The sequence below is a fragment of the Pteronotus mesoamericanus genome, unplaced genomic scaffold (assembly GCF_021234165.1).
Source record: "Pteronotus mesoamericanus isolate MK-2021 breed Mesoamerican mustached bat unplaced genomic scaffold, CSHL_Meso_final contig_263, whole genome shotgun sequence".
Taxonomy (NCBI): domain Eukaryota; kingdom Metazoa; phylum Chordata; class Mammalia; order Chiroptera; family Mormoopidae; genus Pteronotus; species Pteronotus mesoamericanus.
In genome coordinates this window covers 1,058,230-1,180,125 of record NW_026555112.1, presented here as the reverse complement: position 1 = coordinate 1,180,125, position 121,896 = coordinate 1,058,230, and the positions used below count along the sequence as shown (strand labels likewise).

General features: G+C 52.0%; 1 protein-coding gene across 2 annotated transcripts; it reads right to left on the bottom strand.

The window, feature by feature from the left end:
• Nucleotides 1-4,033: 4,033 nt before the first annotated feature.
• Nucleotides 4,034-93,124, bottom strand: MYH9 (myosin heavy chain 9). Of its 2 annotated transcripts, none has more exons than XM_054574532.1 (41): nucleotides 92,942-93,124; nucleotides 63,300-63,651; nucleotides 58,858-59,014; nucleotides 44,972-44,999; nucleotides 44,136-44,229; nucleotides 39,986-40,078; nucleotides 39,385-39,448; nucleotides 38,723-38,821; nucleotides 38,161-38,304; nucleotides 37,263-37,358; nucleotides 36,311-36,429; nucleotides 34,745-34,897; nucleotides 33,368-33,541; nucleotides 31,519-31,692; nucleotides 29,652-29,766; nucleotides 27,395-27,588; nucleotides 26,953-27,074; nucleotides 25,865-25,934; nucleotides 23,949-24,109; nucleotides 22,991-23,099; nucleotides 21,342-21,473; nucleotides 20,688-20,894; nucleotides 20,026-20,163; nucleotides 18,850-18,973; nucleotides 17,732-17,903; nucleotides 16,705-16,917; nucleotides 16,158-16,302; nucleotides 14,608-14,814; nucleotides 14,270-14,374; nucleotides 13,831-13,983; nucleotides 12,499-12,747; nucleotides 11,196-11,408; nucleotides 10,863-11,075; nucleotides 10,394-10,555; nucleotides 8,891-9,019; nucleotides 7,976-8,064; nucleotides 7,765-7,888; nucleotides 7,327-7,535; nucleotides 6,621-6,729; nucleotides 6,341-6,513; nucleotides 4,034-5,608 (listed from the first exon to the last, which is right to left on the bottom strand). In XM_054574532.1, exons 2-41 carry the CDS (start codon nucleotides 63,630-63,632, stop codon nucleotides 5,491-5,493), a joined length of 5,883 nt encoding a protein of 1,960 aa, XP_054430507.1. In that variant the 5' UTR covers nucleotides 63,633-63,651; nucleotides 92,942-93,124; the 3' UTR covers nucleotides 4,034-5,490. The 2 variants fall into 2 exon arrangements, with proteins under 2 accessions (XP_054430507.1, XP_054430508.1); XM_054574533.1 differs by lacking the exon at nucleotides 92,942-93,124 and adding an exon at nucleotides 29,167-29,229 and having other exon boundaries at nucleotides 63,300-63,644.
• Between the last annotated feature and the right edge of the window lie 28,772 nt (nucleotides 93,125-121,896).

Genomic DNA, 121,896 nt, shown 5'->3' with positions numbered 1-121,896 from the left:
GAAGGAAGGAAGGAAGAAAGGAAGGGTGGGAGGGAGGGAGGGAGGGAAGGAAGGAAGGACGAGGAAGTCTTTGCTCTGCCCCCATAGTGCTCTAACACGTCACAAATAATAACTCGTGTTCTCCCACTACCCTTGAGGTGTGTACCGTTCGCAGGAGTAAACCCAGGGGCCCTGCCTACTCTCTGCTGCCCTCCTGTCCGTGGGCCCCCTCCGTCCACGGGCACAGCCCGGCTCAATCCTCAGCTGAGTCCCATCACCGGGACATACAGCAGCCAGTTTCACTGGCAGGTGAACAATTCTATTTGTTTTTCATCTCGATCTTGATGCAAAGCTCTTTCTGGCAGAGAACAAACAAAACTAGGACTCAGGTGCCACACAGATACCCCACAGAGCTCTAATGTACCCTTGACAGTTCCACCAGATTTCCGGGAGCTTCATTTACTTCCTCCTGTCTCCTCCTGCAGCCATGATATTTTTATATGGGGAGAAAGAGGAAGAGAGGAATGTGAAAAAACATGGGTCCCCTGTGAAAATGTGAGGATGATGGCCAGGCCTTGAGCAGGACACTCCAAAGCGGCCCCTCCCCGCGAGGGCCAGCCCCGGCCTGGGGCTGTGGCCCAGGTCCCTCCAGCCCCTCCCACGGCTGCTCCCTAAGGCTGCCAGGCGCTGTGCTCAGTGCCTTGGACCCCTGTCCCGGCACCCAGAGAGCGGTGCTCCTTTGGACGACTGTGGGCGCCCACTGAACGTGTCCCGCACTAGGAAGAAGACAGCGGTAGAGACAGAGGAGGAGGAGGCAGGGAAGGAGAAAAATCAAAAAGCTTCTACAGAATGAATCAATCAATCAATGAATCAATCAATCATCACTCTCAAAGGAATCTAGATGTAAACCAGAAGGAACAAACTATAGATGGGGCGGAAGAAATGTAAAAACTAATATTGAGTTGCCGAAACATTTCTAATCAAGACACAAACCGCAGAAGCCATGAAGGGAGAGTTTGACTGCTAGGACCTCTTAAAAATTGAAGCTGCAAAGGCTCCTGTACTTCAGTCAGACCCACGAGAGTCCACAAGCCACCACGCACACCACGCACACCACGCACACCACGCATGTAGACGAAAGGTGCCTGTCCCCATCCACAAGAGCCTGAAGGTCAATGTGAAACGACTGACCCCAAAATTTTTAAGGTGGATGACAGTGTCATTCCCTGCGCTGAAAACGGCTGGGAGTTCGATCCCAAGTAGGGCCCATGATTACTTTCTCTTTGACCCCCGGTTGGGGCGTGGACGGGAGGCAGCTGATCTGTGCTTCTCTCTCACATCAATGTTTCCCTCTCTCTCCACCCATACTTCCTGTCTCTCTGAAATTAATGAACATATTGTTGGGTGAGGATAAAAAAGAAAAAAGTAAAAAAATAAAATGGGTGAGAGATAGGAACAAATACTTCTTAGGGAAGTGACCTGCCCAGCATCAGGCAGGTCTTGGAGGGCAGAGTAAAGGCCAGCACCTTCTGATGCTGGTGTTTCAGGAGGGACATGCGGTTTCAATCCTAATTCGAGAGGCTCCAGGTGTCTCTCTGCCTGTAGAAAGACAGAGACCTAAGCTCAGACTCCTCCGGGTGCGGTCACACCTCCAGTTGTTTGTTAAGAGGACAAGCTGGGGTCATGCAACAGGCCCTCCTCATTCCCCACCTCTAAGTTCCCCCCTCCCCCACGGTCATGAACTGAGACCCAGCCAAGAGCAGAGGCAAAGCCAGGCCGCCTTCCTGCTCAGCCTTCTGCCATGGCGCCGGGTCATCACCCCACTAGGGCCTCGTGTCCCCACAGGGCCCAGCGCTGAGCCGACGGGGTGGGAGAAACAACCGCGCAGATTCCTGAGTCTCAGACGAAATCCCGTGCCCCCATCATCCTCAGATGCAGCCCCAGGGGGCAGCCTCCGGCCAGCCAGGCCCCAGGAACAAGGGCCCCGACTCGCCGGCCCTCCTCCACCTCCTCTGCTTCTCCAAGTCGCCCCAACCCCCACCTGCTTTCTGGGGACCCTGGCTCCTGTCTCCTGAGGCCAGCACCGGAGCCGAGCCAGCAGGGGTGGTTGTGAACCCCTCAGAGCCGTTCCCCCTCCTCTCCACTGTTCAAGGCCACAGGAGGAGGAGGTGGAGGAGGAGGAGGAAGCCTTCAGACACACCGGGGGTCAAATCCAGGCTGAGCTTTGGGTCCCCCAAATCTAGAGAGGAGTGACAAAGCCCCTGTCTCAGGGACTTGCTGTGAGGATGAGAAGACGAGTGAGGGGCTCCCTAGTCTCCCACTTACCAAGGAGGACTCCTCTGGCTGAGGGGGAACAAGATCCAGTGGCTCTTAGCCGTGCAGATCTGCTCGCCAGCAGTGTCTGGGCAAAAACCAGACAGCTTTTCAAAGTCCAGAGTGTTCAGGAAACAAAAGTGAAAGTAATGCCCCAACTCTAGGAAGCTCACCACCAAACAAACACTTTAGCCAAATGGCACCATCCCACACGCACCCCCTTCCTTGCTGACGTCCTCAGAGGAGCCACCCCCGACCTTACACCTGGGTCCTTCTCGGCCCAGCCCATCCTGCCCCAGCGTCTGGGAGGAAGACCTGCCGCTGACAGACCGTGGGGTCCTGGGCAAATCACTCTCTCCTCCCCGTGGGCTCCTTCCCAGACCCCGCCCCTGTCATCCTCCCTCCCTCCCCAAAATGCCTGCCTTGCTCCCCTCTTTGTCGGCAGCCGTCCGCACGGTCCCTGAACATTCCAGATGCTCACTGCATGCTTGCTGGATAGCATTGCCGTCCAGCTGCTACTGAAGGCCACGCCGAGGCAGCTCCAGACCTTTGCTTACATGGGTCCTTCTGGCAGGAGCTCCTGCTTCTTCCACTCGGAAAACCGATGCTCGTCTTTCAAACCCTAATCTGGTATCTCCGCCCCCAAGCGGCCTTCCAGCCACAGGGCCCACTGTCCCTGGCTGGCCCTGCTCCCGTGGCCCCTGGAGGCGGGGCCTGAGCCCTGGGCTCGGCCTCTGTGCAGGCGGCTCCCCGACCCCATTTGGTCAGGTCTCTCCGTAGGCTGTCCCCGGTGGCAGGGACAGTGCCTTTGGTTGTCGGTGCCCGTCCCTGGTGCCCATCCACTGCTGTTTGGGTGCACCCACAAGTCTGTGGGTGTGGGCCGAGGGGATGCTGCTGCTTTCCCTCCTGGCTTGGTTCCTCTTGACAACAGATTTTCCTTTTCAAACAGAAGACTTTTACAGAAAGGCCAGTGTCAAGGGGGCACAGAAGAGTCTGAAAAGAGGAAGCAAGCCTTGTTTCCTGCTTGCTGTAGAATGCACGGGGACAGGGAGCACCTAAGCTACGGCCTGTGCACGAACGGAGAAGGAGAGGGTCACCCGCTGAATTCCTGAAGCAGCTCAGGCACAGCCGCGGCCCCTGCTGGGAACCAGAGTCCTCACTGCCCACCCGTGGGCATCCACCCCTTGAGCCAGTGGGTCCCACATCGTTTCTCTAAGGAAAAACGTCCCTCCTGCCCCTCCCCCACCTCTTGCAACTGGGGGACATCAGTCTTCCTTCATTGTCCTTGCACTCCTGGTAAGCCAGGGGCCTGGTTTATTTACAGCTGGATCGATGCGGCCTCTGTTGAAAGAAGGAGTGTGGAACAAAGCTCCAGTCCCCCCAGGCCGACTGACAAAGCACCGCCCCCTTTCTGGCTTCCACAGCACGGGACTTGAGAGGACGCCCGGGGACCAACTTTGCCTACGTGACGATGAAGGAAGCCTGCGGAGGTCAGTGCCAGGGCTTGTGTCAAGCACACAGTAGGTACCCGGGATGTAACGAACCAAGGTTTACATGACACACTCTCAGCGTCCTTGAACCTGGCACAGCCTGCATTTCTCGCCTCCCCAGCACTCAGGCCTGTGCCCCAGCCGCACTGCACGACTGGGGGCCTCCAGGATGCACCATCGCAGGTGCCCCTGAAACGAGGCCCGGTCCCTTCCAGGGCGCCCTCTGTGACAGACAGAGACCACAACATGGCTCGTAGCACATGGTACTCTTTATTGTGACACTCAGTGGAAAACATCTGTAAACCAGCTTCCTGTAGTGGTGATAGCTGCAACACACGCTAAGGCACTTTTATTCTATAAAAAGGGGTGGGGCTGGGAGTGCCATTCACTCCTTTGTGACAGCAACTGGGACCTGAATTCAGAGCTTTGTAGGCACATGCAGCGTGTACACAGCTTCATGATTTGTTGAGTCTGTTTCCTTTAAAAAAAAAAATGCCTTCTTTGCCATAAGTAAGTCTAAATGCAGCATATACAAAACAGTTGGGAATACAGGTAAATTCAGCAACCAGTGTAGACCAGTGTAGGACACGCCACTGTCTTCTAAACATGGTTCCAAAGGCAAGGCAGTGATGAGAACTGGGGGTTTACCATTTATTACAAGAAGATAAGAGAAAGAAAACCTTTTGTTCTCCTTTCAAAAACCTCTGTGCAGGTGGTGGGTTCTTAAACTATACTGAGTCAACGGTGCAGATAAAAACTACCCTCGGGCCCCAGTCCTGGAGTAGGTACAGGATTGTGGGGGATGGGTCGCTGGCCCTGTCTGAGTGCTGGCTGTCAGACGTGGGACATGTCCCTTAACCATTATATATATTTGGTCCCCAGAGTGTTGGGAGAAGCCACCGCTGGCCTTTCCAGCTTGGCCCCTAGGCCCTGTCTGCTCGGCCAGCCACCTCGCGGTGACAGGGCCGGCTGCCCTTGGCCCAGGAGGGAGGGGTCATCATTGCACTTGAGACGGTTCAGCATCAGGGAGGGGACGGGGCGCCACCCAGAGTGAGTGGGCAGGAGGGACCCCCCTGCTCACCCCCGGCATCCTGTGCCCTGCACAGAGGTGGTGCCCCTGGGCCTGCTCTTGCCAGACCACCCAGAGCCCATGGGAGGGCGGGGAGATGGGGCAGAGGGTGTGAGGTCACCGCGAGTGATTGCCAACAGCAAAGGCGGGGGAGGGGGAAGAGCTGGTGGCAGAGGAGGCAGGAAGGTGATCCCTCTTCTGGGTTGTTGGATTATCAAAACTCCTTAGGCTGAATAAAAATAGATTCGTAGAAAACTCTCTTGCCCGTTCCCAGGGGCCTCCCTTGTTGCCTTGCCGCCTGGAGCCTTGGCAAGAGAAGGCCGTAGATCCAGAGGCCACTCCGTTCCGGGGGGGGCGGGGGGGGGGCCAGGACTCTGACTCTTTGGTATCAGATACTGGGGGAAGGGGAGGGGCGCGGTAGGGGCTGCGGCAGAGAAGCCAAAGGCCCTCGACATGGCCGGGGGGCCAGGGAAGGGAGCTCAGGCCCAAGGTCCCCTGGCCTGGTGGGAAGGGGTGGGAGTCAAGGTCACAGCCATCCAGAGAAGGTGGGGGACTAGGGAGGAGAGGTGGAGTCATCCATCAGTTGGTTGGTCTGTGGGTCGGTCGGTCGTCTGTCCTCCTGGGCGGCAGGAGGAGAGGTTATTCAGCAGCTTTGGCCTCAGCCCCATCGGCTTTGCCGTCCACCTCCTCATCCGAGCATTCGCCAGCACCCTTGCGAGCCATTCGGCGCGGCACGACAAACGGCAGGTCCCCACGCCTGGGGACAGAGGCAGAGGTCAGAGGGCCTGCTGGGGGGCCAAGCACAGCTCCCACATCCCACAGCGACCCCTAGAGGGAAACTGGGTGCCTGACAGCCCCTGGGGACACAATGCAGGGCCCCTGGGCCACTGCTCCAGGCAGGACAGGGCAGCCACTGCCTAGGGTGCCTGCTCTTGTTGGTTTCAGGCTTCAAAATGGATTGTGCGAAAGGAGGCAAGAAATGAGAATGGGGGCGCGCGTTAGGCCCCCTGCCTCAGCCATGTCATACTTCTGGAACGTTACCACTCCCTTGAGGACGGCACAGAAGCCCCTCCTTGTCCCGCAGCCACCATAAGGTGACAGCTCCGCTGTCAGGGAACACTCTCCAGGCACCTAGGACGGGCCGGGGCTGCCTCTGCACCATCCAGTTCAAACCGCCCAGGGCGGACCTGTCCTCGTCAGGGTGGGGGCAGCTGCACGAGCAGGCTCTCCGGACAGGGTGGACGAACTGCCAGAGTTTACTGCTTCTTCCAAAGGCTGGGCCATGGTCTGGGAGGGAAAAGGAACCCCCCAGAGGCAGTGGCCCCTGAACCAGCACTTTCTTGCCCTCAACCGCTGTGGCCCCTGACATCTAGCTGAGAAAGTTAACCAAGTCTACAAGAGCTTCGTTGTCTGAATTGTGCTGTGCAGGACGCGCTAACTTCTGGAAGGAAAAACAACTGCGACAGGGCCGTGTGGAGGCAGGGCTCACCTGAGCTTGTTCTTCAGGGAGCTGACCTCGCGGTTCATGGCATCGGCGGTCTCGGTGGCGTCCTCCAGCTCGCGCTGCAGCTTCCTGCGGGAGGCGTTGGCCCGCTGGGCCTCCTCCTCAGCCTCCTCCAGCTGCCGCTTGAGCTGCTTCAGGCGGGCAGACGCCTTGTCAGCCTGTGGAGAGATGTGGCCAGTGGCCCAGGTTAGGGACCCTGGGGAGAGCGTGGCCCGCCCAGCGCCCACCAGCCCAGGGCCCCACTGCTCTGCCCGCACACACATACCTGGTCCTTGAACTGCTCGGCGTTCCTGCGCTCATCATCCACCTGCAGCAACACGTCCTTCAGCTTCTTCTCGGCCCGACGCACCTGCTTGCACGCCGCCTGGCGCTCCCTGCCAGGTACAGACAGAGCGGCTCGGGGGAACGCCCTCCTTCAGAGGGGCTGGCCCACAAAGCAGAAGCTGGACCGGCAGTCGTGGGGCCTCACTGGCATCTCCCCGCCAGGGAGGCCTTGATGCTAAGGCGGCTCTTGCCTGAACACCCACTGCGAGCTTTGTCTCTCCCGGGAGGCACTTTAACCGTCCCCATGGGTCAGATGGAGTAGCCGGGGCTCCGAGAAGTGGGGAACACACCTCAGAGCATGTATGCAGCCAGGAACAAGGGAAGATTGAGAACTGCCTCCCAGTGTGACCTACACACAAGTCTCTGTCGTGCTGAGCCCACGGTATCTGCCCAGGTGGTTGTGAGCCCCCTACCTCTCTCTGATGCCACCCTGAGATGGTCACCAGAACCCCCAACTTTAGAGGTGGGCCATGGGCAGCCACTGCAACTCCACAAGGCCCCAGTACAACCGAGGGTAGCCCCATGAGGATGGGGGGAAACAGCCCCTGGGACTCAGGGACGGGAAGGCAGTTCCTGGCTGGACTTGGGGAAGGGTGTGCAGATGGGCTTGAAGATTGTTTCAGGTGACGAAGGGAGAGGGTACCTACTTGGTCTCGTTGTCCAGCTGCTCTTCCAGCTGTGCGATCTTGGCCTCCAGGGCAGTGATGGAGGCCTTGTACTTGGACTTGACAGTGCCTTCCATCTCCTGCAGCTTGACCTTGAGCTCCTTATTCTGACGCTCCAGCTGCTGCCTGGCATTCTCGTTCTTCTGGGCATGGCTGCGCTCGAGGTTCAGGTCGGTGTTGATCTGGTCAATCTGCGGGAAGAAGGGCTGATGACCTGGAGGAAGGCTGGGGATCCCGCTGGGGCGGAGGTGGGACAACCGGATCCTGCAGAGCCCCTGAGAATACCGGGTCCCCAAAACATAACAGGACAGCCTCCCCTGAGCAATCCAGAAGCTGCTGGCTTGGCCCAGGTGCTGCTCAGACCTGGCAGGCCCGAGCATGGTGTGGAGGGAGTGCCCCAGAGGCCCCAGCCCTGCCCACCTGCAGGTTGGCCTTCTTCAGCCGGTCGTTCACCAGCTCCGTGTTGCCCTGCTCCTCCTCCAGCTCCTCCTCCAGCTGGGCAATTCGAGCCTCCAGGCGCCGCTTCTCCTCCAAGGCCAGGGCTCTGGGGGAGGCCACAGGAGTGAGAAGGAGCCCATCCCAGAGCTGTGCTTCCCCACGGCGGCCCCCCTTGACTCAGTGGCTCGCTCACCCTTTGCCACTGCTGTTGGCAATCTCGTCGGCCAGCTCATCCCGCTCCTGCTGGGCCTGGCGCTTGGCACGCTCGGCAGCTGCCAATTCCTGCCATGAGAACCCAGAGTGTGACCCGCCGGGCAGCCCGCAGCCCTAAAAGGCAACCTCTTCCACGCCAAGTGCCCTGCGCTGCCGTCCTCCCCAGGCTCCCAGCCCTCTCCTCAAACCCTCCTCGGCCTGCCTCCTCCTCGTCGTCCTTTCTCATGAGCCCCTCGGGAGCACAGGACTGGCTCCTCCCTCCGCTGTCAAAGCCAGGGAGCCACATGTTTACCAAGCCCACACATCTGGGTGCTGGGAAGCCGGCCTGGTGCCGGGGACATAGAGATAAGTAACAAAACATCCTGGCCGCATAGGGCAGGCTGCTCATTCTTCTTCATCCCACATAGACCAGAAAGAGATGAGTGTGAGGACAAGAACATGAGGTCCCTGAAACCCTCGTGGAGGAAAGGGGTCCATCCCCAGGGATAGGTGCCATGGACAACGACCCAAATGTGACCACAGAGGGAAGCATCACAACCAGGCCCAGGCAGGAGCTCTAAGCCAATTGGGCAAGAGTGGACAAGGACGTGCCTGGATGCCTGGTCCAGGGAGAAGCGCAATGCTTCCAAATGTGCCTCATGTGTGACAGGTAAGGGGACACTCAGAGCACAACCATCTGGGACAGACCTCTCCTGTCCAGGCCCCGATGCACAGCAGGAGGTGGTGATTACAGAGTCTCCTTTCACCCCGGGGGCTTTGCTACTTCCTGAGGCCCTGCAGGGCCTCCTTTCATAGGGAACCAGCCTGCCTCCCCCCTGGAGCTCCCCCAGGGTGTTTCCTTCCCCACTCAACAGTGGCACAGGGGACACCCCGAGAGCCCCTTGACCCCGTCCACCTCCTGCAGCTGAATCATCTCAGCCTCCATGCTCTTCAGCTTCTTCTCGTTCTCCTTGGCCTGCGCCAGGATCTCCTCACGGGAGGCGCGCGTGTCCTCCAGCTCGCGCATGTAGTCCTTCATCTGGGCCTGGGGGTAGGGAGGAAACACTTTATTTACACCAGTACCCCAGCGGCCACCCCTCCACCCCCCCGCAGTCATCTGCCCTCCCACCCCCTCCAGGGACAACCAACAATAGGACCTTGTGGCTGCTTTTCACCCTGACACCACCTGACACCACTATTAACCAGCTTAACTTGAAGGGCTAAATAATGGTTCGAGCAAACTCTTTGGCATCCTCCCTTTGCACACCTCTTGACCATGAGCCTCTACAAGGCCACTCTGGACCTGTTCCCCACGGTGCGCATGTTAACGCCTACAGCGGGGGTTCCACCCTCTGCAGCTCCCTGGGCTCTGAGATCCCGCGCTGCTGCACCGTCCCCAGCACACGGCGGCTCCCCCGCCAGGTCACCCCGACCACAGGGAGGGACTCCTTTCCTGTGTTAGTCTCCTGCCATGTGTTTTAATTTTAAACATTTTTGTCAAGTAGCTTTTTTTCCCTTCTTTTGCAGAAAATTCCAATTTGAGACTCCCTATGTCCCCTTAGTGGTGTGGTTCAGTGGATTGAGCATCTGACTGTGAACCAAAGGATCGCTGCTTCGATTCCCAGTGTAGGGCACATGCCTGGGTTGCAGGCCAGGTCCCCAGTAGGGGGCGTGCATGAGATGCAACTGTACATTGATGTTTCTCTCCCTCTCTTTCTCCCTCCTGTCCTCTATAAATAAATAAATCTTTTTTTTTTTTTTTTGAAAGATGTTTCTTTCAAAAACAAAAAAAAAGACTCCCTATGTCAACATGAGAAACTCTTGTTAGGTTCAGCCAGATGACCCGGGGAGAATGCCACCAGCCAGCAGGACACCTGTGCCCTGTGACCTCACTAAACACAGACATTTAAATTTATTGTTATTGCTGCTGGTTTGCTGGGTATGATGTGGCAACTCAGAGACCTTCTAATTCGTTACTCCTGAAGTACGGGTCAGGGGACATGTCCCAGGTGTGTGTCCCTGCTGCGGCTGCCCCTCTGAACCTTCAGCCCCAGCCTTCCACCATCGTCCATTAGGCTGCACAGGGTCACCTCGGGGCCATATCAGGCTTACTGTGAGAATGTGCCACCAAGTGACCTCGTCCCCTAACTCCATCGCAGAGATGGTGTAGGTGTTCTGTCCTTTAATGCATGCAAAGGCGTAGGTCTTCCTGCAGGTTTGTTTTCAAACTGTTTTGTCCCCTCAACCTCGGGCCTCAATCTCCATCTGTGAGACGGGCTGAGGGCACCAAGACCTGCCCTGGCTACAGGAGGACAGCACTTCCCAGCGTTCATTGGCCACCCCACTAGTGTCCCAGGCCCACTCTGAGCCCAACACCACCATGTGTGGCCAGATCTGGTTGGGTCTGGCCTGTCCTCACCTGCAGCTTCCGAAGCTGTTTGATGGCTTCGTCGCGGTTCTTGTTGGCCGAGTCGATGTGGGCCTCCAGGTCCTTCAGGTCCATCTCCAGCTTCTTCCGAGCTGCCACTGCCATTGAGCGCTGCTTCCTTTCATCTTCCAGCTCTGCCTCCATCTCCCGCACCTGGGAAGACACCAGCAACTCAGGAGGCCGGACCGACCCACAGACCCTGCCCCAGCTCTGAGCCCAGGGGGCTTGGGCCCCGTTTTGTGGGATCCGTGGGACCTTGTGGCCAATGAGAATCACTGAACAGAAAACCTCTCATAGAGCCCCTGACTCCCCCGCTCTCCCTGAGGACAGAGGATGGAAGAAATGGTCACGGAGCCCTGGACAACCCAGGCAGAGGAAGGAGGGAGAGGAAGACTGCCAGGGATGTGGGGGATGGGGTGGGGGAGTGTCTTTGTCCAGGAGGCACGAGGGACATACATACCTGTCTGACCAGCTGCTTCTTCTTCTCCTCACTCTGCTCGTCCCGGCCCTGCAGGTCCCTCTCGAACTGGGCTTTCATGGCCTGCAGGTTCACCTCCAATCGCAGCTTGGCATCCTCTGTGGCCTGCAGCTCATCCTCCAGCTCCTCGAGCTGGGTCTTCATCTCTTCTACCTGCTGCTCCAGGGCCCGCTTAGACTTCTCCAGCTCGTGGACCTGCCACCCGAGGGAACCGAAGTCGTGAGCAGAGGGACAGGACGTCCCCAAGGTCCCTGCCTCATGTCTGTTCACCTACAAGTCCTCTGTACTGTCCCCCTTGGCCCCTCCCATACTCACACTCTTGCCCACGTCATCCTTAGAGCTCATGAGGTCCTCCATCTCCGTGCGGAACTGCTTGTTGAGCCGCTCCAGCTCTGCCTTCTGCTCCACGGCCTCCTCCAGGGCCCGAGCCAGTGACAGTGCCTTGGTCTCCTTCTCACGGGCCTCCGCCTCAGCCCGGTCGCGCTCCTCCGCATACTTGGCAGAGATGGTCTTCTCCTCAGCCAGGAGCTGGGGGGATATGGGCACCATGAAGCTCTAGTAATAAACTCTTAGCAGGAGCTCAGAAACTGTTGAACATCCAGACCCAGACTCCTGGAGGAATGCAGGGCCCACGGCTGGGTCTGAGGGGTGGGGACCAAGAAAAGAGGGCACCAGGCTGCTCCTTGGGGAACCCAGCTGGTTCCCAGGGTGACAAGCACTGCTCAATATGTCCTTTTGCCTGGACGAGGGTAGAGATCATCTCTGCCACCGTGCTTTACAGTCTTTCCTTTTTATCACTTACTAACAATTCTTTATGTCACACAGCGCCCCTTCCACAAGAACCCACATGAAACACTGCACATTCACAACCTGGAAAGGCTTTGGTTCTCCTGAATGACTGGTTGGTGTTTACCGTGAAGCCTGTGACCCTGGCAGCTTAGAATCCCAAAGCCCGAGGGTGGCCTCCTCTAAGGAGGTTCAATCCCCCTGGACCACTCTCTGTGTGGCCCAGCCCTTGCTGGGCTTTATACTCCAATCTTCCCCTTCCCTTTGTCTGGAACTATTTCTTAAAGGACCAGGGAGTCAATATTTTAGACTTGCAGGCTGTGTCTGCACAGCAACCATGGGACTCAGCCCTGACAACGCGGCAACGGCCCGGGAGGACAGGGGAGGAGGCAGCGTGGCCGAGCCCAGGACACCCTGCTGCACAAGGACGGGGTGCTGGGCGGCGCCAGCCTGGGGCCAAGCCCTGACTTATGCCATTTTTCTATCCCAGTCCAGTGTCTGCACCCGCCGTAGCTGCCTCAGATCTTTTAGAATGAGAAGGTATGAACATGTGATCAAAAACTCAAAGTAATTACAATCAGATCATTACAAAAAATGTGAAAAATATAAGAAGTTGAAAGGGGAAAATTTACTCATAAACATGTCATATGAAGACATCCTGTTCCAAGCACTTCCTTGCCAGGCCCCTCAATGAGCAGGAAACCCAGTGGGACCCCCTGAGCACCCGCTAGTAGAGATGGGATCCCAGGGCCCACTCCACATCCCTGGCCTCGGCTGGAGGCCACAGTGCAGGATGAGAGGAGATGAGGGGCAGCGTGCCCGTGGCGCATACCTGGTCAAACTTCTTCTGCTTCTTTTCCAGGTTGGAGACACTCTGCCGCTGGTGGTCCAGGTCCACGAGCAGGTCGTCCAGCTCCTGCTGCAGCCGTGTCTTGGTCTTCTCCAGCTTGTCGTAGGCGGCTGCCTTCTCCTCGTAGCGCTGGCTCAGCCCCTCCAGGTCTTTCTGCAGCTTCCTCTTGGCTTCCTCAGCAGTCTCCAGGCACCCCACGCCGTCCTCCATCCTCTTCTTCATGTCGCTCACCTGGCCAGGAGCAAGGGAGAAGGAGACACCCACGATGGCACCGGTTCAGGGACCATTCCTGTGCCTGAGGGAGCTGGGAGCTGGCCTGCTCCTCGGGAATGGAGACCAGGAGCCCACCCAGGTGTGGAGGCCTCCCCCTTCTACCCAGTAAGAGAGACAAGCTTTGTGCCAGGGGCGCCTGCGCAGCCCATGGGGCTAAGGCGCAGGTCAGCCCTGGAGGGTCTCTCCACTGGGGTCCCCTCTAGGCTTCTCCTTTACAAAGGCCGAGGCCCAGGTGGCGCATCCTCCAGTCACCTGGCCCCAGGCAGCAGGGCCGGTGCCCTCTGGGGAGTTTGTCTGCCAGGGCAATAAGACCCCAGGCACCTTTCCTGCAGCCTCCTCTTTGCACCGGACAGAAAGTCGCCGCCACCCGCACATGCCGGCTGCTCCTACCCAGACCACGGAGTGGGCTGTGAGCCCATCCTGAGTTTAGGGCATATCTGGTCTGGTGCGTTTAAGGCCCAAAATAGGATCTAGAGCAGGGCTCTTTGTCTACTTTTGGCCCTGGATCCTTTGACAGTCTAGAGCAGACTATAATTCCTAATCATAAGGTTTTGATACACAAAATATATAGGATTATCATTAAAGTCAATAGGAAAAAATGCCATTGTCAGACACCATACAAAACTGGTGCAGTACCCCTTGTGCTTCTTCATTAGCACATCAGATAACAGCCTCCTAAAATGCAAGGAGCACAGTGACATCCTGTGTCTGGGACATAGTGACTGGTGGTTTCTAGTGATCAGGGTGACAAGCACTGCGGCTGTCATGCCTTGCTGTCTACGTTCACTGGGAAGGAAATGCTAGATGTCAGCTGGACACTGGTGAAAGGAAGGATGTTTAGTCTCCTCCCCCAAGTTCACAGATCCCTGAATTCTCCCCTGGGGACCCCGGGCTAGGAGCCCTGGGCCGGAGAGGACAGGCGCTCCCTGAGGAAGGGCGCCCGGCTCAGGCCGGCCTGGATGGACCCAGCCTGCAGAATCTGAATGGTGTCCCTGAGCCACCCGGCAGCCCAGGGGTCTTTCGGAGCAGGTAGCACCGAACCTGGGCGTGGAGGGCAGCCATCTGCTTCTCCAGGTTGTGCTTGGCCTCCTCTTCCTCCTCCAGCTGCTCCTTCAGGGAGTTCTTCTCATCTTCCACCTGCTTCAGCTTGGTGCTCAAGCTCAGCTTCTGCCGGTTCTCCTCCTGCAGCAGCTCCTACTCCGAAAACAAGAGGGATGCAGGGCTGAGGAGGTGCAGCACCAGAGCTTCGGGGAACCTATTCCCATGGCAGGAGGGAGCAGCTGGTCCCTCTGACTCAGGGCACAGCCAGCGAAGACCTGGTGGGGAGCCAGGAGGACCCGGAGACCCCGGGGGTGCAGGAGAGCATGCACAGTCAGAGGACAGAACCTGAGATGGAACACCCAGAGGTCTGGCAGGTGATGCATGTGGGCACCACGTCTGCCCAGAAGAGCCAGCTGCGGGGCCCTGCTGCCGCCCTTACCTGCGTGTCCTGCAGCTGGGACTCCAGAGTAGAGAAGTCCTTGGTGAGCTTGCTGGACTTGCTGTCAGACTGGGTGAGAAGACCCGTCACATTGTCCAGCTCAACCTGCATGGGGATGGGGCAGATGGAGACCCAGCAGCTCAGCCATGACCGCTCTGGCCCCAGCTGGGTGCCTCTAGGGTCAGCTGGACCTGAGTCACAGGCAGCGCCCAGAAGCCTCACTGAGGAGCCAGAGTGAATCCTGACAAAGAGCAGGAGTCCTAGAGAACTGGGCCAAGACTGAGGATCTACCAGGGACCACCTCCCCGGCCTGGCCCGGGTCCCAGCAGAGGCCTCACCTGCAGCTTGGTGACCTTGTCGGCCAGCTCCGTGCGCACTCGCTCTCCTTCATTAAACTTCACTTGCAGCTCCTGGAGCTGGGCCTCCACTTTCTTCCGCTTGTGCTCCGAGTCCCCCTTGCCCTGCAGCAGCACCTTCACCTCGTTGGCCAGCTCCCCTCGCTCATTCTCTAGGGTCTGCTTGGCCTTCTCCAGGTTGGCTTTGACCTGGCAGGGAGGAAGCAAAGGTGTAAAGAGGGGCACCCGTGCCCTGTCATGGAGCTGGTCTCTCTCCAGCGTCCCAGGAAGAACCTCAGGGTTCAGATCCAGATGCTGCCACCTCTGCAGCGAAGGGGTGTGGGGGGAAGTCTGGGAGGCACCTGCTAGCATGGCTCCTGGTCTTAGAAGGCTCCCCCCGGTCTGTCCTCATCCCTCAACTGGTCATGACACTCAGCACGTGTCCTCCTGTGTGAGGGCCTCTGCTTTCCCATCTTTAAAACAACCCCTGCCCAGCCCCACTCATGGGAAGAGGAAACATTCAAGCATAAGGTGTTGTCACTGCTGATATTGGGGTTTTAGTGATGACAGTGTGAAATGAGGGAAATCATCATTGTTCATAGTTAAGACACCCAGTGAAGCCTCTTTGAAATCCGATATTCAAAGTAATAAAGTAATGTTCTTCCAAAAAGTAAAGTGGAGTTTACAGAACAAATATGACAATCCCATTCTAGTCTCCACAAAGCTGGCTACAGGATCATGGGCAAGTTCAAGGGTAAGGCGTGAATGCAAAGCAATGCTGGGTAAAAACGGCTAAAGAACAAGGAAAGGTTTCGACCTGCACAGAACTGGGGGGAAGGTGAAGGGAGGCAAACGAATAGGCTTGTTTCTAACACATGTTATAGGTTGCCACAGGGAAGAGCCTTTGACCTCTTGAGCTGCCACTAAGCGTGACTGGGAGCTGAGAGCCGAACGAGGCAGGACTTGTCCTGTTAAGGCACTGCCAGGCCATCAGCTGCTCGGCAGAGAAACAAGCTGGGATTAACATGTGCACGGTCCTCCCGAGAAGACTCCAGCTGACCACCTCCTGGGGGTGTTCTAGAGAGGACCCAGCTTTCAGAAAAGGGGCCCAAAGGCCCTGTGACCCTGTTTCAGGGGAGTTCCAATTCCTGAGAGCTTTCTGGTCTGACGGGTTGTTTAATAAAATAGTGACGATAACTGTATTGAACACCTTCCTGAGCCCTAACCATCTCAGTGCCATGTCACCAACTGCAACTCTTTTCACACGAATGTGTAAGACAGACCCATCATCAGCCTCCTTTACAGACAGGGAGACTGACGCACAGGGGTAACGATCTGTCAAAGCCCCTCAGCCCCTATGGGCTGGAGCTGGCCTCCGACCCAGGCAGTCCGGCTCTGGAGCCTCTGTTCAACGGCACTGGCCTGGAGGGGCAGCTAGTCTCCAGCAGGGCCCTGCCCCTGCGAGGAGCAAGACCCGCCCCCATCACCCACCACCACCCTGCCCCGCCAAAGCCCTGAGTCATAGAACCAGTGTTGGGGGGAAGCCCACACACCCGTTTTGTCTGCTCCAGCTGCTCGGCCAGCTCCTCCACGGCCTGTGAGTGCTTCTGCCTCATCTCCTGGATCTGGGCCTCATGCGTCTTGGCCTCTTCCTCGAGGGTCTTCTTCAGGATATTCACTTCCTGTTCACGTTTGGACCTGGAGAGAAATGCCCTCAGAACGGAGGCCAGGGACCCTGGAGTGATGCTTCCCCGGGGGCTCTTCCCCAGCTGCAGGGAGGCCAGCAGGGCGTACCGGCCACCTCAGGCCGCTTTTCCGCCCAGGGGCCCCTCCTCAGTGGTCCACCCTCAAAGACACTGCAGAGGCCTCTGCACCCTGTTGGCCTTAAAGCCCACGCTGCTCCACCCAGGCTTCAAGCCAGACTCTTGAATAGGCCCATTTAGTGGGGAGGAGATGCTGAGGAACTTCAGCTTCCACGCTCCCTGGTATATGACAAGAAGGCCACTGAGTGTGTTCAGAGAGGCTGGGGATCCACGCCTCCTGGAGGCCATGGCCTCCTCTTCCCTGCCTGTCATGTGGCCAGCCCGCCCCATGGCGCACCTGAGCTCCTGCTGTGCGGCCGTGGAATCCAGGGTGTCCTCCAACTCTGTTTTCAGAGCCTCCAGCTCCTCCCCGAGGTCCCGCTTCTGCTTCTCAGCTTTATTCCGAGCAGCGCGCTCAGACTCCAGGTCTTCCTGGAGTTCAGAGATCTGACTTTCCAGCTCACGGATCTTCTTTAGGGCCATGTTCTTCTGGGTGGCTTCTTCCTCCACTCTGCCAAAGAAACAAACCTCAGGATTAGGCTGTTTTACCATTAAGGAGTAGGGTTTGCAGAAAAGGTCTTAGGAAGAGGCAGCCGAAGCCACGTCTGGCAGTTGGAGGCATGTCCGTTCAGCACTTCATTCAGCAGAAGGAACGTCTGAGGTGCACCACACAGAGGAGTCAAGGGCAGCACCACCTCAAGAACCGGAAAACCTCATTTTCCAAACCGGTTCATTTTCCAAATTAAAAGTCAGTACTTAAACAAAAAAGGAGTTCAAATGTAAAATTAATCAAAAGGAAATAAAATATTACAGCCCATAAAGACAGCAACAAAATAAAAATACAAACATACTGCAGATTTGGGGTGATATGTTGCATTAATGTAGGCTTATCAACTGTAACAAAGACGCCACTCTGGTGCAGGATGGCAATAGCCGGAGGAGGCTGGGTGGGAGTGGGTGGCGGCAGACGGGATCGACCAAAAGTCTCTATACTGTTGCCTCAGTTTTGCTGTGAATCTAAAACTGCTCTAAGAAATAATCTATTGAAGAGGGAGAAAAAAATGTGCATAGCCAATAAATTTTAAAAAGTTAAAAAGATGAAAGGACTGTGGGTAGTTGGATGCCTTTTTGAGGATTACAAACAAATGAATGATAGGAAACGTGCCTTTAGTAAACAGAAAAGGTTTTACTGTGAAATGGCCTCCATGACCACGACAGCAGAGAGAGTGCTCACAGCCCGCTGAGGCACCAAGAACCACAGCAGGAAGCCGGAAGGAAGCACCGGCTCGGGCCACCTGGCCACCGGCCGATGCTCTGGCTCTCACCTGGCCAGGGCAGCCTGAAGCTCCTCCTCCTTCTTGGCCAGCTGCATCTTGAGCTCAGCGATCTGAGCTTGGAGCTCGGCGATCTGGTCGTTGAGGTCCGTGGAGTCTCCCTCCAGCTTCCGGCGGGTCTTCTCCAGCTCCTGACGCTGCTTCTCCTCTCTTCGGAGGCGTTCTGGGAAGGAAGGATGGGGAGAAGCCGATAGAGCCTCCCATGGCCATAGACTTGGCCATTTTTGTTTTTCATTCTTAATAAACACTATGCACTTACTATAAAACATACATGAGGTTTAAAGGATCAAAATATGCAGACACTCATACCAATTCCTGCATGAAAGGAAAGAACACCACCAGGCACTGCCAGGCCCTGTGTCTCTCCTACCCCACCAGCTGCCCTGGACACACTGGGCTGCCCCGCATGGCCACCGAGGGTACCACAGTTTCTGGCATGAGCTCAGAGCTCTGGGGCTTCCCCTCATCCGCCGTGTCCACTCCTCTTAAGGGGCAGGGGAATGGGTCCACAGACAACCACAGATCTGCACTGCTACCCGCCCTCCTCACCACAGATCCCCAGAGCACAGAGAGACAAAGACATGATCTGTCACCCTGCCCCAAGACAAGCAATGACCTTGCAATATTGGCCTAGCACTTTACAGAGCACGCAGCACGTCCACAAGCATTAGACAGTTCGGTCCTCACAAATGCCCTTTCACTGTGTCCCCTTAGAGGAAAGAGAAACTAAAGCTTATGGAGATGAGTACGAGGCACAAGATGACACAGCTAGTCAGTGGCAGAGCCGGAGGGTCAACCCGGCACCTCGCAGGACATCTCGAAAGCTTGTGAAACGCATGGTGTGTAACAGCAGAGAGGGACGAGCACTTTACTCTGAATGTTCTTCACTTCAGGATACCTCCCTCCTGGCCACACAGTGCCGATGCCTGGTGGCCCAGAGTCCTATAGGGACTGGATGCTGAATAACTGGCTGCTGTGGACCCTGAACTTCGTCCATGAGGAAGAGAGCGTGACGCCCGCCTGGTGGTGGCTCCCGCTCCTGGAGGTGACGACCCCGAGGGGTGTATGCCTTGGGCTCCCAAGTCGGCTCCTGCCCACCCGCCTCTTACCCTCCAGGTCAGTGATCATGGCCTCGTGTTTGTTCTTGAGCTTGGCGAGGCTCTTCGATTTCTCCTCCTCTTCCGTGAGGTTGGTGGTGAACTCAGCTATCCTGTCTTCCAACAGCTTCTTCTCCTGGAGGGTGTGGAGTGTGCGGAGTGCGTGTGAGGCTGGGTCAGGGCTCAGCGATAGTTGAGCACAGACACTTTAGCTCTCTTCAAAGTATGACTCGTCCAGAAACTTACCACTGACTGGAGGGACAAGGACTTAAATAATTGATTCACTGGGACTTCCTGGATCAAAGGGGTCACTTTGGAAGGTCACTGACACCCCTTAAAGAGCAGGATAAGCTTCCTTGATCTACAAATGTGGGTACCGAAGCCCTTCCCAGGCCTATGTTATCCCGTTGGGCCCAGGTAAGAAAGGCTCCCAGGGGCAGCTGGTGCTGGTGAGGGAGTTCAGGCGCCATCTTCTCCATGCCCCACGCTTGTCTCCTGGGAAGGCCATGGCCTCACACCTCCTCAGGCCCAGAGTCCTCACTGTCTGCATTGTGTGGCCCCCACTGGAGTCCTAATCTAGTAGGGTCTCCCCACAACAGCCACGATAGCCACTGTAATAAATGCATGCCATCACTCAGCATGAGCATCTCACTCCCCAAGTCACAGAGCTCCCAGGCGGCCATCCTGCCACTTCAACCCCTCGCCCTACCCTCAGGATCCGGGACAGAGCTCTGACCAAATCCTTCTCCTCGAACACGCTCCCCGGTTTCTATTTGCTCACTTAGCTGACAGGGACCCAACTTGGTTCTCAAAAGAGCGAGCCACTGGAGAAGGCTCTAAGAGAAGCGCCCACACCTCAATACCAAGCCCCCAAGGTGCCCAGACCCCACCAGTGACTGACAGGCAGTGCCACACGATGGTTCTGCTCTGCCAAGTCTTGGGTCTCAAGAGCCTTTGAAGAGCTTTACTAAGAAACACCAAACCTTTCCCTTGGGCCCCACTCAGTTATGGGAAACATCCCTTTGAATACAACCCTGGTGCTCAGGGGCCAGGGGACACCCAGGAAGAAGAGCCTGCTACAGAGCAGATGCCACAGCGCTTCAGGCAGCAGAGGCAAGAGGGCATGGCCGGGAGCCGAGGCGAGGCTCGCTCCCCGCAGCCTACACTCCCGCACACCGAGGGCCTCACCTTGGCCAGCTTGCAGTTCTGATCTTCCAGGATGATCTGGTCCTCCTCGAGCTTCTTCAGCTTGGCCTCGGTGGTCACCTTCTCCAGCTGCAGCTTCTGGCGGGCACTCTCCTCCTCCTCCAGCTGCTCCTCCAGTTCCTATCACGAAGCCGGAGGGACTGTGAGGAGCGCAGGCCACACAAGCCCGGCGATGGGGCTAAAGCGTGGCCCAATCCCCACTTGCAGGATCACATATTTAAAACTGGGGTCTGGGGACAAGAACCCTGGTCCAGTCATGTGGTCACTTGCTCTGAGATGCTTCCCTTAGAGCAAGCTTCCCGCCAGTGACAACGCGGGCAGGGAACAGAGCTGGTCGCCCTCCACTCCTTAGACCGGCCGGAACAGGACCAAGGGAGGGAACACATGAGACTGACTTCAAATGCTCAGTTGGGCAGTGCGCACGGAGAGCTGGGACGTGCGTGTGAGAAGCCACCACCCCTGAAAGAAAACCTCTCAAAGGTCACCCCAGGGGACAACAGGGTGAGAAGCTGGCCTACGCTGGCACTTCCATTTCTGTGTTCTCTCCAGTCCCTGCATCACTGCTCCGCAGGCACCCTGTCCCCTCCTTTCATGCCCGGTGTCCAGACCCGCCCTTTTCTTCAGAGGGCAGGAAGCCAGGTTACCTGGATGTTCTGCTGCATTTTCTTCTTCTCCGCCTGCAGGTGCTGGCAGCGCTCCTCCTCCTCCTCCACCCTGGCCTCCAGGTCATGGCAAATCTCCTCCAGCTCCTGCTTCTTGGCAGTCAGGCGGGCCCGGAGCTCCTCAGCTTCAGCACACAGTTCTGTTTCCGCCTGGAGCTGCTCCTGCAGCTGCAGCTTCTCCGCCATGAGCTGCAAACAACAGGTGCAAAATGCAAGTTCCTCACAGCTCCCTCAGGCCACTCTGGGACAGATGTTCTCAAGCTGTGGCTTCCAGAGGGAGGACGATGCTGACAAGAGAAGCTTCATCTTGGGAGTGCTTATGCTCCCAAGTGTTTTCTACATAGCACATCCTTTATCCTTTACCACTATGTCATGAGCTGCACACCAAGACCCTTAAGAAACAGGCTCAGATAAGTAAAGTGCTGGAGCTGGGCCTCGAACCCAACACCCATGCACTTTCCATCCCACCAGGCCATCTCCCTACATCACATAACCCTGAATGAAGTCTAGAGAAAAATTAACCATTTTCCTAGTGAAATAGCTCCTTCAACTCCAACATGCCTCACCTGCGGATGGCCAGCAGGTGGCAGCACTGGGATCAGCTGTATTACCTGGGCAGAGTCCATAGACGCTCACCTGGGACTGGAGGGTCTCCATTTCGGTGAGCCTGTTCTCCGCAGCCAGCTGCTTCTCTCGGACCTTCACCAGCTCCTCCTCCTTGGCCATCATCTCCTCTTCCTGGCGGCTCACCTGCAGCAGCGGCTTGACCTGGAAAAGGAGATGGGGACAGACATGCTCAGCTAAAGACATCTGTCCCAGACAAACGTAATGAGGCTTTTTCACCTGTGGAAATGTGAGCCCCTGAGGGTGAGGGGTAACTAGACACACTATGAGTTACAAAAGGGTGCAATTTTTCTGGAAATCAATTTAGTGCCATGTGCCACAGGCTCCTGACCTGCTAATTACATTTCAGAGAAGCTGCCCTGCTGTATGCATGGTGATATATATTCATGATGGCATTGTTTATAATGAAAAATTAAAATTACAGCAGGCCCTGGTTGGTGTGGCTCAGTGGGTTGAGCGCCAGCCTGTGAACGGGGTCAAGGGCACATATCTGGGTTGCAAGCCAGGTCTCCATTTGGGGACATGCAAGAGGCAACCAATCGATGTTTCTCTCGCACACTGACATTTCTTCCCCTCTCTGCCCCCCTCCCTTCCACTTATTCTAAAAAATAAATAATAATTTTTAAAACCTTAAAAAAAAAGAAATTAAATAAAGACCCATCATTGGATAGGTAGCCAGATAAATTATGAACATCCCTAGGGAAACTTATTCTGACTTTTTAAAAATGATGCTCTTCCTGGCTGGTGTGCCTCAGTGGACTGAGCATCGGCCTGAGAACCAAAAGGTTGCTGGTTCGATTCCTGGTCAGGGCACATGCCTGGGTTGCAGGCCAGGTCCCTGGTTGGGGACGTGCAAGAAGCAGCCTATCGATGTTTCTCTCTTGCACATTGATGTATTTCTCCCTGTCTCTCTTGTACATCAATGTTTTCTCCCTCTCTTCTCCCTCCTTCCCCCTCTCTAAAAATAAATTTTTTTTTAAATGATGCTCATAAAGGAATTTGAAACTAAATACACAAAATACAAGACTTTATACAAGCCAGAGCTCAGCTATGTAAGAATATAGATGGTTTACATAGCAGAGACTTACAGGGAGTAAAAAAATGACAGCAATAATAAATATTGAAACAACTCCACGCTGACATTGGCTTGGCATTGAAGAGGTTATGGGTAAATTTTCATTTTCTTCTTTATGTATTTTGTTAGCCTAACTTTTCACAATTACTACAGATTAGTTATTATAAGCGAAAACAAATGGAACAACTTATTAAAAGGGACTTTGTAAGGCCAGGGAAAGCCCGTCCAGCTGTGCACAAAGATTCTGACTGACCGTCTATGGGCTCCTGGGAAGGTATTGCCTGAGATGTGTGACCGCAGCAGGTGGGGCCTTGTCATCTTGGAAGCTGCTGTTTGAGCCACGTAGCCCAGCCCGACAGCAGGCTGTGGCCATCCAGACTGGACAAATGGCTCAGTTCACATGCCCCCAGACCCCATGGGCAGGACCACCCTGGAGTCATGCTGCCAGTCCCGGGGGAGGCAAAGGCAAAGTGTCCCTCCCAGGGACATGAGCCCCACACAGAGGCCGGCTTGTCCCCTCTGCCATGACAGACGCTGGCAGAGCACGGGCCGGGCAGCAGTGCGGGAGGGCCCTTCCAGGACCTACTTTGGTGAAGAGCCGCCACCACTGCCAGTTCCGCAGCTTGAGGTAGGCGGCGCAGTTCCTCTGCAGGACCTTCATGGCCGTCAGCTGCTGCTGCCGCTTGGCAAAGGCCCTGTGGGTGAGGGACAGAGTCAGCACCTCAGGGCAGGGGGACGGCAGACCTCCACCCTGTCTGTCCTGACCTCACTCCTGGGGGATTTTCTGGAGGGATGACCCCTGCCTGGATCACCTCAAGACAGAAGTGGAGGGAACGGGACTGGCCTCAAGGGTAAGACCTTGCAGGTGGCGGCAGAACCTAGGTCACAGGACTGCCCGCCTGAACTAAGGGGCACGTGAGTTCACGAGGTGAAAGAGCCTTGTGCGCTAACTACAGATCCAAGCCAAGCATGATCGAGGGCCTTTCAGCGGATCTACTGACCTCAGCTTCCCACCCTCATGACACCCATGAGCAGAGCTTCTGGATAAAGGAAGGCTCTGGCTCCCGGCACCCAGAGCTCGGGCTGCAATGTATGTCCCTGGGCACGGACACAGGGGCTCAAGAAACCAACGTGCAGCTGCCTCACCCACCGTCCTGCAGCGGGCGAGCCCCAGACTCCCAGTGAAGCTGCTTGGCCTAACTAAGGGGCAGCCCTGGGAACTCGGGGCACTCTGGGGACAACTAGGTTCTGCGTGTCATCTCCACATGAGGAACACAGCGAGGAATATCAGTGAACGGGAGCCTTCAGGGCGGACAAATCCAAGCACAGTCACCTCCTGTCAACCTGGTTACCTTAAACGTCAGGCAGAAATCCAGGAAGCAGGGGATCAGGGAGAGCCACGTGGGTCTCCCTCAGGCAGACACCTGACTGGCATTAGGACTCCCGAGGCCAGCGCTTCCTAAAGTGCCCTTCGGCGCCAGGAGAGCTCAGGGGGGCCAGCATGTGGGGCAGGCGAGGTGGAGGCCAGTGACTCTGGAACTCACTTTCTGGCCAGGTAGCCCCTGCAGCAGGCCTGGAACCCGATGATGACGTCGGTGATCTTCAGGTCCCTCTCCTCCTCCAGGTGGGCCAGCACGCCGGCCCGGAAGAAGACCTTGCTCTGGCCGATGCGGTAGAGGTTGCTGTCGAGCTCCAAGGCTTTGATCTAAACGGAGGAGAGCAGGCCATTTACTGCATGCCACCCAGAGCCCTCGAACCACACTGAGAGTCTGCTTCAGTGGGGGGTGCAGGGAGTGGGGGTGGGGACAGGACAGGCCAGTCCTGGCGCTGCTGCTGCTTCCCTGCTGGACAGCCTCTCTCCTCGGGCTCAGGGGGATGCCGGGAGGAGGGGCCGCGTGACAAGCCAGACTTGAGGAGAGACAGGACCTCAGCACTGAAGGGCACTTAAAGGTCCCCTCTTCCTTCTACCTCCTGCCTCTGCACTCCGCAGTCACACTCTGCAAATGCCCAGGCTGCCACCCTCCAACCAGGCGTCATCATCGTGGTCACTAAGAGTAGGACACACCCTGGAACAGGCCAGGGCCAGGTTCAAATAGGTGATCCTGGGCCTTACCCTCTGCGAGCCCACATTTCCTAAGCCACAAAATGGGAATGCCTTCTTTTTAACAAAGTTAATAAACAGAGCAAATGATAACGTCCCCTTCACAGCAGAGCTCTAGGAATTAACCGAGAGAATGCAGAAAGTGCTGAGCACGGCCGTGCATTGAACACTGGATACGTTTTAGCTGTCAGTATTATTAAGCAGTTTCAGTACAGTAACGAGGCTCTCTTGCGAAGGCCCCCGCAAGGGTCTGTCTGCTTGGCAGAGAAGGGATTTAGAACAAGCTCTGAAAAGGCAGAACCTCGAATGGGATCTGGGGACCCTCGGTGACTGCAAATGTCCTGGCAGGCCTGGATGAGGCCCTGGAAGGAGAAGGCAAGACCAACATGGGCATCTCCCTCCTTGCACAACGAGCCTTTGGAGACTTGTCCCATCTTCCCGGCAGAGAGGGGAGGGCAGAGGAACTGCCTGTCCGTAAGAAGGGACACCCCTCACCTGGCCAGCAACCAACCAAGTCTCCTCCAGGAAGCGGGGCCCAGACACCAGCTGGAGGCGCCCCCTGCCTTCGTCCTTCATGCCTTCTTTCCCATCAGCTGGTACACATCAGAGAGCAGAGAGCTGTGTCTTATCCCTCAATGTGGTACTTTGCACATAGTAAGTGTTGAGTTTTTCTTCCCTTCTCTTTTCTCCCACCAACTCCCCACCCCCAGGCTACTCTCCCCGCAACTCTTTGGAAAGAATGCAAAGCAAAACAAAGGCAGTGACTGCTAATCCTGGACACGTCAGAAACAATGGGATGCCCACAAAGCAGGAAAACGGACAGGTGGGACAAAGCCCCAGCTTGGTCACCGTTAGGCCCTCACTCACTCAGCAGAGCTCAGAGTCTCCGCTGCCCATCAAGCTCTGCCCTGGGGATGGGGGAAGAGAGAGGGAAGGCCCAAAGGCGTGGACTTCGGGGGCTTTGGGCCGGCCGCGATGCTCTGGGCCCACTGCCCTGGCTGCAAGCTGCCTTCCTGACCACACGGGGAGTGAACACTGGGGGTGTAAACACTGGAGACGTGAGCAAGGAGGCACGAGCACGTGCCCCAAAGGGAAGGCACTGTCCCGCGCCAGAGCCCTGCCACCGTGCCGCAGCTCTAGCCTCCTCCACACCGCCCTGGCCCACGTGCCCTCCCTGGCTATCACTGGGCCAAGGAGGCTGCTGCTCAGGAACCTGGCAGAGCCAGACCTGGAGCACTGGAAGGCCAGGAGAGCATGAGTTTCGCCTGGCCCATCGGGCACCCATCCAGTGAGACAGGCTCTGGTCATGCGGGTGTGCACCAGCCAAAAGCCCTTCCAACCACAGGGAGCTCAACTCACCATAAGCACACACGCCTGCTTCCCATCCATGAAGCCCTTAGGGATGGAATTTGGTGTCAGGATTTCATATCTAAGGAAGAAAAGAGAAGCCGGGTCAATCCGTCCCTTTGCCTCACTCTCACGTGGCCTGGAACATACATGAGAGAGAACTATCCCAACAGCGTGGCAGACATAGAATGCCTTTCACGACTCTTAAGGAAAAAAAGATATTTGGTAAATCCCACCCTGCTCTTTTCTTAAGCTGAATGGCACAAAGGCGGCTTTGTGTGTCCCGGAAAGTGAATGGAAACTTGCGTTGCACTATTTAACTCAAAAGTGAGCTTGGGTTGGGATTACTAACTGCTAATTGCCCAGTATCGTGTCTGTAACCCCGGAAGGCCACTCATCTCCTCCTGAGATGCCGTCGGGCACTGCTAATAAGCAGGATGGTCCAAACAGAGGGCTGCGTCATGACAGCAACTGGCACTAAACACAGCCATTAGGCAAACAGGAAAGGGTCATTAATGTCCCTCTCTGCACACATGACAAGAAGCTGCAGTGTTCAATGACTTTCATTTCCATAAAGTTCCTTTAATGCCCAAGTCTCCAGCTGATCTTGGTAAATTTAATTAACTCTTCTAACTGTAGCAAACAGCACCAGGCCCCAGACTCACTAGGCATGAAAACCAACGAGATTATTTTCATTTGTTTATAAAAGGAGGCGCCCTGGCTGGTGTGGCTCAATGGGTTGAGCGCCGGCCTGCAAACCAAAGTCTCGCCAGTTCCATTCACAGTCTAGGGCACATGCCCTAGCTGGTAAGCATCGGCTAGTAAGCACAGGGTTGCAGGCCAGGTCCCCAGTAGGGGGCGCAACAGAGGCAACCACATATTGATGTTCCTCTCCCTCTCTTCCCCTCTCTAAAAATAAATATATAAAATTTTTTTTAAAAATTTAAAATAAAAATAGAAGGAGGGAAACCACTTTTCATGTAGAGGATAGGAACCGTGTGAGTGAGGAGACGGCCAGCCCTCAGCTCTAGGCAACCGAGGGAAAGGCTTCCTTACTGGAGGTCCCTACCGGAGGCGGCAGGCTGCAGGCCCCGGCTCACCTCTGCCGGAACTCCTGGAAGACCACCCGGTTGGGGAAGCCCTGGCGGCAGATTCGAATGCCCTCGAGAACCCCGTTGCAGCGCAGCTGGTCCAGCACCAGGTGGGGATCCAGTTTGCCAGCCTAAAAAAAGCACACGCATGTGGTCTTGCTTCTGTGCCTAGGAATTCATGGAGAAAGTTTGGGTGGGCCCCTCTGGATTCGACGAGGCAAAAGCTGCGGGAGCCACAGAGGCCCATAGGCTTTGATGCTAAGGTACATGATGCGAGTCCTGGAGAGGCTACAAGACAGCGTAACCAAGCAGAAACAAGGGCTACGAACGTAGCCTATCCCCTGGGAGAGGCCTGGAGTGAGGCTGCTCAGGGACTTCGCAGAGGGCTCTGTGTGCTGGGGGCATGGAATCACTGCTGCTGGGGAGCCGCACAAGGGTGGGATGGCCGCACCTTCTTCTCGTGGTTGGGGATGATGCAGCGGACGAAGTTGGGGTTGGTGTTCCTCAGTGTGGCCATCAGCTTGGCCAGCTGCTCCTTGTAGAGTTGCCCCACAGTGCGGAACATGCCCTTCCGCGTCTTGAAGGCCCCGGGCAGCGCCGTCTCCGACATGCCGGCCACCTGGTCCAGGCCGATGATGCGGTCCACTGAAAAAACCATGTGAAAGCACGTGAACATCCAGCAGTCCCGGCAGGGCAGGGCAGAGACAGACATCTGGACAGAAAAAGATGCGAGACTACAGAACAGCAGGACCGTTTCTGCTTAGAGTCCACACACGGTCAACTCCAGATGCTGAGCACACGTGACCTCATGAGCAGGTACCAGGACAGGGGGAAAGGCTGCAAAGCCACTAAGGCTGTTCTCCCCTGTGGAGTGGCCCGTAAGCCATGTTCACATTACCTATCTTCAGTGCACTTTAGAAGCTACTATTCCCAAAGAGACACAGTAAAGCTAATGATGTATTTTGGAACCAGCCTGGCTCTGAGGAGAGGTTAAAACTTGTCTTAAAAAAGTCTCTACTCCTGTGGCCACTGCTGCACAAACACACCAGCACCCTGAGTTCCCCCCGCCGCTCCCCCGCAGCGCGGGGCCAGCAGTCAGAAGGTGGGAGCAGTGGGGCTACTCTGCCATCGCGCTCAGGGCCCTGGCGACCCCCTACCCGGGACCCACCCAGGCAGCGCTCCCCAAACCAGGGACTAGAGCAGCACAGGGTGGTGTCAGAGGCGGCGGGGTCCGAAGATCCGCAACCCACAGAGACTCTCCCAGAGGCAGGATTCCTCACACTCAGCCGCCCACTTTGTCTCCCAGCTCACACACCTCTGCCATCTAAACCAGCCCTGCGGAAGTTACCTTTGTCACTGTGATGCACGCCCAGAGCAATAAAATGAACTGCTCCTTCCAAGGCATAAACAAATCAACAAACAAACCCAAAGCAGCCAGCGGTTTGAGGTCAGTTTTAAGCAGGAGCCAGTATTAAATCTGAAGCTTTCCATTGCTAGATGCAAAAGTTAAGAATTCTGTGACAGTCTGTTTCATATTCCTTTGTGGCCAGATCTTGATTACTTATTGGATGACAGCAAAAAGGACAGAAACTCAAGACAGAAGACAGAAGCCAGGACTGAGGATGAACCTGATGAACCAATTAAAACAGGAGGCATCTTTGACCTTCTGCATCCAGGGCCCATTTTACTGGCCACCAGAGGTTTCCTGGAAATGGCTTGGCTTATCAAGGCTGCTCAGCTGGCCCAGAGGAAGATCAAATATGCCCCATAATAACTGGTCGTTTCGGGTGTGCCTGTTCCGCCCCTGGAAGTCTGGCCCCAAGGAGCGGGTGCTTGCTGAGTGCTTGGTGAATGGACACGCAAATGACTTTTTAGCTCTCAGGCGCACATTCACAGGGCAGCGTGCACAACACCCAAACCTCATGCTGAGACGCCTGCAGCCACTCAAGCAGTAAGACGCCGTCTCTACCGAGTGGAGCTCGGAAGAAGATATGGGTTTTTAAACAACTTCTTTTCCTTTTAAGATCACGTCTCCTGATTTGGTTGGTTCTCTACTCGAGGCCTGTGAAGGGTCCGATGGGAGGAGCTTCACAAGCCTGGGGCAGACCAGGGTGGGGCACTCAGGCAGGAAGAGCCCACGGTAAGAAAAACTCAACAGAAGCATTTGTCGCACAGACCTGGATGCACCACACACAAGGGATGCCACTCTGGGTGGCCAGTCACCTGGTTCTAGGTGAAGAATGGGAAAGCGTTGATAGAAATAGGCTCTCTGAGTGCTCTGCATCTCTGCAACAGAGAGGTTAAAGCAAAACCCAGGCAAAAGAGAGGAGAAACCAATAGCAACCGTGAGAACACACAACTCCCAAGCCACCAGCCTACCGAGGAGAGGCGGTGGCGCAGTGAGGCACGGGACAGGAACCTGGGCAGCCAGGCTCTGGGCCACCTGTGCCTTCCCACACGTGGAAAGTGCTGTGGCTTGTCTGTGGACAGCAAAGCCCTGAGAGGAAGTGGCTACAGAGCCACTCAAGGGCAGCCTCAACCCTTTGGATCAAAGGGACACTGTCATGGGAGCTATGGCAAATGAAACACACCCCCCCGCAGCCTATGTCAGGAGATGTGCCCCTTGTTTTGTGGCTCAGCCACTGCAAAGGTGGGAAGAGGCCCAGCTGCAGGCACGGGAAGACAGGGGCGGAGGGCAAAGCACATACCATCCTTCCACAGCTCTGAGACGAACTTGTCAGAGGACTGGTGCAGAAGCGTGGCGATGTTGTCATTCAGGGGGTCCATGTTCTTCATCAGCCACTCATCAGCTTTGTAATCCACCTGCGAGACCCAGAGTTCCAAATCACAGGCTGCCCTGGGGCCATGAGCACTCCCCAGCTGACCCCATGTGTGGAAAGGTTAACACCCCCTGACCCAGTCTTCCTGTCCCTAAGAGGGGAATGATGAGTGACAGTGGCAGCAGAGCAGCAACAAGAGGTTCCTTGCAGTGCGACATAGACAGCAACCAATTTAAAACAGCGCAAGTTCCTAGCAAACCAGACTAAGCAAACTATGTTGCAGCAGCTACACAATAGGATATTCTTGGTTGTCCTTTATTATCTTATTTTTAGGTAATATGACAATAAAGAAATATCATAGAAAGACATGTATCAAAATGTTATAATAATACTTTTTAGTAACAGGAAAAGTAATTTTTGCTTTTTCTTGGTCTTTCAGGATGTCCTGGTTTTCTCCAATGAATATGTATTATTCTTATCTTTTCTGAAATACATTCTTAGAAATACAAGTAACACATTGCATCCCAGAACGATACAAAGAGAGCAGCAGGCCGCCCTGGCCCCTCTCTGACCCACCGCACAGCCCAGAGGCGGCTGCTCTTCTCTGGCCAGCGGCCCCCACGTGCACCATTGTTGATGACACGCGTGATGCTGGCTTCCTTTTCCCTAGGGCCAGAGCTACGTTCTGGGAGACAACAAGCCCAGGAGCACAGCCGCCTGACCGCAGGCAGCCTGCCGACCCTTTCAGCAGCGTGGCCCAGGCGCCCAGGTGTGGGTGCACACAGCCAGCTTCATCATCGTCCAGGCGCCCTCGAAGGGCTTCGGGTGTGCCCCATGTTTTGCATCATAAATAGCACCACAGTAAAAGCCCCCAGTGAGTTCTCTGAGCACGTGCACTTCTAGCAAAGGTGGAAGTGGAGGTGCACATTCAGGAGGCATAAACATAGACATTTTTTTTTTAATAGGTAAAGTCAACCCTTGCTTTAGCAGCCTTAGGAGCCCGAGGAGCACAGTAGGAGAGGCTGGGCGGTGTGGGGCCACGCGCAGAAGCAGCAGGCGGGGACTATGTGTCGCTCAGTAGCGCTGTGAGAGCTCATGCTCTCCACACGGGTCGCCTTGGCAGTAACAACGCGACTGCCAGCGGTGGCTCCCAACCAGGGCGACTATGCCACACCCCAAGCCCCACCGTAATAATTGTATGGCAATGTCTGGAGATATTTCCGGTCTGGGGAGGGTGGGAAGAAGCCAGGGATGCTGCCAAATCGACTACAAAGCACAAGACAGTCCGTGACAGTAACGACTGATCCAGCCCATGATGTTGGTAGTGTAGAGGTTGCGAGGCCTTGCCCTAGAGCACTGGGCTTCACAAGCTCATTTAATAAATGTAACCCTGTAAGGTGGCAGTCACCCCCATTTTCCCGCTGAGGCAATCAAGGCTCAGAGGAGTTGAGTAACTAGCCAAAAGTCACACAGCGGCAGAGCTCTAATTTAAACTCCAGAGCCCGAGCCTTTAGCACAAATCTCATTTCCGCGCTGCGGAAATGCACCTAATAATACAAATAACATTATACTCAAGTACCTTACAGGACTGCAGAAAGCGTCTACTGAAATGCAACATGTGACGGGGCTCTGCAAGGTGGGACAGTTGTGTGAATGCTGATAACTGCCACCAGGCACACCATCGGATGAGTCACTGTCCCGTGCTCTGGGGCTGCCTGGCTCATTGTCTTAAAATCATTTCCATGTCTCCTGAGAGAAGGTCCAGCTGGCACATTCCTGTGTGTGCCCTACTCACCTTGCCAGCATAGTGAATGATGCAGAAATCAGCTTTGTCCTTCAGCTGCTTGGGCTTCTGGAACTTGGGGTGGGTGCCCTGCTCCTGCACCACCTTCTCTACGAAGCTCTTGTCAGTGGCTTTGGGGAACCAGCACTCCTCATCCAGCAGGGCCAGGATGCCGGGGGGGCCTGCCTGCAGGGAGCACAGCGTCCACAGGTGAGTGTGACCTGGAAACCCCTCCCCACCCATGCCCTGCCCTCACAAGAGGCTGAAGCCTGGGGGTTTCTGGGAGTTTTCAGAACCGGAAGAATCTCACCAGAAGGGGGCAGCACTTCCCCTGTAGGAGGAAGAAAGGAGCATGACTGAGAGCACTCGGTGTAAAAATTCTAGTTTAAAAAGAAACTTCTGAGGTGTAGGCTGTGGCCAACACACCTTAACCCAATGACGCATCACAGGGATTCTCCAACAGTAGTGCTCCGAAAATCACCTGGTGGGCTTGACCGGCTGTGGAGACCCCTGATCCCTGGGCTCAGGGGCTCCCCTCCGCTGGCGCCCCTGCCCCTGGAGTCACTCTGTGACATCACCCCACACACTCTGTGCCTGTCTGCACAACTGTGTGGTGAGACACAACACGCAGAACAACCCTTCGAGGTAGAGGAAGCACAGCAGAGCCCCCAGAGCCTTCCATATACTGAGTTTACAAGAAAGCAGATTCAGGCTCTGTGGAGATCGGCTGGCGAGACTCGAAGCCAGATGGGTTCTTGTTCAATGGGAAACCCAACTAATTACAACAACTCATCCCCAAAGTAAACTGTTTCTTGTTAGGACTGTGGAGAGTTTCAACCCCCACTTCACCTTCGAGTAGTACTCTCAGAGTGCACACACTTCCTCCTAGGCCTTCTGATCGATTAACATCTCAGTGTCACCCTGGGGTACACGTTCTCAAGCAGCTCAGGATTCGGGGGAAACGTGAGTTCAGTGCCTTTAACTTTAATCAAGACATAACCCAGAGCCCTGGCTGGTGTGGCTCAGTGGGTTGAGCGCTGTCCCACAAACCAAAAGGTCACTGGTTCAATTCCCAGTCACGGCACATGCCTGGGTTCCTGGCCAGGTTCCAGGCCAGGCCTCTGGTTAGGGGCATGCAAGAGGCAACCAATTGATGTTTCCCTTGCACATCGATGTTTCTCTCCCTTTCTTTCTCTCTCCCTTTCTTCCTCCCTCCATTCCCCTTGCTCTAAAAATAAATAAAATAAAAGACAAGACATAACCCAGAAACAGCTCAGGCTCCAAAGAGCACCCCCCACCCACAAGCCTAACTCAGACTGCACCAGGCAAGAGCTTTCAACATAAACTGATGGCAAAGGGAAAAGGCTTTCAAGCTACTGCATCCGCCAACAGGCTATACTGTGGGACAGAGGCCCAGGTGCTGTGTCAGTCCTAAGACAGGACAGGACAGACTGTGCTTCAGCATATGCGCCGGAAACAGCACTCAGCACCCTGGGTCCACACAAGCCCACACTACAACGACAGCATCTGGGGCTGGGGTCTCGCTACATAAAAGTGTGTCTCTGTTTCTTTAGGACAAAGGAAGGCTTGCTGAGCCCATAAGCCCCTCAGATAGATGCCAGGTGGTCCTCTGGGACTGAACAGAGGAAACCCAGGCATCGGCCAGATCCCCACCTGCCAGCAGCTGCCCAGGGCTCCCAGGCACCAGATCTAAGCCTAAGAGCTAATTCCTCCAGGTGGCACCTGTTGGGGAGGAGCTAGACGCCCACAACCAACATGCAGTGGAATGTAAGAACAGGGTCTCCAGAGGGGACAAGGGAGGCCAGGCCAGGCCTGAGATCCAAGCAGTATTGGCTCTTACTGGCTTTTCGATGAGGTCGATACAGGGCTGCAGGTCAAGGCCAAAGTCAATGAAGTTCCACTCGATGCCCTCACGCTGGTACTCCTCCTGCTCCAGGATGAACATGGTGTGGTTGAAGAGCTGCTGCAGCTTCTCGTTGGTGTAGTTGATACAGAGCTGCTCAAAGGAGTTCAGCTGCAAGGAGGGAGAGCAATGTCAACGAGCTGCCCACCACAGGGAAGGAGTGGGGCAGGGACTCGGAAAGGACTTCCTGGGGCACCTCGGAACCCCCTGTGGAGACTAAATGTTTAGGGGCCTTCCCTGTCATGCCAGGAGCAGGGGGTCCTCGCTTTCTGAGGCCCAGGGACCTCTCTAGCAGCCTGGTAAAGCCCTTCTAGGAATGATGTTTTAAAACACATTATATCACAAAAAAAGAAAACAGAGATGTTATGTTGACACATAATTATCAAAATATTGAGATAGAGTAATACATTATGCTTCTTTATTAACAAGCATGAGCCATGGGCTTAATTTGTAAAATTCTGAAGTTAAATTTTGAAGTAGAGCCCCAGCTAGTGTGGCTCAGTGGCTTGAGCTTTGTCCCACCAACCGAACGGGTGCCAATACAATTCCTGGACAGGGCACATGCCTAGGTTGTGGGCCAGGTCCCCGTTTGGGGGCATGCGAGAGGCAACCCATCAATGTTTCTCCCCCTCTTTCTTCCTCCCTTCCCCTCTCTCTAAAAGTAAATAAATAAAATCTTTAAAAATAAATAAAATTTTGAGGTAGCGATGAACACGATCAATACTGCAACCTCTCTGCCACAACTACAATGGGTGAAAACCTGATTTCTCCCGGCGCCAGAGCACAAACTGCTCATGCAGCTGCAGTTTGTGCAGTTTGCTCAATTCGCAATGGAAAAAAAAAAGTGTGCTTTCAATGAGGGGCTAGTGAAAAATAAAGAGGTATTGCTTACACTACCCAAATTCATGGTTCCTCTGGAATCTCCCAGGGACCCCCAGGTTAAGAACCTCTGATTTACCATAATTAGTAGTTTTTTTCCTACAAGGGCTCAAAGCCTTTATGGGCAGGGGCAATGTTTTGTCCCAACGCTCAATAAATATTTGCTGGAAAAATAAACCCACAGAAAGACCTGCCCAGGAAGCCTGCCAGGAGGCCATCTGAAAGTCCCATTCTCTCCAGCATTTCTGGTTGGCAAAGGGCACGTTTGTTTCAGCTTAAAATATGCCTGATTGCTATCTCCTGTCTCCACACAAGGCAGGCGGGCAACTCAGGTGGCTATGGAACCACTGGGAAGGGGATTCGTAGACAAGGAGAAGGCAGTGAAGAGGCTAAGGTAGGCAGAGAGGAGCCATGTGGGCGGGAGAGAAAGCTCACATCGAAGATCTCGAATCCGGCAATGTCCAGGATCCCGATGAACGAGGCGCCCTGCCGCTTGGTCTTGTCCAGGGCCTTATTGATGCGCAGCACCAGCCAGCGGAACATGCGCTCGTAGGTGGCCTTGGCCAAGGCCTCAATGGCAAAGTCAGCCTGTGGGGAGGAACACCCAGAGAACAGAGTGTCACATACAAGGAGCCTTTAAGCCTGTACCCTTGGCCCAGCAGTTACACCTGCAGGGCCCTCCCCCAGAGAAACAGCCCTATAAATGGGAGAAAAGCTTCCTGCACAAATCTGTTCACGGCAACCTAACTGTCCAACAATTCAGGAATGGTAGATTAGAAACTGACATTTGCAAAGACCTTTTGAAAACAAGTAGGGCCATACTAAAGTAGCAACTGAAGAAATGACAAGGCATCTTAGACTGACTTCAAATAATGCAGTTGGGGACGCGGGGTGGGGTAGAGAAGATTAACGATGAACCAAGATTGGCCACGAGGCAGTCACTGTTAAAGATGCCTGTGTGACAGGCACATGGGCCCATCACACCATCCTCTCCACTTTATCTGCCAATGTTCAAAAAGTTCCATAATAAAAAGCCAGAGTGAGAATTAAATTTATAAAAAAGAAGAAAGGAAAGGCCTTGCAGGAAAAAAAAAGCTGTCCAGTAATTGTCACTCAGTAGGACTGCTGCAATTTTTTTTCTCTAGCCTTTCCTGTACTTCCCAAATCTTAAGTGTTTATTTGTGTAGCATTTTCGTAATGAAAAAAATAAAGGTTCTTACTATTAGGGAAATGAACAGCTGGTAATAATTATGCACTCTGTCTTTTAAAAACAATGTCCTTGGCTCTGGTGGGACGGCTCTGCACAGAATCACCCCCAGGCTGCCAGCCACCAGCGCGAGGAAGAGAGTACGATGCTCTTCGGAAAAAAGACGAATCAACTTGAACTTCAGAATATTTTTGAGAGATGAGAGTAGCACCTTAAAGACGCCCATTGCCATGGCAGAAACTAGAAACCACCAACAGCGGGGAAAAGTGGTCCTGGCTGGGAGGGACCTCAGCTCCCGGGGGAGGTGGGCACATCCGTGAGGCGCGAGCAAGGGAAAGGCTTCTGCTTGCCTCTCACCGCAGGCAGCACGGCAGCCGGGGGTGGAGAGACGGCCACTTGGCACAGGCCTCGAGGATGGTGGGTGCCGCCGCCACCACCATGGCACAGGAAACCTCATGTGCTCGCTTTTGACCAGGACACAGCAGGCCTATATCCCCGCCGATCAATCATCAGTCTAAACATCGACTTGAGGCAAAAAAGCCCAACGCAGCCTAAAGAGGCCCTACCCAAGGATGGCCCTTCCTAGGCCTTGGGCATGTTAGTGAACTTCCCAGGGTCAGCTTCCTTGCATTCTTAATGCAGTAAACACCATCTTGCTCTCAGAGCTGATGTGAAAACTGAACGAGGGAACCCACGCAACCGAGCCTAACAGAGTGGATGGCCCTCAAACTGGCCGCTGCCATGGACCCTCGCTTAGGAGGCAGGCTGACCACTCTGCCAGAGGGTGTGCGTACCTGTTCCTTAGTCTGCGCCTTCTGGACGTAATCCCGTCCCACCTTGATGCGAGGGGTGAGGATTCCTCTGGTGAAATCAGTCACGTTGATACCCAAGAGGTGGGACACTTTTTGGGCAGCTAATATTATTCAAAGAGAAGGGAGGGAGTAAAAAGTTTTAATTAACCCCAAGAGAACAAGTTCCTCTGCTCAGTCTGGTCATGAAGAAAGCTGTGAAGGTAACCGAGCACTCGTTACTGGAAGAACTGATTCTGGAACCTTCCTCAGGGGGGCAGACACCCAGCTCTCCCCTTCAATCAGCGGGCAGGGAGGGAGGAACGCGTCCTAACCGGGGCCCAGCACCAGCTCCTCTGCACACTCTTGGCCACATCTGCCGAGTGTGCAGTGGGTCCTACCCTCAAAAAGGACCAAGCAGAGGCAGCCCCACCAGGTCCTGATACATGGGGACTGAACAGCACATGTCCCACAGAAATATATTTTAATCCATACACCCACATCTTAAATTTTTTTCAAAAGCCCCTGAGAAGGGCACGTTACGGCTAATAACTTAAATGGGGCCACGTGCAACAACCCAAAGGAATAGCGGTGGCCAAGGCAGATAGAGTGACAGCGGTGTCTCGGGGTCCTCATGCGTTCATGCATTAAAGTGTACATCAAGCTGAGGTGGCAGCAGAAATCGTTGTCTTCCTGAGACAGATGGTTTGGTCTCGGGAACGAATGAGGGCAACCCTGGTCCACAGGACCAAGCGCTTTCTAACTCACTCTGATGCTCACTCTATGAAGAAGGGTCGCACTCATGTGTGTTTCAGAAAAAGTACAGTGACAGCCAGGCCAGCAGAAACACACACAAAATGAAAAAGTGGGTGGAGTCTGGGCTTCTACAAGGCTGTCTCCTGAGCTGATCACAGCCCAGGCACCGGCCCCACGTTTCAGTGGGAGGATCATGTGTTACCTGTGTTGTCGGGCATGGACGCCTGGTCAGTGTTACGCTCCTTCTTGAAGGCGATGTTGCCGAGCTGAAGAACCCCCGAGATGACACGCAGCAAGCCTTGGGACACAATCAAAGGCCACTCAGAACTGGGCAGGGGGAGGAATAAGCCCTGAGCGGGCCTTGGTCTAGTCCACGTGGAAGACCCGGCACCCTGGAGGGCTCATGCCTCCCCGCCAGCACCTCTGCCAGACATCAGCCTGTGCTTAGATACAAGCTGTCAATCTTCCCAACACATCTGAATCTGGACCAAGGACGCACCTCTAGCTCAAGGGGCCACTGTTTTTATAAATAAAGTTTTACTGGGATACGGCCAGGCCCATCCAATGACCTATTATCTGCAGCTAAGCAAAGGTGGCTCCAACCTTAATGTCAGGGAATGAGTGCGTTCTCTGCAACTTTCCAAAATAAAGCCTCAAGGCCCTCTTCACCCTCCCTCTAGGGAAATGAGAAGACACAGGCAGGCTTCACACCACGATTCATTCTAGGCTTCTCCAACGCAAAAATCCCAGGCCCAGCCCCTTCCACATTCCACCAAGGCAAGGCAGGGATATTCTACTTTCAGCAAAAGACAAGGACCGCAGCAGTGCACCCAGACCCTGGGCAGTTGGGCATCTGTCCTTTGCCCTCCTCTGCATAAATGCTGGTGGTACCATGGGAAACAAGAGAGACCTGAAACGCAAACCTGAGGTACCATCCTCCACATACTCAAGACCTTCCTCCTGGCCTCTACAGGGCTCCCCAAGAGTCAGAGACAACAGGGAGCTCTTCCCAGGCCCAGCAGCTGCTCTGAGAGCCAAGAGGATGTGATGACCAGCCTCTGGCCTTCCCTTCCTCACCCACAAGCGCACCAGCTGCGTACCTATTTGTTCCTCTTCTGGGATGCCCATGATCCTCATGGCCTCCATGGTCTCCTGGAACATGTCCTTGTCCTGCTGACCGGGAATGGTGACGTGCCCGTTGGACAGGAAGCGGTATTTGTTGTATGGCTCCAACAGGAGATCCGCTGTAAGGGGTAAAGGGCAAGGGTGGTCCATGAGGGGCTAAAGCTGGAGGCCTAGTCAACACTGAGACCTCAGTGGTTTGGGAGACTGGGAAGTACCCCAAAGCCCGCGGTACCCCAGGAACTGTGGAGTAGCCAGGAATGCCTCCTTTGCTCAGTGCGTGAGACTGGCATGCATGGAGCCCATGAGAGCCTCAGAGGCCCGTGATTCAGATGCACACGCAACCTGCCTTGCCTTTTCTCTGGCATGGTCAGAAACAGAGGCCAAGTCCTCAGGACGGCCCAAAACAGAACTCATTTGGCTCCTCCTCCCCAGCCCAAGGTCGGGGTTTTCATTTCCCAGAGCGAGTGCGCGGCCCGACTGCGGCGGGAGCCCCAGGGCCCGGCAGTCTGCGTGTCAGGCAGTGGGCCCACTACTCACTCTTCAGGTGCTCTCCAGCCCCAGACAGGAGATAGTAGAAGATGTGAAAGGTCCGCTCGTCCTTGGCTTGGCGGATAGCACGAGATTTCTCCAAGAGATCTTCGCAAACATTGAGGAGTTGTGCGAGCTGGAAGGCAGGCAACCCTCCATGCTCCTCTATTCCCATCAAAAGCCACTGAACTTCACCAGGTGCCAAGAATGGCACAAAATGGCCAAATAAAATAAAAGCAAGCTCTCTTGGCTCTGTCCTCCCGGGGCGTAGCTTGTCTAAAGAACAGCACTTACACTTGGAAGCCTTGTCTACTTCAAGGGCCCCCCTTCTCACGAGCCAATGGAGATCAGAAGGCTTCCACCAGCAAAGGCTAATAATGCTGGTGTAGGGGAGAAATAAAATAGCATTCACCCCAACTCCACCTGTCTGGGTACCACACTGGATTAGAGTAGTGCTATCCCACTCTAACCTGAACTTTATCCTGCAAGGAACGAAAAACCTAACTCTGGTTGGGTTTTCAATGAGCCTCTCCTGTGTTCTTCCCAAAACCACAGGTAAGGTGTCATAACAGGCCCATAAAAAGGAATCTTCTGGAATCAGGAAGCAGCTTCTTCCCCATCAAAGCCACTTCCCTCCACAGCATTATTATTCCAATTAGTCACAAGGATACAAGTTTCAATATTGGCTCCCACGATGTAGCCATTGACGTCAAAGTTGATACGGATGAATTTGCCCTAAGGAAAGACAACATAGAGATCAGAGTCCCCATCTTCCACTCCCTATCTGCAGGTGGTATAGCCTGGAGGGAGAAAACCAAGAGACTATGCCCACATGTCTGGCAGCCAGGGGCCCTGCACCCCATACAGCATGGGCACCCAGGACTCAGAAGTGCCACTCTGCTTCAAGCCTGGAACCATGATGAGGTCCAGTGGTGCCCAAGTTCCTGGGCGCAGGGGAAGAAGGGTTCTTCACTGCCTGATTGGGCTTTGGCTTCTAAATGGCTACTGGCTACAATGGGACAACCAGGGGACTAGCCGTGACCCCCCACTCCCTAACTGGCTTTTTGCCACCTAGGTTGAAGAAGCCACCTATGCAGGTGGCCACTGACTGACGTGCGACCCGGCCTGCTCCACGCAGCAGGCCCAGGAAGCACTAAGTCCAAATCTTCCTCACTTTTAAAGCAAGAGCACCCAGTCGGAAGGCGACATGTGCTAAAGCTCTGAGCAGGAGCCCCTGCCCCGCGAGCTGGGATGCGGTCGGACACTACTCACAAATCGCGAGGAATTGTCGTTCTTCACGGTCTTGGCGTTCCCGAAGGCCTCCAGGATGGGGTTGGCCTGCAGCAGCTGCCGCTCCAGCTCACCCTGGAAAGGAACCCAGAGGTGCAGTGAAGGCCAGGCAATGGCTTGGCTGCCAAACCTGCTCCACCAGGCGGAGGGGACAGTGGCAGAGCCACGTCTACACGCCCAACATGCCTGGAACAGAGGCTTCTGGCGGCCCTCCGTGCCAGCCTCGGCCTGGTCTCTGTGTCACTCAAGACCAATCTTCCCGCCAGGCCTCCAGAGGCCTTGCCTGGTTTGAATGCAGCTCCCTGGACTGACTGACCAGCAGCCGTTAGAAAGAAAGGGAAAGCGCAGCTCCCCCAGTTCCAGGAATCTGATACAAGGACCCCAGATCAACCCAGCGGATGTGTTGGGAGGCAGCACGTGAACCAAAAAAGAGACACGGAGACACCGTTCCTTTTCCCTCTGCCCTCCTTGCCTCAGTCCCCACCAACACACCACATTTTTCTCCACTTCACAGGACAGATCTACAAAAGGCACAGTATCATCTCATCCGTGTCCTACTACCCACTGCATTTTCCTTTTCCTTGCTGGTCCCCTGTCCTGCCACATCCCAAACCTGCTTTCCAGCACATCAGGTATCTGAGCTTGGGACCAAGAAGGGTTCTGATCTGCTTATCAAGACCAAAAAGCTCTACTTGTGGCCTCCATGATGCTTTGTGATTGACAAAAAGCACCCTTATGCCTTCTTATGTCTGGGGTCTCATAATACCCAGGATAGGCAAAGCAGAGTAACCCCATTTCAAAGAAGAGAAAACTGAGGATGAGGGAAGGAGAATGATGTGACTGAGGTCATGCAGCTATCAACCAGCGATGCAGGTATTGGATTTGAGTCTTCTACCAACAGCTGTCAGTCTCTGCCATTCTCCGGCCCTGCCCTGCCCCCTTTGGGGGCTCTACCTGTCAGATCAGATCAACTTTGGAAGCAGCCACTGTCCTCCCAGCAGGCCAGACAATAACTGACACTGGCTGAGGAAAACATGGATCTCATTCACCTTAATACCTGGGTACCCTCTATGGAGAAAGAAGATCCTGCAAGGGCCAGGCAGGGTTCTGTATTTGTTAGCAAGGCTGGAGTCAAGCCAGGACTTTACGGGAATAAAGACTGCCTGTGAGTGATGAATAGGAAGACTGATAGTAGCAGGAGCTCCCAGGAGAGTTGTGAACTACAGCCTTCCAGGCACACCTCCCGCAGACAAGACCTGTTTGCAGAGCACTGAGGATGCAGGAAGCCCACCAGAGACTGGAAGGGGCCCAACAGACCCACCTCCTCCCGGGCCTGAGGAAGTCTTCTATTCTCAGACCGTAAGCTAAGTGATGGAGGATCAGAGCAGCCAGGTCAAGGGGCAGGAGTCCAACACCCACAGAGCAGGCTCTCCAGATGTGCCTGGCACCAGTGGCCACAGCACAATGGGCTGCTGCTCCTGGGACTCAGGCAGGCCTGGCAAGTCAGCAAGGCAGCCCATGGGGCTAGATCGAGATGAGTGCTGCTTCCCCGCCCACTAAAATGTTCCTCTCAAAACACAGGCCAGGCGGCCAGGCTACCAGGCTCTCTGAGCCACTCCCTCTCCTGCAGACAAATGGTAGCGCGGCCCTGACTAGAAACTGCCGCCGCCTCGGCTTGAAGGCAAACCTGAGGCCTCCGATTCGGAACCACAGGCCGTTGCCATGGAACACAGGACTGCCAGACCAAACTCGGAAGCAAGCTTTTGGGATTCTAAATGCCAGCTCCCTGCTGGCAATGATGATGGCTAACCTAGGGGTTTTTCTTTATTGATACCTACTTGGGCACAAAGGAGATTTACTTTTTCAATGAAATTTGCATAATATGAAATTAGGAGGTACTGTAGGCAGTGTGTTCTCATAAGGTTTGGAATTACCCATCTGGTGTCTGAAGGGCTTCACTGGGTGGTGTTTCTGGCAGTGAGCTACAACTAGCGTATAAAAAACAGGAAGGAAAGGAGGGAGGTGGGGAAACAAAGGTCACTGTTCAGACTACGGAGGTCCACCTGGGAAGTCCCCTCGCTCAAGCTCTACTTTGCCAACCTGCAGCCCTGCCAAAGCCCAGCCATCTCACAGCAAGGTGAGGTCTGGGGCGTCCCGGTGGGTGGCCTTGGGATGAGCAACTGAGTCACTCACTACAAGGGGGAAGAGCTCTGCCACAGCATGCCACAACAGGCCTCGGGATACATGAGCAGTAAACCACGTACAAGAGTGTCTCGCGGCCCGGGTCTGTGTGGAAAACCACCATACAGCTTCAGGCAAAGAAATCAACCAAAGTGGTCAATGACCTCTACAACCAACAGCCTGAGTGGTGATCAGAAACCAGAGGCAACCTATCCAATCACTGTGGTGGGAAGTAGAGTCAGGGACAGGGTACCCAGCACACACCAAAGCCTGAGGAAGAGGATGTGACAAGTTTGCTTCCACTTATCACACCCCCTCCACATGCCATCTTATCTCAGCACTGGGCTATCAGCCCGCCTCCCCCTCTGCAGCTGGAGTCCTGTGAGTAACACAAATGGGTCTACATTCCTGCTCTCTAGCTGTGGTCTTATCTCAGTGGGGACTCCAAGGTCACCCTCCAGAGACCCAGGCACATACTAGGCATTCGACAAATAGTTGGGAAGTGGATCTTAGAGCAAATTCAGAGATGGAAAACCACAGCTAGAGAACTCCTGACCTCACAGCCCTGTTTTTAAAATAAGCGTCCTAAAAAGAATGGAAAATGGGGGGGGGGGGGGGGGCCGTGGTTTGGAGAGAGGGAGCAAAAGAAACTTTATTAGTTTCTAAATATAACTCCTGACACCCCGTGGAAAAAGATTCAGAATGTCTTGAGTAGTTTGGCACATGAAAAGTTACTTTTGGTTCCATTCCAGAAGACTGTACTCATTAGGACATTCTGCAGCACACGCCCAGGTCTGCATGCACAGAGACACACACCACTACTTACTTATATATGCTGCGCACAGCACCCCTGCCCAGGGGAGCCACCCAGAGGGCACCGTTCCCCTGGAGGCTTGAGGGGACACCGCGGACACTTAGATTTCACAGGGAAGTTGAAGAATGTGTGTTTGAGAGAAAGAGAGAGAGCACCACACAGGCATGCTTAAGGATGATCACCCCACCCCGGGAAAGTCCACTGTAGGCTTTCCAGGCGCTGCTTCTGACCAGCACGGTGGGGGCAGGTGAGGGGGGCCAGCCATCTCCTTCTTGTCTGGAACACCGAGCATGTGGGGCTCCGGGAGAGCAGATTCCCACCCCACTGTGCCACGGTCTGGGCCCCACGCAGGGCGTTACAGCTACCATGAGCGTGGGGAATTCTGGGCAGGACTAGAATTTCTGAGAACAGCTAGGCGGTGAGGCCCATACCCATTCTGCAGAAGTTGTCATTTCAGAGTGCGCAAGAGGTCACTGTGTGTCACATCCAGCCCCCCTCCTCACAAGACAGTCAGTGAGTCGAGCCTAGAATAGCTCTAGCCGCAGAAAGTGACAATGGTGTGGAGTGAAAAGCTGCTTAGGAAAAAATACATAATTCAAGGGCACACGATGATCAGAACACGCATTCCTGGTGCAGAACGTGCAGTAAACGTGCAGCTCACCTAGCGAGGACACTGCTGAGTTCGACCATAATCCACCAAGAGGGAGAGGGGAAAAAAAGGGAAGTGAGAAGACTTTCCGATTGCCCTTTCTCTCTTCACTGGGGTCTGTCCACCCAGAGGCATTTCAACAGCAGGGAAAAGCAGCAGGGAGGCAAATGCAGGCCTGCCCACAACCCTGCAAGACTCCATCAGCCTGAGAATCACATTTTGGAATCTCTCTTCCAACCTCAGAGGTGGAGGCCACACAGCAATTAGCTGCCAACCCCCAGTGGGCTCCAGTTTCCATAGCAACTCAGAAAGTTGGGAGGCCAAGGGAGAAACGAGCTGGCTACCAATGGACCCACTCCCAAGACAGCCACACTGCAGCTTCAATGAAAGCAGGCCCAGCTTCTCCTTCGTTCCCCGAATGCTCTCATTTTAAGCCGAGCCATGAAGCATTAAATGATCTTCCTCATGGGGAGGCAGGCCCCACTCACCTGGTCCTTCTTGCTCTTGTGTGAGGAGGCCACGTGAGCCAGATACTGAATGACTTTCTTGGTGTTCTCCGTCTTGCCAGCTCCAGACTCACCCCTGCCGAGAGAGCCAAGAAGTTCTCAGGGGAGAGGTGGCCAGATCCTTGAAGTCTCCCCCTTCCCCACTGCATGCTCTACTGCCTACCATTCTTCTGAGTGTTAATGTGGGACCTAACACCTAGTGGCAGGGAAGGGGACAGACAAATAAATGCAATTTCTGGAATCCTCACTTGGGCCATTTCCCATGGCCCCGCTGCGTGCTCTGGCCACTTGGCAGCCTTTGCATCCAACTGCCGTAGGGATCCATCAGAGGCAGCTGTTGACTCAGGGGTCAAAGGCACTTATACATGTTCCTTGAAACTGCACTTGAAGGAATGTTCTGTACCACTAACTCCCTCTGCAATGGGGTTTATTTATCTCCTTGTTAAGTTCAGAGGGTGAGGGTGAGAGGCTCAGTGACCACTTCAAGCCAGGTAAAGAAAGGCACTGCTCAGAACCAGCAGTGGTGCATTCTGGAGGGGCTGGCAGTTGCTAGCCCTGCTCCGCTGAGAAGACCCTTGCTTCGCCCCTCTGCTCTAAACCCACCTCACTGCCCATCAGCTTTTTTGAGGAAGGCGGTTCAATCTTGGTCCATGAAAAGCTCATCCATACTGTGGGACCTCTCAGCAGCCCGTCCCTTGGGGAGGGGCAGTGCTTGAGTGGGGAATAGAACTCATAGGCCTGGGTTTGGGTAGGGGTCCTCAAGGGTAAGAGCAGATCGGGATGACACACGGCCCCACCGCCCTGACAGAAACACTTACGTGCACAAAATGGACTGGTCCTCTCGGTCTGAAACAAAGAAGACATCGGGTTAACTTCTACCAGATATGAAAGCCTCCCCCTCTGGCTTCTGGCAAGCTGCCCACACACGCCAACCTGATGCCTCCCTCAGAGGAGGGACATTCCTAGGCGGCGGCACCCCTGGACGGCAGCTCGTCCTCCAGGAGCTCGGACTGCCCACGCTTGCTGCCCTCCCCGCCCCACGACACCAGAAATAGTTCTGGCTCTCTCACTTGTGAGAAAGTCCATCTGCGAAAAGCTCCGCAGGAGCTTTCCTACTTTCCTGAGAGCTAAGGCAGGGCGTTCCCTGTGTGTTCACAGCTGGGCGTTCGGGCGGCTGGAAATCAGGCCTGTGGCAGGTGTTTCAAATAGTGTCCACATTTCAACAAGGAGCCTCGGTTAAGAGGCTGGGGGAGGGGTGCGGTAGACAGAGCTGGCTTTGCAGTGGGACAGCCCTGGGGCAAGACGCTGCCTTGGTCACGTGCACAGGCTCCTGGAGCCCAAGCCTCGTCCTGGGACGGGGAGTGATGGTGTATGTGTAAGTAACAGGCATGAAAGCACCAGTGTGGTGCCTGACACGTGGAAAATGCTCCATCATGTAAATTTAGAGACAACTTGGGAAAAAGAACAGCAGCACCTCAGAACCACAGCTTCTGACCAGTTTAGTAACAACTGGGTCTCCAGACCTGGCAGTGAGGAACTGGCAGCAACTCTCCCCAGCGCTGAGAACCTCCCCACACATAAAGATATAAACAGCTCACTTCCCCTGGGCACAAGAGGAACAGCAATACCCACCCTCTGAAGCTAAGTTTGACAGAAATGCTTTAAGACCTTCAGGCTGACCTGTGTTGGTGCTGGGTGTCTAAATTCAAGCAGTAACTGAAAATACAAACTCATTTTTTTTCCCCTTTCATCCCACCCCTTCTAACACCTCCAGCCCATCTGAAGTCCAATCAGCCTGAATCCAGGACCACAGCACTTACTAATATTTGAGCTGTGGAGAGATGTTTAATTCCCCTGTCTCTGTTTCCTTACCCATAAAGTAAATATGGTACCAACTCCCTGGAAGGATTAGTTTGAAGAACAGAAATAACACATGAAACGGACCCACACGGCACCCTGAGACAGGCTGCTGTCTGTGCACTTCCCGGCAGGAAGCCGTGGGGGGCGGGGGCGGGGGCTCGCAGTGGCATTGTCGGCCGGCAGGAGTCCTACGGTTGTTAGCATAGCTCCTGGATAGAAACCGATGTTGGCCATCTGGAAGGGCACTCGCTGGCCCCCACTGCAGGCCAGGCCCTGCAGGACAGAGCCCTGGGAAGGTGACTCATGGCTTCCTGTGTGCATGGCCTCAGGAGACAGAGGTGAGCCTCCAGCATGCCCGATCTCACAGCACACTGGGCTGGGCACCCGCTGCCCATCCTTTTCTGGTCTGAAGATCACTTGGTGGGGAGAGAGGGAGTCGGGACAGAAAGGAGGAAAACTGCACTTAACACCCAACACAAGCAGCAGCTGCCCATCCCCCTTGCAGCCTTCCCCTGCCCCCACTAAGAAATAACAGGGTGGGGGTAAGGAGGGATCTCAGCCACTCACCTTCGCATGACCCCGCCCCCACCCTGCTCCCACTGTGGGGCTGCTCAGAGCAGGCCCCAGAGAGGCGGGCACCCTTGCCTCCCCTGTCTATGCTTTTCCACAAAACAGAGTCCCTCAGGGCTGCGGCCAGAGCTGAGGCAGAGCCTCCGTAAGACAGGCAGAAAGGCGGTGGGGTGGAGGCTGGGGGCTAAAGGTCGGCGAAGCCAAGCAGTTTCCATCGCCGGCCCCCTAAGAGCAGTGCAGTGACTGGAAAGGATCTGGGACAAAAACGGTCAGCTCCCCCCAGCTCCCCCACCGCATCTTCCTGGGCCGGCCCCAGCCGCAGGCATGTTCAGGCACCGCTCACAAGGGGGCAAGACTGTACCTGCACATGCCGGCAAGCAGTGAGACAGCAGCGGCAGGCCGGCCGGCACTACCATAAAAGGAAGTGTTCCCATCCCTTCCCAAAGGAACCGTTTTCCCAGAACTGTCTAGGCCTGGTTGCTGGGATGGCTGGAATTCCTCTAATTGCGTGAGGGGTCAGATGCCAAGCTGCTGAGCAACAGGAAGCATAGCCCCCCACACAAACACGTGTGCACACACACAGGTGCACATTCAGGCACAGACACACATGTACACACGGGGATGCAGACAGGTTGCACAGGCACACACAGGTACACATATAAGAGATGCGCACACAGATTCCTGCACACGTTCCAGTTCCAATTCCAGGCCAGACTCTATGTAACCTCCAGGTACCCCATACCCCAACCCCAGCTCTTCCTCTCCTCTGACCTTTCACCTCCAATTCCTGAAGCCAAGTTAGCACTGTTAACACAGCGTACAAGGAAAGGCTCCCCAACATTCACTTTCCACTCTGAAGAAGCCTTAATTCAGCACTAGCTGGTGAGGCTCAGTGGATTGAGCACCGGCCTGCAAACCAAAGGGTCACCCATTTGATTCCCAGTGTAGGGCACATGCCTGGTTGCAGGCCACATCCCCAGCAGGGGGCGCACAAAATGCAACTACACATTGATGCTTCCCTCTCTTTCTCCCTCTCTTCCCCTCTAAAAATAAATAAAATCTTTTTAAAAAAAAGAAGAAGAAGAAGAAGATAAAGCATTAATTCACCTTGCCAGGACATTCATTTGGGCAAATGCTCTCACAGAGGAAAACCAATGGGAGGCCTTTCTCATTTCCTCAACTCTTGTCCCCACCACCTGGTGCCCCAAGCCCACCTGCCTACAGTGAATAACACCATTGTCCCTTAGGTCAGGAAGATCGTTTGAATTCCGGCAGTCGTTCTGGGTCTGTTCCTGTGGCCTCACAATAACCTGAGGAGGCAGACGAGGCAGGCAGTACCCGCGTTTTGCAGGAGCCTCCCCTCGCCACAGTGCTTCTGTTCCGTTCCTGAGCTCTCCTCGGGGTGCGGAACTGTTAGAATCCTCAGCCCCTGTCGGCTCTCCGCCGGACTCCGTGGACTCCGTGGACTCCGTGGGCTCCACGTTCTGGTGAGGACCCTCCTTAACACTCACTCCATAAGCCCTTCCCCACATGGTCATCGCACAGGACAGGGACACCTGAGAGTCCGGCCCGCTAGGTTATTTTGGCTCAAGTCCTTCTTTGGGCCCATATGGACTAATGGCTTATTTGAAAACGCCCTTCCTTCCTTCACATAAGAGAACATAGACAGACAAATGGACAGGAACCCTGTGACCCAGCCCAGGGGAGTGCACCCCCCAGAAACAGCCCTGTTCTGGGAAACAGGCTCCCGGCCGGGAGGAAGGCCCTCAGCCTGACTTCAGAGCCCAGCCCGCCTCCCGCCTAGCCTTCCCTAGGCTGGGCCCAGGGGGGCGGGGGCGGGGGGGGGCAAGATTATGACTCCCTGCACTGCACATTTTTAATGAAACAGCGGCCTTTCCTTGAATAAAATCTTCCCAAATCCCCACTGTGAGGAACAGGTGAGAAAATCCAGAAGTGCTCAGGAGGTGGAGATAGAGGTTCCTTGCAGCACACGTCAACCACCACTGGTCCCCGAGACTGTAGCAGTGCCGACAAGGAGAAAGCCACCGGCCGGGTGCTCCAGAGCCCTGGTTCCAATCCTCACTCTGCACCCCCTACTCAGGAGGCCTGGCCCTGGTCTTCTCAGGGAATCAGAGGCTGGCCTCGCTGGCAGGGTTGCTCTGAGGACTGAACGCAGTGGGTACCTGATACATGCAGCGCAGCACAGGTGCTTAGGAACATCGTCCTTCCCTGACCGGTATGGCTCAGTTGGTTTTGCGTTGTTCCGCAAAGCAAAAGATCGCCGGTTCAATTCCTGGTCAGGGCACCTACCTAGGGTGTGGGTTCGGTCTCCAGTTAGGATGCATATGAGAGGCAACCAATAGAAATTTCTCTCTCACGTCAGTGTTTCTCTCCCTCTCTTTCTCCCTGCCTTCCCCTCTCTCAAATAAATAAATAAATACAATTTTAAGAAGAAAACAGAAAAGGAAATGCTGTCCTTAACAACTTGAGCCCTCTGCACCTTCCAGCTCTCCACCGCACACCCCTCGGAACAGGAAAGGTTTTAAGTTACACATTCGGTGATGAGGCCATTGCTCTCCGGATTTTATTTTAAACCCCAAATCCCCTGAGGCTTTCTGGATCTGAAGTACACATCCAAATGGACAAGTGCTTCCAGACAGCTTAGAAGACCCTGCTCAGGCGGACGGAGGGGGACACCTGACCACAGGTATTTCACTCCAGGTTCAGACAGACTTATGCTAGGGGCCTTATCTCTCACTTCTTGTGTAAGAGGAGCTGCCAGCTCTTGTCCATAAAAGGCCATGAAGCTCACACGGCGGTGACATCAGCCCCCACAGGAAGTACAGAGAACCAGCCTGGTTCACCAACAGCCGCGGCGGGGCTGACTCATTGGAACACTCACTCAGATAAGGCCTCTGGAGGTTCAGCCAGAGCTGCTCTCTCAGGGGTACACCTGCAAGAATGTCCTGTCCCCAATACCCATCTTCAGGTTGACCAGGTTTCTTGAGGACAAGAAAAAAAGACTCAAGGGCAGTTTCAAGTTAGGCAACATGGCTGCATGGGGCGAGATGATGAGATGACCCATGACAAACAAGCCTGAAACTTTCCACCACCAAGGGGTCTGTCTTTCGCAAAAACTGCAGAGCAGACCCCCAGGTTATTCGCTGTGTGAACCCCTGCTGCATGTCACCTAGGACGGCAAGCCTCAGGCTGCCCAAGACAAACTCCTAGACTCCAGAGTTCCTTCCTCCAGAGCCTCTCGTGGATAGTCAGGGGCTTAATAGGCCGAAGTGCAAGCACACTTGGGCCAAAACCAAGCATAAGACACGGAGACCTGTGGGTTCGAGCTCGGAACCTGGGGGTAGGAAGGCTCTAGAGGCCATCTGGTTGCAGCATCTGCGTCTAGAAGTCAGGGCACCGCGTCCTGAGAAACCCAATGACTTGATCAAAGCCACACAAGCTGGGCCAAGGACCCGGGCCTCTGGATCCCTAGTGCTCCCCCAGAGAGCCCCTACAGGGCAGGGCACAGTGCCACCAGCAGCCCTGTCTCAGTGCTGCAGAGAGGGTCATCCGCACTCACAGAGTGTCACATGGGGCCTTGTGAGCTGTCTGCTACTTTCTCCAAAGCCAGCCCAATTCATGAGCTTGGGTTACAAGCACTTGGGAAACAGAGAGGTGAGAAAAAGCAGGTGCAAAATCACACTCCATGTTAGCAGGTGCTGCAGGTGGATGCCGGCCCCCAGAGGCCTGTGCCGTGGAGCCTCTGGCGGCCGGCCGGCCTGCCTGCCAAGCAGTCAGCCAGCAAGAAGGCAGTCCCACCAGGGGCTCCCAAAGACACAGCGTGGTCACCGGCAGTGTTCTCTCCAAGACACAAAGGTAGGCCCTGACCAGAGCAGCCACCCAGACAGAAGCCTGCTGGACTTGGCCCAGCACGTCCGCCCACACGCTCCCCCACAGAGGGCTGTGGCGTGAACCCTGCTAAAGAGGCCCTAGTCCCCAGTAACAGGAGGCAGAGAAGAGGCGGCCCTCCCCACAAGCACACTTGATAATTAGAAAGAAGTCCAGGGACTGCGCTTAGCTTTCATTATATCAGAGGGCAGGCAAGGCCCCAAGCAAGCCTTGACTTGGCCAAAACGCATCCAGCAGCTCACACAGGTGAGCTCCCAGCGCACAGTCAAACCTGCCAGGCACCACTGTTTGCCCGCCTGTCTCATGGGTGGGGCCAGGAGCAAACGTTCTCCTGTGGGGTTGCTGCTCTGACAGGTTTGTCAGGGTGGAGGGAAATTCAAAAGCCACATTGAGTGCCGACAGCCCCCAGCAAACGCCACCAGGACACTGGGAGGGAAGTGACAGCCCAAAGTCAGTTCTGCCCTGCTCTTTGACAATATCCCCCTAGGAGGAAAAAGGAAAGCCAGGCAGGGGGAACCCTGGCTGAGCCCTGTGCAGAGAGGACTAAGCCAGGACCACAGGTCGGCTGAGGGCTGGGCTCTCAGCCGGCGGGAGAGAGGAGGACAGGAAAGGACAACAGGCCAACAACAGGGAACGAGGCAGACCCCACCAGGCAGAGCTCAGGACAAACTTGGCTCAACACTGGAGCGAAAACAGCCCTGCAAAGAGAACAATGGACTTTGTGTAACAGCCTTTTGATGAGTTGGGTCAACCTTGCTGGAGAATACCAGGAACTCGAATGCTAGGAGATGAACAATAATGGCACATGAAGACACTTCCTAAAGAAGTTGGGGCTGCAGTCACCTTGGAGAAGGGGTAATCAAATGAAACGAAAGGGCAGAATTTGCCCCCAGAGCATGGCTTCCTTCCTCGGCTTTCAGCTTGACCTCTGCCCTATTGTATTTGTGAACCAACTTGTGTTGGAGAAACAAGCTCTTCATCAAGAGTCACGAAGCCCAGTTGGAATGACATCCTGCGCCCCAGTCAGCACTGTTCATTCGCCAAAACAACATCTCAGGTCCTCCGAGTTTATTACAAAGGTGGACACTGGACCAAAGCCTTGGTCAAGACAGGAGGAATTGTTTTAGAAGCCACTTAGAGTATCCTTATTTTTTTTAGCCCTAAAACTTTCAGCTCTTTTCTCTTTAGTTTTAGGGAATTCTTTTTTCATCTGATAGCATAATTACAGAAATCAGGCAGGGATGGAAAGCAACCCTTTTCTACGAGTGCATCATTGTTCAGCCCTGACATAGCGCAGCACGGCCCTACTGGAGTCTCAAAGCCAGCCCCTGAGAGAACAGGAAAAACGGGCTAGTAAGCAGCGTTCACCACGCAGCAAGAGAGGATCACATCCAGGAGGCTGAGAGCCCAGAGCGGCTGAGCCATTAGGGTTCGCAGGTGAGTTTTTGTTGTTTGTTTAGGGGTTGCAATAACAGAGACATTGGGCCAAGTTTTCAACCACCCCCTAAGTTTCAGGTTCCAAGAGGGCACTTCTTTCTTAAGAATCTTCCACTTCAATAGGCACAGAGCAAAGCACAGTGGGCCTGTTGGGTTGGAATAAAAACAAAACAAAAAAGCAAGCCCAAAGCTGCATCCCTGAGGAGGACCCACTACCCACAGATTTCTCTTGTAGAGAGAACATTTTACAGAAATGAGACTGACAGGCATGACCACGTTATAATTAAGCAGCCTCGTGCCAGGCGCTGGGCTTTCCTTCTCGAGGGCATGACAAAGCAGCCTCCTAGGGTCGGCCCTAGGAAAGCACCTCCTGATCCAGGCTCCACGTCTGGGAGTGGGCCCAGGGCCGCCTGTCGCAGGGCCCCTCTAGATCGCCACAGCATGTCACTTCACTGATGCTAAAGGGCCATCTCTAGAGCACACATGACATTCTCTGGAAGCCCCACGGAGGCCATGTTGACCCAAAGGCCCTCTCCAGGTCTGTGGACTAGATCAGACAAGCCGGAGGCCCTGGCTGCTGGCACACGCCTGAGTATTTCGCGCTCGCTGCAGGGAAGGCAGCCTTGACAAGCCACTTCCTGTGCGTGCTGCCACCCAGAGCCAGAACTCTCGGAGAATGCCCTTTGACACCTGCCTGGAAGAAGCATCTGGTTGTCACCTTCATTAAGCAGCAGGAGTGTAGACTGAAGAAGCACGCTACATGCAGACAGGGACAGTTCGGCCCAGAAACTGCATTGCCGGACTCCTCCTGCTACCTTCTAAGGGGCACTTACTGCAGGCCAAGAAGCCTTCTTTAATTCTTATAATAACCTTGCCAAACACATTTTATTAAGCCCATGAGGGAGAAGCGATAACAAGGTCCAGTCAGAGTAAGTGAACTTGCCAGACCCCGGTCACAATCGGGGAAGTGACAGTCAGATTCTGACACAAATCCAGTCCAAACCCCATGCTCTCTTCTCCACACCATACTTCCTGTTCACAAGGCAAGTTTCCCCCTAAAGCTAAGGCCCAGCAGACCCCTTCTGGTGACCTGCCACAGGAGGCTGTGTCATTATCAAAGCCTTGCTACCCCAGCACCCGTAAGGCCAGGTGCGGTGCCCCCTCTGTGCGGGACTCTCACTCTCCTCCTAAAGGTTATTTACCTGCCTCTCCAGAAAGGCCCTTGACCTCCTCCAGGCAGGGCCACAGCTAGCACACAGTAGGTGCTCAGTTAACCTACGGAACCACGCGCAGGCAGAGCGCACCCCTCGGGGCGAACCAATGCTGTCCCCACGGCATGGGCAGGCGCACGGCCCGCCTCAGACCTCCCTGCAGACAGAGGGCCTTTGTGTGCCGACGGCTGGCCGGGAGAGCCTCCTGGTTGGCACATTCCTGCTTAAGTGGAGTCATCACATCTGTGGCTTCCTCTGCCGACCGGCCTGGTGAGTCTGTTCCAAGCCATGCTCTACTGTACCTTCGGAGCATTCCCCACCCTCTCACCAACAGGCATTTTTCCTCAGAAAGACCCTGGAGAGCAGAGCAGACAGCCACCAGGGCAGAAAGGATGTGGGCACAGGGGAGGCAGGGAGGCCCTCCTCCAAACCAGTGGGCCAGAGAGGAGGATTCCTCCAAAAGCCAGCCCCGGAAATGAGGGCAACGGCGTCCCTGGGGAATGGACACGGGACGGAGTCAGGAGACCCTGGATTCAGGAGCTGACCAGCTTCAGGCCTTTGGGCCAGGCAGTTAATGTTTCTGGGCCTGTCCCTTTACCAGGGAAAGAGAAAGGTCGTGCTCAGATGTAAATGCAGCGCTAAAGTTCTACCCTTCATTGCTTCCCCCAAATGTTAGGCAGCCACTGAGAGGAACGTGGGCACTCACCAGCCACTTTGAGCGATGGCTTAGTGACCAACCATGCCCGGTGCAGCTTCAGCTGAGAAGCAGAGCAAAGGTTAAACAGCTCTTAGGTGAGTTTAGGCCAGGAATGAAGCAGTCCCTGCTGCTACTGCCCCAGAAATGCTGGGAGCTCATTAAAATACCATAAAGCCACTGAAAGTGACCAGCATTCTAACTAATTAACATAGAAGAGGGGTGTTTTTTTCCCTACTCTTACTGGAGAGAGAACTGGGCTCAAGTCAAATCCCTTAACCAGCCAGTTCCATAAGGACATACACACTCTTACCCACAGAGGGCAGCCCCCGCAGCCGCCCGCGGACAGGCTCCCACTCCCCGCGAGGGCTCCTGTCCTCCGAGCAGGGGCAGCCGCACAGTTTCTGCCCTCCCGGCCTCCCAGCCTCAGGCAGTTGGGGCTTCACAGAGCCCTGAGGATCAGTTCAATCCCCAAGGCAGGAAGACCCATTAACAGCCATGACAACAAATGAACCAAACGGGAAAGTCAAGGTTGGGAGGGTGAAAAAAACTATGTCACCACAACTTTAATTAGACCCCAGGCTGAGGATTAAAACAACAAACAAAACTGTGCCAGGCACGTCTGGGCTGCACTATAACCGCTTATTGACACAAACCTGCCAGCCCTTCCACAGGATCCAACCACCATGGTGCCCTTCCAACTATCCCAGGCCTCGGTGCCCACACCTTCCCCTGAATGCCCAAGACACCTGGCTGCAGTTGTGTTGGCACCGGCTGGAGGCAGCCACTTACTCTCTAGCTATGGCCACAGATCTCTGTGTACAAATATGCCTTGTCTCTCCACTTAGAATGCCAGGACCTCCAGGGCCAGGGTAAAGTACTAAACCTCTTGATACGCTAGTCCTTTCCATCTCTTATCTCCATGGCCTAATGCAGGGCACCATACGCTGCCATGCCCCATCCCATGCCCATAGCAGACAGCACCAATCTATCCCCGCATTCCTCGGCACTGAATCTCAGGTCCTCGCCAACACAGGGCTGGCAAGGCACTGCTCATTGATGGGAGCTGACACTCAGAGTAAAACCACTCTGCAATGGTTCCCTAGTGGGGGCAATTTTGTGCCCCAGAAGACATTTGGTAACAGTATATGGGGACATTTTTGGTTGTCACAACTAGAGAAGGTAGGGTCCTGGCATATAGTGGGTAAAGGCCAAGATGGTGCTAAACAGCCAACAATGCACAGAACAAGCATCCCAAAAGGGATCTGACCTCAAATGCCAAGTGTGCCAAGTTTAAGAAACCCTGACTTAGGTAGAGTAACCTCATAATTTATCATCTAAACTGGGATGTTTCTGAAAGAGACGGGGCACTGTTAATACTAACTGCAGGACGACAGGTAGAACTCAGGGCTTACAGGCAAACCGGAGCATTTAAGAGATGGCAGACAGAGGGCAGTCCCTTGGAAGGGCCAAACAACTCATCTCATAGAAGTCCCCAGACAAAGCCACCAACTACCCTATTTTGCCAGAATAAATGCTAGTGTCTCATAAGCCACAACCAGCAGAGAAGAAACCATTTTCTACTTCTTGTTTAAAGAAAAAGCAGAAAAAGAACTGTCTAGCATGCCTTTTAAGATGTGAGTGGCAGAGAACAAACCTGCTCCCTTCAAATCCAGGGGGGCAGCCTGTGCTAAGATATGCTCTGCGAAAGAGAGGAGTTCATTCTAACAGCGTGCTGACCCCAAAGTTCCCTGCTGACGCCCAATTTAGGGTGAGAACCAAAGGCTCCTCCTCAGGAACTCTCTTTCCTAATGAACCGTTTGTCGTAACAGGGGCAACTTCTGTTGGTTCACTTCCTCCCTGCCCCAAGAACAAGAGGCCTGCTGCTAATTGCTTTGCAGGTCAACTGTGTTTAACAAGAGGAATTTGGAAATGTCTCAGCTGGTCAACATGGGAGTTTAAGAAGTACAGCAAGTCAAAAATTAATCTGAAGATGAGTGAAAGCCTCTCAGACTGAGGGTTAGAGTACGTGGACCCAGCACCTGTATAGATGGTTAAAAAGAAGCACGAGGCTCATGCCCCGGCTGGTATGGCTCAGTGGATTGAGTGCTGGCCTGCAAAACAAAAGGTCACTGGTTCGATTCCCAGCCAGGGTACTTGGCCTGAGTTGCGGGCCAGGTCCCTAGTAGGGGAGACACATGATAGGCAACTACAGATTGATGTTTCTCTACCTCTCTCTCCCTCTCTTCCCCTCTCTCTAAAAATAAATTTAAAAAACCTTTAATAAATAAATAAGAAGCACCAGGATCTTAGTTTGCCATGCCCACAAATGAACTTCCTATCCCTGGTCTCCAGAAGATGAAAACACTCGCCCAACTTGCCCTCATAATTTGGGGCAGCTCCTCAGTTTGTATCAAGGCCATTTCGTCATGGCCAAGACTTCCTGGTCAGCACAAAGGAAAGTGCCAGCCCTCTGCGTAACTTTTTTTTTTTTTTTAAATTATCTCCAACCTGCAGAGCTGACTTTTGCCCCTGTATTTTTTGTTGTTGTTGTCGAACAAATGAAACATAAACGAATCTCTTTGGGAAGGGATCCCACGGGCTGTTGGGAAGTTCAGTCCCAAGGCAGCCAACTCCTGGTGCCATGCTTTGCATCATTCCTTCAGTCATAACAGCTGGTCTGGAACTGAAGCAAGCCCACTCGACAGCCACGGTTCGAGTCCAGCATCCAGGTGTGGGAGCACTCCTGATTCAGTAGTGCAGAGCTCAGGGAGACTCCGGGATGCACTTCCTGCGCTCAGCCAACTAAAAGAGCCAGGAGAAAACTGACACATAACCTCTAGAGACAGGACTCAGGCTCCTCCAGAATCTCATAGAATATTCTTCTACCAGGCTGCTTTAGTTAGCACTTTAAAATGGATATATTATCTTAAAACTGAAGGGCTGGCTTCCTTGAGGAGTTTTGATAGACATGAGCAGAAGCCAAAGGCTAGGCCAAACTTGTGCATCATGTATAATTCATCCAGCCTGGCAATCAAACTCCTTCTCCACAGCACTATGTGTAGAGTACAAACAGACCCCCATGCTACCATTTTATTTTGTTACGATTTATTTATTTATGTTTGTTTGTTTGTTTGTTTATTGAGTTTTGGAGAGAGAGAAAGGAACATTGATTTATTGTTCCATTTTTTATGCATTTATTGGTTGATTCTTATATGTGCCCTGACAAGGGATTGAACCGGCAATGTTGGTGTATCAGGATGACACTCTAACCAACTGAACTAACTGGCCAGGGCCATGCTAGCATTTTAAACCACTAAACCAGAGACAAACCTGTTAACAAAAGATGTATTACTATCACTGCCTAAATGAATTATGAAGTTTAAAGAAATAAAGGAAACACATGTAATAGGACATGAAAAATCACTATCAATGTAAGTTAGGAGAATATAGCCCTGCCTGAAAGTTGGGCTTGACTCCAAATTACAGTAAATGCAACCATATGCCAGGGTGCCTGGCTAAGCATTGCAAATACAAAGGTAACATGAGCCCTGTCCACATCTAGGAGAGAAAAACAAATACGTAAACACCTCATTCAAATAAAGTATTACCAGAGCTCTTACACAAGCCCAGCCCGCACAGCCTCCCCGCAGGGCAGCAATGCTTCAGCCATGTATGTCTTTAACGAAGGAACAGGGACTTGCCAGGTGCTGCTGGCAGAGGGAACAGGTATGGTGGTTCGAGGCAGAGGGGTCTGTCAGAGAAATGTAAGGGGTTCCAAGTAACGGGGAGGCTGGAGCGGTCGGCAGGGGCCAATTGTAGAGGGAACGGTGGGCTGCGCGAGGGTTGGCGTGGCATCCTGGGGACAACGAGGAGCCTTTCAAGATTCTTCAAGATTTCAAATCGAGATATGATCAGATTTGCATTCTAGAAAGAGGACTCCCTAGTGGAAACATCAAGAGAGGACTCTATTAAGAGTGACAGTTAAGAGGCCATAGCAATCATGCAGACAAAACGCTGTGGGGGCCTCCACTAAGGCCGGGACCACATGGGTGAGAGGCGGCAGGAGGCCAAAACAGGACAAGAGATAACGTCTGTAGAAAGTGCTGAATGACTTGGAAAAAGGGGTGAGAAAGAGAGAGGAGAGCACAAGATGAGCCAGGTTCCAGGCTCAGATGAATGGCTGAATGGAGAAATGGCAACTGGGAGCAGACAACAGTGCCAGTCCTCAGCCAGAAAGTGACAGAGAATTTACTTGATGAAGGGGGCCATCGAGAGGAATACGCGGAGTGAGTGGACAAGACCTTGAGGAACATCAGTGTGTGGGGAAGGAGGAGTAACAGGGAAGAACTACATAGATGCAGAGGGCAGAGATTAGAGGAACCAGAGAGAGGGCCACAGGAAGGAAGGGCTTTCGAAAGGGAGTGGTCAACATTGTCCAATGCTGGGGAGAGGGTAGGTATCGTAAGAACTCATGAGTGCAATGGATTTCCCAACACAGAAGTGAGGGCGACCTTTGTGGGACAGTCTCTAGAAGTGGAGGGGCCGGACGTGCACTGACATTTCCTCTAAAAAACTCTGCTGTGATAGGACAGAGGGAGCAGAGACAAGCTAGAGTGGGGTACACAGTGCAGGACAGCCTTTGTGTCTGCTTTTTGATGGGAAAAACTCAAGCATGTTTCCAAACCATGGGGAAGTGAGTAAGAGGTGACAAACAGGAGGGAAGGAAAACTGGTAGAAGGGGCCCAGAAGTAAGAGGACTGAGGCAGGAGCTTTGGATAAGAATGAGAAATTGGGAAATTAAAGCTTCCAGAAATTTCTATCAACATATAAGCATGTCCTTTAAAACCATCAGTCTTGACTCTCACACAATGGCTTATAGGCCGCCACAGTGCACAGCCCCATCACCAGACCATCAGCCACTGATCCAGCCACCAGGTCACAGGGACTAGTGGGTGAGCCCCTGCGAAGGTGCCAGCCAACTGCAGGTGAAGACAGCCACTGGGAAGTCTGCGGCACTCACCTTGCATCATACTCCTGTAGGCCGTGTCTGTGATGGCGTAGATGTGAGGGGGCATCTCGTGCCTCTTCTTGCCCTTATACATGTCCACAATCTCTTCAGAGTAGATGGGCAGGTTCTTATAAGGATTGATGACCACACAGAACAGGCCTGAATAGGTCTAAAGAAAAGAGCAGCAGATAGGAATGGATTAGTAAGTCTCATTCTCAGTGACGTGCTAACTTTGGGACAAAGATCTGCTGCCTTGGAGGCCCTGAGTCAGCCTGGTAGGAAGGCGCTCCCTGGGCCCTGGCTCTGCGACCTGCTGCCCTGTGTGGGCGTCAGCACCATTTCTGCTCTGCCTTGAGGGTCCTCCCTCAATGGCAGGAGGGCTGCAGGCTTCGCATGGGGATGAGCCTGTGCATCGGGCAAGATCCAAGTCAAGTGTCACAGAGAGTTTATTACAAAACTTGGTTCCAAGTACAAAACGAGATATTTGTCATTGTGAGATGCACAAAGAGAAAAGGATTCAGTTGCAGCGAGCAAAGTGTGTAGAAACACAAATTATTCTACCCTGAAGGATTCTCAGAAATACTCAAGCTTACACTTTCCTAGCACTGTGCTCCTCAGCCAGCCAGGTCTTCTTTGGGCTATTAGATCACAGACAGATACCTGCCTCCGTGGAATCTTCTAGAGACATTCACATGAAAATCTCTCAAAAACTTAGACCACTTTCATGTTCCCTGTGAGCCTTCTCCAAGACTCAGGTCTTCTTTCAATGGGAAGCCAATCAGTCAATATCCTTAATGTGAGGCACCCAAAAATACACTCAGTACTCCGAGTCTGGCTTGATCAGGTTAAAATCAGACCCTGGAGTCATATACCCTGAGTTCATGTCCCAACAAGGGCAAGTTTCTTAACCTCTCCCCACTCCATGCCTCAATCTGTAAAATGGGGACAGAAGAAGGCCGGTGAAGTGAGGCCCAGGTGCCAAGATGCGCACACACACCTGCAGCCGTAGGCAGTGAATGACGGAGCTGGGAGCAGGCCCAGTTTCACGCCCGCGCCGCAGACCTCGTCGGTCATGGAGGCCAGTTCTCTGTGCTCCTCACATCTTTTTGTTGTTCTCTTTACAAGTGACCTGCACCCTCACTGTCCATGGTTTTGCCCCTTGATCCCACAGCTGCCCAAGTCTGAGGGGCTGCACTATGGTTCAAGCCAGACCCTTGCACCTCTGCCCTCTCTATTCCCACCAAACCTGAGGGTGGACCTGGCGGCTGAACCCACAGAGAGGGCCCGCCCAGGAACCAGTCACGAGGACAGAGGCTCTGCCCAGCGTTGGCCAAGGGCTATGGTATCTGGATGTTCCAAGCAGAAGTTAAACTGAAAGCAGAACTCCAATGGGACCCACCAACCACACACTGGCCCACATGCGAAAGAGCAGCTGAGTTTGGACATGAACAAGTGGGTCCGGCTGCCTCTTCTGTTTGGAGGAAGGGAGGCAGAGCCCTCAATTTCCTTTTTTCCTGGGATAATCGGTCATTTGTTTCCCCTCCAGCTACTCTTTATATCAGGGCCCAGGAAAAGCTCTAGAATGAAGAGGTCTGAATGTGGTGCTGGCAAGTGGAGGCTCGGGTATCATGGGGAAGACGGAAGTGCAGCCGTGACTCCTGTTTTCCCTCCCTGTGACGGGCGGGTAGGGACGAGATAGAAGGCCAGGAAGCAGCAAGGTCATCCCAGGAGCTCAGAATAATCGAGCTTTGTTCCCGGGATTTGAGAAAACCCACACTCTAGGGAAATCCAGCCCGATGAAAGTGAAGGACACATGGCCCCACGTTTAGGGTGTGCCACAGAGCCAGATGTTTGGGAACAGCTGGTGGTGACAGCAGAAAGGGCTGGGGGTTACTAGGACAAGTCTCTCTGACAGCTGGGTGGGCAGATGGTCCTATGGAGAGTTCCATGGAGCCTCAAAGTTCTCTGGGCTAATCCCATCAAATCAGTGCATTTGATCAAACTGAGCCCTGGGGAGTGCATGCAGCAGCAGCTCAGGTGGGAGGAAGGAGGCTCAACTGTGAGCCACTCTCTCTGGATGCTCGTGGAGGCGCAGACACTGAGCGAGTGGCTTTGCTCCCACACAGGCCACGCCAGGAAGCTGCTCCATTCATGGGCCACAGAGGCTCTTTGTGCCTGACCGCCCCCTATCCCAAGGCCTCGCCCTCCCCGAAGAAACAGACAGAGCAGCTGTGGTGCAGAATTAGCCACACCGCCCACAAGGCCAGGCAAACATGCTGCACAAAGGCTCTGGGTGTCGCAATGTGGAATGTCATGTGCAGAGAGGTGGTCTGTGATGGCGGGGCAGGAGGGGTGCCCCCTGCCCCGGCAGCCCCACCAAGTGACTTTGATCTCCCCACGGCTCTGCACCTGCTGGGCTCTTCATTAGGGCAACTGCAGAGACCATCAGCTCCCCTTCCGGTGATGACACATAGAAGGAGGCTGGTCTGAGGCAAGAGGAACTGCACACGGGAGGGGACAGCATAGACCCAAAAATGGGAGCTCGTGTCTGTAAGCCAGAGAGTTCTAGAGAAAAAGCTCAGGTCCACCCACCATGCCAGCCTGAGGAAACCCACACTTTCAAAGGAAAGATGAAGCAACTGACATTGAATGCATTTTGAGTACTAACATCCCCGCCTGTGAGGCAGGGAAAGACACTTGGATCTGATACAGGCAACTGTCAGCCACCCAACTCGTTTCACACTCAGCAAATCTCTAACAGGAGGCAAGCTGAAGTGACACCAGTAAAAGACTGAGCAGAGGGAGACAGCGGATGCTCCCTTAGGGTCCCTTCCTTTTTTGCAGATCACTGATTCTGACTATCAGGGGCTAATATCCCTAGGAGCGGGGTTTTTTATTTGGTCCAGGCAATATTCTCACCCAGAAACAGAGATAGCTGGGTGGAGAGTCAGGGAACCGAAATTCCAGGCTCGGCCCTGCCAACACCTCTCTGTAAACTATGCGCGAGCCCCCTGCCCGCTCTGGGCCTTGATCCTTCCCACCTGCCATGCTAGAAGGTTGGGCTAAGCTGTCTACACAGAAGGGTTTCTCCAGGTAGACAGTTCCATCTATCTCCTTACTGAGAGGTCCTAGACTAACCAAGCCCATCCTCTAAAGGCTGTTCATCAATAGCAGGAAAGGAGGACCACATTATCATAGGCCAGTTTAGCAGTCAGTAAGGTAATACCACGCGGGCACAGGGTCTAGCCCGATGAGGACTTCTAGGCAATCCCAAATGGCCCACAGCTCTGCAGGGGGCCGTAGCACATTGCAAGACGCTCAGAAATACCAGTCCAGTGGGGCATGGATTGCACCCTGGGGAAAGGTCGCACCCTGAAGTCACCCTGAAGCTGCATTAAAAAGAAAATGGCTGGCTTTTTGAGAGCCTCTCACCGCCCCTGTAACAGGACGAGCCTAGCACCTCCTTTTATGACATCTGTGGTCATGAGCAAACCCCTTGGGCTAAGACTTAGTCTATCTATAAAATGAGAGGGTTGTAATGATCGAAATGCTTTCTTCCTCCAGCTCAAAAAAATGTGGAGTACTGTTTTATTCAGCTCCAAGACCAAGAAGGCCAAGGTGAATATAAGAGCATAATTAAACAAAGAGCTATTTTAGGGCTAATAAGAACCAGATATTTCTTCCTTAGCAAGGATAAAACCAGAAGGAAATGTATATAAAGTGAACAGCAGACATTGGGATAGATAACGCAGAAAGAGCATTGCGACCCTAGGGCTGCAGGGCTTGGGGCCTATTACCAAGGGAACGGGTAGTGCTCGCCCCCTGACATTTTTGACAATGGTGATGAGCCGTCTTTCCGCAGATGTAGCCCTGCTAGCTACTAGAAGGAGAAAAGATCGCTCCTATCTTTTGCATGCTGTGGGCCCTTGTACATGCTGCCGTCTGTACTCTAAGCTGGCACGGAATCAGCCTGAAGTGTTGAATAAACGAGCAATCCAAGTCTTCCACTTGGTAGCTTGCCTCTGCTCAAAGTACGCTCCTCAGGGAAGTGAGCCATACTGAGAGGTGCGAGAGGGGGAGGGAGGAGAGGACCAGGTGGTACGGGAGGAACAAGGTGGGAAACTAGGACACGGCACTCCCCTCCTTGGGAAGGAACTGACCACGCACACTGGCCTAACACTTCCTGTCTCCACCAAGACTGAGGAGCAAGGCCAGTGCCTGAGCATACCTCACACGTGCCGCGTCCTCCCTACACCTAGTCAAAACGGATTTGTGTTTCTGGCTATGTAGAAAAGAGATGAAAGCAATGCTATCAGAGTATTCCTTTAAGATGTTCAGATGCTGAAGTTCGAGGCTGTCACCAGCGTTCCTTTAAGCCCCTTGCTTCCTAGGGGGCCACCACCCAGAGTCTGAGAGGGCTAGGACAGAGCCCTGGAGCCCCCTGCCCCACTTACATAGATGAGCCCTGAGTAGTAACGCTCCTTGAGGTTGTGCAGCACAGACGCTTCGTTGAGGCACGTGAGCTCCGCCATGTCCTCCACCTTGGAGAACTTGGGCGGGTTCATCTTCTGGATGTCATCCTTGTTCACCTTCACCTTCTTCCCATTCTCCACCAGCTCCACAATGGCCTCCTCGCCCACCTCTTCCTTGAGGCTGGCGGGCTCAAACCCACTCTTTTCAGAAGGCACCCATACCAGCTTCTTGGCAGCCCAGTCGGCCTGGGCCAAGGGGTTATTGATGAAGTTTTTATCCACATAGAGATACTTATCAGCAGCCTGCTGCGCCATGGTGACTCACAGCCAGGACCTAAGAGAGAAAAAAGGACAAACATTAAATATACCTAACCACATTAGCCACACGAGAATTCCTGACATTCACCTCTTATGTAAACTATGGAACATTATAGTGCAGTAAAACTCTATATAACCGAGCTGCACAATTTGCCAGAATTTTCTTGCTTCTACTTTTGGGAGAAAGATGTACATCACTGAGAAAACAAGTTGGTATCAGGGATGCTATAAAAATTTAATGGTAAGATATATCCAAGGATCAATACACAATCAGACTAATCTATAAACAACTATTATCCCAAATGATGAGCATTAAGAGTCTCAAAGATAGATGCAATTACAGTCACTCTGCTTGGCCTGCAAAGGCAGGAAAGCGATCGCACAATTTAAGAGATCTTCCAACAAAAACAGTTCTTAATTAGCCCAAAAAAAAAAAAAAAATAAGCTATTGACTGTAATCACAAATGGTATAAGTTTCCAGTTTAAAATTTCAAGGAGTCAACCAAAAGAAAATAAAACACCAATATGTTGCCAATAGATTTTAATTTCATCTTGATAATGCATCCCAAAGAAATAAGGTGAGAAGAAAAGAAACCAGGTTCCAGTAAACCTTATGGGGAATAATAAGAAGGCTTCCCTTTCTGGGGCACTAATGTGAAAAGGCAATCCTCACAATTAAGGGCCAAGAGAACTTAAGCACATGTGTGTTTGCTTTTTTTGAAACTCATTTGCAAAATAAAGAGGATGAAGTAATAATCCCTTACACCTGTGTGGTTTTAATGCTCATAAAATGCTTTCACATACATCTCACCATCTGGAAAGGTCCTTGTCATAACCGTGAAAGGTGGGTATGGTACGAGTTATCACTTTACAGGCGGGGAAATAAAAGTTCCTGGAGGTAAGGGGCGTGTGCGGAGTCTCCCAGGAAGAACCCCAGACTCCTGGTCCTGTGGCCTTCCCACAGGGTGACCATAGAACTGATTCCTGTTCAAAGGCTCAGGCTTGGACCAGCTCAGAGGACAGCTGCTCTGAGCGCGCCCAAAGCAGGACTCAGAAACCCAGAGTCAACGACAGGGCCAGCCATGGCTGCCAGAGTTGCAGCCCAGACACTCACTGCCTCCCTCGCAACACAGGCGGGCTTTTCCCTCGTGAGGTTAAGCCCCTTGGCCCCAGGCCCAGCAAGCCAAGAGGACCCCAAATCCAGCCCCACAGTCACACAGGCTTGCATGCTTACAGACTCCAAAAGGGACTCGGATGCCAAGGAGGCTGGAAGCTGGAGGCTTGGGAGGGAGAAAACAAAAGGAAAAGTCTGGGCGGCCCAGACCTTCTTATCTGGGCTCATTAAATGGTTTCCAGATCAAGGCTAAGGGGCTCCCCTGGACTCACTCCATGAGAGGCTGTTTTCCAGGAAATCTGCTCGCTCCCCCGACGGGAGGAAAGGCAGGCAGGTCAAGGAACAGAGCCTGGCAGCCTCCCCAGCTCCCCCAGCTCCCCCAGCTGGGGGCTTGGTCTACGTTCCCAGCTCAAGCAAACCCCTGCAGCCCCTCTCAGCGGCCTGGGGCACCATCCACCTGCAAGGACCACCCCTCAAGAGAAGGCAGGGCCCAGTCAGGCAGCAGCAACTAACCATGGACAATGGACAGGACAGCTGCAAACTACCCAGCCAGGCCTTGTCTTCTGTGTGGGTCTGGGGTCTAGGCGAGTGGCAGTACCCAGGGAACCATCCGCTTACTTCCATACTGGCCGATCCACTCAAGCAACCAAAGGTTTCCCTCCGCCGGTGTGAATACCAGTTGTCCTCTGCCTGTCTGCTGTTTGCCTGCCCACAGGCCAGTCGGCCTCTCCAAAGTCTCGGTACTCGGGCTCCCAAAACCCGTCTCCCCATCAAGTTCCTGCCCTGCCCAAGAACTTGCAACAAGCCCTGCTGGGTAACTCAGTTGGCTGCAGCGTCGTCCCAACGTGCTAAAAATTGTGGGTTCAATCCCTGATCAGGGTACATGCAGGAACTACTGATGACTGCATGAAGGAGTGGAACAACAAATTGATGTTTCTCTTTCTCTCTCTAAAATACATACATTAACAATTTTTAATTAAAAAAAAAATAACTTGCAATGATCACAGAGCACAGGGCCTTACAGGCTGCTGCCAGTTCTCGACCTTTTTGTAAACCTCAAACCCACAAAAGGTAACACAATCTCCCATCAATATGCAAAAAGGGATTCACCTGAACCCTGTCCCCAAAATCTTAAGTCTGCTGCTGGGTAAGAGTTCCACTGACCCAGCCCAGCAAGAACACCCGAGGATATCCCATTCCCTTAACAAGAGCCCTCCAAAAGAAGGAGGGAAAGGGACAGTCATTAAGTATGTAGACACTACCAACATCAAGTTCTGTTTATTCACAACCTCACTTAACCATCAATCACCCTGGAAAAAAAGCTTTTCTTACCCCTAGTTTATAAATGAGGATGCAGGCTCAGAGATAGCAAGTCGCTTGCCCAGAGTCTCCCAGCCCAGCCAAGCAGCAGGATCTTAACCCAGACCGGCCTGGCCCCTGGGCTGGGGCTCTTCCCGGCCCACTTGTGCCTGGGGGCTCACAAAAGAAGCTGGGCTGGGGCTGGAGCTGGCCGAAACTGCTGATAAAGTTGTGCGGACACGGGAAGTACAGAGGTAGGCATTCCACAGCTTTCAACAAATATTTACTGAGCAAGCAGGCAGGGAGGCTGAGAAAGTGCCTTCCTGGTGTGGCCCATATGGCCTGTCAAACACATTGTGCAAAAAAGCGCAGCACAATGAAACAACATTCGCACTCCCCTGGCCGGTGGGTGGGCTGGTGTGGACAGGAGGACTCTGGCCCTCATCAAACTCCATTCCATCCCAGCAACACTGCCCCTGGCGGCCCGACAGCAAAGAACCAGTCTGGAGGCTCGGCATCGAAGCAGCATCGGGCCCTGGGGCTGCAGGCCCCCGGCACTCAGCCTGCCCTGGAGACCCAGCCCGCCCTTTCATCAGTGGGTCTGTGCTGCAGGCCACAAACAATGCAGTAGCTGCAGGGGAACATCCACCCAACCCACCACCCTCAGCTGGTTCCACCCCACCTTCAGGCCTTGGAAGGAGAGGGGGCACTTACGGGCCAGCACTGTTTACATCTGATATCTATCAGAGACCTGGGGGCCAAGCCATACATACTTCCTGTGACAGAGGGGACACGATGCATTCCCTCAGAGCTGGACCAACACAGGGAGCTGTGATGCCAAGGAGCCCAGGGACGGGGGGCTTAAGGAGTACCCATCTGCCTCAGTGCCTCTCTCTGAGCAGAACTTTTCATTACACACAGCGGGACCCCTGCTGAGCCAGGCCAAGGACAGAGCTATCTGGTTTCAGCAATTCTGCTGGAATGACGCAGGGGAGCAGCAACGCCAAGATCAATACGCGGGTTGGACTGATGTGATGGGGAGGACCACAGAGATCGCAGTAAACAGTGGGACCCAGCCGGGACAGGAACATCCACATTCAAAGGTTCGGAGGCTGCAGGGCTGCAGCTGAGTTCCACTGTGTAAGGTGAAGGAGCTCCCGGGCCCCGGCCACTGCCGAGTCGTGTATGCCCAGTGGGGAAGCCAGGGCGGCAGACAGGTTACCGCTCATCTCTAAGGATGCAGGCGGACTAAGCCGCCACTGTCAAGAGGCATTAGAAATGAAATATGGGGCACTAGAGAAAGGTTCTAAGGAGGCAGCCCACTCAGCGCAGCAGCCAGCATGCAGCCGCTTCTCCCCACCCCGTCCTGGCACCCTACTAAGTGGCCCCTTTAAGATGTTCAAAAAAAACTGAGCATAACATAGAGGTTTTCAAAAGAAAGAAAAGAAAAAAATATCTCCCTAAATTCCTGACCCTCTCTGCCTGAAATCAGTTTTCTCTTTTTTAAATGGTCTCTTCTAGTCCTGGTTCATAGAAACACTAGATTTTTAACTATCTTAAGCAAAGAGTGGAGTTTCCTATTTTGCATTTTCCCTACTTCTTATGACCTTTTCCACACAGGGCCATAGTTTGTCTGTTAATCATTTTTTTAAAGATTTCATTTATTTATTTTTAGAGAGTGGGTAAGGGAGGGAAAAAGAAAGGGAAAAAAACATTGATGGGTTGCCACTCACCTGTGCTTTAATAGGGAACCAAACCCGCAACCCAGGCATGTGCTCTGACCAGGAATCGAACCTGAGACCTCTTGTGTTGTGGGACGACACCCAACGGGGCCACACCGGGCAGGGCTGTTAATCATTTTTATCCACAGGCTTCATTTTACAGGTGATGCCACACAGGCTCTGAGAGGGAAGCACCTCCATTCAGTCACACAGCAGGGGGAGCAAAACCTCAAATCCAGGGCTCCTGGCTCCAAGGCCTGGTTATTGGCCACTTTTAATGGCTACGTAAGATTCCAAAGGGACTTTTTAAACAATCACTATTTACTAAGCTTTTTGCCTCTTATCTTGTGGACCACCTGGAGATCAGTTCCCAGAAAGGGAGTTATTGGACCAAAATTGTTATTGGACATTTTCATGGCCCTGAGATGTGTTACCAAAATGTTTGCCGAAGTGGTTGATTGGTGTGCAAGCCTTCTTGAGGAGGGTATTCCTGTGACAGCAACCACACCAGCATTTAGGAAACTGTTTGCAGGAAAGAGCTTGGTGACTCAGATTAGGGACCCTCAGGAAGCCCTGGGAATCTGCGGGGCTTGGCCGGCCAGCCAGGAGTTAAGGCAAAAGAAGGCAGCGCTCTCCCATTGGAGATCAGATCATGCTGAGGCAGGCCCTTCCAGGCCCTTCCCATGCGGCTTCCTGTGGGTGCCAGTCCAACTCCAAGAAACCCAAGCAGTTGCCTTTTTAGGCCATAATCGAGAGGACACAACCAGAGGCTAAATTAGGACACTCAGGAAATGATGAAACTGAAAGTAAATAGGTTAACCAAAAACCTCTGCTTTCAACCCAAAATGTAATTCCTCGATTATTTGCCTTCTCCCCTTTCCCCCCAAACATCCATTTGGACCTTTTACCCCTTCCTGTTTTCCCGAAGAATCCCCTCCCTCCCTCCCTCTGGTTCTCTTTTTATTTACTTGTGTGCTTGCCTGGAAAAGAAACTGCTAGCCCCTTAAAGACAGAACTTATTCTACTAGGACAAATCATTGGTCCAAAGACTGTGTGTGTTTCCATTCCTAGACAACTAGGATTAGGCAAAGCCTTCCTTCCATGGGCCTGCTAATAAGCTCTGTCTTCTCACCCAAGCCTCGCAATCATTTCATAAGGTTTATATCATCATTTTCATTTTCCAGGTGAGAGGAATGAGGCTTGGACAGGTCCCAAAACCCAGGTTCAAACTCAGACCCATTCAGTTCCAATGCCCTGCTCAGTTTCCACTTCAACTGGCCATGGGGAGAAAAACTAACATCCTGGTTAAGCAAACCAGTAAAACAGACATTGATTTGCCAATTTAAAGCCGCAAACCCCATACTCTCCTTGTGCTGGTTTGTACAAAGGGCTCTTCACACTTCCACCTTAAATTGCAGAGCTACAAGTAAGAGGGTGAGGGGCATGTCCTTGGGCGAGGCTTTTCAGGTCCCTGAGCCAAGGTTCCACTGCAAAGACCCAGGCAGCTCCGACCCAGACGCCGCCGAGCCCTGCCCCAGCTGAGTCGCTGGCATACGTGAGCAGGCCCCTCTGACTGCTGCTCACCCGACCCCTGTCACAGGGAACCCAGGTGGACGCGTCCCTTCTCTTTCTCTTTGCAGCCATTGCTTTTAAGTGAAATGAACTATTAAGGAAGGTTCTATGAAAGCAGCTAGCAAAATAATACAGAAATTCTCAAACCCATTAGGATTTACCTATTCAGCCAACCAAATCATACTGAGGATCTAGGTACCAAAATATTGTGACAAAGATACAAAGGACCCAAGGGATGACACATACTGCTAAAGTGCCAGGCTTGGACTTTAGACGGTAGAGAGCAAGTGCCTTGGTTTTCTGTCCCGTTAACTGCTGCACCCAACATCAAGCACGGTGGGTGTCCAACAAATTGCTACCATATGGATTAAGAAGTACTTGCTTGTGACCTTGGGCACGTACCACCTTTCTGACTCAACTGTAAATGCAGCGAATATTTCAAGCCATTTTCTCTCCCTCACAGGGCTGTTTAATTCAACATGAAATGTATGTAAGGATGAGACAAAATACTAGTCTTTGTGGAACATTCTCTGCAGAGGGAAGACCATGTAAGCAACCAGCTCTAACATGAGACTTGGCAGGAATACAGGAGCGAGCAGCTTGCTGTACAACGGAGAAAAAGGGGTAATTCTGTGGAAAACTTAAAAGCTCGAGGGACAGTTTCATGGAGATGACATTTAAACTGGGTCCTGGAAGATGAATGGAACATTGATGGGGGCAGGGGGTAGAAGATGGTAGAAAAGTATTCCAGGCCAAGGGAGGAGAGGGTGCAGTTTTCTGTGAACCATAAAATGCTATGATCCATTAAGGCAGGGTTTCTGAACCTCAACATTATGAACACTCTGGGTCAAATAACTGTTGTGAAGGGCTGCGCTGTGCATTGTAGGATATCTAGCAGTGTCTCTGGCCTGCACTCCCTAGTCAACAGTAGCACCCGTCACTGGATGTAACAACCAAAAATGTGTCCAGACATTGCCAAAGGCAGGAACTGGAGAACAGAAGTGCAAAATCACCCCCAGTTTGAGAACCATTGATATAAAGGGTTAGTATGAGCAAATGTTGCACAGAAGCCATACCTCAGCTTAGTGAATACTCTCCCAACTGTGGAGTGCACAAGTTAGAGCTCTTTAAAACAGAAGTCCTCAGAGCAAAATGATTCCCCAGGGCCCTACCAATGACCCTCAGGGACAACTCCATCACCAAGGAGGGACTGCCCCTTATAATACACTGTACCATAAGAGATCTGCCCAGAACCCAAGACTGGATTGTACTTTAAAGACTATTAAATGCCCAACTTTTACAAAAAGAATCAGGCAAAGGAGGTAGATGTGCCTCCCCAGGCAGGGCACAAATGTCCAGAGCCTCCAACACAGCAGCTCAGACAGTGACTCCTAAGCAAATTCACCAGCCATCAAGGGGTCCAGGTGAGTAATGGAAGGCAGACAGACAGACAGCAGCTCACCCTATTATCCTGGGGAAGCCATCAGATGCTATTTTCTGAACGCTTTTGGCATATCAGGTTTAATCCCAGGAATGATACCCAGATAAGCGTTTCCCACCCAGAACTCTCCTCCAAGACCCTGAGCACCAACCAGACATGTCTCCACCTGGAGGACCCACAAGCACATCGTACCTGCCCGTGCCCTCCTGCTGGGTTCTCCATTTCTGAGAAAGGCTGTTCATCTGGTCACCCAAGACAGTCATTGCAAAACAACTCCCTGGTGGGTTGGAAGGGCTCCGCCAACCCTGTCGCCGGGGCCCCGCTCCAGCCCGGGCCAGCATCCCCTCCTTTCTAAGCTGCACAGTGGCCTCCTTGCTGCCCTTCCCCTGAGGCTTCCACCCCTTCCAACCCATCCCCCCAGGTGCCTCTGGATTGACTTGGCAGCTCCATTTCTATCCATGCTACTCCCTACTTTATTGATATTACCACCAGTTCAAAACAGTTCCGTGGCTCTCCATCTCCAGAATGAAATCTAAGCACCCTTGCCTGGCGAACAGGCACTTTGTGACTGCCCGTTAACCTCCTCCAACGCTCCCCACCCTTCCCCTGCCTCTGCCCTTCGCAGCCGCTTCATCGATCCCTGTTCCCTTCCCTCTCTGCTCACACCTCCAGGCCTTGGAAGAGGCTGGGGTATCCTCTGCACCATGAACCCTCTCCCAAACGCTCCCTCCTCTGCAAGCTGCCCCCCCTCCGCCACAAGAATACTTCCCTCCCGGCTGCGTTCCTCCCCTCTCGGCTCCACACTGTCGAATTCAGGCAGCTCGACTGTCAATCATTATTCGCAGTTTTAACTGAGGACAGGAGCAGGGTCTCATGCATTTTCATTTCAAGTGTCCAGCACAATGCCTGGCCCAGAGCAGGGCTCCGTTCAAGTTTCCTGCGTGAATGTTAATACAGGAGAAACAAGGCGAAAGTGAGGAAGGAGTGATAGGGCAGGGTTCTAAGGCTGGGAAATCCCCTTGAGCTATACAGAGGGCCGGAGAGCTGGAGTGAACAAGGAGGCCCAAGGTGAAAGCCTGCACAGGTCTCAGCCACCTCATCTGTTACAAAACCCAAGCCATTTATGGACTAACTTGTATATCCCCAAACGATAAGGGGAAAAAAGTATACTGGGGCTTTCTTTCAATCCACAAAAATAGGAGTAAAAATAATTTCTTGGTCCCCAAGAAGACTTACATAGGTTGAATAAACCATCTCAGTCTTCTGGAACCTTCTAGTGCCCCCTGACCAACCAGTGTGGAGGTGCCCACCATCTAGCACCAGACACACCAGACAGGACCTCCGCTGGCATGGGCTCGCGGGATGGGGCCCTGCCCTTCTTGGGGTCCGTGTGAAGGCCTCAGGCCGCCCTTCCCGCTGCCCCCGGAGCTCTCGGTCTGCAGATGCCAAGTGCTGCAGGCACCAATCTTGGTACCAACGCAAAAGAGGGTGACAGAGCTCGGAAAGACCACTGCCATGCGGGGCACCGATTCTTCAAATCCCACCCTCAGTGTTTGTGATACACCATGATGGAATGGAACGGGGTGGAACTTGGAGGCAGGCATTCCTGGGTCTGAATCTCCCACTCACAGCTCCTGTGATCTTGAAGCTGTTAACACCTCAGTCTCCTGGCTCTAGAATGGGGGGGAAATCCAACACTTAACAGGAGCTCCCCTCCCAATTCCTCTCCTCTTGTCCTCCTGATCTCATCTAGTCTTAATCCTTCCCAGAATGACATCTGGGGCCTATGAAAAGCTTCTAGAAGTTTGGTGACTCTCCAGTTGACACCAGTCCACAGAGAACAACATGGCACAGTACAGTGACTCCCCAACACAGTGATTTTGCATGAGGAAAGAGGGCTTCTTGGCCAGCAAGGTCGAACACGCTGTCCCCCATGGCCCTCCAGCAGAGTCACAACACACACGAAGGGTCCGGAGAAGCCTGCCATAAGGAAACCCACTCCACTTTGTCCTGTCCGGCTTAGCGCTCAGGGATGTTCTGCAGGAAACTATTTCTCCATGCTGACCTGGGAAATGCAGGTCTGCTGGGATGTGCATGAGGCCAGTGACAGAAGAGCTAGATTTGAGACTGGCTTGGCGCTGACCAGCTGTGGGACCCTGCACAAGCCACCCACCTGCTCAGCATTCAGATGCTGCTATCAGGCTCAAACAAGGTAATACACGCACAGGCCCCTCCTGTATATACACACCAGGACTATTAGAGCCTTTATCTACAGGGGGGTGTCAGCCGCCCTCACAGCAGCCCCTAACCCTAAGGTGCTTCTTCTTCCCAAGCTACGAAGAGGGGAGGACCCTCCCAGCTGCCCAGAGGCCACAGGCCGCAGAGAGCTGGGAGGGCTGCAGAAGGCCCCCTCCCTCCTGACCTCAGGAATGTTATTTGCTTACAGAAGAAGCTGGGACTTGTTTCCCTTAGCAGTATTCCAACCCCAGCCTGTGCCGATGCTCAGCAGATAAGAAAACCAGACCAGAGACAGGGCAGAGAGGAATTTAGCACCAGAGCCCCCAGAGCCCACCCGTTCTGTCCTTCCCTCCTCAGAGGCCCATGGAGGGACTTTCCAGAACTCCAGAGAGTCCCAGGGAACTCTGAGAAGTGCTCCCGTTTGCCTGACTGAAGAAGGCAAGGCCTGTGGTCATTTTGACTTTGCCCTGACCCCAACAAACTCAGACCATCAAAAATGACACCAGAATTTTGTGCACAGGTTCCGCGCCCCCTGTGCGTATAAGGAACTGGAAGGGAAGGGGGGAGTAGCTGAAGATGAGGCTGGAGGAGATAAGCAGAGCAGCTTACCCACGATCTTATCAGCCATGGGAGGAATGTGGTCTTTATTCCACGGACAAGAGGAGGGCACTGCAGGAGGTGGGGCATGAGGAGGGTGACATCATCGGATTTGTATTTTAAAAAGATCACACTCCCTGACCTCAATTTAAGGGGCAAGGTCAGCAGCTGGGAAGGGCCCTGGACTAGCCAGGAGGCAGGAGGGCTTGTAACCTAAGAGAAGAGAAAAGAGAGTCCTATGAGGAGGCTTGGGAGAAAGTGATTAAATGCCACACAGAGAAGGACAAATGAGGCACAGATTTCACCCTTGGATCCCGCTCAGGGAGGATCCTGGGAGTCGCTGTCCCACCGCAGCCATTTCCTCCTAAGTGAGAAGTGCCCCAGCATCCCAGGAACTTTCCTGCCATTGACCACATGCAGCATGTCTCATGCAGACCAAAGTGCCCAAGTGAGTCTCCTCCACTATGATACTGTCCCTGTCCTCAGGGCCACAGATACATGCCCTTGGGCACAGTTAGGGCACAAAGCAATCAGAGGTTGAAGGCAGCCCCATTCAGAATGACAGTCCTTCCCACCTGGCGAGAAAGATGCCCATGGACTTTAAAGCACAGCTGTCTCTCCAGCCCCACCTCTCCAGTCAGCTGGCAGACACCCTCCATTCTAGCCATGGCTTCAGAGGGTCGTCTCTGCTCCCGATGGCCCAGGGAGCCTTTCCTAACACCGTCCCCCAGGCAGGCTACGGTACAATCTGCCTTGTACCAGGGTCACTGCTCCCTGTCTCACCATCTTCCCTAGACCTCCTTGAAGGCAGGGGCTGACTGAGCCCAGAGGACCGCACAGGCAGGGTCTTCAATCAGTGCTTGCTGAAATGGAGTGAACTGCTCCAAACATCTGGGTTTACACTCACGCTGTGTCATCTAAGAACCTGGCTGTCCGAGAGATCGCCATTCCACAGGTAACCCCTCCCGACGCCCTCAAGTCTGATGTCGAAGGGGAGAGGGAGAGAGTTAAGAAAGGGAAGAGGCCGGGCCGCTGCTGGATGTGTGGGTCTGCAGGAAGGTCACCTGCACTGGACCCCTGGCTTTGCTTTCAAAGTCATTCAATATTTGGGTAGCGAGGTCACACCTGTGTCTCGCCTACCTGGTAAGGAGCTTTCACTCAGCAGTCTAGGAGAAACTGCAAAGAGAAGCAAATAATTTCAGGGGGCGATGTCCCCTCCTGCACAGCCCGGATTCTGCCCCCAGTTTGACAAGGCTGACAACTGTTTGGCTGCCTGCCCCTGCGGAATGTCCGCCGAACACAACACGCCTGCTGTCCAGCAGACAGCCTCTCCCAGGCTCCCCACACGGGCGTGAGGGCGACCTGAACCCTCCAGGTTCTGAAGTCAGGTTATTCCTTCCCTTCAGTTCTGCTGAGAGCACGGTTTTCCTTTCCTCAAGCATGCAGGCAATTTGCTGAAATCCAACGCAGAAAAATAACCACGCCACAAAGATTTAATTATACGGCCGCCGTCTCAATGGGAAAGCGCTGGCTTCCTGCATCCACATCATGACAGCTGAGACACCCAACGCAACATCCGGAACTAGACAATTCCTGGAGACTGGTCAGCCCAGAGCCCGCCAGGCCATGAGCAGCTTGCTATTCTGAGTAATGTTTAAATAATATTAAAAAAGAATAGTGAAGCCACGTGCCCCAACAGCCACCCTGACCCCAGTCCCACTGGGCTGGGAGCGCTAAGGCCTCAGTGGCTCCCACTCACCGCTGGGTTCCCACTGCCCGACATGTAGGTGCTGAGTAACACCTGACAAACTCAAGTAAGGGGTAGGTTCCAGCCTCCCAAAAGGTCCAAACTCCACACTCTCTGCCATCCATTCTTTATTTATTTGTTTAATCCTCACCTGAGGATATAGTTATTGATTTTAGAGAGAGGAAAGGGGAGAGGGAGAGGGAGAAATGTCAAAGTGAGAGAAAAACATCATTCAGTTGCCTCCCATTCACGCCCTGACCAGGGATAGAACCTGCCACCTAGGTCTGTGCCTTGACTGGGGATCAAACCTGCAACCCACTGGTGTAGGGGACAACGCTCCAACCAACTGAGCCACCTGGCCAGGAAGGACTCTACCACCCGTTCTTAACGTGCCTAGCGCTAAGCCTGGCAGTCCCACACTCTATTTCAAACATCACTGAGTCTCATTTCCCCCTTTAGTGCTCAAGAAAGCAAAAGCCTGCAGTGGGCCAGGGCTCCTCTGGGACCACCCAGGACCACCACCACCTCACTGCCCTGTTCTTCTCACCCACCCTTCCAGGTCGATGCGACGTTCAGCACTCTTTATTCTAAGATGCACATGACTGGCCAGGCAGTCAGGAACAATCTTCCTGAATTGATCAAGTGGGTCATCATTCAAGTCGCTCTGCTCATGAGCTTCATCACTGAAAGGAGAGAGACCTTCCAAGTGGTGCTACACTAATGCACGACCTTTACAGGAGGCATCTTAGGGAGAACCTGGATCAGGAGGCAGCCAGGCTGGCTGTGGAATTCCAGAGCCATCATTTCAAGAACAAACCTGGCCGGGCAATGTGGCCCCCAGGCCTCGGTTTCTCCGTGTGTAAGACGCAGGCGCCCCCAGCCAGCCCCGACCGAGGCCAGCTGTGAGCAGCGGCGCAGAGCGCCAGCCCCATCTCTGCACTGTGGCCGGAGCACTGCTCGACTCACAGAACTATTGTGAGGAGCGGAGGAGTGGTGCTTGGTGGCGCCCCGGGCCGGCCACTGCCCTCCCCCACAATCTTTGCCTCTTCTCTCAAGAAGTCTGTGTCGCCACTGAGCTCATAATGAGTCACTCGCAGGCGCTGCCCTCGCGCAGCCCACTTCGGGGGTTTGAAGTCACATCCTGCCTAGCCTAACTCAACATGATTTATTCCACCCCAGGAATGTAGCTCATTTCCCAGAATTTTGTAAGGAACTTCAGTGAAGGGCTTTGATTTGCAAGGGGCTCCATTTAAAGGCTCAGCTGGAGCAGCAGGAGGAGACCCAGCTCAGCTCAGACGGGTAGGCGGGAACCACACAAAGTTGGGGCTGAAAGAGATCCTCCCTAGGGCATCTCTTCCTGGGGTACCAACATTTTCTTTTTTATCTTAAGCCGGGGAGAGGGGAGGAGTAAGAACTTTTTATCACAAATACATACAAACATGTTAAACAAAATAAAATTCACAAGTATATCCTATGCACTCTGATATTTTCCATTCAAATCTATTTTATTTCATTTCTAAAAATGCTGGTTGCCACCCACTAAATTTCACAACCCACCAATGAGTCTCCATCGACAGACTGAAAAACACCAATCTGACTCAACCCACACTGGGCAGATGAGGCTCAGACTGGTCCAGCGACTCCCGCATGATCACACAGGGAGTTAGGCCAAGCAGACGCCCAGGCCCACGGCCAGAGCAAGGCTCTGGGGGGGATGCGTTCCTCTCCCACTGCTCCCATCATGTGATCGCGACCACCTCAAAGGTATCCTACGCGCCCTCTCTTTCCCTGCTCCCCCTCCTTCGCCCTGAAAAAAAGAGACTCAGAGGCCGGGAGGAATGTGTGACGGGACCTGCCCGGATGTGGCTGAGGAAACATCCTTTGAGCACCTGGAGTCCAGGTGGAAGATCACAAAGACACAAAGAAAGAAGAGCTCAGTTTCCTCAGTCTCCAGAATAACAACAGATCAAATCTCCTACTGTCAAAACATCACCAAAGTGCCAGCCCCGACCCCTCGCTGAAGAGGCACCCAGAAGAGAAGTGTTACAGTCTAACACCAGAAAGAGCAGACAGGAGAAGGGGGCCACTGTACAGAGAAGAGACTGCGGAAGCTACTCCCCGCATTTTTATCCGCCTGGGGCAGGATAACCTAACCCTGCAATGAGCAAACCCTCATGCGTGGGAACAGCCTGCTGATCTGTTTACACACACATACACATGTGCGCGCGCACATACACGCTATAAAGAGGAAACCCAAAGTTCCATCTCTCTAGGTCAGTGGTTCTTAACACTTTCAGCCACCAAGGACGCCCTTGAAGGCTGTGACCCCTTGGCATACCGGCTTACCGGGCTCACAGACACCCCCAAGTTCAGTCTAAGGACTTTCAGGAGGCCCTGGTTACAAGCTCAAAGCAAAGGGGCATGGCAGTAGCCTCCCCTCCACCAATGCAAAATGAACAAAGAGGAAAGGATTCCCTCCCTTCGTTACCCTCCACAAGTGAAGCAGAATCTCATAAAAGAGGTCTGAGAGCAGAGCTGCAGTCAGGACAACCCAAGAGTGACCATGTGGGAAGCAGAGGTCATTTCCCCAGGGCAGCTCCAGATCACCCTGGAGCGCAGGAACAAGAAATCCAAAACTGAGCGGCAAAACACCTCTCCTCCCTACATTTCCATCCCTTGGGCCTGGTTCTCCAGGTGCCAGCCCCGGGCATACAGGGCACAGCCAGCTCTCCAGAGAAGCCAGGGTGGACAAGCAGCATTCCAAAGCCTGCGGTCTCCCTGGGGAAAATGACCCCAATACAAGCCATTGGGTTAAAGTAAAACTGACTTATTTCATATGTTATTTCAAAAAAAAATTAAATTGCAGTTCCCTAGAGCAGGCTGTAGTAGAGAACCCTGGTCTGAAAAGCCGGCCGGCTCCGCTGCCCTTGAGCAGGGAGCCCGGCCACAGGGATGACCTCATGCACCCTTCACCAACAGCCTGGCCGCTGCTTATTTTACCACCCGCCGAGAGTCGCTCCTTTGCCAGGGCCATGGTCTGGTTCCAAAGGGGCCGAGGCTGAAGCTGCAGGTGAGAGCAGGAAGCCGCAGCAGCCCCTGCCCCGGAGAGCTGCGGGATTCAGGCCACACCACCCTGTCCTGGGGCACACCTCCCCCCAACCCCAGATATGGGCACACTCACGGACATATGCACAGGGGCACGCACACACGGGCATGTGCGTGTGCACACACATACACAGAGCCTGCTAGGTCAGGGCAAAATGTGACACTCGCCAGGCAGACCTGGATATGAGTGCTGCGGTCTCTACTCACTGACTGAGGGTGCCTGTTTGCTGCATAAACTGATATGCTGTTTAAATGCTCTAAACTTCCCTTTCTTTATCTGTAAAAAGGGAACCACAAAGCCCACCTCGCAGGACTGTGCTGACAAATAACCACTAACACTCAGTTCCTGGTGCTTGTCACCTGAGATCTCACTAACCCACCCAGCAACCCCGAGAGGTAGGTTCTATTAGTAGTATCCTGTTTTGCAGATGAGGAAACTAAAGCCCAGAACTTCTAAGTGACTTGCTCCATGACACAGGAGTATGGCTGTTGGTGTCTGTACCCTAGAAGTCCCATCAGGCTCCAGGGTCTTTGTGCCCGAGCACTTGGCCCACCGCCTGAGAGCACATGCAGGGGGCGGCAAGCGCAGAGCACGCAGCAAGGCAGACCAGGGAGGAAGTCAGGTAACAGCAGTCAGCCACCAATCAGGGAGGGGAAGGAACCTAAGGAGACCCACAGCCTTCCCCATCCCCCGAACCAAAGCAGTAGGTGCAGTTCTCCTGGCTGAGACCAAGCTCCTCGGAAACCCATGCTTCCCCTGCAAATTCGTTTTAACCTGATTTCTCAAAGATGAGTGTGTAGGAGTGGGGAGTGTCGATCTTCTGCACCCCTCCCAGCTGTCCCCTGCAGATCCCGCTGAAAAGCCAGGACCCACTGAAAAACCAGGAATTTAATGCACTACAGTGACTCAGTGGCTCCTGACCAGGACCAATTCGGAAAGTCCCAGGTCCAGGGACACAAAGGCTGCCTGGTAAAGGCCCGGAAGAGCTTTGAATCCTGCCCCAGCCCCTGCTCTTTGCTCAGGTCCGAGATGCAGTACCACATTCTTCAGATTCTTGTCTGAAAGCCAGAAGGGGGAGGGGGAGTCCACTATTTCAGCCTAAGGGCAACTAAAGAAGGGACCTGTTTCACTTACAGGGAAAGAAGGCCGTCCTTTTCCGGCCTCTTTAGCACTCAGCTGGCCTGCCTGGGGTGTGAGCTGCTACAAAGGTCTGCCCACAAGGGGCTGTGTGACCTGGAAGGGCCCCTGGCCCAGCGACCCCAAAGCGTCTTCACATTGAAAATACCAAGAGTCCAGGGCACACGGCTAACAAGTGGCAGATCTTCCACCTCCGCCTCGGAGGGCGCTGTCTGTTCCTTCCTCTCGGACGTGAGGTTTAACGTGCTGGCCAGAAAGCCGGCTGAGCTCAGGTTTGGAGGGAAGAGGAGAGACAATTGGACGTGAGAACTCACAGCACTGATGGGGCCTTGCGAATTCCACAGTGCTCAGCAGCGAGTAATTAATCCCATAACGAGGCATTTTTTATGAGCACTTGGAGCAGCACAGCCACCTCCTCCTCACCCTGGCAAATGCAGGAAAGGGTGGGTGGCAGGACTGGCTCTGGGCAGCAGGTGGGCTGAGAACAGCATGCTGGTGGGCTAGGAGGCCGGGGGCGGGGGAGCTAAAGCCCCCGCAGGAACCGGGCTGGCCAGGACCTCACACACCTGCCCCGACCCCCCAGTCGCCGACTGGTCCCGGAGGGAGCAGGGAGGGCTGTATTTTACACCTGACACCACAAGCCAGGAGGGCGCCTGCCCCCACCTGCTAGCCACTGGCAAGTGAAAGAACCAGGGTAAGGACAGAGTCCGACTCCAGAACTCCTGCCTAGTGACACCTGTGCTAGACACACACATCGTGGGTAAGCCTCGGAGCCCTAAGAAACAGACACAGCCGTCTACCCAAAGTCACACCCAGCTAAGTGACGGCGCTCATGTTGAACCAGGGTGTCTGACCTACACGCAGGCATGAACACACTCACCCATTTCTCAAGCCTACAGTAAAGTGCCTGCCATGGGCCAGGCACGCACAAGGGCCAACACATCCAGTAAGGGAAGCGAGACCAGCACAGGGCAGTGTAAGGCGGCGCCTGAGCCTGCACCCGCACTGGGAGCTCTCCCTGGCAGGCGTCCCACACTTTCACCAGCAACTGGTATTTTATGTTTATAGCTCTGCACCGTTTTCTCCAAGCGTTACTCCCTGCTCATGTAAAAACCCCGCTTACAGCTCCTCAGAGGGGAGCGCCCCTCCAAGGACGCATGGTCTGCAAGAACTAGGCGGGGAGGCCATCGCTCCTGTGAGGAAGGCAACCGGGGGCCTGGTCATCCTGCAGGCCTGCTCACTGAAGCACCCTGATCGGAAGAGGAATCGGGGGCAGGGAGGGTGAAAGAGGGATGGGGATGGAAGGCAGAGGCGCTGGGGAGCCAGGGGCAGCCTGTGAGGACTGACAGCTATTGGGGGCCCGCCATGAACCAAGTTTATGGAAGACAGTGCCTTCTGCACCTCAGCTCCCCAGAGGACACCAAGAAGATGGGTTTTAGAAACCGTATTTTACAGGTGGGGAAACTGGGGCTCCAAGCGGCTAAATAAGCTGGTAAAGTTGACCAAGGACTGGAGGGCACTGTCCCTGAATTAGAAAGGCCTCACTGACTCACACCAACCCCCCTTTTGCTCTGTTGTGAGATAAATTGTGCCCCTCCCCCCCAAATTCTTATGTCGATGCCTTAACCCCCAGGATCTCAGAGTGTGATTGTATTTGGAGACAGGGTTTTGAAAGAAGTAATGAATTACAATGAGACCGTTAGGGTAGCCCCTAATCCAATCTGACTACTGTCCTTTTAAGAGGAAATCTGGACACTTGGGGGACACCAGGGATGCTCGTGCACAAGGGAAGGCCACGCAAAGTGGCAGCAAGGGCACAGCCGTCTATAAGCCAAGGAGAGAGGCCTCAGAGGAAACCAACCCTGCCAGCACCTTGACCTTGGACTTGTAGCCTCCTGACTGTGAGAATAAATTTCTATTGTTTAAGCCATCCCGTCTGCGGTACTTCATACAAGGCCTCACGCGCCTGTTGCTCTCTCCAGCACCTACCACCGTCCTGGCCTGCCGCAGTGAGCTTGCTTGTCTCACTGATAGCATGTGAACTGCAGACACTCTGGTGGTTTTATTCAATCGAGTATCCCCCGCATCGGATGCACATTTAATCAACTAACAAACTGAGTGGAAATGGGATTTAAGCCCAGCTGCTGCTTCTAAAGTCACCCACTCCCTTCCCACACCCCGCAGCCTCCTGCTGCTTTATCTTATTCCCTATTCCTTGCACCCACCTCTCCTCCTCCAGTATCATAACTGGTCAATAATTAAAATTAGCACAAACTCAAAGATAATCTCTAGACTATAATCACCACCAAATTATAGTATAAACAAGGTGACCAGAGATAAACAGAGAAAGACGCACAAAGGACCTCACCTCAACCACCAGGGAACATCTACCATGTGCTGAAATCCCCAGCTTATGTTTCATCTTATTACTAATTTTAAGTCAATATGTAAAAAATAAAGTGAGGTTCAGGTGCAGGGTTTGTTTTTGGTTTTTTGAGTGCGCACCGAATGGGGGGCTGCTGAGGACCATGACAGAGCTGTCCCATCAAACCCCACTCCTGAGTGGCCTGGTACGGAGCCAGACCCCCACCGCAGGCGGGAAAGGGGACTCGCAGGTTGACGAAACCTGAAATAGAAACAAGACTGTGTGAAAGTGTCCCAGGGACCATGTCTGGAGCCACGCCCAGCCCTCTCATTCCCCAGGTGGGTGGGGTGGGTGACAATAACCGTTTGGCTCTTTTCAAAACAAGTGACTTCTCCTGCTCTCCAGGAAGGCAACGGAATTCAGGTCAGGCTCCCTCGAGCCAGGAGCTGGGGCTGAGGAAAACAGGGACAATGCGGGCTGCAAAGTGGAGAGGGTACCAGCAAGGAGGCCATGTATCTGCAATGACAAAAATTCCAGGGCAAAAACATTGCACCCCAGTTTCTAGACCCCGAACCACCCACCCATCTTCTCCCCTCATGTGCTGGGCTGCCCAGCCCTCCGCCAAGGAACTCCCTTGCTACTGAAAACACTTATGTAACTGCTCAAAAGTAGCCACTAGGATTCTGAAACTTCCTATTTACCACAAAACTAAACTGTTGCAACTTGTTGCTACAATCCAGCAGGCAGCCACAAGCACAGCCTAGGTGGCCTGCCAGTACCTTTTGGACATTTTGGGGGCCACCCCACCCGACCTCATTCCCAGCTGCCTCCTACCAGTGATCACGGAGGGATCTCTCTCAGTAGAGCCAGGGGTCATTTCCCCAGCCTTCCTGTTGACAAGGGCCCTGGAGCCTCTGCCCCCTCACGTCCTCCTGGCTTGTTTTCTGGCCCAGGCCTGTGCAGGAACTACTCAGCGAGGGGGGCAGGTGGTTGGAGATCTTCCTCTGATGAGCCCAGAAAGATCTCCCAGGTCCACGTTCCTAAGCTTTCTCACCATGAATGGTAAAGTGGTTTTACCTGTTTTCCATCAACTCAAATTGAGCATCTGGGCTGCCACTTTCTCCTGGGCTTACCTCTATTGCAACCCACAGCACCAGAGTGGAGTGGCTTTTCCCTGGGTCTGGACCAGGAGCCCCTTGCGGGCAGGGCCTGTGATGTCTCATTCATTCCACATCCTAACTACCTAGCAGTTTCTGACCTATAACAGATGCTCAGGGTATATTTGCTGAACAAATTGATTTCCAAAGAGTCAATAAAATCTATGAAAATTTAAGGCAACATAAATAATGGTTCCTCCTCTCTGTGGACCATAACATAGCCATTAAACTAATAACTGTGGCAGTATGGACAGGAAGCCCGGAAAGATGCGAACTGTGGGTGGGGTGAGGGGCAAATCCTCTTGCCAGCTTTGTTATTATATTGTTTGTGCTCTAAACAATGCCTCTTTTTTAAACTTTAAAAAGGGAACTGATTCCAGTAACAATTATGTCTCTCTCAACACTCCATAAAAAAAAATCTCACCCCCAGTCCTTCAGCTGGGAACTGCATGCTGACCACACGCCCAGAGCACACAGGCAGAATTCCCAGCAGCCACTCAGGGATTAAGGACCCCGGAGTGCAATCCTGCATTCCCACATTCCCCAGGAAATGGCCCAGAGAAGGAGGCCCTCATGGCCATTTGGACTCCTTAAAAGGCTGGGAGAAGGGCTCCTAAAGAGGGGAAATCTTTTACCAGGCCCAGTGACTCAGAGGGCTTTGGCAACCTGCATCATCCCCCAGTGAGGTACCTCCAGAGCCTGAGCAACTGAATAAGGTCTCTACCCTGCTCCTTGGAAGTGCTATGCCACATCCCTAACTTGCAACCAGCTCAGGTGCCGCCTCCTCCAGGAAGCCTTCTCAGACCCTCCTGGGCTCCCAGCACGCTGTAGCTGGCAGGACACCATCAGCTCCTGGAAACTGCTTCCTTCACCTCCATATCCCCAGCACCCAGCCCAGTGTCTAGCACACAGAGGAAGCTCTGAGGAGAGGTTACTGAATAATGATAAACAGATGAACACATGAAGAAGAAAGGAAGGAAGGAATGTCAGTTTGTTAGATGCAAGTGGGCTGAGGTCAAGGAGGGTCCAATGGTCAAGATGGCGGCACGCCCGCTGGCTGGCTGGCTCCCCAGTGAAGGCCAGCCAGGGCCCAGCAACCAGCAGGCAGGCACAGCAGCCAGGATTTGCACTGCCTGACTGTGGTCTTTCCACCTGCCCTCCCTTAAGACCTGCCACATGCATTTGACAAATGGCCGGTTGAGGTTAAAGGTGAAGTCCGTAGCCAAGGCAACACTATCAAACTGGCAACCTTGCTATGAGTAGCCAACTGCACTGTAGAACAGGTGGCCCCCTTCTGCCACGACCCGAAGCTCTGCGTCTTTCATTCATTTTCAGTCACTGGTGAGGAAGGACGCCCCAGGGACCAGGCCCGCCGCTCACTATCAGGCCCAGGAGTGAAGGGCATCTACAAGGTCACACTGGGGTCTGGAGTCAGAGCAACTGCCTTTGAATCCCTGGTCAGTCTCCTTATCTACAAAATGGGGATAATTTCCTATCTCATGAGAATGAGGGAGGAAATGAGATCACTCATGTAAAAGCACTGACACAAAGCTCAATCAAGTTTATTATTTTTACTATTACTATTATTAGCAGAGCTGGGAGGACCTCAACCCAGGCATCCTGATGCCCAGCCCAGTGCCCTTCCACCAGAGCCTCTTCCCTTCCTGCCCACCATCCCGTCGTGCCTCGTCCCTTCAGGCAGTTCTGGCCTCCGCTCAAGAGGCCTAGAAACCCCCAGCCACTCAGCGCAGCATGGGCCTGCCTCGTGCGGCAAGCTCTCTCCCAGTGTCCCTACCCACTATTGGGGGGAAGCCTCGCGAGGACAAGGATGGCCCTCTGCCCTCCATCCCCCCAGAAGCCCCAGCAAGCGTGACACAGTGCAGGCCATGCAGCTGGAGCCCAAGGAATCTCTGTTATCGACTTGGCAAAGAAATATGAGGTCAACATCCTCATGCCCAATAATTGGCTCTTAAATATTTAAGAAATAGACAAAAACTTTAAATGGCTCCCTGCCACCCCCTTTCTCACCCCAGAGATTCCCAGGCCAGTTCCTTGCATCTGCATTTTGTGAAGTGGAGAGATCACTAACTAAATGGCACTTGAGCGCTTCGGCTGCCTGGGCTTCCGTGTCCCCAGGCTTACAGGCAAAGGCACCACAGAACGATGCTTCGCTCATGCAACAAGGACTAGGGGCCGGCTCTGCGCCCAGGCACTGGGTGAGACCCTGGGATCCAGGGAGGAAAAAAGACCCCACCTCTGACCTCCGGGTTCTCATAGTCCAGTGGGTTCTAAAACCTTCTCCCCCTTCCAGGCCAGTTAGATTAAGTCCCAAAACTGTTCCAAATGCCTATCTTTATGTTTATCAGACAGGAAGCTGCCTTCTCCAGCCCAGTGACTTCATGCAAAACACAGGAAACGCGGTGGCTTTTGAACACAGACAGCTCTAAATAAAGGTGCCTCTACTGCTTTGTAACGGCCTTTTTTAAAATGCTTAAACCTGCTCATAACCACCTCAGACGTAACCAGCTGAATTGCGTTGTGTGGTAAGAAGAATGCAAAGGTCGCAGGCCTTGAAAACCTCAGCCTCCAAGCTCAGAAAACCTTTTGGCAGGTTCCTTGGTTATCTTAAGTCACCATAGCTTGTTGTCAAGGGACTGGCTTTGTTGGACAAGTTTACAATCTTTAAAACCTGAACATGTATTTTCTACTATCTGATGATGGTGGTAACATTAAAAAAAAAAAAAAAAAAAAAAAGGAGGAGGGGGAGAAAAAAAAAAAGAACTGCACTGCTTTACGTTCTTTAAATGTGAATTACAGGAAGCCTAAAATGGCAGGGACCTCCATGATACAGGTGACGTCACTGGGGCTCCTGCGTAGCAGGAGGAGAGGCGAGGGCCTGGTCTCAGTTCTCCCTGGCCCCAAAGCTGTCAGTTCCCTCCACTGTGGGTTTCATACTGAAAATACAACAAGCTGATCATCCAAGACAGCGATTTTCAACCTTTTTCATTTCATGGCACACATAAACTAATTACTAAAATTCTGCAGCACACCAAAAAATAAATATTTTTGCTGATCTGACCGAAAAAAAGGTATAATTCTGATTCATTCACACCGGATGGCTATCGTTGGGCGGTGGTGTTTTTTTAATTTGGCAATCTACAGGAAAAGAAGAGGTCAGTGCCCCTGACTAAATAGTCAGGTACTGCATGTTTTAAAAATTCTTGCGGCACACCAGTGTGCCTCGGCACACCGACTGAAAATCACTTATCCAAGACATTAAGTGACTTAAAATTACTAGAAATGAGGACTGGCTAAGAAACACTGGAAAGCCATCCTGTGGTTCTCAGGATGGCCCACCCTGCTGCCTGGCTCTCCCCCATGTGAAATATTGATTTTTGAGCTGTGGGAACTTTCGGCCTAAATGGCTCTGTCCAGCTGGAAGAAGTTCAGAGAAACCCAAAACACCTCCCACCCCATTTCTTAACCCTAGCGCCCTCCCCCCAAAAAGAAAAAGACTGAGGGTATGGAAGAATAGACTCTTGAGGAAAGATTAAAGGAGCTAAATATGTGTGACTTGGCTAAACAGCGCGTAAAAGGGATGATAACAGTTCAAAAACACTTTTAAATGAGGCCACATGATTTTGAGTGAAAGGCACTGGGGTGAGCGAAGCCAGGGCCAAAGCTTTCTTCTACCAGCTCGCAGATGCGCTTGGGCAGCCACTCCTTCTCTAACTGGGGGAAGAAAAATTACACTAGCCCTAGTGCCCCTTCCAGCTCAGCCATTCTCTAATTCTCAGTCAATTCAGAAGGGAGACTGTCCTGCTTTGTTGATTTTTCTTTTAAGCAGGGAGTCATTTAGGAGTTAAAACAAAAGGAAAAGAAACCTAAGGCACAAGTTCCCAAAATGTAAATGTCCATGGAAGTAAGAGAGGGACCTTCCTCAGAGGCCCCTGGTCCTCAGGGCAGTACTGGAGGACCCTAAGAGGCACCAAAACGATGGCTTGAGGGTGGGGGAAGATCAGCTCCACCTTGAGCTTCTCCACAGGCCCAGCCCAACCTGCCCAGGCAGGAAGCCACACCCTTCAGGGGCAACTTCCGGAGGGACTTGCATGGCTCCCTCCAGCCTCAGCCTCGGTGGGAAGGTTCCTAGTGGAGTAGCCAACAGGGCTCAAGACAAAGGTAGCTACAGAAGATGTCAATGCCGAGAAATGTAGGGTCAGGCTGGGGAGAAGCCCCAAGAAGGCCTTGCCCTCAGCCAAAGGCCAGCCAAGAGCCTTTTCTGGGCCCACCTGCCCAGGGCTAGGATGTTGTGTCTCATGCACATGCTGAATCACCACCTCAGGCTTGGGAAACAAGTCAGCAGAATGAGGGCCTGACAAATTCCAACAGAGAAGCCAGCCTGAGTTACTTTTTAAAGAGTCGTGCATCAGGCACAAGAGGGCAGCTCCCCTCCTGCCTCCCAAATATTTGGTCCCATCAAAGCACGAGGTGGGGGGGGGGGGGCAGTGAGAGAGGAACATAGGCCAGCACTGAGCCTTCAAACCCATTTGGTGGCAGGCCCCTTTTAGCCCCGGGCTCATTCTGCGTACTCGTGTGTGACTCATGCCATTCCTCTAGGAGGCCCAAAGGCTGCCTGGCAGGGACACAGGCCTGGCCGAGACCCTGAAGGGGTCTTCCACTGCCTTGGCCACGGAAAAGAGCCAACTCAGCAGTGAGCAGAGCTGGCAGCCTCTCCAGTACCCACACCATGCAAGACTAAGATGGTCTTCACTGAGAAGAGAATGGGGTTCAAAACACCCTTCTAATCACATTTTCTAGAATTTGGGCTTTTCCACACAGGGCTACTATATGATTAATACATAAAAACCACACAGCAGCCCTGGCTGGTGTGGCTCAGTGGATTGAGCACCGGCCTGAGAATCAAAGGGTTGCCAGTTCAATTGTGGAGGGCACAAGCCTGGGTTGCAGGCCAGGTCCCCAGTAGGGGGCACAAGAGAGGCAACCACACATTGATGTTTCTCTCCCTCTTTTCCTCCCTTCCCCTCTCTAAAAATAAATAAATAAAACCTGTTAAAAGAAAAAAGAAAAAAACCCACACAGCAGATGCTGGGGGGGATAACTGGGAATGGAGCGGGAAGGGGCATGTTAGTGGTTGCAATGACCCCAAGTTTAGAGGGACCCAAGAAAATAAAGGTCTGTATAGAGTTCTGATCAGGGTGGACTCCCCAGGAAAGGACCACAGGTGATTGGGTGCCAAGGGAACTATGGGAAACCTGGCATAAGGTTATACTGAAATACTTTCCAGATGCGTACTGGGTGGGGAGGGGGGGGTCCTTTTCTCCTACAGCAAAGAAAAAGCAATCATCTACCATTTTCCAGACTATGAGGGAGTGGACCAGAGCAGACATTTGTTTAAGGGGTTACTCTGGTGATATTATGACATCATGGAGAAGAAAACAGTACCCAAAAATGTTCCAACCACAAGAGCAAGCCAATCTACTTTTAGAAACTTTCCTCCTTCCTTGCACACAGTAGGCATTCAATGCAAAACTCAGAACCTAAAGCAACGCATTTTAAAGTTGAGACCTACAAAACTGGCCAGCCAACCCCTTTATTTTTATCAGTAATAAACATGTTAAGGTTTTCATGATTTAAGGGCAATATACATAAAAAAGGTATTTAGTGAAAAGTAATACTCACCCACCACTCCTACTTCTCAGGTCCTTTCGGGAGGCAACCACTATTACCAAAGTCACAGTATTTTCCCAGGCACAGAGCCAAGGTGACATAGCATGTTTCCCACAAAGGGACCACCACATGTACTTTGCATCTGTCTAGTTTTTTCCACTTAAAACATATCCTGAAGAGCATGGCCTATCAGTACATATAGGCTGGCCTCATTTCTTAAAGGGCTGCAAGGGTTGCCACTGTCCAGCTGTGCCTTGATCTAGCTGGCCTTTCTGATGGACAGCGAGCTTGCTTCCTGTCTCTGTCCATGACAAGGCTGCAAATGCCATCCTTGGACATTTCCTTTTGCACATAGGAGTTTATCTGTGGAGTGCATTCCTGGAATTCAGACAGAAGGACTGACTATACTTTGACAGATACAGCCAAACTACCTTCAAAAAGGAGACTTGTTACAATTCACGCTCCCGTCAGCAGGGCACGAGAGTACCTAGGAAGCTGGAACACCTTGGAGAAATTGAAAGCATGGAATTTTTCAGTTCCCCAGCCCTCTCATGCATCATCGGTGGCGTCATAAACCGGTGTGATGTCTTCGTCGGCGATAACAGCACTTTCTACCAAAATCAAATGTTCTCCCAGCTAGAGCTAGAAGCCAGGTCTCCAGACACTCAAGGTCCTTTCTATGCCACCCCTTGGCTATGTCCCAGATTGTGGGAAACCATGTTGTAGAAATACAACGGTGGTTAGTTTGCCCACCTCCTGTGTAGCCCAAGGCCCTGAAATGAGGCTGCTCAGCACAAGCTCATCTCCACATGCATCTGCAGACAGGCCCCAGGACCACTTGTGTTTTACCACTTGGGCTTCCCTGTACTACCTGCTCACATCTTTTTAGAAGTAGGAGGAGCACTGAGCCAGGAGCCAGGAAAACTATCTACCCCTCCTCGTCTGTCTCCCCCCCTCAACCCCCGACAGGCCAGGGAATTAAGACCAAACATTTATATATTTTCTTAAAAACTTAACAAAGCCACTTTACATTCCTTACATAGGCCCTATACCTTCCTTATTTATTCAGTTCTCATTCTAACCCTGCAGGGTAGACATCATGATTCCCACATAGGTTATGTGACTTGCCTAAAGTCACAGAGCTAGTGTGTGACAGGTTCAGGATTGGAGCCTTGCCCCAAGGTTCACAACCTCACAATTCCCAGCTCTAAGAATGTGAATTCTGTAAGTCACAGGAGGGCTCCGTTCTGTCGTTGCCAGAAAACCTGCGCACCAAGGGTTAAGGCCTGGCCAAGAGGCAGTGATTCTGTAGGGCTGCACAAAGAGAAAATGCACTTCCTGCCCCTGCGGCAGAGATGCTGTTTTCTGCTCAGCAAATTAGGACGTTTGTTTAATTAAGACGACACACAGATTTTGTTATTCTAAATATTTCTGGAACATGATGCTTGAGAGGAAGCTGTTAAGGCTTGGATTTTTTTTTTTTTTTTTCCTTTGCTTTGGGTTCTTTCTCCCCCCAAGAGAAGGGTAGGGCCTGCCTCTGGGGAAAACAACAGCCAACCCCTCCTCTCCTTTTGAAATAAAGATGTCAAGCTGGTAAGGGCTGTCTTAAGTACTTTACTGAAGGATTAGCTACAAAGAGGAAGTGAAGAAAGCGCAGCTAGCCTGGTTTCTAGCAATACCCTACCAGGCTACACAACAATGCTGCATTTTTCGAGTGTGCTTTTCTCCTTTTAAAAAGCTAACAGATCCTTGTTTTGTTTTTTCTGGAGCAAGAACAGGCGAAAGGCAGGCTGTGATTAACATGCATCCTTCATCCTGCAAGAGGGAAGTTGTCCCATCTCCAACCCTTAGATTAAAAAGTTTAAAAATAAAAAACAGAATGCCAGGGCCCTGACCCTCTGTCTCCTCCCCCCTCACGTGCCCTTCAGACAAGTGGCCCCACAGAATGCACCTCTCAGGCTGCCCTTCCCAGAGCAGAGCCTGCCAATCGGGGCACCTGGATCTGCCAGCACCTGGATCTGCCTGCCCACAGGCACTGCCAGGACTTGCTGAATGTGAAGACTAGAGCTCTTTAGTGTCACCCCGCAGCCATCTGGGGGGCACAGCGGCGCTCAAATTACACTGAGCAATCTCTTGACGCTTTTAATTACCCCTCAATTACCCACTAAATGAGTCCTCACTTTCCAGCACCCAGCAACCAGTGCTAGCCCTCCGTTTGCAAACCTGCACTGTGCTCCTTCCTCGAGGCTGCTTCCCTCCTGGCCCCAGACAGAAGTGGCCCCTCTCAGAATTCCTGGAGTCCTTTGTCTGTGGCATGCTTGGGACACGCATCAGAGGCTGCCTTTGTATGTCAGTCACTGGGCCACTATTTCCTCTTGAGGACTGTAAACTCCTCAAAGGCAGAGGCCTATGGATCTCCACAGGAAGGGCTGGCTCCTTTCTCCCAATCCCCATGACTCACAGTACCTTTCTGGGGTCTCTGTCATCTTTGCCTCACGTTAGAGTCATCTATGGATTTGTCTCAGCACTCCCCTAAGTGCCCGAGGGCAGGGGCCAGGTCTTACTCAACCTCACATCCCCCACCACCTGCCAGAGTCCCTGGCACAGAGAAGCCAGTTAAATATTTGCTCAATTACACATCTGTCTACCCTCCCCCATCCAACCCCTAGCAGCCTTGTATATAAACTAACTAATATTAATCGAGTGATTGGCCAATTAAGCCTGAAAGCAGCCTCTCTCCTTACCAAAAAGGGAATAAACCACCAGGTGAGTTAGCAGGCGGGCCTGAGAGTGGAACCAGAAATGGCCACAGCGCTGCAGGAAGCAGCTAAGGCTCTTCCCCTTCCACAGTTACTCAACAGTTACTTTGAAATCCTGTCAAACCCAGAAAAGAGTGCGGTGAGCGGAGAAGTGGCTAGGCCTCTCAATTGCCCAGCGGGGGAAGCCGCAGTCTCCAGGACCTGGGTGGGGGCTGGGTGGGGCCGCAGACGGCAGCCCTGGCACTCACCACGCTGCCACCTCAAAACAGCCAGCAACCTTGTCCTGGGGGACACTCCGTTTCGAGGGCCGGGAGAGGGGTACAGTCCTGCCCTGGGAGTGGTCCCAGTGCTGGATGGGGTGAAGACCCCTTGCGCAGGGACGAGGGGGGTGGGAGGAGTGTAGAAAACCCCGGGTCTGACCCAAACAGGAACGATGTAATAGCCCAGGTCTGCCTAGTCCTAAAGGCACAGGACCCAGATCCCCCCCACCAGCCCGGTTGGGGCCGCCCCAGGTGCGGTAGGGTCAGGTGCGCGCCCGGGCGGCACAGATGGCTGCCGGCAATCCCGGGTCTTCCTCTCCCAAAAGGAAGTCAGGAGTCCAAGGTGGAGCGGCTACGGGAGAACGGGGAAGTCTCTCCCGCCTCGCAGTCCGGTGCCCACGCGCCCACTCGCACCTCTCGCGTCCCCTCCTCCGCCCGACCGCTCGCAGCCGGGCGAATGAGGAAGTCGTGTGCGGAGGGCGGAAACTGAGCCGAGAGCAATGTCTGCGGCAGGATCGTCCGATTCTGACTCAGGAGGACGCCCTGACAGCTGCCAAACGGTCCCCGCCTGCCCGTTACCTCCTTTTCGAAAAGGCCTAGAAACTTCCAGAGGAGCCGCAGCCCCGGGCCCCCGCACCTTGTCCTCACCCCTTTGGGTGCAATGGACAGCGGTTCCCCGGAAAGGGTTAAAAAGTTTGCCCAACTTGGACACTGGGCGAGGCGAGGGCGGGGCGCGCGCCCAGGCAGCAGAGGGAGGTCGAGGCTCCCGGGTGCCCCGCCGGGAGAGTGAGCCGGGCAGGGGTGGGGGTTGGGGGAGATGAAGGGTTTCCGGGGAGCGCTGGCCACGAAGCGTTCCTCTGCTCCCCGAGGCCGCGCTTCCAGCGGCGCCCTCCCCGAGCATCCGCGTAGGGGTCCCGGTGCCCCTCAGGGTAGGATACCGAGTCCCCGCCTGGCCCCGCAGCGTTCGCGCCCGCCCGCGCCCGTCGCCGGCCACGCCGGGGCTGAGAACTACACGTCGGCCCGCCGGCCCCAGACGCCGCGCGTCCCGTCACCGCCGTCCCCGCCCGCCTGCCCAGGTCGGGACCGACTGATGGGGCTCGCTTACCTGAACCTGGATCTGCCCCGGGGAACAGGCGCTGCTTCTCCCGACAGGGCTTTCTCGAGCGCTCAGGCGACGGTGGGGTGGGGCAAGCGCGCGAGGCGGGAGCTGCAGCAGGTCAGCCTGGCTCTGCCTTCGGTGCCCTGCCCAGGAACCGCGGTGATCTGCGCGCCTCACCGCACCCAGCTCTGCTCCTCGCCGCCTTCCCGCCCCGCCCTCTTAGCCGCCCGACCATTCCGCGCCCAGCGCCGGCTCCGAGACGAGGCAAGGCGGAGCTTGGAAGGACGACACCGCCCTCCGCGAAGTCTCACTCACTCCAGCCCGCTCCCGGTCTTGATGGATAGATATATTGGCCTATGAAGAGGGTGGGCGGAGTTCTGGGCCAGAGGGGTGGGGATTTATCCTCTACAACCTCCACTCCAGCTTGCCTCCCGCTTCCTAGGCGGGAGTCCCGCCTCCCAGGGCGGTCCCAACGGACAGCCAGGTTCCAGGAGAGGATTGACACGTAGAGAGTCCAATCAGGAGAAGCCTCTCAGAGAGAGCGCCGGGATGTTAGTGCATTGCCTGGACCGGGGCGAGGCCGGGCGAGAGCTCTTTGGTAGGTCTTGGATCCTGACGCCCCGCCCCGCGAGCTCCTTTCCCTGTCCCATGACATCCCACCAGAAGAACAGATTATTAAGTACCATATATGGAAAAATGTACTATTTTACATAATGGCTGTGGGGCAGACGAGGACTAAGCTCCGGATTCCTTGTGGGTGTCCTGAGTTCGATTCCTGACCCTCTCCATAGACTACGCACGCTTGCCTTCCTTCTTTCAGCCTCCAAACCTTTGCTCAGCCGGGTTCTCTCGGCCTGGAATGCCTTTCCAGGCCTCTCTATCTCTACATGTTAATTCGCACATTTCCCTTTTAAGTGTTTGTTACAAAATGTCTTCTTGGATTTGGTTTGGGGGGGGGGGTTGTTTGGTAGGCAAAGAGCAATTTTTTTGTTGTTCTTAATGCCTACTCCAAGAAGTTTGGGGTGTTTTTTTTTCACTTATCTTTTAACCCATCCAGAATGTATATTGTTTTGGAGGAAGAAATCGAATGTAATTTTTGTAACAGCCAGTTGTCCACACACCATTTTCTCAACTGATTTCAGGTACCCCCTTCATCACCTACCAAACACTCATATGCTTGGATCTGTTTCTGAGTTGTATCCATTGATCTTTCTGTGTGTTCCACAATACTTCAATGATGGTAGTTTTTTGAAAATACATTTTATATCTAAAAGCGCAAATTTCTCATTAGTCTTTCCTTTTGGAATGTTCTTCCTATCACAACTAAACTACTTTTCCAAATGAACTTCAGTTCATAACCTAAAGGCAAAAGTAAACTGGAAAAAAGATTTTACAACTCTGTAACAAAGAATTGCTGTTAACAATATATAAAAAGCTTTTCTCGGTCCATAAGATAATAAATGGTGCTAGGTCAATGGTTAGGGTTAGGGTTAGGGTTAGATCCACATGTGGAAACATGAATCTTGACCTTCCTACCATTGACAGAAATAGTTTAGGATGAATCAGAAATGTAAATGTGGAAATCAAACAATAAAACTTCTAAAAGAAAGCTTAGGAGAATATTTTTCATGAGCTTAAAGTACACAATTTCTCAAACATGACCCAAAAAATATAAACCATAAAAGATTGTTGAACTTTACTAAAATTAAGAACTACTTTTCATCAGAGACACATATAGGCAAGTAAAAAAATCAAACCACAGACTGGGAGGAAACATTTGTAATACATATATATAACAAAGGACATATATCCAAAATTTATCAAAAACATCATTAAGAAAAAGACAAGCCACCCAATTTTTTTTTCCAACGGGCAAAGATTTGAATGAACACTGTATAAAACAATATCTAATTAGCCATTAAGCAAATGAAAAAAATGCCAGACATCATTAGTTATCACAGAATGCAAATTAAAACCACAATGAGATAGCACAATCCCCAACCAGAATGACTAAAATTAAGATACCACATGTTGGCAAGGATGGGGAGCTACTGGAACTCATATATTGCTTGTGGGAGTGCAGGTTTCTACAACTACTTTGGGAAGTGTTTGGCTGTACCTTCTGAAGTTAAATATATATATATACCCTATCATCCAGCAATTTTACTCTTGAGTAATATACAATAGATGCGAGTGCTTAGGCCCAGCAAAGGCATATACCAAAACGTTCATTGCAGCTTAACATGGCCAAAAATTAGGAGACACATTTATGAATGGTAAAATGGATAAATTGATTATGTCCATGCAATTAACTGTTACACAGAAATACAAAAGAACAAACTAGTGTTACATGGGAAAAACAGGATAACTCAAATGTCCATGAACTGCTGAATGTATGGATAAACAAAAGGTGGCAAATCCATACAATGGAATATTATTCAGCAATAAAAAGAAATGAACTACTAATACAGACTACAACATGGATGACCTTTAAAAACATGCTAAGTGAAAGGAGCCAGTCACAAAAGGCCACATGCTATATAATTTTATATATACGAAATGTCCAGAATAGGCCAATCTATAGAGACAGAATATAGATTTGTGATTACCAAAGGCTGGGGAGAGGAAAGAATAGGAAGCTACTGCTAATGGGTATAAAAGAGTATTTATGAGGCAATGAAAGTGTTCTGAATTTAGATCATGGAGATGATTATATAATGCTGTGAATATACTTTAAAAACCACTGAATTGTATATTTTAAAAGGATGAACTTTATGGCTATGACATATCTCAATAAAGCTATTTTTAATGGATAAATCTCATAGATAGACTGTTAACTAAAAGAGTTTAGATACCCCCCCCCAAAGTGGGTATTATATTATTCCATTTTATGTAAATTTCTAGAACAGGCAAAATCAATCTCTAGTGACAGAGCCAGACTAGGTTCCCTTTGAAGAGAGTAAGTGACCAGGAGGGCACCCAAGGGAACCTTCTAGAGTGTTGAAATGTTCTGTATTTTCATTTGGGTGGTGGTTACAGTGGGTCTATACATATAAAATTCATTGACTTGTACACTGAGGATTTGTGTGCTCTACTGACTATTAATTACATGTCAAAAAAGGGGGGAAATAAAATTGGAGTAAAATGTAAATTATTGGGAAGATAGGTAAAGGGTATTGGGATACTTTATACTACTCTTGCAATTTTCTGTAAGTTCCTAATTATATAAAATTACAAGTTACAAATAACATAAAGAAAGAAATACAATTCAGATTATATATCTTTATATTTCTGCTAACTACTTTTCAACATCTTGGCAGCTCATCTGCCTATAAACATATTTTGGATTTCCCTGTCTTAAAAACAAACCAGAAAAAGGACTGTTATCCAAAATATACAAAGAATTCTTAAAATTCAGCACTAAGAAAACAAACAACATGATTCAAAAATAGGCCAAAGACCTTAACAGACACCTCACCAAAGAAGATATGCAGATGAAAAATAAGCATATGAAAAGATGCTTCACATCTTTTGTCGCTGAAGAAATGCAAATTAAAAACAACAAGACACCGCTTCGCACCTATTAGAATGGTCAAACCCAGAACACTGACTACATCAAATGCTGTCGACGACGATGAAGAGCAACAGGAACACTAGTGGGAGTACAAAATGGCACGGCCACTTGGGGAGACAGTCTGGTGGTTTCCTGCAAAACAAAACATACTCTTATCTTACCATATGATCCAGCCATTGTGCTTCTTGGTATTTACCCAAAGGAGCTGAAAACCTACACAGGGATGTTGACAGCAGCTTTATTCATAGTTGTCAAAACTTGGAAGCCACTATGATGTCCTTCAGTATGTGAACGGATAAATAAACCGCAAGACATCCAGACAATGAAATAGTACTCTTTGCAAAAAGGAAATCGGCTATCAAGCCATGAAGACATAGAGGAACCTCAGTTGCCTATTATTAAGTGAAAGAAGCCAGTCTGAATATGTTTCATACTGTTTGTTTCTAACTGTATGACACTATGGAAAAGGTAAAACCATGGAGACAAAAAAATCAGTGGTTGCCAGGGATTGCGGAGAGGGTGGGACGAAGAGGTGGAGCACATGGATTTTTAGGGCAGGGATGCTCCCCTGGTGGATACAGTCCCCATTCTCCCCTCCCTCCCATCGCCAGATTTCTCCAAATAGTGAGCAGTCTGCCTCAGGCCCTCAGACACCTCACGTTGTTCTCTTACTTGCCTTCAACCTCTAACTCTCCAGGACTTAGAGAGCAGCAAGCTGAATGCCTTACCTTCCTACACAGCAGGTGGAACTGCAGGAGGTTCCCTACCCCCAACACAGGCTTTCTCAAAACTCCCAGGGGGGCTGGTTACCTTCCCTGTTCTCCTTTCCAGGATGGCTCCCCAGCCCCACGGCCAGGGTGGATGCTCATCAGGAACGCACAGGTTTATTAGAGGCAGTGTTTCTTCTAATTGGTTGGTACCCGTGTTATAGCTGTTATTAAATATTTTAAATATCATCTCTACCAGAGGCTTGTAGTCACTGAGTGTTTTACCAGGTGGCAGGCGCTGTGCTAAGTGTTTTGTTTAATTAAGCATTATCTCATCTAATCCTCCCAATGACATTGGGAGGTTAGATATGAATATTACCCTCCATTTTACAGATGAGGGAGCTGAAGTTCAGAGAAGTTAAGCGACTTGACAAATTCATACATTTACTAAGTGGCAGGGCAAGAGTTCAGCCCATGCGTGTGGAACCTCAGACCCCAGGCGCTAACCACTGCACCATGGTACCCGCTCTTTTCAGCTGTCTTCTTGTCTCCTCTCTTCTCTGGCAGAACCCTTGTGCTTGGGCTTCTAATCCACTCCCCAACTTTCAACTATTATATCCATGTGAGTGACTTCCAAATCCATATCTCCAACCCCAGCCTCAATCTAACATTCAATATTATTTTTAATATTTTTATTGTGAAAAGATATACACATAACATAAAATGTACCATCTTCAACCAATTTTAGGTGTACAGTTCAGTGACCTTAAGTACATTCCCCCAGAACTCTGTCTTGCAAAACTGAAACTCTATACCATTAAACACTAACTTTCTACTTCCCCAACCCGTCCACCCCCAACCAAACCTCTGGAAAACTACCATTCTACTTTCCTTTTTTTTTTAATCCTCGCCCTAGGACACTTTTTTCACTGTTTTCAGAGAAAGAGGAAGGGAGAGAAACATCAATGTGTGAGAGAATCATCGATTGGTTGCTTCCTTTGTACATGTCTGGACCCAGATCTGGGACTGAGAATCAAACCTGCAGCCTAGGTATGTGCACTGACCAGGATTTGAACCCACAACATTTCTTGGACCGGGACAACACTTCAACGAACTGAGCCACACTGGCCAGGGTCCACCATTCACTTTCTGTCTCTATAAATTTGACCACTCCAGGTACCTCACATAAGTGAAATCATACAATGTCTTTTTCTAGCCAGCTTATTTCACTTAGCATATTGTTCTCAAGATTCATCCATGTTGTAGCATATGGCAGAATTTCCTTCTTTTTTAATGCTGAATAATATTTCATTGTGTGATACACCACTTTTTGCTTATCCCTTCATCCATTTACGGACACTTACGTTGCTTTCATGCTTTAGCTGTTATGAATAATGCCACTATGAACATGGTGTACAAAATCTCTTCAAGACTCCACTTTCAATTCTTTGGGGTGTATACCAACAGACGGAATTGCTGAGTCATGTAGTAATTCTAGTTTTAATTTTTTGAGAAGCCACCATATTGTTTTCCGTAGCAGCTGTACCATTTTACCTTCTCACTAAGAGTGCCCAACGGTTCCAGTTTCTCCACTTCCTCACCAACACTTGTCTTCTGGGGTTTTGTTTTCTTCTGTTTTAGTAGCCATCCTAACTGGTGTGAAGGGGCATCTCATTGTGGTTTTGATTTGCATTTTCCTAATGATTATTGATGTTGAGCATCTTCTCACATGCATATTGGCCATTGGTATACCTTCTTTCAAGAAATGTCTATTCAAGTCCTTTGTCCATTTTTTGAATTGAGTTGTTTGGTTTTTTTTTTTTTTATTGAATTTTAGGAGTTCTCTATCCAGAGAATATTCTGGATATTAATCTCTTATCAGATATATGACTTGCAAGCCTTTCTCCCATTCTGTGAATTGCCTTTTTACTCTATTCGTACTATATTCTGATGCACCAAAGTTTTTAATTTTCATGAAGTCCAATTTTTCTTTTGTTGCACTTGACCTTCAATCTTTTTGTTTTAATCCACACGATTTGTTTTGCTAAAATAATACCTCCTAGACTAGACATAGAATATCTTTGGAAAGATATACAAGAAGCAAGTAACATTGGCTGTTTTCAGAAGAACTGTTTTCAGAAGGCTGGTAAATAGTGGTAGAAGAGGGACAATTTTCACTGAAAAAAAACCCCTTATCTCTTAACTCTAGGCTCATATGAATATTTTCTCTACTTAAATCAGATTTAAATATGAAAGCACAAGCTACACATTTTTAAAAATATATAAATAATATACACTTATTTTTTAAGTTAGAAAATATTTTAAAAGCATGCAGAAAAACCCCTAAATCACCTGGAGTTCTATTACCAAAGACCCTTAGTGTGTCTCCCTATTGTTCAGAGTCTAATGATGAACTCCCACCCTCCCAGTTCTTGCCAAACCTGTCTGCACGCTGACTTGCAGCTCTGCTCACGTTGCTGGCCTCTCCGTGCCAACCAGGCTCAAACCCAGAGGACTCCCTTGTCCCCCCTCTTCCCTGGTCTGGTTGCCTTTGCCCCCTCACTGCCATCTCAGCCAGCCTTTCTTTCTTTCTCCTGGCACTCTCCTCAAATCATCAAGTTCCGGGACCTCCCCTCCACATCATGACCTTAGCTTCACAACACAGCCCCCTGCCCCATATTTTCTGCACCCGCAGGTTGATTTTCCCGAAGCCCAGCTATGAGCATCAGCTCAGCCCAGACTTACTGAGCTCTCATTGTGTGCCAGGCATGGTGCCAGGCACCTGGAACATACATTGCCTTATTACATCCTCACCTCAGTCCTTTGATGTGGGTACGATGATTCTCCCCCATTTCATAGATGAGGAAACTGAGGCTCAAAGAAATTAAGTAATTTGCTCTAGCAGGAAAATGGGGACAACTGTACTTGAACAACAATAAAAAAAACAAATTAAAAAAAAATTTGCTCAAGACTACCTTTGATCTCTCGGGTTCTAATAATATGAGGATTAGTATTGCTTCGTTATTTTCAACAACCCTGTTTTTACCACCTCTTTTTCCTGATTTTACAGAGGAGAAAACTGAAGCAGAGAATGTTAAGGAACTTGGCCCAGGTTGTTGGGCTAATAGATGGCGAGGCTGGGATTTGAACCCTGATATGCTGGCTACACAAAAACCAAAACCTCTTCTTCGGCACTGTCCCAGTAGACTCAGCCCTGACCCTGAAAGGCCCGGAGTTCATCCTGCCTTTCTCCTGCCCAAGGGTTTTTCTGGTGCTTTATGTGTGAATCCCAAACTGCTAGCCTGGTGTCCTGGGCCCCAAGCAATTGTCCCCATCCTCCTGGTAAGTAAGCCCTGTCTCTTCCGGGTCCTCTGACACGGCAGCTCACCGCACCCTGAACCTGCCATTCCACCCACTGGCCACTGCCACTCCACTGCTTTCCTACCTTCTCTGATGATTCTGCCCGTGGACCCCTACCCGTCCTTCAAGATCCCAGGCCCCGCAGACAGTGACTTCTCCCTCCACCTGACCAATGGCCTATATGCATTTATCGGACAGCACTGTCGTGTGTCTGTCTTGGGCTGCCTGGTCAGGATCCAGACTCTGCCACTTATTGAATCTGCCTGCACCTCAATGTCCTTGTTTGTAAAATGGGGGTGATAATAATCTTTGCGAAATCAGGATGCTGTGAGAATGAAATGACTTAATACGTGTCAAATACTGACAACCGAGTTAGCACAGAGGAAGTGCCAAAAAGTGTTTGCTATTATGATGGTGATTATGCATCTTCTTATCTTATCTCCTCTGGAGGGTTCATTTTTCATTCTCCGAATACTTCCTGATGACTTATTAGTTGCCAGACCCCGTGCCAGTGCTGGTATTCGGTGGCAATCCACAGTCTCCGCTCTAATGCTGTCCACACAGGACACGGGACATCATCAGACAGCACAGCCTGGAAAGTGCTGCAAAGACGTAAGCACTGGGAGGGTACTGCAGGGGCGGAGGGGGCATCCAGGTGAAGACGGAGGAGAAGCTCATTCCAGGCAGGAAAACAGGGTGCAAGGCCCAGCAGGGAGAAGACACAGACTGTGCAGGACTCTGAGCCACCTGGTGTCCAGGTGGGAAGCATCAAGGAGACGGGAGGGGTAAGGAGGAACCAGGACATGCTGCAGAGAGTGCTGTCCTCGACCGATGCGTGGCAGCTCAGCCTCGGCGGGAGTCTGTTGGAAAGCAGGGTCTTGGGACCCAGCCCAGATACATTGAATCCTGTGTGTTAACAACCCTCCCCCCAGGTGGTTCCCATCATTTTAAAGTGTGACAAACACTGGGCTTAATGAGGAAGTGTCCGGGAGTTCCAGCGGAGGAATTTCCACTCCATCAACATGAGAATCTCTGGGGAAGATTTTCATTCAATCAGTATCTCAGAGGGCAGTCTGAAGCACCCGTATTTTATAAACTTATTATTCATTCAGCAAATGGCCACTGAGCATGGGGCCAAGCCTTCTCCTTCCCTGGAAGAGCACTGGGACCCCGTGTTAGCATCACTCAACAAACATCCATGAGTCGGTGCAACGGCTCTGTGCTCAATTTACATTTTCCGTCTAGGGCCCACCCTGGACTCCGTGCCTTCACTCAAAGACCCACACGTCCTCCCTGACTCTCGCGTCTTTGAGTGTGGTAGCTCCTTCAGAAGGCCTCCCAGATCCTTCTATCCACTAGGGATGCCCTCCCTGCCCCACAGCACCTTCCCGCCTCTGCTTGCCAGCCCCCGGACAGGGAACCAGGAGCTCCCTAAGGACAGATCACTGCTTTGTTCGTGCTTGTCTCCCCAGCACCTGGCATGGTTAAATGTTTGCAGAGTGAATTCACAAATAAGGAAGCTAATAAAAATTAAAATAAGAATATATGTGAATGCACTACACCATTGTTTACTTGAGTTTGCCCCACAGTGTCTTACCACAAACAGGTGTTAGAGAAGGAATAACCATGCTTCTGGGTTGTTGTTTTTTTTTTAAAGAGCTTTATTGAGATATAATTTACACACCATGCATTTCACTCATTTAAAGTATACAAGTCAGTAGTTTTCAGTATGTTGGCAGAGTGGTGAGACCATCACCACTAATTCCAGAACATGTTCATCACCCCAAAGAAACCATATCCACTGGTAGTCGCTCCCCATTTCCTCCCTCTGGTAACCACTAATATACTGTTTGTCTCTATAGATTTGCCTACTCTGGACATTTCGTATCAATGGAATTATATATTATGTGTAGTATTTTGTGTCCGGCTTCTTTCACTTAGCATGAGTTTTTATTTTTTAATTAATTTTGAGAGAGAGAGAGAGAGAGAGGAAGGGAGAGAGAGAGAAAAACATTGATTTGTTGTTCCATTTATTTATGCATTCACTGGCGGGTCCTTTTATGTGCCCTGATCAGGGATCAAACCCACAACCTTGGCGTATTAGGACGATGCTTCAATCAACTGAGCCACTGGGGCAGGGCCGCTTAGCAAGTTTCATCTATGCCATAGCATGCACTTCACCTCTTTCTATTGTTGAATAACATCCCATTGTGTGGCTATACCACATTGCATGCATTTATTCATCAGATGACAGTGAACTACATTCAGGTAGGTATACATAGCATCTGGCTTTGCAATGGCATTTTCATGCCATCTCCCTTCATTTTCGCATTTGCTGTTTGAGTAACAAACGTCCTTTTCCCCATTTTGCAGATGAGTAAACAAAGGCTAGGGTAAGCAGTTGTAACTTGCCAGAGATCACAAACTATCAAATGGCAGAGTCATCTCTCAAGGTCCTTTTCTCTGCACCATTCTGTCTCCCTCTCCAATCCAGTTTCTGTCCAATGTCTCTCTTTCCCCTGTAAACCCACTCTTCACGACATCCACAGTGCCCTGTGGCCACCAGGCCTCAGGGACGCAGGTTGGAGTATGTGCTCAGAGAGGGCGTTCAGCCTTTGTCTAATCCGGAGTCAAGCCCAAGGTCTGCCTTCCTTCTAGCCTCGGTGCAGACAGGCAATTTCTGAGCCCTGCACGTGGGCGGGGTGAGGGTGCAGCGGAGATGAGACCCTCCTGTCCCAGGAATCCTTGACTTTGCTGTCCGCCTTGCAGAGAAGGGGCCTCTCCCACCTGCCTCGGGGCCACCCAGACCCATCAGCACCCTTTTCCTTTTCCTTGCCACGCCCCTTCTTCTTCAACCACAGAGAGCTGTCACCATCTCTTCCATAGCTCCCTTCCGCAGGGACACAATTACTTTTTGTTTATAAACCTGCTCCCCCAAATCTGTGAGTCGCGGAGGAGGAGGAACTTGATCATCTTAGAATCACAGGAGCCGAGACTTAGTAGGAACCTGGGCAGTATTGGTAGAATGAACGGGTCTTCCCGGGTTTTAGTAGCACCGCCTAAGTCTTTGCACGCTTGCGCAAAACATTTTATCCTGACAACAGCCCCGTGATGCGGTGTCTAATCTCCTTTTTGCAAAAGAATTGAAGACTCAGAAAGGTCGTTTACAAGCCCAAGGCCTCGTAGGCAGTGAGAGGCAGAGCTGGGATTTAAACCTTGAGACCTATTTGTTTCCCAAAAGGCTGCTTTTCACCACTGGTGGCCCCTCTTAGGACAAGTGTGAATTTAGGACCATGTATAAAAATTGTAGATGAGAAAGAGAGAAAGGAAAGAAAGAAAGATGGAAAGAAAGAGAGAGAGAAGGAAAGAAAGAAAGAAAGAAAGAAAGAGAGAGAGAGAGAGAAAGAAAGAGAGAGAGAAGGAAAGAAAGAAAGAAAGAAAGAAAGAAAGAAAGAAAGAAAGAAAGAAAGAGAGAGAGAAAGAAAGAAAGAAAGAAAGAGAAAGAACAAGGTTGTCCAAAAGTTCTCAAACTGTACTCACCTATGATCCCTATTATTAGATCCTGTGTCAGGCCTCAAGAGAGAAAACCAGCTCAGAGAGGTTGAGTGGCAACCAAAAACACACAGCTCGAGGCCAGGCCTGCTTGCGTCCCAGGGCGGGCTTACTTCAGCAAACCAAAGCCACTGCACATTTATTGCATTTTGCACTGCTCAGGTCGAAGTCTCGGTTTCCACTGGAAAGCTTAAAAAGGAAATGACTAAATACAAATAGTGGGGAGATTGCAATCTTCATATATTGCTAATGGGATTGTACAAAGGTGAAGCCACTTTGTAAAAGACTGTGGCAGTTCCTCAAAGTACCAAATATAGTTACCATCTGATCCAGAAATTCCACTTCTAGGTATATACCCAAGGGAAATGAAAACAAATATCCATACAAAAACGTGTTCATGAATTTATGTGAGCGTTCACAATAGCATTATTCATAACAGCCCCACCAAATGGAAACAACTAAAATCTCCATGGACTGATGAATGAATAAACAAAATATGGCATAGCCACAAACAAGATGTTATCTCACAATAAAAAGGAATGGAGTTCCAATGCATGTTACAACATGAATGAATCTTGAAAACATTACACTAAATGAAGGAAGCCAGTCACAAAAGACCACATATTATATGATTCCATTGACATGAAATGTCCAGAAGAGGCAAATCTATGGAGACAGAAAGTAGATGCGTGGTTGCCAGAGGCTGAGGAAAAGAGGGAATGTGGAGAGATTGCTAATGGATATGGGGTTTCTCTTGGGGATGATGGAAATATTCTGGAATTAGGTAGTGGTGATAGTTGCACAACCCTGTGACTATGCTAAAAACCACTGGTTGTATACTTTAAAAGGGTAAATTTTATGACATGTGAATTATATGAGCATATCAAGAAAGCTGTTATAAAAAGAGTAAAAATAAATAAAGATAACATGGACTTTGCCTTTTCCAGCTCCATGGAGACACGTCTCTGAAGGTGAGAACCACCCGTCCATGGGATGTCCCTCGCCCACCCTGTGACAGGGAGCTTGGCCTCCTCTCCTCCTGCCCAGCATGGCACCCTCAGCCACGCGTGGCTTGTTGGACTTGGTGTGGGAGTGCCTCTCAGCCTCTCTTCCTCTCAAGGACGCATTTTTAACATTTGACCTCACATCACTTCTATGTGGCAACAGACTTTATGGTCATAGTGAATCCCTTGCTGGGAGGTCAGGTCATGTGGTGTGAAGTTCGTTCCAAGGTGGGTTTCTCCATCTTAGCAGCCCAGCCTAGCTGGGCGGTGATGGAGTCTCGGTAGCATAACAGCATGACAGTGGTTTGGAGCAACTTGGACCCCCAGTGCAAAGCAGCTGGGATACAAAGGCAAGCACCCTGGCTCTGACACCCAGATGTCTGAGTTGGAATCTCAGCTCCACCACCTACTAGCTGGTGGTCCTAAGCTGTCTCCTAATTGCCTGGAGCCTCCATTTGCTCACCTGAAGTAAGGAACGTGATGATTTCCACCTTCCAGGGCAGTGAGAGGATCCTGGCCATTCAAACTGTGCCAGGGTGTCCAACCTGCCGCCCACAGGCCTCACACAGCCCAGGATGGCTGTGAATGCAGCCCAACACAAAATCTAAATTTACTTAAAACAATAGGAGATTGTTTGGGGGATTATATGTTACAATATATTTAACGTGCGGCCCAAGACAACTCTTCTTCTCCCAACGTGGGGCAGAGACGCCAAAAGGTTGGGCACCCCCTGCTTGTAGTCCATAGAGGCTAGCAGCATCAGCACCCCCCAGCACCTGTTAGAAATGCAGGATCTCAGGCCCCGTCTTTGACCTGCAGAATCAGAGTCTATCTTTTAACATCATGCCCAGAGGATTCATATGCATAGTCAAGTGTGAGAAGCACTGGTGAGAATTAAATGAGATTATGTAGGTGAAAACCTGGCGCAGTGCCTGCCACACAAGAGGGGCCGTGCACATGAATGTTATGGTGTTTTATTGTTACCTAGAAAGAGGACTGGAATGGGGTCCCGACTCGGCCATTTCTTGGCCGTGTGATCTTCAGCTGATCACTTGAAAGTTCTGGGCCTTCGTGTTTCCATGCAAGATTAGTCTGATGAGGCTCATCTGATAAAATGTGTGAAAAAGTGAATTACAAAGGCAAGAGGCCTCTGTGTACACTGGTTTTCTTAGCCAATGTGGAGACAGAGTGACTTGCAAGATTGTGGAGATAAGAGCAAGACTGAAGCGTCAGACAGAGGGCCAAAGGCTACCAGACAGAGGAGTGATTGAGGAAGCACCGCTCTTGCCCAAGAGGAGTCCCCCCCCCCCCCCCCCACCTAGAAGTCATTTAACCACAGGAAATGGTGACAACACTGCAAAGTGTTGCTGGGCAGGATAAGGAGGAGCCAGCACTCAGGAGGGGGAGGCTCCCAGCTGCGGGCCTCCTTGTAACCTGGGGGCACAGGTATCAAGCTGCTGGAGACAGGAGCGTGGAGGATAGAGGCAGCCCTTCTGTAAATGCCAATGTCTGGGTTTAAAGTTGTCTCCAGGGTCTCTGGGAGTTCCTGCTCTGCTCACAGACTCTCCATCAGTGGTTTCCCAGGGCCTTTAGGGGCACTGTAGCAGCTGACATCTCCCTAGCCCCTCGGACGGGGCAGGCGTTTTCTGAGAACATTTCCGAACATTCTCAACTGTAATCCTCACAACAGTCCTAGGAGGTAGGTAGGTCTCTTTAGGATTCCCTCATTGCACAGGAGGCCGCTGAAGCCCAGAGAAGTTAGTGACTTGCCCAGTACCACAGAGCCCAGGACAGCTGGCTCTAGAGCTCCCTTTCTGCCTACCCTCATGCGGCTTTCTTTCTGGTTTTCTTTTTACTAAGACTTTAAGACTTTCTTAGAGCAGTGTTAAGCTCGTAGAAAAATTGAGGGGAAGGTACAGAGAGTCCCCCTTTATCCTTTGCCCTCCACCGCACAGCCTCCTCAATAACAACATCCCCCATCAGAGTGATTGTGATATTGTAATTTATAAGAAATATATATGCGTTGTCATTCATCTAAACAAGATATATTTCTCACATATATTTGATCTTCCTGGATCACAGCTTCTAAAATGCTTGGAATTTCCTAAGTGTTGAGTACGACACAGGAGTCTTTTGTTATGTGAATAAGGTGACTTTTAGACCCAGTACCTAGGGAAGAGGGCTGGTTGCCAGTGGAGCCATCCAGATGATTAGAGGGTTGGAGCTTTCAGTCCACTCCCAGACCTCCGGGGAGGGGAAGAGGCTCAATCAATCTTATCAGTCACAAATGGCCAGTGATCTAATCAGCTGTGCCTTCTAACGAGCTTCCATAAAAACCTGACAGGATGGGGTTTAAGGAGCTTCTGGGTTGGGGAACAAACACGTGGAGATTCTGAGAGCTGCCTTCTCCAAAAGGACATGGAAGCTGCACACCCTTTCCCCATGCCTTGCCCTTATGCATATCTTCCATCTAACTTTCTGAGTTGTATTATTTTATGATAAACTGGTGATCTAATAAATAAATGAGTTTCCTGGGTTCGGTGAGCTGCTCTAGCAAATCAGTCAAACCCAGGGAGCGGGTTGTTGGAACCTCCGATGTATAGCTGGTGTGTCAGAAGCACAGGTGACAACCTGGCATTGGACTGAAGGCTGAAGTGGGGGGGAGGGTCAGCCTTACGGCACTAAACCCGCAGATAGTGTCAGAATTGAGTTGAGTTGCAGGGCGCTCAGATGGTGTCTGCAGCATTGCTTGCTGGTGTGGTAGAAACTGAGGCTCAGCGAGATGAAATGCTCCTCAGGTCCCACGGACAAGGGCCCAAACCAGGATGGAACCCAGAATCAGGTTCTCTGGAAGTATGGCTGCCTCCCTAGAGAAGCCTAACTTGTTGGCTGTGGCTTCCGAAGGTTGCGCTGCTGCCTCCAGCTTAGTCACCTGGTAGAAGCCAGGCTTACCACTCCTGGACTGGTAACTATCTTCCCTCCCACCTCCCTCCACTGCCCAGTGTAACTTAGCATCCACTTGCTGGGCAACAATTGGACACATGGCTATTCCCTCTCCCTCTGCCTGGAACTCCTTACATATTACATGGTGCCCTCCTTGCTTCATGCAGGTCACTTCTAAAATGTCACCTCCACACAATCTTCCTTCAACCCCTAATCCGAACGAGAACCAACATCTGGTTTGTTCAGCTGCTACTATCCTCCTAAAAGACCTGTCCCTCTCTAGGGCAGCCCCTTTCTCCTGCTTTAGTTTTCCTTATGAGTTTGTCACCACTTGGCAAATTATACACTGTGCTGGTTTTTCCATTTACTCTTTGTGTCTTTACTAAAATGTAAATCCCAGGAGAGCAGGAATTTAGGGCGTTGGATCCCTGCTCGACCCCCAGTGCCTACAACAGTGCCTGGCACACAGCAGGTGCTCAATAAGTGTTTGTTGAATCTATAAATGACACTGGGCCAAGACTGTGGAGCTAGGCTTAGGAACCCGTGTAGCAGGCTCATTAAGACAGGTGCAGACCTGGTGGCCCAGAAGCACAGAGAAGGCAGAGATCAGTTCCGACTGGGTCAGGCAGGCCTCTCAGTGATCCCTGAAGGCTGGGTGGAGCTTCAAAGGTGGAGCTGTAAGGAGAGGAGCATCTGTGTGGAGGGAAAGGCAAGGGCAAAATTGTAGGAGCAGAAGGTGGGTTGGGCAGAGAGACCAATCTGTGGGGATGTGGCTTTGGGCTCAGGTTGATGGGCAGGTGGAAAGAAGGCTAAGGCAGATGGCAGAGAACTCTGAATGGCAGGTTAAGTTTCAGTATAAGTATCTGATAGTATCCTAAGATCTGTGTGATCTATCTATATCATCTGTATCTATGTTTATCTGCACACATATGTGCCACTCAGATATATACATACACCTTGGGAGTCTGTTCATTTAAAAATATATGTAAAATTCAAAATTAAACACAAAATTAAAAATAGTATATATTTTAAATTTATGTTTTAATTGGCTCCCAAAGTTCACAGTTTGGGCATAAAAGGTTTTGTGATGAAAACCTCCCTCCCATTCCTGCCCTCCCCAACACCCCACCCCCAACGCCCCAGGAAATACGCCCTCCAACGTAAGTCACCAATGTTACCATGTTTTGTGTTTTGCGTCTTGCTCCAGCAGATACACACTTACAGCGAGGCCGCACTAGCGGAGCGGCTGTGATTGGGGTGTAGGCCTTCCTTGCCTCTGATCCACTAACAGGAGGCCTGGCCTCCTTCACCGTTGCCAAGTAGGCGGCTCTTCCACCCCTCCTCCTCCGAAGTCTGGGGCACTCCACCCGCTGACAGGTATATTCGGTTGAGCCTGCCCACTTCTTTCTCATGAGCCAATTGGATACATTATGCAAATTAACCCAATTCCCCGCCCCCTACGACAACCAATGGTTGCGGAGCTGCAACAACAGGTCAGCCAGGTTCCCATTCTGACTGAGCTCGAAGAAGTCTGTAAAACGTCTGCCTTGGGCATAAAGAACTGGGAAACTTCTGGAGCTGGAAAAAAAATGAAAATGCTTAAAAGGAATGCTAAACCGAGACTGATAGCACTGAATCTAAGAAACTGAGGCTTGAAGGATTGCTCGAGGTCCTCTGTCTGACCTCAGGGCTGACCTCCCCCTCCTTCACATCATTCCTGCCTGGCGCTCACAAGCCTAGTGAAATCACTACCTGCAGACCTGGCCCAGCTGACAACCAGGACACTGCTTGATCAGAAGGAGCAGGGCCAAGGTGTAGCTACTGAGGGGGCCGGAGCGGGGGACGGGAATCACCCACAGGGAATGAGAAGCGGGCTCAAATCCTGGCCGTACCATTCGCTAGCTGTGTGACTTTGGGTGATCCGTGTCAACACTCTAAGGCTCAGGTTCCTCACATGGAAAGTGGGAGTAATCATACTGCTAACCTCCTTGCTGCGATTAGAGGTTTGATGGGCCTACTCAAACGGAAAACAAGTCATTTCTCCTTCTGCAAGCCATAGGGCTTGATAATTAAGAGTATCACTTTGTGGTTAGATGGACTTGGGTTCGAATCCTGATTTTCCCAGTTACTTGAGATATATAATTTAGGTAAGTCACCTTTACTGCTCTGATTCTCACTTTCTTTAACCCTAAAAAATTCCATGGGCTGTTGTCAGAATTAAATGAGTCGGGTTTATAAGGCACTGGGCACAGGGCCAAGCCATGTTTGGTGGCCAGAACCATGGGAACTCCTGGAACCTCAGTTTCATCATCTGTCTTCTGGATACAACAGTAATGTTTTCCCTGCCTGCCTCCCAGGAGTGTCGTGAGCCTTAAAGGTCTTGTGACGTGGTTTATAAATAGAAAAATATTACACTGATGTTAATTAGTGATGTTGTGAGGCAGCCAACACACTGAAAATGCATGATGTTGGCCCTGGCTCTGCCTTGCATTCTCTGTGTGACCTTGGACAAGTTATTTCACCTGTTGAAGGGTCAATTTCCTCTCCTGTAATATACCACCTGTCTACGGTCATTGCAGGCACTGGAAAGGTGGTGTATTGAAATCACCTACTGTACGTCCAGCACACAACAAATTTTAATAAATGTTACCTATTATTACAGCAAGTTTTCTTTAAATGTCCCTGGATTCTGTTTCCCGAAATGAGGGGCTGGGAGAATGAGGTAGGACAAGGCTTGCTTCTCCTGTACCTTCTCCTGTATCTCTTGACTTGTATTATGGGAATGAATTTTTAAATAAATAAATTTAAATTGAAAGACAAAATGTAATAAATTAGGTAAATATAGCAAATTAAAATCAAAACATAGTAAATTAAAATTTAAAACTAATATTTAACCTTATGGGCAGAGGCCCTGTCAGGGTTGAGACGCCCAAATGCAAAGCATAGCTCGGTGTCCGCACAGGCCAGAATTCACCATGGAAAGCCAGGGTCATGGTTTTTTTTCTAAGGTCAGTGGGGAAAATTTCCAACCCCCAACCACTGAAAGGAGTGATCATTCACTGGTATGAACATTCTTCAAGCCACTCTGAAGTCAGGTTCTATGAAAGGATGTGACCTCGACTTAGAAGCCCTTGTGAGGGATTTCCCTCAGCATCAGAGGTATTCAGGACTCTGGGTGAGTCACTGCTCCCCATTGGGCTTGCCCTCCAACCCCAATCAAGGATGAGCACCTCATTTAGGAGCGATAGCCCTCCCGCCCCCAAGTCCCTTACACGGGTATCAGGTAGCCCTGAGCCAGCCAGCCAATCCCCACCCAGGCTTCTCCTGCAGTCCTAGGATGCCTCTGGCTTTGGACGGCCTTCCTGTTCTTCCTTTCCTGGGGCCACCGTCCAAACTGACAGCCGCCACCCTACCCTGGAGGCTCCCGTTTAGCTGGAGGAGGAAGAAAAATCATTAAGGCCCAAGTCTACTTTCTCTCCTGTGTCCACTGTCACATCTTTGCTACATGTGGCAGGGACCCAGCAGGTCAGGTTCTGCTTCACAAACTATCAAGGCAGGCAAGAGAGACTGACATTTGGGGCATGGGCTTTTAACGGCCTCATTCTGGAAACGACACATGTCATTTTCACAAACCTCTGGAACTAATCACAGGCCTTGCCCAAGGGAGAGGGCGCAGGACAGTGCTGGGGAGCGGAGGGAATGATTGGTAAGCGTTGCTGCATCTCCCAGAAATCCTTCTACTCGGACCTGCAGCCAACATTCACGGGCTCTAGAATCAGAGGACATTAGAGTGGAAAGACCTCAGGAGACATCTCATCCAGTGAATTCCAGAAGCACTAACACATCGGAATCCTCTGAGGTTGTTGCAAAAAAATGCAGATGCGTTGCTACCTCAGAGGTACTGAATCAGAATAGCCTAAGGCAGGGGCCAGGAGATTCCAGCAGCAGCCAGGTTGGGGACTCACAGACAGAGTCAAGTCCCTTTTTACAGGTGAGGAAACTGGTGCTGGGAGAGGGACAATGACTTTCTCAAGGTCACACAGGGAGTCAATGGCAGAACTTGAACGAGAAGCAAGGCTTTCTGGCCAGGTGACACCTATAGTTGTCACCTGCAGCCTCTCTGCCTGCCAAAGCTTCTAATGAAACACCTTAGCTCTCCTTTGGGGAGCCACCAGTGGCCTATTCCCAGTCCCCAAGGTTCAAGTGGGGCTGACCCACTTCCCAAGTCCAGAGCGGGCACATGACTCAGACCTAATCCCAGGACATGATCTGAGAAAGCCTTGACATGGAGCCTGGCAGGTGGGAGGTGGTCCCAGCATGTTCGCTGGACCTCCTTAGAGAAAGAAGCCCTTGTTCTGCCGCGGTTGCTCATTGATTTGATGGGAGCCTGGAGCCCCCGGCTGTGTCTGCTATCGCGTAGAGGGGAGCCTGCCTGGAAACCAGCCCTGCAGGGAGGAAAGTGGAGCTAAGGGAGAGAGACTGGGTCCCGACGGCATCGTCCCGTACCTGTCTCCTCACCAATACAGTGAAGATAGTCATAACACCTAAACAGCCAAAATGACCGAACTGTGGTGAGGTTTAAATGACTTCATACCAGTAAAGTGCTCAGAACAAAGTGCTCAGTAGTTAGCTATTATCTTTCATACAGGTTACTTTAGAGCAAGACCGGATGAGAGAAGGAAAATAATAATCTTTTCCTTTCTATGTCCTCTGCCTCTTTCCCTAAGTTCCACCAACCTACAGACCCCGGACTGTCCATGCTTCAAGCCACAGGTGGGCTATTGGAAAAGAGAAGTGTCACAGCCAGACAGCGGGGGGCTTGAACCCAGCCCCTCTGAGGGCTCCTGTGCAACTTGGAGCTGGCTTATTTACCTCTCCGTGCCAGAGCTTCCTCACCCAAGAAATGGGTCAAGCACGACCTACCTCACAGGTGGAAGTGTGGGCTGAGAGAAAGAATGGAAGTGCAAGGGCCTGGCCCGCAGTAGGCAGCCCCCTGCATCCTTCTCTCCCTTCTTCCATGAAACTGCGGCCAGGGGCGCACAGTGTGTCCCCTCACTTCTGAGGCTGTTGCTGGTTCCTGAAAGACTAGAGAAACGTGGCCTCCAAGGACTGCTGCTTCAGTCCATATGACCAGGATGAGAGCTCTTCGCAAAAGACCACCCACCCTCCAAGGTTTGAAGAAGAGCCATTGCTTTCCTTTCCAGGCCTCTGACGGGGGCCAGGAGAACACCCAGAGCGATAAATAAAGAGGAAGCGAAAATAAAACCCGAACAGTGTTTACTCTAGAATGAAAGTGCATCCTAAGGACTTGTGGACAGAAACCACATGCTGGGGATGCTCTGGAATGTCACAGACTGCAATGGGAAGAAAAAGCTTCTCGGGCCTGAGCAGGCCGGGCTGGGCCCCAGGAGACAGGACCAGGACCCCACCCATGGCAGCACTCTGGGCACGCTGGCATCCTCCAGTTTTGGAGTCCACGACCAGTCATACCCAACCTTGCACACCCGGAGCCACCCCTGTTGCCCCCTGCCTCCTGCCACTGTTCCTCCTCTGCCCCTCCGCTCGGTAGGGCCCCTCTGCCCACCTGGCGTGCTTTTGCCCACACCACCCATCTTAGCCTCATTAACTCCAACTCATGCTTTAACCCTGTGTTTAGACATCCTCACTGCTGGCAACCCTTTGCGCACCCCACCGGAACCCCCAGGTTCTTACACCCTGCGTTCCTCTCTATCACTGCAATTCTACAATACTTTGCAATTACTGTGTGCTTGCTTCTTGCCCTTAATAAGCTGCAAGCACTTAAAGGGTAGGGTCGATTAATGTAAAGGGGAAGGATGTGGACTTTGGAGCCAAACTGCCAAGGTTTCACTGTTGGCTTGCCAGCTGTGTGACCTTGGGTAAGTTAATTAGTTAACTAATTAATTAATCTCTTATGCTTCAGAACCTCCCTCTATAAAATGGGGATGATCAGAGTAACCGTGTCTCCCAGTTGCTGGGTGTGTCTATTCCCGCTATCCATTCTGGAACTGGGGAAATAAAACCACATAATGGTTCCAGGGACACCCCTTGGCCAAGCCTGAGACAGATGTGAGCTATAACTTCACTGATCCCCCGGCCCCGGAAGCCCGTACTCTGGCTGGGGGACCACAGTGATGGTTTTAGGTCTCCTGGAATTAGTGTTAGTTCAGGCCATTCATGTCCAACTATTTCCCTGTCCATAATGTATAGTTGCCCTGGTGAACAGCTGCAAGTCCCTTTGGGGAAAGCGGAGAGAAGGACTTAGAGTATGACTTTTTGGCAGTGTAGTCTGGTCCCTCCTCCAGGGGAACAGCCTCCCCTTCATTCGAGGTATCTAGGTCTGCAAACTGGTGCAAGTCCGGGAGCTGATTGAGGGCGGTGGCTCTGTTTTGGTGACTGAAGTTCATCTCCGTTCACTTGCCGTAGAATTCTTCCATTCCAAAGATCAATTAAGAATTTAGTAGACTGCCCATCCATTTCTTTTCTAGGGTCCCCATGATCAATTAGCCAATGCTACACATCTCTGCGAGTTTAAATGGATTAAAGTGGGTTGATATAAATAAAGCACTAGAATAGAGCCTGCCACACTGTATGCAAAATAGGAGTGTCTTATCATCGTTATTCCTCTTTATGCTCCCAGCGCCTGAAAACAAGAAGCAGGTGCTCAATAAATGATTACAAAATGGCGAAACGATGGGCCCGTGACCCAGGTGCAGCCAGAGTCCCCTCTTCAGACATAAGTGTTCACTTGTGAGTCACATAAGCCTGGCTCTTCCAGGGCATCCAACATGGCCCTATGTGCATGCAGCTAGGGAGACTTCCGGGAAAGAACTCATCAGAAGGTACAGAAGAGTCCAAACATGGAAGATTGATCTGAGGCCGCTGGGCTAAAGCCGGAAGGGAGTATTATGAACGTGGAATAGAACAGCCTGGGGTATGACTCTCAGATTATCACCAGTAAGTTTAGTCATTTGTTGAGTTACATATGTGTGTGTGTGTATATATACATACACATGTACACAGGTACACACATATATACACACATATATATTTTCTTAATTTATATTTTTATTTTATTTTTTAAAAGATTTATTTATTTGTTTTTAGAGAGAGGGGAAGGGAGGGAGAAAGAAAGGGAGAGAAACATCAGTGTGTGGTTGCCTCTCACACACCCCCAACTAGGGACCCAGACCGCAAACCAGGTATGTACCCTGACTGGGAATCTAATTTGCGACCCCTTGTTTCGCAGGTTGGCACACAATCCACTGAGCCACACCAGCCAGGGCATATTTATTTATTTTTAGAGAGAGAGGAAGGAAGGGAAATAGAGAGGGAGAGAAACATCAGGTGGTTGCTTTTCGAGCCCCAGCCAGGGACCAAACCTGCAACACAGGAATATGCCCTGACCGGGAATTGAACCATTGACCTTTCACTTTGTGGAACAACACCCAGCCCACTGAGCCACACCTCAGGTCAGGGCTGTAGTTATATATTTTTATTTAGCTTGTAAGGACTTCCAGCTCTATAAAGTTGAGCTGACATACTTTCAGGGTGTAGCAATCCTTGAAATTTATGTAATGATCCCTGTAAGTTTATGCAGACCCCTTTCTTATCTATTTTATGTTTTCCTTCTTCCTTGATATCCACTCCCATTCACCTCCCCAGACATGCGGGAATATTGGTAAATTTTCTTTAAAGGATTTCTTACGTGTGTTTTAAGCTTCCAAGATTAAACCTTGCTCTGTTGACTACTTTGAGATCTACCTGTTCCTGTTGCCATATGTCCATGCATTTGTCATTTCTTGCTGCTGCTCCCACTTCCCTAGCACGGACCTGTGACACCTGGCCACTGGCCACGCTGCAATGAACAGCCTTGCCCAGTTCTCGCATGAATTTTTCTGAGAATCTCTCTGGGACAATTACCTGACAGTGAGATTTCTGGGTCACAAGGCATGCCCAGATCACACTTGGCCACATACTGCCTGGCTGCTTTCCAGAATGACTGTGCCAAGTCACAGGTCCACAACAGTGTTTCGGGCCTCCCATCTCCCCACACTGTCACCAACACTTGAGAGTATTGACCTTTCAAACTGGTGGCGAGTATGAAGTGGTACCTCGCTGTCTTCACCATTAACTGAACGTCCGTCTTCCCGGCTGAACTGTGAGTCTCGGAGGCTGGCAGGCCCATACCGTGAGGGACATCTGTGTCCTCCGCAGCCCGTTCAGTGCCTGCCACATACCGCATGCTTCCATTTATGCTGCTGAACTGCACAGAGGATGGGTGACTCCCTCCTGAGCTCCAGCCTGACTCCTGGGGGAGGGAGACTTGTCATGAGCAAACAGGAAGAGCTGCTCCACTAAAGTCTCAGAAAACCACTGGCCAAGAGGAAATTCCTGAGGGACTCCCAGACGCAGCTGGAGAGAGTGTAAGTGGGCGGGGGGGGGGGGGGGGTTCCCAAAGAGCCAAAGAAAAGCCACTGGATTGCAGAGACTGGTGTCTGCATCCCTCTAGAAGGCAGGGGTTCCGTTGAGACCAGGGGGGACTCTGGCAGGGGCCAAGGGCAGGCACAATCCCCACAGACAGACTTGAATGTCAAAGAGGAACAAAACAGCTGCTGCCAGGTGGTTAGACCAAAAGGAATTTCCTCTCTTCTTCTCCTTCTTCTTATTGTTAATGTTATTAAATTTGGAGATCAAACAGAAGCCACATGTCTCTGAACTACTCAGACCAAAAGTCTCCCCCCGGTAGGGCTTGCACAGAATCACTGACCGTCAAGGGTCTAGGAGATGCTTTTCTGCTGGAGGCCTCAGTTTCCTCCTCTGTAAAGTGGGGACAGTAATAGAGCCACCCTCACCTCATCGCGCAGCATGTGGTAAGCCCTCAGTGAACGCTGGCTTTGAAAGGCTTTCTCACAGGCTTGGCGGCAGTGCGGGCCAGGAGTACGGTCAGGGGCAGGCAGCCTGGCCTTTCTCAGGTGGGGAATGTTGACTCACTCTTCCTGTGACCTTCCTTTTCTGGCACCTATGGGATCTTCTTGTCACTTAAGTACCCACATACCCTCATGCATTCAGTCAGCAAGGCATGTGGAACAGGTAAATCCAAATAAGCTCTGTGGATTGTACTAATGCCAACTTCCTGGTTTGGATATTATACTATAGCTATGCAAGATGTTAACGTTGGGGGAGGCCGGGCGGCTCTATAATTATTTTGAAATTAAAAGTTAAAAAAACAAATCAAAGAGAGTGCAGCACTCCCAGACTGGAGACCTGGGTTCCTGGGTCTAGTCTAGGTCCTTCCTGAACCTCCAGAGGCAAATGCCCTGCTACCTTGAGGATGGTGTCAACCCATCTGTAAAATGGGGCTTTGACTTAGGTCGCCAGTTTCAACATTTTATGTTTAACAGCAAAACCCTTTGTTCCAAGTCTTACGCTGATTCAGACACTGTTAGCACCCCAATATTGTGAACCCCAGCGGGACTTCTGACAGTGCCTGTGAGCCTTCACTGTGGGGCTGTACCTGGGTGCAGGGTAAGCCAGAGGTGCTGAGGAAGGAATGCCTGCTGAGGGCCGTTGGTTACTACCCAGCTCCTCAGCCGCGCTCTTCGGCCGGACGACTGGGAGGGGCATGTTCTACACTGGCTCCCGGGGTCCCCAGCGGCGGGCGGTGGGGGCTGGCTTTTTAGCTTTATCCACCGCCTTCCACCCTGTCTCACTTACCCAGCCCCTCACCCAATGCCCGGGGAACACAATCCAAAGAAATGACTTGTATTCAGATCCTTGTCTCAGAATCTGCTTCTGCGTCCAACCAAGTTAATATCCCAAAATGCAAAGCAAATAACAGCTCTGGCCCCCGGGGTGGGGGCGGTGAGAGCTCTGTGGGAACGTTCCGGGGAGGGTAGGCCTGCATGTACGCAAAGCTTGAGCACTGACTCGATTTTGAGAAGAAAGGGATAAATCCAAAGACGTACCTGGAGAGGGGACCTCATGAGCCAAGACACCGGGGGGTAGGACCCTGAGACAATAATTTTCTGTCCCTTTCCTCTGTGTTGACCAAGTGGCAGTTCTTTCCGTATCTTTCCTTTTCACCCAAGACCATGTTCCTCTTTTAGCCAAGAAAGTGACCCAAAAAGGATTGTGGTCACTTTCTTATCAGGCCTGTGGTGGAGACATACCTCAGGCCCTTTCCCCGGTTCCCATGGCCTCAAGTAACTTCAACAAGGGACACCCAAGTCCCCATGGGGGGACCACTGCAGGGAGCCTCCTGAACTCTGAACCAGACAAAGGGTCCCCAGGCAGTGTCCTGTGGTTCGAACCCAGTGCCCACGGCGGCGGGGGGTGGGGGGCTGTGCCACGGGAGAGCCTTGGGGAGGGAGTCTGGCCACGCACTGTGGAGCAGCTCCACACAAGTGTTTATCCCTCTGAACTTCTCTCTCTTCAACAGCATCCACACACCAGGATCATGGGACAGGATGTGCGAAAGAGCGTCACAAACCACAAACCATAAACAGGCATGCTGTTCAGCTGCGAGCGATCATTCCAATGAGAGCAAAGCCCTGTCCTCATTCCACACTGTGTCCCGGAACGTGGCACAGAACCTGGCGCATGGGAGGCGCTTAGTAAAGGAACGAATGAGCGAATGAGAGTTTGGATATGTTTTCTAGTTCAACAATTCAATCCAACAAAATATTGCTAAGGGCCGACTGTTTGCCAGGAGCTAGGCTGGGCACTGAGGAAAATCACAATAGCAAGATGAGATTTCTGGCCCTCACGAGCATGTGGCTTCATTGGGGAACGACCTCTTTTCGAGGCCCACGCGCCTACTCCTGGGTATCGTCCGCCCATCTGACTTGAATCTCAACTCCAGGTCACAGCTCAGGCTGCCCGTGGTGGCAAAGGCGTGGCAAAGGCGATGGGAATGTATATGATTATGTGCATGTGACTCCATTATAGAAGTTGTGACATCCTTCTTGTGAGGAGACTCTGTCTCCTTTGCTGGCATCAGCAAAACGGGCAGTCCTGCTAGGGAGTCTGTGTGGCTGAGGTACTGAGGGAGTCGTCCCGCTGACAACAGCAAGGAACTGAATTCTGCCCACACCTGTATGGGCTTGGGAGTAGATCCTTCCCCATCAGGCCTCAGGGGAGCCTGCAGCCCCAGCCAACACTTCGTCACCTGTGAGACCCTGAGCAGAGGACCGAATTAAGCCATGCCCATATTCCTGACCCACAGAGATGGTGAGACCAGAAATGTTTGCTGTTTAAGCCTCTGAGTTGGTGGTAGTTTGTTTTGTAGCAACAGATGACTCACAACATCCTTCTTTCCTCCTAAAATGCCCTTGTCCCTACTTACCAGCTGGCTAGTCTTCTTCGGAGTAGGCACATGTTGCTTTTTGCCTTCCCAGCATCCCATTCTTCTCCCTCGGGTACCACAACCCAGTTTTCATGTGGGGAACCATTCCCTCCCACTGTTGGTCCATTTCTTTCCTGTGGGGCTGACTCCATCCTCTGGCTCCAGGGGTTGACATGTGACCCTGGATTCAGCCAATCAGAATTCTCCATTTGTCTGGCCAGCAGCAATGGTTCAAAGAGAGCATGTGACCTGAACTGGAGCATCAGCGTTAATGCTGGACTACTTCTGAGTTTGCTAAACTGATGGAATATAATACTGTACCTCTAGGTGCCATTTGTGCCACTGTGCAGAGAGGACCCGATTTGAAGTGGGGCTAGTGGTAGGAAAACAGATTTGGGATGTGGATGGAGACAAAGCCCTCATGATATTGCTCACTTGAGCCCCTGGATCCAGCCATGCCTGAACCTAGACATCTACCTCTGGAGATGTGAGTCAACAAATTCCATGGCTTCTTTAAGCCAGCTGAGTTGGGTTACTGTCACTTGCAAAAGAGAAAGTCCTGATTCACACACCCAACTCTACAGATAAAATTCAATAATCTCCCTCCTCCAGGAAGCCTGCCCTGCACACCCGCCATGGCTCTTCCCTGCTACAGCACTGTCCCACTTCGCATTTCACTTTATCCTCTCCTGTTGTCCTTCAGCGTCTTGAGTGAGCTGTGACACTCCAACAAGATCTAAAGCATCTTTGAAGAGCTTTCTCTCATGCCAGGCACATAGTAGGTACCAACACCAAACCAAAAAATACCTTTTGAGTCGAAATGCAATGTCGTATAGAAGTGGCTGAAAGAAAGGAAGTTCACGAGTCTGACTGAGCACTGGAGCGTGTCTGAAACTTTCAAACTGGCTGTCCTAGTAATTCCCCAGAGCTTCAGAGGCCATGGTTCAGTTAAGGGACCAGATGCAAACAGTGATCCATATTGTCATGAAACTAGAAAGGGGATTTACTAGAACAGTGGTTCTTAAACCTGAGCGAGCATCGGGATCCTTGGAGGGCTTGTTAAACACAGATAACTGGGCTCCACTCCCCAGTTTCTGATTCAGTAGGTCTCGGGCAGGCCCAAGAATGTGTATTTCTAACAAGATGCCAGTACTGCTAACAAGTTCCTAACTGCAGGTCCGGGGGCCACACTTTGAGAACCACTGGATTAAATAATATTAAGACAATGATAGAACCAGCGAGGAAAACTGAGAGTCAAGCGTGGAGGTTACACAGCAGGAAGCAACCCCAAGCCACACTAGGAGACAGCTTGAGGGAAGAAGACCCACCTTCAGGTGGCCACCCATGGTGTTGGGCACCTACCACGCCGCCTTTTGTCGCTGTTGTTAGAACATGGATTCAGCGTGTGGCGACACCCGGGTCTGCCACTGAAGTCTCCTGGATATTGTCACTCTGGCATCCAACCTCTGAGAGCTCCTTCCGGGTGAGCGCAGGGATGAGAGCAACAGCTATTTCAGGGAGTTCAGAGAGGGGAGGTCATTTGCCTGAAGTCACCCAGCAAGTAAATATTGGGGTCTGGATTTGAATTCAAGGTGGCCTGCTGTTCCAGCCCAGGCTCTTTCCACATAAAATCTCAACGGTTGGTTTAAAGTCTCCCAAACCTCCTGGAGACACTTCCCTTTTCCAGAGGCATCAGTTGAGACCCTCAACAATTTCTGGACTGACTGTGGGAGAGCAGGCTGGGGCATTCCCAAGAGTCAAGTTCCCAGGGGACCTGTCCCCATGTCTTGACGTTGCTGACCACTTCCCCTTTGGGCCCAGGCAGCTTCCTCCAGGTTGGCCGGGCTGATACTAACCAGTGGCCATGACAGTGATAATTATCGGTCAGTACAACATGGTGCTGACCCCAGGCCAGCAGGACTCACAGCTCAGACACACAGAAAACCTCAAAGAAAATCGGCAAGCGCTGGGGAGCTCAGGTATTTTCTCCGGGCCTCCTCTGTGCTTTCTGTCTCTGTTTCTGTTTGTCTCTGTATTGCTCTCTCTTCTTCCCATTTCGCCTCTGTGTTCGAACTCCAGTTCCCTCTCCTGCTTCTCCAACCCTCTCTGTTCTCGTTACCTCTGGCTCTGGTTCTGTCCTGTCTTTCTTTTCTTTCCTGTCCCTGTCCCTCTGCCTCCCTCCCCCCTCCTCGGGCCTCCCTCTCCCTGGAGCTCATGCACAGAGACCCAGTGGCTTCTCTGAGAGACAAGGCTCCCCAGGGGCCTGGCAGGAAGTGCAGTCTCCCCTTTGACCCTGTCAGCTGGCCACGGGGGATGTGGCCTTCCTCCCACGCCATCCACCCCGGCAGGATGTGTGGGATCCCTGGGGCTCGGGATAGCATGTCTCACTTTTGTGGGGCTCAGAGAGGAAGGGGCTGGTGGTGGCCAGGTGAGCAGCGGGGGAGAAGCCCGTTTTC

What these genes read in the sequence shown, in the direction of transcription:
- MYH9 (XM_054574533.1), bottom strand. Translation starts at nt 63,632, where the DNA reads ATGGCGCAGCAGGCTGCTGATAAGTATCTCTATGTGGATAAAAACTTC. An exon ending in ACGACAATTCCTCGCGATTT is followed by an intron (nt 39,449 to 39,985) that starts GTGAGTAGTGTC and finishes GTCTTTCCTTAG; the next exon opens with GGCAAATTCATCCGTATCAA. An exon ending in GGTGGCGGCTCTTCACCAAA is followed by an intron (nt 21,474 to 22,990) that starts GTAGGTCCTGGA and finishes CTCCTTTTCCAG; the next exon opens with GTCAAGCCGCTGCTGCAGGT.